We start from the raw sequence: 144,179 nt of genomic DNA, 5'->3' as shown, positions 1-144,179 counted from the left end.
AGGGTTTAGAATTACAATAGGTCAATTAACACCTTTCGAATGTCACTCAATTTTTTGTCGACACATTTAACATGTCGATACATGCGTATTTATCTTAGAACATCATAGCATGTGTGAGAAAATCACAAAACACGACTGAAAATCACCCGATATAACCCATCTAATGTAGCCAAGTGAGTGTAATGGGTAAATCAGCTTGCATCGATCAATAAAATAAACAATAAATAAATAAATTATATAATTAATTTATCAAAGTTTGGCAATCCATCAAATCAAATGCTTTAAAAAGCTTCAACTGCATGTTTTCAAAAAAAAAAAAAAATTAATGAAATATTTCAATATACTTTTTCATCAGTTTAGAATACTAATGAAAATCACTGATTCGTCTTTGAACCAATTACTTAGATTAGAATCTGTTATTAAGAGTGAAATTTTCTATCTATTCATATAATTAGTCCATTGCCAGTAATTCATAAACATACTTATCCACCGTTTTCATATTCCTTTCCACTTAATTATTATTTTTTTCTACACTTTTAAAAGTATGAATGATATCTGACATAGTCGAGTTTTCGATAAAAAAAAAAATTGGAAATTTCTGTACGATTTATCTCACTTGGTACTGCGTCTAGAAGAATGATGGGGGAAAAACAAGAATAACTGTTGGAACTTTTATTTCAACGCAAATACAGTCGTCTTTTATTTCCCCAAAGACATTTCTATGAGAAAGTAAAACATGTCCCATTCCCCAACAAGTATCTAGATTGTAAAGGCCACAATTAATTATATATTCATTTACATTATGAATAATATTTAAGAAAAAATTAATAAACATATTAGCGAAACTTGATTTTTATTACGGGATTTAAAATTACACTGATGATAATCGTAAATACAAAATAACTCAGCGAAGACTATAAATATTCTATAGAGAAATATATTATATGTCTAAAGTACACAACAATGCTGTACCCGATTATCTCAAACAAATATTTCCAAAAACTCGCTGAATTGAATCTACATATAATACAAGAAACACAGAAGACTACTCTATTCCCAAATGTAGAATTGAAACTTTTAAAAAATCTTTTGTACCCACTGCAATTAATTCCTTGAATTCCCTTTCTAAAGACGTAAGAGACACAACCTCTATAGAAAATTTTGTCTTACATGCACAGATAAAAGATTGTTATTATATGAAAAAAGCCACATCAGTACGAAAAAATGTACACATTTTCCCCCTCAAAACATCCTTGCTTTCAGTTTCAGTAATCATTATGCATTATTTAAGGTAATTCCACCCGCCTATGATGTCATAGGTTTTTGCAAAAACTGTTATTAGTTTAAATTCATACCTGATAGAACAATATCTTTTGGACAAATAGTTTTCAATAGGTGTACTGATAAATATTGTTAAATAAAAGAATATAAAAAATGCATAATTTCTTTATTTTATCAATCATTCAATCTTAAAAAAATGTTGACAAGGGCAATAACTCTTTCTCAGGTCTCTTCATTCAGATATTTGCTTTATTGTACTTCTAATGTAAAATAGTTTCCCTTATATTTACAATTCAAAAGTATCTTACAAGTAGGAAGTATTTAGGAACATTCAGCATTACGTTATATCGCGACTACCAATGAGTACCTCTCAGTTGTCTAACTTACTACCGCTCTTTTGCGGGGGAGTCGAGAAAAGTCTAAAACTCTGGGGGCAAATGACATTGTTTACAGTAGTAACAATCGAATGATTCGATCAATTTAATGCCGAAATCACGATGTTTTGCCAGATATCGAATTCCAAACAGTAGATTGTCAAATAAGGAAAGTTTAGAATATTTTATCTGCTTAAAAATTTGACGATTTTCAATGAAAATTTAACGAGAAGAGTCCGCTTAATTAAAAATATCGTTAAAAATGTGACAATTAAGGATTGGCTCCTCTCAAAAATATATTAGGCTGATTCAGCGATTGTTTAGCGAGGTATTCCACCAGGATTTTTTACTTATCTGTCCTTATAAATGCTACAATGATCGATCTTGCATTGCATTACGTTGCCCCCACCCAACAGACGATTCCTACCTCCTTCGCGAAAGAGTTCCGCTAAGTTAAGTAATCGCGATATCAAGTAATGCATTTTAACCAGTTTTTGCATATTTTTCATAATACTGTTTAAAAGAAAAGTGCGATTTTTTTTATTGACATTTTATTTATGTCTCCCATCTTTAAAAATATGGCGACCTAAACATTTTTTGTAATAATTGGAAAATTTAAAGTATATTAAATGAAAACTAGAGGTACTGTGAGCAATGAGCTCACCAAATGATACCCCCCGCCTCCCATATCGTTATAACTGATGACAAAGTCCATGTTTTGCCGTGGCCGGGACACCCAAAATATGTGTTAGATCAAAAAGTAAAATAGGAGGTGCACAATGGCAATATGTAATAAAGATTTTGTGAAATTTTCATTAAATTTCACTCAGTGGTATAAGAGGAGTTGCGGATAAGAGATGGGTACCCCAAAGCGAAACAGACGGACGGACGGACAGACGGATCGGACGGCCGTTCCACGGACGGAAACGTACAAAGACAGACGTACACACGGACGGAATTAATATTTTTATATACCCTCCCGCTTTTCAAGCGGGGGGTATAATAATAAATGTAGTTTTTGTACTTTGAACCATTAGAATTGTGAGGGTGGAATAACCTAATTTCGTCCTTTTCAATGAGAAATACATTTTTGAAACCATGTACATTTTCATTTATAATTATATACTTTGCAAAAAAGTTGAGCAATTTCTCTTAAAGAAATGAATACAATGAAAATATATATATTTTTTTAAATCTCGTGTTTGAGAAATCTGTCCACCGTAACACAAAAATCTCCCCTAAAGTGTATTAGAGTTCTTTCCCTTTTTGAATAAATATACTATATAAATCTTTATATCTTTGCAAATTATTTATGAAATCAAAGGTGGAGTTCCCTAAAAATCTCCCAGACCAGAGGTCAGCCAACAAATTAAGTTATTTTTTCATATTTGAAATAAACAAACATCTAAGTTTCAGTGTGACCAAGGAGAAATCCTCAGTTATTTTTTGTCAGTTTTATTGACGCGATGACCTGGGAATTATCGCACACGAATTGTCATTCTCTGTCCATCCCTTAACCCCGGAACCAAGATCAAAGCAGCATTTGGTATAAATAAATAATCTGCCGCCAAATAAGACATTTATTTGCGGTCCTGGTCTGTTCATCATCATCAAGTTTCACATGTTTCAGTGACCAGTCCCTTTACGAAAATAAGCCAATTTACTATATCATCTCGAGCCCATTTTTAAAGAACTTCCGACTAAGATTTCATTTAGTACTTTCTATTTTACATCAATTTAAAAATGGTTTTAATATTTTTTAAAAGAATTTAGAAAGACATTTTTGCGCTATCAATTTTACATAAAATAAATAATTTTGAAAATTTTTACAATTAACTAAAGTACTAGTTGATATTCGTTATTTAATCGATTACGAGAAATTTATAATCCCTTAAACGCATCTGTTTTTAAAACCGTTCTTCAAATTTTCAACAGGTTTCAAGGTGCACAAAAGCAAAACAATCAATGGGATCACACACGGAGCACCAATTTTTTTATTTTTAAAAGCAAATTCAAGTTTCAACATTGTTTCAAGGTTTTCTTTGTCTGAACACAATACGTATGGTTATTTATTTTAAGCAATCTTAAGTAGATATAACCTTGAAGACTTCGATAAAAAATATTTATCAATTATGGAAATGTACTTATTTTGTATTTCGAAACCGACGAACATGAAGATTCAACATACTCTTGTTTTACATGTATAATATGGAACGTTTCGAATGTTGAACTAGTACATTTTTCGTTTCATTTACAGAGCTGTATCCAGTGTTTTAACTTATTTTATTCTGCTAATTCTTTATCTGTTTTTGTTGCGTGTTCATTGTTGAAAAAATAGAAATCATTTTTCTATAAAAGTCATTTTCTTATATCAAGGGGTTATAATTATGATCAGATTTAAATAGGACTTATTTTTCAACAGTTTGATTTGAAAATCAAACTGGTCGAAATCCGGTAATGCTACGTAATATTGTCTGCTGTTGACAAAATTATTACAATTTAAAATGTCTTACTAATCCAATCGTCTTAGACATTAATATAATACTTCCTTATCACAGGAAGCAATTGAGAGATTAAAAACGAATAATTACAACTTCTATAATCCGATGTAACGTGTTTTTATACTTTTTCCTGCATCAAGTTCGGTTTTCGTGCAAACAAAATAAATGAAATCTGTCAGATTGTAATATTAATTATTAAGCTATTGAAGTTTTTCTTGAATGAGGAGCAAAATATATACCCCCTCAATATTTTTTTAATAGAGAATTTGAATTGATTCATTACCGTTATACACTATTCTTTATTGTTTTTTGATTTTGTTGTTGTTGTTGAAATTTTAACAGTATAGAAATATAGCTTACAAAAGAAACCACTACCTGAAATATTCCTCAGTTTAATTTATCCAGTTAACACTTTGTGTCTTTCAATAATTTGCCTGAAATTTGTCATACTTTCTTTATCTTTCAATTGTATTTTATCGTACATTACAGTACGAGGGGTGTTCAAAAAGTTATCCCCCCCAAAGCAATTTATTATAACTCCGCAATATTAAAATTCAATTTTTTAAAGACAAAATTAAAAAAAATCAAATAATTTCAATGATGGAACTGACCTAATTAAACACAGAGTGGGAGGGGTCAGAAAACAGCTTTTTGCATGTTTTTAAAGTTTTACAAAGGACGTGTAAAGAATCAACGTAATTACAGATTTAGAAAGTAGGCGTGGCTTGAAGAGAAACGAAAATATTCAACACAAAAAGCCATCATCGTTTCTACCTATATAAGTTTCTCGTGGTTCTAATTTATTCTTACTTACCACAAATTAACATTTAGCGACGGAGCTCATATAAAAGTGTGAAATTTGACATTGTGCGTTCTTGGCCGTGTAAGTGGCCCTAAGTCGAGGCAGCTTTTCATTTTTTTTTCTCCCTGGTGAATGGTATTTTCATCATCAAAAGGTAAGTTTATATACAATTTCTATACATAAAAATGATACAAATGATCAAATAATACAAATACTACCGAATTAGAAATTTATATTTAGGTCACAGAATATCTATAATTAGCCATCATAACGGGGACAATCACAGTGACTGTACTGCACATTAAGAAATTACAACTGTTTAGATGTTTTTATTAGCGCGTGTCAAACGCGCAACAGATATGTCAAGTGCCGTCTGGCGATGAAAATAGCTAATATCTTATATGATAGTTATTTTGGGTAAATCATTAATAATCAGACAAAAAATGAGAAAATTTTGATATTTCTCTTAACTGGTTTCCTGTTTGCTTTAGAGCAAAATATTTGTTTTATATTGATTTTACTTAAAAAGGATATTTTTGAAATAAAAAAAAATTGATATGGGCATATCGTTATTTAGTTTCTTTTCTTCACAATGCAAACATATTCAAGTTAAGTGCAAAATCCTTTAGGATTTTTGAAATTATCCTAAATCTTTCAAATGTAAATGTATTTGCCTTGTCCGGATTATTATATATTTTAATATTATGCATTATTACCAGTAAAAATGGTCTTCTCCTTATTTTCTCCAAATCATTAATTTCAGTGGATTACTTTTTAAAAAGCATATGTTAAAACAGTCCCAACGAGGATAAAAATTGCACCTGAATTATGTAAAACTTCAACACAGGCTGACAACCCACTGTCACTTTTTTTGATGGCTTTATGGGCTATCACTCATATGCACATAAAACGACTACGTCACAATGTACTACCTTGGTCTTTTTTTCCTTGTAGACCAGTCGTAGTACAAAAAGAAGACGAACAGCATGCTGCGATCATCTTCGAGTGTAGACGGCTTGTCGATGGAGGATAAGAGCGGAGAGCTGAAGGATCGCCGGAAGTCCTGCCCTTCCGGAACTACTCAGGTCGACAGTACCATCTGCATCAAACGTCAGCCTTATACTCAGGTGGCGTTCGACGAACTTTACTTAAAGGAAGCAAATCCGGATGAACCACCTTTTACTCAGCGTGTAAAAGAAAAAGTTTCATGCACGCCAAAGAAAGTGTTCAAAGTTCTTTCCGGGTTTCTCCCGATCGTCAAAGTTGTTCGTTACTACAATATTAAGGAAAATGCTATCGTTGATATTTTATCCGGAATTACAATTGGAATTTTGCATATTCCACAAGCTTTGGCTTTTGGATTACTCACCTCCGTGAAAGTGGAAAATGGACTTTATACCTCTGTTTGGCCAATTATCCTGTACATTATATTCGGAACATCTCCACACGTTTCCATGGGAACAAGTGCTGTCATTTGTATTGTGACTGCAAGTGTTGTAGACAAACAAGCTGAAGTATTCAAGGATGCCAATGCGGATCTACGATTAAGTTATGTCAACGCATCTTTAAATGCATCACTTCCGGAATGGGAAACCATCCCTGAATTCATGGATTACAAGGAACATGTGGCCATGACCATATCGTTATTCGTCGGAGTAATTCTACTGATCATGGGTTTCTTGCGTCTTGGATTTATCACTGCTTATCTTTCCGAATCGTTCTTTGCCGCATTCACTTCCGGTGCCGCTGTTCACATCGCAACCAGTCAGCTTCCACCACTACTGGGAATTTCCATTCCCAGATATGGTGGCGCGTTTAAGATTGTGAAAACGTACTCTGCTCTTTTTGGGCACATCACGGAAGCCAATGTGGCAGCCATTATCACAACGATCCTCTGTATTGCGTTTATCTTTATAATAAAGGAATGCATAAATGAAAGGTTCAAGGACAAATTGTTTATTCCAATTCCAGTTGAATTGTTGGTGGTTATCATCGCTACCCTTGCTTCCTATCTCGGCAACCTGTCGGAAGAGTTTGATCTCGCAATCGTCGGAGAAATTCCTTCCACTATACCTCCACCCGTTTTACCCGACACAACCGGAGTTCAAGATTACTTTGTCGATTGTTTTGTCATCGCTATTCTCATCTTCGCCAACACCATTGCTATGGCAAAGGTTTGCGCCAAAAAACACAACTATGAAGTGGACGACAGCCAGGAATTGATTGCTTACGGAATGTGCAACTTCGTCAGTGCTTTCCTAAAATGCTTTCCCTCCGCTGTTGCCCCACCAAGGTCTATGGTTGCCTCCAACATGAATGCTAAATCAACAATCAATGGAGCCTTTGCAGCTTTGCTGATGATCCTCGTCATTATGGCAATGAGTGTTTTGTTTGAACCCTTACCCAAGGCTGCCTTAGCCTCCATTATCGTTGCTGCTCTCAAAGGTCTTTTCATCCAAATGGGAGACTGCAGGAAATACTGGAGAATTAACAAAATTGACTTCGTCATTTGGTTCGCAACCATTTTCAGTGTTGTTTTCTTGGACATTGATTACGGTCTTTTCATTGGTGTCGTCGTTTCACTGATCACTGTTGTCTTCCAGACTCAGTTCGCTCGCGGATACAGACTTGGCAGAATCACCAAAGACGGCACCATCGTAGAATATAAGAGATACGCCGATTCTATCGAGGATAACGGAGTCAAGGTGTTCCGTTTCCAAGCCAACCTGTTCTTCGCCAACGCTGAAATTTTCCGTAACACATTGTACAGATGCACCGTCAACCCAAGGAAACTTCTGAAGTTCTTGAAGAAACAAGAGCGCAAGGGAGGTAACAAGGAAAAGAAAGTATCAACCGACCTTACATCAGTTACCATTCCAGGAGAACGTAAAGCTTCTCAAGTCAGTATTAACTCAAATGGCAAGGGCTCAGTAATCAATACATCTTCAACCGCCAACCTCACCAAAAGCGATAACCCCGTATTTTCTATTTCCGACGAAAATCTCTCCCGTACATCCAACTACTCTGGCAACGGAAATTACCAAGGTATGCCAAGACAGATGTCCACCGCTTCCAGCCTCAGTCAACTACCTTACGAAGAAGATCCGGATACTGGAGATGAGCTGGTCACACCCGAGAAAATCAGAATTATGCGCAAAACTCATCACGTCATCATTGACTGCTCCAACATCAATTACTTGGATGCTTCCGGTGCAAATGTACTTGGACATATTTATACAGAATACGATCACGTTAAAATCAAGGTATATTTGGCTGGCTGCTCTGTAGACATGATGAAAACAATGTCCCAAGCTGGAGTATTCGATAAAATCCCGAAGGAAAATCTATTCTTAACGGTGTACGACGCCATCGCTGTTGCTAAGACACAATCTATTCGCCCACTTCCGCCCGTGCTTGAAGAATTCGACGATACGGAAGCAGCCGAAGATTCCTACATTACAAATATTCAGTAAGCAGTTAACAAAGGGTCTTAAAAATCCAATTCAACTCAAAGATGTTGGATTATTCAACGTCTCAAAAGAAATATATGCCGATTTACCCGTCATTCTCTGTGACTTCCTTCCCGTCCGGAAACTACTAAAACAACATCGGCAAGAAGAGGTACCAGTTTATAAACACTGTACACGATCGAGAAAGTCAGGACTCCACAAAGTATTAGCTTTATCTGAAGCTTGTTGTGTTTATGTACTTTAAAATGTTACTTTGTTTCATGTTGTATTTGTACATATCAAATATTTTATGTTTTATATTGAATAAATACTGTAGCTTTTTTATCACGTGAAAGTGCAATACCAAGAAATATGAAATATCGATTCTGCTCTAGTACCTTTATAGATAGATATAGATAGAATTTAAAGGGAATACTCTGTACATACATTAGATTGATATTTTTAACACGATGTGATGCTAAAACTTGTTACTAATTATATGCGGACTAATTTGTAATCAGAGTTATGACTTCATAATTAAGATTTTACTCTATGGGCATGACATGTATGTTTCAAGCTGTTTTGTGTTATTTGATATTTCCGCTGACCAGTCCCCTTTCGAACGAAGGGTATAAATGATAAAATAAATACAAAAATAATGAATTTTACTTGTCTTTATTCTTATTCAGGGGTTTATGTTAATAGTCATGTACATCGATTCAACATTTTGACAATGGAGCAATGAAAGAGAGTATCACGCAAATTACCAAATCATTAATTAAATAATAAATTTTGAAAAGGGTAATTTCATAAGTCTGAAGAATATTTTATGAACCGAACAACCTGGTACGGATTGCTTTAGATATTTTGCCATGTTTTAGAGGACGCCAAAGGTTATTGTTTAACATATTAATGAAATATACGCCTTTACAGAAACGTTTATGTCAAGAATACGCCTATTTAGGCATTTATTTCTGACTCAACTTTTTGCAACCGAATATTAATTGCATTATGTAGTATAAATAATGAAAATCAAAATGTAAATTACATTTTTTTCTCAAAGATGTTAAAGTACTTAGATATATACAACAAAAATATACATGAATGAGGGATGGGGAAACATTTCCGGCTTGTAATTCGACAACTTGAGAGGATGTCTAAAAACGTCTTGACAAACACCTTCTTTTGGCGGATATTGTGACACCTTTTTCTACATACCACACACGGCCTCTACCTTGCTATTTTTTGTTCAACACGGGAAATATCTTTTGAAGTTTTATTCTGTCCCTCATAAGAGTTGAACGAGAAAGGGGAATTTTTCGAGCCTTGTTCCATGATGTAATAACATGGGTCGGTGCTCGGTTGATGATCTCATCCAGTCAAAACTGACACCACAGAGACTAAAACTGTTAAACAAGCACATTAAGTAGTCGAAGGACAGGACGATGTCCCATAAAACGGCGACGATCAACGGTCATCAAATAGGAGCAATTGCATAGCTTTAATATGTATTGGAAATGTTTTTATATAATTTAGAAATTACGAAATAAAATACTTAAAGTACTAGTATGTAAAATCTGCTAAACAGGAAAAGAATTGTTCATCATTTTTTATCAAAGGATTTTGATGCTAAATTTTCTTCAAAGTCAGTCAAAGTCCGGTTGTAAACATCATGTTACCATCATATAGATTGATTCCACTTGCATTACCTCATTAAGTATTATGAGTTGTAAATGCGCAATTTCTTTCAATTTTCCTCTCATAATTATTGTGAAATATTTTTTTCTTGTAAATTTTAACAAATAGCAATTTAAAACTAATTATATATGCCTTTTTCACTTTGACCACAAGAGCATATAACGTGTCCAACCCTTCAAAGTCACCTTTTTCAAGTTCTCCTTCAGTTTTGACAATTAATATGACAATTACACATTTTAAGCTTGTCTGGCATTTTTATTCGTCTGTCTTTAAACATGTCATATGCGCATCTGAGCGCACATTCAATGATATATTGCTAATGGACTTCTCTTGAAGTGTCGCATGCATGTCAGTCTCTTGCTGTTTTAAAATATACTTTTATGACCTAATTACTGAACATTGTCAGACGGAGACTGGACGAAACAATACACCATTTACCTACTGTTGACCTAACTACAATACCCTAAGGTCAAAGGTGAGGCGTGAAAAGGCGAGAGTTTGACAGATGTTCGCGACACTACTTTTCATGTATTCGTTTGATTTTCTTTTAAAGTATATTAATCATTTTAACACTGCTATATTATGTCTTTAATGAGGATTATGAGTAGCTTAAACGGAGTTGCAAAGAAAGCTTTTCTTTGTAAAATTCCATGTAGCTCTTTAGAACGAAATTGTTTGACCTTTATCACAAGTTCATTTTTCATAAATTATTCCGCATTTATATAATATTTATATACATACATGCAATGACACTTTCAAGCACCTTTATTTTTGTTTGAAAATATTTTAAGTTATGAAACGTCATATTTGAAATCCAGCTCTACATTGTGACCTTGAGTGGTTTGCCAATCATCTTGCAATCATGCCAAACAGCCAGGATTTGCATGAATGTAAGAACTCATCTCCATGGGAGTACTTTGTTAAAAAAGATAATTAGAGATAAAATAAATCAATGTTTCATCATGAAATCAATTAAAAGTTAGATTTTCTGTTTGCTTTCCGTCCCTAAGAGAATTTTTCATTCCTTTTTGGACGCAACGAATTCTATGCAAATATAGACCTTTACATGGCACTTGTGACAAAGGGACAATATTAATCATTATGGATCTTTTTTCATGCCAAAAACATACTGCACAACTTGACCTCGCTTTACAAAGTCTCATCCAAAGGACTGGTCTCTACGTTCCTCATCGGGATCCTCACGCACTACGTAAGCAACATCTCCTTTCTCTGCGATTCAAGAGTGGAACGTACCTTGTAACAAAAATTTCTTACTAGCTGCTTTTTTTGAAAATCAAATGATGATACTACTACATATATATTTGCAAAAGAATTCATTGGTTAGACCGTTTTCTTTAAAATCGCGGAGTAGGGAGTTGATCCTAACGTCGTGGGTTTTAATCCTATTTCGGGCTTTAAGACCGGTGCTTTGGATGAGACCCTATAAACAGAGGTCCTGTGTCGCAGCAGGATAGGTATTGACACGAAACAGATCCATTACCAGTCAATATTTTCCGCGGTATGGAGATTAGCGGACAGTAATTGTCTTATTGATTTGGGAAAAAGGTTATCAAATGAAATTCGAGTTTTAAAGTCATGTGGTGTGAGTCTATGAGAATTAAGTGTTCGAAAAGCAATAGGAATTAGTTCTAGCCCGTCTTCCGAAGAAGACACGTCAAAATTTAATATAATATGATTATAATTATATGCTAGATAATTGTTTATCATATATATATATATATATATATATATATATATATATATATATATATATATATATATATATATATATATATATATATATATATATATAGAGGCCGTCGTATATTATAGGGCAAAAGGTTTTTCCAGAGGTTTTTCTACTTAATCCTGAGTGTCGAGTATAGGACCTGATCCAAATTTGCAGCCTTCCAACGACAAGTTAAGTAGCGTCTCGATATGAGCGCACAAATTCTCGTAAGGAACGTAAAAAAAAGACAAATTACAAGATAACAAATAATCTTTTTATCACAAAATTGTTACAAAAAACTACAGACAGTAAAATACTTCTATGATTAATATAAAGTTCATTAACAATTAAACGCATAAGTTTTACACGTTTTCATTATTCCTCGTACAAATTCTATCGGAAGTAGGCCTAACTGTTCTTCAGACAAAGTTTTTGTCAGCAATGCTATATGACCTTTCTACATTGAAAGTAGGTACAATTCCATTAATACGTGTCTTCAATGAAAATCTGCTGACTAAAATACGTTTTGGTCAACTAGAGAAGAAGGAAGCCAATTTTTTCCTTATGGCACTTATGGTAGAAGTAACGGTAAAACACTCTGTGTCCTTCACTTGTTAATTATTGCACACATCAATTTATTCTGAAGAGGTAGTTGTGCAGTATTTGATCACTGTCTGGACTTAGGCAGTTCTTGAATGTGCAGTGTTCCTTTGTGAGTCGTTTTCTGAAAATGTATATCCATAGAGACGCCAAATATAGATATACTCAGTGGAGGATATTTCACTTAGCCTGGGGGTTACGGAAAGGCTTTGCTATGATGAGAAATATAGGCACGACCTTTACCAGTACTTGATTTAATGACGTAAAAGGTGAATAAATTCTGGTAAAATGAGTATTTGCTTTAAATTAAAGTTCCCCATTTCTGAATATTTTTGACAAAACACTATTTAACAATAATTTGTACTTTTTCTTTGTATTTTGGATCTTTTGTATTCTTAATTCTTGGATATGTTTAAACTTGTTGGGAAGGTCCTAAAAATTGGAACGGCACAATTCGCATGTCTCAAAGTCGTGCAATAAAAAAAATTATCAAACATCGGTCGATTCTGTTATATAAGCGCTTTTTTCTAAAAGTATAGTTTTATATTGCGCTTTTTTAAATTCATAGAACGAAAACCTTTTCATGGTCAGATAGAATATTCAAGAATTTGAGGCGTTACCAAGTGGCTTTACTCTTTAATATGATAATCAAACGACATCACTAATTCATTAAAACGAGTGATTCAAGTGTAAAGTCGAGCAATAAAAAAAATTATCAAACATCGGTCGATTCTGTTATATAAGCTCTTTTATTCTAAAAGTGTAGTTTTTATATAGCGTTTTTTAAAATTCATAGAACGAAAACCTTTTCATGGTCATCTATATATTGGAGGTCATACGGTACATATCATTGGTACGGAAACTTCAGACTCTTAGAAACTATATATAACACCTGACAAGTTTTTAGACTTTATTAAGCAAATATGACAATTAATTCATAGCCCTGTATAATTTGTAAATCACGTGAAATTTTCATTTGTCAGTTGAATATGAAAAAAAGTTGCAAACCACATAAATTTCGTCTTAACTATAAAAGGTGTTAAATTGCATAAATCCTTTCCATTTTTAGATTATTATGACATTTTTAGGTTGCAAAACTATTTAAAACCTGCGGATATGAAAGATAAGAAAATATATTTTAGGATACAGAATTATCAGAAAGATTAATTGGCCCAGCTGTAATTCTAATTAGGTCATATATAAAAAGAAGCATTAGATGTATAAAAGTTGGGAGTAGAAAGGAGCAGATAAAACGGATTGACTCGAACAACTTTGGTATCTTTACTCTTCTGATTCTCATAAATGGCAAAAAAATGTTTGTTAAAAATGTTTAAAAAAACAAAACATAGATGCTTTCTTATCATCCGGAGTATAATTTGTGTATTGATTATTCATTTCAAACGTAATCGTTTAACACATTTTCTTGGGCTATTTATAAAAAAAAGAGCCTAAATACATGTATGAATGACTTTAGTTTTTGGTACGTAGTAAAGAAAGACTTTATCTTGTGTAAATTGGATATAAGATGCATAATGCCGTGAAATTATTGTTGGATAATCACCGTGGATTGTGACAGTTCCTTCTGGATACTTTGTTTTTGTCTAATAACATGTGTGTGTATAAAAATAAGATGGAAAAAAATAAGAACTTGGATCAATTTAAGACCTTCGAACTAAAATTAGGAATGGCTTTGTTTTTAAGACATTGTCCTTGATTAATCATAGCACATTTAAAATTTCTTTGAGAACTTTCCATGAAAGTTATTTTGTGTGTGCTTGAAATGACTGGATCTTTAAAAAATATTGGAGTGTTTGCATACATGAATTCAATATTGAAGAAATTAATAAGTCACCAACAAATTGCATACCTTTTAATAATATGCGATTACAAATTTGGAAACTGTAGACAGGAGACATCTTTCCTATCTTGAATGGCGGCACTTGCATGGTTTTGCGACAAATTATTTCTTTGGTACAATGTCTTTTTGTAAAAATATTCCTAAAGGTTATGATATTATTATTTTGTAAGTCAATCAAGGAAACTGAACTAAAAAATAATCTTCCAATCTCCATTAAAATTGTAGAATTGTTGGGACAATGGGCCATAAAAAGTATTTTCAGCAAGAAGTGGCAACTTTAAATCATATTTAAAATGAAATCATCAACGTAACGGGAATTTATGAAATGCAGCATATGTAAAGGAAGGCGTTGTTTGTAAAATGTTAAACATTTTAAGTATCGATTACTACAAGATAAAATGAACCTAGTTTTTAATCCAGATCACGTCAATATAAACTCTAAAATTATTAAATTCAGTGCATACATGTATGTTAGAAAAAAAAATCGTAAAATTGTGGAAAACATTATCATTCATTTCCCAAATCGTCGAAAAACAATGTTCAATTGAAGTAAAGGTATTCATAATTTTACAAAATTAATACAGCCATTATAACACACAAGCACTTTGTGCTAAAATAGAGATGATTTATGACTACCTATAAGAGAAAAAGTTGTGAGAGTACAATACATTTCTTGTAAAAATTAACTTGTCATGTTCTTGACAGATACTTGGTGCCAAAACAGGACTGAAAAATTTAAAATATATTAAATCACACTTACAGTAATTTGCAATGTAAATTTATAATATGACATATGAAAACCACCAAGAGGTTTCTTCGGAGGATTACAAATGTTATGCACTAAAGACGGAAATGTTTGTGTTTAGCCTCTTGCTGTATGACGGGGCCTGTATATTAATTTATCTCTGTTCACTCTTTCCCGTTGGAGGCGATAAAAAGCGTCTTTTTCGACCCTAGAAATCACAAATTTCTCCGCCTGTGTGATTAAAGATGTTCTCATATGCAATTGTTGTCGTTGCTGATGCTTATGATTTATGTCGTGTAATAAATCAAGAAATGGCTATTTACTTCATAGTTCAGTATTTTTGTAAAAATTGGATCGGCTGGCCATGGCCAGTTTCACGATGTATGGTAGACTACACTGTAACTGAGATGCGAAAAAAAAGCTGTTTCTATTGCATTCCTTTTCCAAAAGAGAGAATCGTATTTAAAAAATCGTCTGGAACTCTTGACCTTTTTTAAAGTCGTACGCATGCGTAGTTTGTTTAACCTTTTCTAAAGTTGACATGCGAATGACCTGTCATTATGTTGAATTTCAAAATTTACATTTATGATGAATTTTTGTGGTAATTGTTTTCGAAATAAAATAATAGAAGCATTAAGATTTTCTCGAATGGGTTATTTACGTATGTTTTTTTTTCCGAAAACGTGTAGATTTAAATCTTGAAAACTGTGAATGCATTCTCCCGTTATTTTTACTAATTATACATTGATGTCTTTATTTTACATCATTAATACATGTACAGAATAAAATTTAATCGAATATCTCATAAATATGTAAATCACAAAGAAAAATGCTATGCACTGTTTGTACACTGTGCAGTTAACTTAGCATCTTACACATTTTTTCTTCCAAAGCAATATGCATACATGTAAGCAAACTGATTACAAATTTCTTCAAATTAATTTTTGCATTATTTTCTTAAAAAATTGAAAGCAAATTCAAAATTAGATCCCAGCTCTATACGTTGGCAGAAGTAATCATACTCTAAATTCCGTTCTAGTTCTAATTGTCCATTTCTTAATTCATCAATCAGTCCTGATTGCCGAAATTAACCCTGCGCTTTACTTAAAGAGGTATCACTTGATTCAAGTTTCTACTTGAATGGTCAAGGTAAAAAACAGGAATCTGGGCATATTTTTTCTTCCTTCTCTTCGTCAAATCCGTCGAATACTTCAAATCAGTTACCCTAGAATCAACTTCGTATGAGTAATGATTGGATATACCTGGGTATGTCAAGGTCAAAATGGCCCCTATTCTTGAACAATAAAAAAAACGAAGTCCAGATAAAAAAAATATATTAAGTGTAGAGAATCTGAAGGGAGGTTCCGATATGTTCATTTCTATAGATGTATTTCAGTGTAAATATCTTAACACTCGAACCGATCAAAGAGAAAAGTATTTTGTGTATAAGCAATATTTTTAGCATCATAAGTATTATGGTGCTTAATATGAATTGTTTAACTTCTGGATTTAAGTACAGCTTTACCTTGAAACAAGTTTGCGTCTTAAATGTATCGTTTTTATATGATATAACATTGATTTGCATGTAAGCAAAGTGATTTCATTACATTTTTGCATTATATTCTTAAATTATTCAAAGCAAGTGCAAAGTTCTTCTTGGGACCAGCCCAGCTTTGTTAGCATCAAAAGTGTTCATGTACCCCTTCCGTTTGTCCAGGTGTCTATTGATTAATCAATTTGTCAAATATTATTACATGTACATGTTTACAAAAATTGGTCCATTCCTTAGCTTATATTATGAATATCATTATATGACTTGAATCAAATTTCTACATGAAAGGTCAAGGTAAAAATAGGAATTTGAGAATATTTTTTCTCCATCCTTTTCGTTCAATCTGTCGAATGCTTCAAATCAGGAACTCTAAAATGAAGGTTATTGGTGTAATGATTGCATATATATTTTAAAGTCAAAGTGGATCCTAATCTGTTTCTTTACATTGGGGTTAATATAAATACCAATTTAGAAATTTTTAAAACTATGCTTAAAACAAGTCTGGATAAAAATGAATTATCTGTGGGAAATCTGAAGGACAACTCCAGTAAGTTCATTTTTGTGGGAGGTGTATTTTAGTGCAAATATCTAAACACTCGCACTGAGGAAAGAGAAATGATTTGTCTGTAAAAGCTTTATAATTGTTTGTTATGTTTACTAATTGTAGAGTTGTGTAACTTCTGAATTTATGTTCTGTCTTGCCTCTGAACAAGATGACTCTTTTCCTCTAGCAAATGAAAAAATTAAATACTTTGTATTAAAGTTATTTAAAAACTCTTAGAAAGCCTAATATTACTGGTTCACTGATATAGGTGTATGTACTTGATCTATGACGTGTAAAATGTAGCATTTGTATACCAATCTTAGGTTGTATTTGACAGAACTCTACTTTTCTATTCAAAATCCTGTTATTTGTATTATTGAACCCGTTATTTTTATTTTCATTTAAAGCCGAGATCTTGTAATTTGTATTCCCAATTTCCAAATCTTGTTTTTCATCAAAAATTATTTGTTCTTCATAAACTTGTTCTTTGGAGTTTATTTTGTCACTATACCGAGTTGGTAATTTTCATAAAAAACAACATAATTTGGCATATAAATTACAATATTATTGCATATTAATCACACAATTATCGCACATTAACACAAGATTATCGAATATGAAACTCATTTTTTGCATTAGATATGAATAACAATTTTTTTCGAATATAAATCACAAGATAGTTTAGTACGAATCAATTACTTATTATAAAAAATACATATATTGCTTGCATATTACGTATAAACAACTAGTCTACGAACATAAACAGAAATATTAACGATATGATCATCATTGTTTGTTAAAATTTGTTGAATCAAGCTTAATTAAAGTAGGTACAAGTATATACCTGAACATAATGTCCTAATATACCTTTTGTTTACTTTGACTGAAGTTTTTTTTTTCAAAATAACTTAAATATTAAATGATAGAAACCTTGAAAGTAATCTGCATTCAGTTTCTATCCATTCCTCTCATAAAGAATTTTTTGAAGCTAATTTCCTTTTTACCACCGACATAGGTTATTCCAGGATATATGGTAATTTCCTACCTGCGGTACCAAGATATAGATTTCTTTGATTTAGGAAAAAATAACCTGTGAAAAATATACAGAAACATAATGTGAAGTTGCTGTTAAAAAGATGCCGGAGTTACTTATTCACAGCTCTTTTGTAATATTACCTTTGAAGGACAGGTCTTTCAAAAAAAAAAAAACATTGGAAATTTCATTGGGCAGGAATTGTGCTATGTCATAAGGGTATTTATATATTTATATACCTATGAAGCAGAAATTAGAGATTCCACAGAGTCTGCAACATCTGCTCTATATTTGGAAGTATTATTAACTATTGACAAAAAATCCCAACCATGAACTAAATTTTATTACAAAAGATATTTCCGTCTTCAATTTTCCTCATTTATACAACTAATTTTTAAACCGAAACATGCATATGATAGATAAATTGATGTTACAGGGATTTTACCGACCTGGTTTAAAGTCAGCATTTCTCAATTTTCTATGGTCGATTAACTAACCTAAATAACAAACGTAAGCTATCATTGGATCTTGGCTTATGTTTTCAATACCGAATGTTAGGTTTTTTAATATTAAACATATCGGAATTCTAATATTATTTGTTAATAGCGCATATGTACATAATAACAATTTGATGAAAATTGTATGCATATTTCATTATGATCCAATTGATATATGATAAGAATTAGAAAACAATAATGTATAACAGAATCTATAAAGACATTATTAATCCTCCATCATTTCTCCCCTCTTTTAAAATTAAAGTCCTTTGAAAATGTATTTTTATGCTTATGAAATATGGAGATAACGAACAAAAAAAAACAAGCTCAAAAGCCCATTGATAAAATATAAAATTGGGAGCAAAGCAAACAAAACCTCTAAATAAATCAGAGATGGGGAACATACATCCCTTTCTTGACCAGTCACAACCGTCATATATTCTTTGTCTTGATCGAGCAAAGGAAAACATCAATAGACAGTTCAGTATGTTCAAAATGGCATATCTTGTATGGAAACGTCAGTCAGCAATATGCTTGAAGGTATGTTGTATCGGCTGAAAAGACTATTGCACATGACTGTATAGACTACAGTGACTGAAAAACAGACACTTCTCGCTTTATATCTTTGTTTGATCAACTCGGTTTTTGATTGTTTGCCTCATTCTAGATATTGTTCTGACGAAGAGCATGCTGTTACATAATGAATCAACTTAGAAAAAACAACTTCATTTGCAGGTGATAAGGGTCTATTGTGGCATAAATTAATGAAGTTATCAATAGAAAAGTTAAAGTCTTCCGGTTGTTTTTTTTCTAGTGATATAATTAAATATGAAACAGATATATCATACTCTATGGTGCATATTGAGTTCAAAAATATAAATCAAATTATTGTACATGTAGGAATGAAATCGAAAATTGTGGATTGATAATTAAAAGTGTCATCGATATATATTTACCGGTATGTTGAATTGAAGTTCATGAAAGAGACTTTCTTCTATGTCAAATATTTCAAAGTTATTTTTTATTTTTAATTTAGGAATATTGTTTTAGATTTCTTTATCTTTAACTATTTTTTTTATATTTCTCCTGTCAAAACTATGTAATATACACATAAATACCCATATCTTCCCATGTTCAAGGTCATTTTGGTTCTATGCACTTGTTTCTACTACTATGCGGAATGTTGAAATACAGCTTAATTATATTTGTTGCTGATCAGTTGACTTTCTTTAAGTCTGTGAATGGAGAAGCTTTATTTGTGTAATTACGAGGGCTGTTCAATAAATAATGTCCTGAACTGTATGGCATACAAAACAGATATCATAATATTATGACATTAAACTTGACTTTCAGTCATTATTGAATCTTTACTGAATTTATAACAGTTTATGTGACCACTTTTCATCACATAGTTTCATCGTGAGAAGCTGGGAAACAAGGGCTTTTCGAGACACTGCATTATAAATGAATGGTAAAGAATCAGTAAACTAGAGTGAAAATAAAGGTTACATTAAAGCTGCTGTAAAACTTGTTAAAAATCCCAAAGAAATATTCACTGAAATATGTATCATTTACAGCAACCGATGCCTGTTCTATAGACAAATGAGCAGGTGAATTTCAATGATAAAAAAATTATATAATGGGCATCAAAAATGGGTACCCTCCTTGCCAACAAAAATTATAACAACTAATGTACCGTTTGCCAATTTTCAAAAAAATAATATTTGATTATGTATGATTGACTTCAGGACACATAGCAAATTTGATAGACATCATATCGGGAGTAATAAACACTTTTTTAAAGAAACGTTTGACAGTAAAAAGGCTTGGTACTCAAAGGTCATCCTATATTTTGAAAAATGAGTGAAAACGACAGTGTGTACGAAAGTCTTAACAATTATTTTAAATTATTAGTAATTGTAGTTATCCACGTTTGTTTGATATTCAAACAGATATTGGAACATGGATCTATTGCTAAAAATCATCAAAACAAAATTTACTATAAGATGTACTTGATAAAGACGGCGAAGGTCTGACAAAAGCAAAGAATTGCAAGAGCACAAAGACAGATTTATATGCAATTTTCTTAAATACTACTGGTGTATTGTTGTTCAAATTCGTATTCGGGGAGACAGTTTAATATATGAAGGAGTCTAGAAAGCATTTTTTTTGCAAAAAAATCGAAAGGTTTATTAGAGGAAGGACCTAGAATCAGAAATCCACTACATTAAATTTCTTCATGACAGCGTCCAAACCCACATGCCCTGAAGAGTAAAGGGGTTTTTGGGATAAACAGAAAGTTATTGTTTTTTCACATTAACAATATTTGCCAGATCTTTGACCTTTTGACTTGTTTCTATTTCCAAACTTGAAAAAAACACCTTTCAAAAGGAAAAAAACAAGTCCAGAAAACTATTGGATCTGCCATTTTCCAGTATACTAAGGGTCATACCCAAAAATGAGTTCTAAAAACAATCAGAAATTGGATAAAAAATGTTACGGACATATGTTTGAATTAAAAGAGATTAATAAGTAAAATCATGAAGACTAAATCATTGAAAAGCGTCGTTTGCTTCTTTCTGAGCACTGAGGACATTATTTATTGAACAGCCCTCGTATATGGTTGTTACATCATAAATTAAAGACTGATTTAGAGTCAAGAATCTTATGATCCACTTGAAATGAAATTATGGCTCTTCAACTTTGAACCATTTTAGCTTCACATTCCTGGTATAGTGACCTTTTGTTTACTCGGGTGCAATTATCACGAGTGAAACCATCACTTTTCTCGACAGTGAAAAAGCAATATTCACAGAAATTACATGTAAACAAACTAAATTCAAGACAAACTAACATTTACTAAATGTGAATTGGTTTATTATTATCTTATTTAATTTCCAAACATTTGTTGAAAGAGTTTTTTTAATTTAAGATAAACGTTGAGGTAATATTTGACAAATATGCATGTAATTAATATAGATCTAAATAAATTCAGGCGGAAAAGCAAATTCTTTGAGTGTAATGTGCAAATTACTTTATTTTTTCTCATATTTCATTAGTTTTTTGCATAAAATCACCGAAAATGTCCGCCAAATTCAGTCTAATAAATGCAATAACATTTTCTATTTTTTAACTACCATGTTGTGTAAGAATTAATGTGAAGGTTACCTGAGAGTTATATGGCTAGAAAAGTCGTTTTCTTTCTCAGTAAAATGTCATTATCGTAGATGCTTAGTACATTTTATTGATCACGAATAACAGAAAAAAATATGTTCTTGTAAATATTTCTTTTCTCTTTCAATGTTATTTATAATTTTCGAAACTTTACTTAGAGAGAACGTTTATGAATGAACAAAGTGCCAGTTATGGTAACTTTGTTCTTTTTTTAAGTCCAAAGCCGAAAATGTAGTTCAGTTGGATATCTTTGAACTCGGGTGTATTTGTAAACATTTTTGATCTAATTCATCATGTCGAGTATAACCATAATAAATGCAAACCTTCGCTTCGAATGTCACTTACCTTAAGGATCTTCGGTAGACCGTATTTTATGATCAGGAAGGATAGTATGGTATATATGTATGATTGTTCTACAAAATGAAAAAGCGATCACTGATTGATTAGAAAATGAATCATCAAACAGTAGAAATGTATAAACAAGGTAAAAACATCGACCTGTAGATATCCCAGAAGTAGGATCTGATGCAAGGGGGGAGAGAGCATCCCCTGTTGAACGGGCACACCCACAGTGAGCCTTTTTCCATTTTCATGTTAGAATAGAGATGGGTCTGAGATGATTTCATTCTGTTTGTTATATAACTGCAGCCGTTAGTATATTTCCGATTCCTGAAAATACTTGGGGAATATTATATAGTATTTGTAGTTATTGACACGTACATGTATTCTATGCTGATGTATTTAAAAATATTCAACATTCTGCATAAAGAGGAAAAAAGTGATTCGATCTGCTTCTGAAAAGGTTTTATCAAACTAATTTTCAGTTACACACAAGATTAAATATGATAACATATAAGTTCCTGGTATATGTATTTCATATTTCAGTATAAAGGTCAAGTTCTCGAAAGACATTTGTTGCATTGAAATTTTTAAAAGCACTGAAGGTTGGAGATTCTCTTTTGGTCATATGGTCACCCCATAAGCTTCAATTGTCTGATTCTGTTTATTTTATAAAGATTACTGTCATGAAAGTTATTTCTTTCAAAATTGTTGAATAATAATTAATTTCTAATATGTTTGAGTAAGGTTACACAAAATGGGCTTTTTCAATGTGTTCTGACTTACCTGCATAATACAGGCATAAATTATTTAAGAAGTTTTCAATAAATCAATCAAATAACATTTGATATCCATTTCTTCCTCATAACAAAAGTAGGAGAAGGAGAATCCGTCTGTTTACATACCACCTTGATTATAAGCCATGTTTGGGAAGGAATATATTTTCTTTGGAGAGAAATATATTTTCTTGGTTTTGTAATTTAAGATTTCCTGTCATATTGTTTGACAGTTTACTGATAGACGCCATCATTTGTTTGAAACCATTTTAGACAATTGTGTTAACCATTAGCTGAAACAGAACATGTACACAGAAATTAACATATCTCGCAAATCTTTGTTCACATATTAACTTTTCTTGAATTAGTAATCATGTGGTATGCGAATCCTAAATGATGTTGCACTTCTTTTTTTGCGCCTTTCTTATAATGCAAATAAGATTAAGACTATGTCAGAGATCATATGTTTCATGTTTTGTAGTTTAAACTAATCTTGTAAAACAATTTGCAGGTGAACAGATATTTAATTAATCAAACGCTTACAGAACTTGATTAAAGTTACAAATTTCTTTTATTTAGCCATGAAAATTACACTATAAAAAGGAAGAAATATATGATACTCTTACATATTTTGTATCTTAAAAATTTTGATTTTTTGCCAACATAGAATCAACATGATAAAGGCAGATTTTTAAATTCATATAAAAATCGTCGGTTAACCAAGTGGAGCTACTATGGTTTCAGCATGTGCTCTAGTGTCGCGAAATACCTATGTTGTGTGTTCGAATCCCTCTGCGGGGAGTGGCATGCAAAAAAAAAAAAAATCTAGTGTTTAAAAGCCTTGAGTGCCGAGTTTACCTCTAAGTTTGCAACCCTCCACCAGAATGGTGCTTACTTCTCGATATAAATAAATAAATTCTCGAAAAGAACTTTCAAAAATAAACAAACAAAAACATCTTTCGCGGATTTTATTTCTAAATCTTGCATAGGAAACCCATTGGTTATACTTGTTTAACCAAAGTAGAATACTGAAGTCATAAAAGATTCCTGAAGAAGAAATATCTGTATGTACATGTAGTTTAACTACTATTTAATTTGTTTCATTTCAGTGATTTTGATCAAAACAAAAGGCACAAACAAATAACTGTCAGTTCAACGAACCAACAACAGTTTTGTTTACATATTTTGCCAAAAACCAAGGGCAAGAATTTTTTTCTCAAAAAAGATGTCAAAGATCTATAAATAAACTTGCAAAGGAAACAGTGACAGGAAATTAGCTGCTCGATATACTCCGTGGGAGACCAGTCAGGCCGTGTCAGTTAGAGTAACACCTAATTTATTTATGATGACGTTTATATCACAAGTTCAAAAAGGGACGATAAATTGTTGTCTAAATATATATAACTTTGATAATCACAAAAGAAAAAAATATACTGAATAAATGTATAAGTAAATAGGTTTCATATATATTTTATACAGAACATCGAATTTATTAAGATAGCCTGAACATAATTAGAAATATTTCTCCATTTTAGGATAATGTATTTTCGGATGCATATTAAGTGCAAATTAACTACATACATATATTTTATAATAATACAGAGAGAGGCTGTTCAGTAAATTGAATGAAATATCTCTTAGAGAGTTCTGAAGACGAGCGAAGTATTTTACTTTTGTTATTTCTCTATGGGAAGATTGTAAATTCAGAAAAAATATTAATTGTATACATAGATATTTATGTGAGGAATTTATGCCCAAGATATTTGTTTTAGCTGCTGAAGTTCAAAGAGTTTCTCAGTACCTTATAATTGATTTTAAGAAAGTGTACTCAGAAACAGGTTCTTAGACTTAAACAGAGAATTTGGATGAGAGTATTGGTATCTTGAAAGAATAGCACGTGTAAATTTAAGACGCGCTAAATGATTCGAACTGAAAAATCAAGAAGTTTTGTTATTCAAGCTCATTAAACGATGAATGTCATTTGAGAGAAAAGAGCAAATATCAATTATTAGGGATAGATTCTAGAACGATTGGGGAACCTTGAAAACACACTAAAATACATTACAGTTTCACTAAAACACAATGGCATAGATACAGCTAATACCACTAAACTAAAAGATACCTCAAAACTACCGGTAGCAATTCAAAGTTTTAATATGCTTTCTTTGCAAGAAAGACATCTTGTTTTAATTTTCAATGTAGGCGTATTAAATAACTATAGAAAATTACATTTTATAGAAATGTACTTATTGTACTTTTGTAACTCTCTAACATCAATTTCAGAAGAATGCATGGTTGGGAATAAATGCCAGGTTCAAGTCTCTATTAATGTCAACCTTATAACAGATCGTCGCCGAAAATGAATCATAATTCCTTTTGGTTTACTCTTGTACAAGGATATGCATCATGTATAAAAAGGCAGGTTAAAAAGAAATACTATTGCATGAAATATATGGCGATATCAAACAATATTCAAGATCAAAAGTCCATAAAACAACACAAAGTAGGAACATAGCAAATACGGAACTCCAAACATCAGAGGTGGGATCAGGTGCTATTGAGGAGTGAGCATCCCCTGCCGACCGTTCACACCCGCCGTTTGCTCCTTGTCATGATCGGGGAAAATCCATCGACAATTCAGTGTGTAAATTATGGTCTAACAATTCATCTCTTTCTCTCAAATTTAGATTCATACTGTTGATATAAAGTATAAAAATTATTGTTATAGGTATTATAATAATTAATCAGGCTACCGTTTTCAAAGATATTCCTAAATTCGAGTCTAGCAACAGCCAAAAAAAGTAAATAAAAGAAAGTTACTTAACATATACCAAAAAATAATAAACAGAAGGTTTCCGAAGGCGAAGAGTTACATAGAACGGTCAAGAAGTGAAGGTACTGACTGTTCTGCACCAATTTTCGAGATACCTCAGATTCTATATCAAAAGAAAGAGGGATCTATTAATTTTAAATAAATATGAACGGCAATTGATAATTATTCGTTTAATTTTATGGAACAATGGTTACTTTATTTCCAAGATATAATGAAAAACAAATATTGAACTAAACAAAAATTATGTTTAACCACATACTTGTTATCATAATGAAAAGATCTGTCAAAAATGACTTCTGAGGTACAAATTATAGAATCATCAGAACATGTACATCTACTGACTAAGAACCCCATTCGTTGTACAGGTGTATTAGAAAAATATCTAATTTGGTAGCGTATCATTTTAAATCTTTTTTTTCATTTTTGAAAATAATATAATACGCACAACTGAATATATGAGTTCAAGTTCTAGTATTTTTATATTAAATCAAATTTCAGTAGAATATATTATGCACATGATCCACAGCATTCTCTTCACTTGTCACGTGTGATCTGCATTGAAATATTAAAAACATTAAAAAAAGATGAAGGCAAACGGAATTATTTCCAGAACAATTAGACGTTGTTCAACATGAAGTCACTGAATGACATTTATGTTCAATTTTTTTTTTTTGCAATAAATGTTAATTTTTCTTTCTTTGTTAATTCATTTGATATCTTGAGAATATTTTGGAAATTGTAATTAGCCAGCTTGCATACAGTTAAACGGAATAGACTATCTGATGAGACTTTTTATCATCATGTTTTAATAGATATTAAGTGCAAAACCCTGTATGCATCCCAGCACCCTAATTGATAAAAAAAGAACTGTCACTAATGAGAAAGTAAGATAAATTGTATACATACGTCTGTAACTACCATTTCTGTCTGACTGAAAACATTAGCATTTTTTGAAGATTTGTCAATGTCATTGCCTCCACAGTCATTGACTTATCAAGATTCCCTTGTTGGGACATTTCTGGAGAATTCCGTACCGTTGACAAGATGTCACCTTGGTATAAAATAAAAAAAATGACCCAATTACGTTCTGATCGGAGTGTAACACTGAACTTTGCTCACATGAGGAGCAATGTGCCTCTCTGGAACATACCTATCCTAATGTATTGACATCTAACGTATGTTAAATAGAGGAAATTGGCCATGTGGTACATTAATGTAAACATTCAAACATGAGTTTAAGAAGGATATCATTTCTCAGGAGCATATGTCATGGTAAACTTGGTGTGGTATCGAATGTGCGGAGTACTTTTATTTTTCTTTAATTATTTTATAGGAGTAAACAAGCCAGTACTTTTTAAAACATAATTAATTGTAATATGGCTTCTGTTATACCTTGATTGAGTCAGAGAAGAAGATTTTCAAAGGATTAATGCTTTTTCACTATATAATCAATAGAGCCCAACCTAAGACATGAACCCCTGACCTTGGGGCCATGTAGATACTAATTTTGGAGGAACTACCCTTGCTCATCAAATCTATATATGAAGTTAGCTTGATTAATACCCAGAAGCATAGAAGATGATGTTCAAAGAATTTTTGCATTTTTAATACATTATTGTATAGCCCCAACCTAACAATAGAGCCCCTCCCAGCTAACACAAAAACATTTTTAAAATGTTTTTAAAACATTTTCAAAATGTTGCGAAAACATTTTTAAAAATGTTTTAATCACGTGATTTTGTATGGTTTTTTAAACGTTTTTAAAACATTTTAGTGAAATATTTCAGCAAAATGTTGTCAGAACATTTTCTTAAAATGTTGCAAAAACATTTTCAATAATGTTTTAATCACGTGAATTTGTATGGTTTTTTAAACGTTTTTAAAACATTTTAGTGAAATATTTCAGCAAATTTTTCTGGAACATTTTCTTAAAATGTTACAAAAACATTTTTGAACAATGTTATAATCACGTGATTTTGTATGGTTTTTTAAATGTTTTTAAAACATTTTACAAAATATTTCAACTAATGTTATCATAACATTGTTATAAAATGTAACAAAAACATTTTCAATTTTTTTTTTACATTTAATTTGTTTGGTTTTTAAAACGTTTTCAAAACATTCACGTCGAGGTTACAAAAGTATTTTTACTGAAATTTTACTTTTCTAATTAAATAATGATATATTTATATTTTAAAAGAAATAAACACAAATTATATTTAATTTTTGAACCTTTAATACAAACCCATATTCAATATGTTAATCAATGTTAATCACATTTAAATTCCATTCTCGGTACAAGTTTTAATTTATTTTCTTTCAAGTCACCGGGTTTTTAAAGGGTGAAAACGGCGTCTAATCCATTCACTGAATTTTAAAAGAACAGAATCACAGAAATCCTATGTTCACAGTATAGGTCGAACACAGAGGCGGATCCCCAAGACTTAGTTAGAATCACATACACTGAAAAGGCTGATAAGGAATCTGCCCCTCGGAAAGAATAGCACAACCTGTAAAGATAAGGAAAATTGTGTTTGTATCAGCGTTCTACATCTAATGTATCTTACATGTAAGATAATCAATGAAAATATACAAAAAATATTTTAAATAATTATAACAAATTTAAGTTCTTTCCTCATTTGCATTGAAAAAAGCAGAATAATAGTTACTATGACAATATTATCGAAGAGTAATAGTATTTACGTACACCTTTGCCTTCACCAAAGGCGGGTCTTTTGAATGTTGGAATTTGAAAATACGGATGATGCAATCAACACCATGCTGTAAAGAAATTTCATTTTTAAATCAACATATTCATGATATTGTTTGATGATTTTAAAACATTTCATAAAGACAACGAATACTTGAATCAAGGATATAATTGTGTTGCCTTAAGAATGAAATATTCAAATCAAATACATACGTATGCTACATACATTTGTACAAAGTTATTGATCGTGCACTGGTAGTATAAAAGTCATTTTTAAATGATCTTTTAAAGTCTATGATATAGGAATAATTCTTACCATTCAAAGTTAATAAATCCCGAGGTTATTATTGTGGTTTTATGGTGCAAAGTCTTCTCATTCAAATCGGCACGGAGTAAGCGCGCACATCTTGTTTACCAGAATTCAAAATTTGGCCTAGATAAGCAGCAAACCACTATACTCTGTAACGCGCTGCCCAGCAGGAAAATTGCATAATAGGTTATCATGACACTGAAACTGACCAGTGTGCCAATCCCTATCTAATGCTTCAGAGTAAAATCCTGGGAGTGGATCACAGATTTGATGAAGAACATTTTTTTAAATAAGAGTTTTATCAAATGCTTATGATTTTATACATTTATTTATATTTTAAATTTTGTATTTGCCTATCCTTTCATTTATTGATTTTTTGATTTGTTTTAATTAAAGGACTTTATAAATGTCTGTTTAATCAATAAGCCAAAGCTAGAAATCATTATAAAATACCGGAAAAAATCTTTCAATTAAAAAATTACTATTCCTCATTTCAACACTATTCTTTCTATATATTCTTTTTTTTCTTCATAAACTATAATTTTAGGAAAATCGCAATCATACATTATTTGAACTTTTAAGAACATTTTGAAAATAGCATTAAAAAAATGTTGCAGCGATGAAAAATGAAGTCTTTAAAAAAAGGAAACACATTAAATTGAATGTTCTAAAATTATTCTCACAACATACTCTTAAAGTTAATAGATGAATTCAATTGTGCCGCAATTACATAAATGTTTCAGAAACATTTTGAAAATGTTTCAAAAAATGTTACAAAAACTATAATTAAAATGTTTGAATTGTAGAGAAAATAATTATTTTAGTTAATGTTTTAAATAAACATTTTCACTGCCTAGGCCGAAAAATATCCGGAATTAAATGTTTATAACTAACAGCGATATTAAGAATGTTTTAAAAATATTTTTAAAATGTTCCTTACAATTGTTTCAGAAACGTAAGGGCAATGTTTCCGTTTTACAGAAAAAGAATGTTTCATTTCATGTTTTAAGAACGTTTTTAAAACGTTTTATAAGATCTTTAATATTTTGAAGCTATACATACCCTTAGAATAATTTTAAGAAAAATTTTCCTTAAATGAATTAAGAATGTTTCAAAAACATTAAATTGACAACGTTCCTTCCAAATGTTTCAGAAACGTACTCATGCAATGTTTCAGATTTATGGGAAAGGAATGTTTCATTTCATGTTTTTAGAACGTTTTTAAAACGTTATATAAAAATCTTTGATATTTGAAAGTAAAACATACCTTTTGAAACATTTTTAAAACGTTTCAAAAACATTTTATAAAAATGTTTCAAAAGGATTTAATTATAAGCTTCTTGAAAACATTTTAAAAATGTTTTTAAAATGTTATAAAGAGAAGAGGAAATGTTTTAAAAATGTTTTTAAAATGTTTAGTCTGAAATGTTTCGAAAAAACCTTTTTACAACACCAATAAAATGTTTTGAAAATGTTTTGTGCTACCTGGGAGCTGATCCAAGGGCCATGAAATTCGCTCTATTGGAAGAGACACAATTGCTTCATCATATCTATACATTAAGTTCGTTGTTTTAAAACCCAGAAGCAGTGAAGAAGATTTTCAAAGAATTAATGCACGTTCACTATATAATCTATAAATCCCCGCCGTAGCGTTATAAAACCCTTGACTCTGGGGCCATGAATTTAATAATTTTGGTTGAGGACTCACTGCTAATTACAATCATGCCAACAGTTTAACTGCTTGATGTGCAGGAGAAAGAACAATTTAAAGATTGCATTAATATAAGAGGTTTTTCCCCATCCTTCAGTGCCCGGGGATGGGCCATGAATTTACAGTTTTGTTCCCCTTCACCCACAGATGCAAAATATCAAATTTAGTTGAAATTGGTTCAGTGGATTACGAGAAAATGTTCAAATGTTAGACGACGAAGCGAGCATGAACGACGCACGAAGACGGACGAGAACAGATAGCAATAGGTCATCTGAGTGCCTCAGCTGACTTTAAATGGAATACCCTTCTTCCTTTCTACTTGCAGCTGAAAAAGAAGTGTTATCGGAGAAGGTTTAATGAATTTTCAAATATTGCAAAGTATTTAAGTTCAAAGATATATCTTCATTTATTTCAATTAAATATCCCCTACGATGAAAACAGATTTCTTTTTTAAATATGTGATGAATCACCTTGATTCTTGTTAGTTCAAAGTACAAGATCAAAAGTGATGGAACTTGACCTAATTTAATGAGGGAAGTGTTTTACGGAACTGTAGACACAATCAATTTTGTAAATATTTGAATAGACGAATGAAATATTCAGTTAGGTTGAATCCAAATAAATTTAACCTTTGCAGTTTGCATTTCCGGAATGCTGTTACATGTATGCAACAACAAAAATTTACGTAATGCAGCCTGAATACAGCACAATGTAGTTTTAAAATGCTTAGATGAATGTAAATGTTCATGTTCCTTAACTATCTTAATTAACCATAATTCACTTCATAGAAATGAAAATTGTTACATTCGTTAAGGTTTTAAATAAGGTCCATTTTGCCTAAAATCCTTTCTGCTTTTTACATGTCTTCACAACTAAGGTCACATATTTTAAGCAAGAGGTTAATTAACTATGTGTGAAGGAAGATTAAGAGTAAGAAGAATTTATACCTTCGGCAAAATAACTAAAAAGGGATACAATAAAACACTTTAAGTTGAAGGCGGAAATAAAATTCAGTTTTTCTTTTTATTCATGGAATTGTTGTGGGTTTCATGTTGTTATAAATCCAAGTTTCAGAAACTTATGAAAGTGTCAATCTCGTGCTAAGCAAATATTTGAACATATTGGAGACATTAAATAATAATTTCATACCAAACCTTCCAATTCATATTTCGGTTAATTTACATACTTTAATTGATGTATGAATCTTGGCATATCTCCATATATTGTAATTATACACTGTTAAACATGCCAAATTCCACAGCAATTATATGAAAACTTAAATCAAAGCATACATCTAGTCGCTGCAATTCGTACAAGAAGAAGAGAATCTTAATACAGTACTAGAAAATGGAATATAAATAATGAAAATAAAATGAAGAGTAATTTTAAAAAGAATACCATATCTTTTGTTTGCCAGCAAAACTTTTTAAAATGTTTTTTTAATGTGCAACAAAATGGGTCATAAAAGCATTTTAATTACCTGTATCATTTTATTCTGTACTGTATTATCATATAACACACAAATAAAATGAGACCATTCACAAAATGAACCATGTTTTACAAAGTTATCTACAACTTGTTAGATCCAAATGTTTTCTTGTACCCGGTATTCTACATATCTCACCTTGATAAAACTACCCGGTTCTGTTGAAGGTTTCATTTTCTTTAAAAGATCTACAATTTTTATCAGCTTCTTCTTGATTTTCTTCTTTTTTCATCTTTTTTTTTACAAATCATAGAGGACCCCTTTTATCTTTTCATTATTCAATCTTTGCTCGTAGTTCCTTCTTTATGACCATTTATACGGAATAACAATGCTCATTTTTCACATTGTTAAATGACTACGCATATGTGGAAAAATTCGGTCAGTTTCTTTTCCACATCTGTCAAAATAATATGAAGAACCATACATCTCCAAAAATGCAGGTGGACGAGGAAATATTTGCATGCACATTTATCAGATGTTATTGCATTTTTTGCAAAAGGCCCTCAATTTACTGTCATGCATGCAATGTTTTGATGAATATCTTGTTTTTCATCCATTCCAAAGATATAAATTGCCAAAAATGGACGAAATTTAGAGGCAATTATGTTGATGGTAATAAATACACACATATTTATATATCAGACACTTTCCATTTTAAGATTAGAATAAAAAACCTTGAGTCTTTGCAAACACGTGATTGCCCAGGGCAGTTCCGCTGCTCAATTTGACCTTGTAGAATTATAATTATTAAGTCTGGTTAAACATGTAGTCATGTAGTTAAACACATAAATGTTCTTATTTGAAAGAAAGGAAGGAATGACCTTGCAAAAATACAAACTTGTCAACAACAAATAGTTCGTGGAAGGACAATGCTATACACAGAAAATAATACCAATAAAACGCAGAAAGTCAATTTGGTCATCGTTTTTTTTTCTTACAAACTAACGCAATAAATTTAACATCGATAGTTTTACAGATGATTAGAAGAATCTAATAAATACAGCAAGAGCTACAACAATGTAACAAATATGTACACTCCTTACTACACATTAAAAAATGGCGTCTTTCTTTTCCATAAAGTCTGAAGTTCTGCCGTATGCATTTTTAAAAAATATTGTAAAATGCACAATGCTCATGTTGTGTTAAAGATTATGTTCTTTAGTTTTTTTTACAGACCTAAATAACTAGATAATGATGAGACTGCTTATTGAATGATTAATTCATAACACTAATAATTCTTAAAAGAATTAGAACATACCATAGTATCTTTAAATTGTGCATTTTATCATATAAACATCACGTACTGTGCTCAATAACCTATTGTCAATTCTTCTACGTAACTTTAAGAAGCAGTCTCTATAATTTTAGAATTTTTTCACTGAAATATATAAATGTACGTGTAATACCGGAGTACCTTTATCATTTAACATACATGTAACTTTAACATATTATGAAGGGCAACCATGCTTAAAAGTCAAATACATTGAGAGACACGGGTCTCTTTAAACACAAAGTTGGGTTATGATGCCAGCATAAAGTCCTTTGTCTTTAAATGAAGAACGGAGTAATCCAATGACAATTAAATAGTAAACTTACCTCACAACGAGATTGTTGATACGATTGTAGCAAAACTTCTTTTTCAGTAACCTATATCTACATCTTCAGTGTAAGCTATCTTCAGCTGACTCCCAGTTTTGCTGATTTTAATTTAGAAAATCTGACAGTAATTGGAATAGGAATCGTTCAAGTTTGATTTTGTATTCTACACTTTAAGAAAATACAGTAATTCTTCATTTCCTTGCAGATCCAAAAAGTTGGCCACTTGTTAAAATTGTACATGTAATACAAATGTTGAAAAAAATTCAATTAATTCCAGCTGTGTTGTATTTCATAGATCTTTATAAATTACTTGTACAAACTGGTACAACGTGTTATTATGAAGAAGGAGACAGTTATCTTTTATTTTCATTCTAGAAATAAAGATTTGAAATAAATTCTGTTTTGATAAACCAGAATATGCAATATTCAGTGTAAAATATTCAGTGAAAACGAAGATGTTATTTTCTAATCATTGATTGCAAATCAAACCTCTTTCTTCTTATTGCCTCTCAAAACTTCAAAATATCGTCATCAATAAAATACTGCTTCACCCTTGAAAGTAGCGTTTATTTTATGCTTAACTGCAACAACCATCCCCAAAAATATAAAAATAATAAACAAGCTAAATATTGAATTCAAGCATTGCAAAGAATTTACTCGTATACATGCATTGCTCTCAACACCCCTTGAAATATATTTGTATGTCTATTTGCTCGCACTTGTTTTTTCGCTAAATCCTATTCTACCAAATTGAAGGGCCTTGTCGAAAGATGAGTAAAGCTGAAGTTTCGTTTTGTTTCCAAGAGGAAGAATAAGTCTTTGCACACAAGTAATTGCCTCCGGAAGTTCTGCTGCACGGTTAAACCTGTTGAACTCTACGCCTATTGGAAGTTCCTGAGCTGGTAAATCATCAAGACCCGTAATGAATTGGAACAGATGTGCAGCCTCTTCATCTATAAAATTTAAACATTATTTTCATAACAAAATATGAGACAAGAAACTGCAATGAAATGAATGAATCTATTGGTACAATACAAAATGGTAGAAGAGCAAAAATAGTCCTCTTGAAATTAAGAGGTAGGCTCAGGTGCCATGAAGAAGTAAGCATCCCCTTGCGACCCGTCAGATACAGTTTACTGATACATGTAAACATGTTAAACTGAACAATTTTTTATCAAAAAAACTTTGAATTGTGAATTGAAACTTGTTTTTTAAGAATTGTAAGAATTGAAAGATTGAATTTTAGTGTAATAAACTAAAACAGAAAACAAAAGCAATCACCTTCCAAATCTTTGAGACATCTTAACGTAAACTTCTTTGCGTCTTCTTCTTCCTTGTCTTGTGGCTGTAATCTTTTTACTTCCGGTAATAACTTTTTCTTGATATAGTCAGCTGTTGTTTTATGCTTGCTTCGACACATGTACAAATGTTCGAAGTCCTGCAGATCTTTTGTACGATCAAGAAAATTCAACACATTTAAACCTTTCTTCAGTTGGTCGTACACGTCTCTTCTTTTGTCGAACAGCTCCCATCGAATCAGAGTTTGAACGTACATCATACGCTTGCTTAGCTAAAATGACAATATTTTCTCACAGTTCATTGTTTATTCACATCATTTTTTTCAAATGATCGTAAAATTTTCCTCACATACTTTTAGAAAATAGATTAATTTAAAAAAAAAACCCAAATATGATGGAATATTTACTTGAATATCAATACTTCTTTAGCAATAGTTATTTTCTCGTTAGTTATGTGTTATACTACACTACATATTATAATAATAAAAAAAGAAGTTGACATTAATATTGGTTTTAATGATTTTTACATGAATTTGAAAGCTGTATTTTAGTATGTGTATTGCTCCTGACAGCTACATGCTTATTAATCAGCTTTATAACTGTAATGTCATTTCAGTGGCTTTGCAGCATTATAATATCGTTGTTATTTCCGACCATAACACCATTATTATCCTTTACTGTGATATTTATTTTTAAATTATGTTGTTATTATATTGTTTACATGTATCAAATCACAGTTCTCGGTGTATGTCATTGTTGTGTACATCTAAAATGTATGTTTGTACATTTAAGAATAAAATTTTGTCGTTGTAATACTTGAAATGACATTAAAAAATAAAAATAAAACAGATTCCGAATTCTTTTTTTTAAAAAATTCATTTGTATTTCTTTTAATTGTACACTCAGTTACAAAAAAAACCTTTAAAGGATAATTATAATTTGATGTGGAAGAGAAAAAATACTTACTGTAACCATATCAGTTCGCGCCCAACCGCAGTTTTCCATGAATCGTTCTTCATCTTCGCTAATGACTCTGTCCAGGTCTTCTTGGCTAGTTGCATTACATATCTTAAAAAATGTCATAAATTATTATTAAATCAATAAATCAGTTCCTTTTTAAAATATAACAATGGCAATAAAGTAGTGACTGGTTTGTTACATCGTGAATAGCCAGAATAGCCATATGGAAGACTGATTTTTTTTTTTACTTTAAAATGACTTAAAAAGTATTAACTTATTGCAATGACAAGTTACCTTCTGAAACGGTTCAATGTAAACTTAAGAAAAAAGTTAAATGAATAAAGAAATGCAGAAACTTGGTAATAAAAATAAAGCCCGCCCGCCCGCGCGCGCGCGCGCGCGCGCGCGCGCGCGCGCGCGCGCGCGCGCGCGCGCGCGCGCGCGCGCGCGCGCGCGCGCGCGCGCGCGCGCGCGCGCGCGCGCGCGCGCGCGCGCGCGCGCGCGCGCGCGCGCGCGCGCGCGCGCGGCGCGGCGCGCGGCGGGCGCGCGCGCGCGCGGGCGCGCGCGCGCGGGCGCGCGCGCGCGCGCGCGCGCGCGCGCGCGCGCGCGCGCGCGCGCGCGCGCGCGCGCGTTTCATTAGATTTATTTTAATATGAAATTTCATGACTTATTAAATTGTAAGGATACTAAAGTTATTTTTGGGCTCGCCAAATTTTGTAAAATTTTATTGTCAGTAATATATTGATAATAATACCAAAACTACTATTTAACAAATGTTATAAATACATATAGTTTTTTTTTGTATAAGCAGGGGCCTTCTATACTTTATTATTTGAACTATACGAGGGTTGTCCCATAAAATCGTGGACAAAGCGTTTTTCTCTAAAAGTAATGGGTGCATTAAGCTGAAATTTTCAGTAAATGTTTATTCATCATATTTAAGTGAATCATAATGTTTTTGATAATATATATTCAAAAATAAAGATTTTATTCTGCTTGAATGTGCCCAAGGTAAGGTCCTACGGCGCACGGTAAAAATAGCAAGGTTGTATTAGAGAAGACATAAGTATTAATTCGTAACAAAAGTTTTCAATACATAAGATTAGGATGAAAATTATCCTAATTCCATTCCTTAATCAATTCTGTCGTCTTTTTAAAAATTTTTAGGCATTTTGGTTAATTTTTGGCAGTTTCTGAAATGGGAAAGTAATAAACACAATACACGAAAAATGGCGACTTTTTATGAACCGCACCGGAGAGCAGTTCAGATAGATTAGGATGTTGTAATGACGCCTTAAGAGACTTTAAATGAATACAGAAGAAAGAAAATATGAAAAATATTCAATCTTTAGTATATAAATGAAATGCAAGTTTTCTTAATAAGTCTTCGTGTCTAGTACAAAACATATTGCCATTTGTTATAGCAAAGGACACTGTCACTGTCGACCGTCGATGTGAGATTCTCTTTTAGTTGAATGATGGTGAGAATACTGTCTGTAACTTGCTAATAAATATTCAGAAGATTTTGCCTTTTGGTTTCTTAACTGGTTATAGATACTCACATATGTAAATCAATAAAATTTCTAAATTTAAGTGGGGCTTATCCAAAAGTTTAGCAAAGATGAAACTTGACGCTGTTTTAACTTTGACGTTATCATCCGTGCGCCGTAGGGCGATACAGTACATAACATAAAATATCACAATTTGTTTACCTATGCATATATCTGTTTGAAATTTGCTATGTATATTCATAATTTATCTACTAAAAAGTGGTGAAAATTTCAGAACGCAGTGATGATTATTTTTCAAAGTAGACAACTTGTCCACGATTTTACGGGACAACCCTCGTACATGTGAATTGTACATGTAAATAACATTAGTACCACTCATTCTTTCATGCATTCTTGTTTATATGTAAAAAAAACTTGTGTTATTTGTATTCATATACCCCAGTTGGGGTCTTTGTCTTAAATAAAAACTTGAAACTTGAAAACTTGAAATGAAACATGTAAGTTACCTGGTTAATATAATCAGTCAGGTATGTATTCACTATGTACAAACTACTTAGTTCGTGTTCAAATTCTCTATCCCTCAAATAGCTCACCAAAAACGGAGGAAAATATGGAAAACCCGGACCTTCAGAAATTATCGAAAGAACCGAAATTTTCCCAAATAAATAAAACATGTCTCCATTTAGCGCTTTTCTGTTGTTTACTGGTAAAAGGTAGCTTCCAGGACCCTCAAACATGTCCAATTGGGGAGATTTAAATTCTTCAAGAATTAGAGTGAAAAATTCCCTGTTTGGACCTCCTAAGTTTGTATAGGGTTCTTCGTTGCTTTCTGTATATAACTTGACATCCAGAGGACTTAGTTCGCTCCCTTTGACTTTGAAATGTGAAAATGCACCCTGGAGAAGATGCGACCGATCAACTTTTAGAATAACTCTTTTTCCAATCTGTTTACGAAGCAAATCTTCTAGCACTGTCTGAAAAGTTTGATGTTCAGCCTGTGAAACTGCCAAAAAAGAAAAAACAATATTTTTGATTTGGCTATATTTTCACTGCTTTAATATTTGATTCTAGACTCATATGCTATTTTCATTGTAATGGATGTTATCGTTTCTGTAAACATATACTTGAACAACATCGACGTATAAAAGACAAAATAGCAGGTTTTTTTTTTTGCTTTTCCAATCATCTTATAGTCTATAACTAGACATTCCCAAAGAGGTTTTCTCCATCCCAACGAGTTTTTCCTGTGTGATTTAAAAGGATTAATAATTTTTGTGCATTATTATGTGTAGTTTATATTATAAACATAGATAAAACAACAATACTTAAAACCGGTAAGAACCTTTCCTATCTCACCCCAAATTTTGTAACTTTATCATTTGGTTTAAAAATTCTAAAATTTATAGCATAAAATGTTATTAAATATTTATTAAAAATTGAGTATTCTCTTTGTGGACTGATTCATATTGGAAAACAAATTTGTTCTCTCGTGCAAAGAGAATGTCGGGGCATAGGTTTGAAATAATTAATGGGAGCTACTTACATCTTTATAAACATTTCAGTTTGCCAGTCCACTCTTTTTTCCATAGACGTTTAGAATTTTGGGGGAAAAATACATTATGTTATCCGACTTACAGTCTAAATTTTAGTTATCAATTCCACAGACAAAGATGCCCATAGAAATACAAGAACAGGGAACTAGATACAACATTTCCATATGGTTGCAACGAACACATTAATAATGTAGGGAATCTTTCAAGCCCACATTGTGCTAGTGTGAATGTGATAGGACTTTTTATCAATAATATACCGGTACGTAGTCAGAACATCGATCATACAGATGATCAAATATACATGCTACCTCTTGATTCTATTAGATGAAGCTAAATATAAAAAATCAGTGATCGATACAAAAAAATCTATCAAAAAAAATTGTAATAAAGAGGGTACAAAACATGAACACTAGATATTTGAGACGTAGGATCAGGTGCTTAGGGGGAGAGAGATACCCTATTAACCAGTAACTCTCGCCGTGAGCCCTATATGTATTGATCAAGGATACAATGCCAACTACATTCAAATCTGGTATAATAAACAAAGGGATTACATTTTCATGCAACAATTCAGCTAAATATTACCCAATTATATGTTATATTTGCTAACAAGGTCATTATAACGACAATAGAATTTACGAAATAATGAAACTTAAACGATGGTATTGATATTCATTTAATATCAACGTATGTTTTGCTTTAAATGTTACATCGAATTCAGAACAAGTTCTTCAGCGGCGAATAAGTTGGGGGACATAAAGCACAGGCACTTGTTTTGGGAATAAATTTTAACCTATAGTATAATAATAACACAAGGTATCTAACTCCAAATTACACGGAGTATCCCCCTCCCTTAGAATCGCGTTCATTTACACTTTCAGAGAAAAGGCAGTGGCAAACTGTTTATACGTATGTCATCTTCGATAATTTATCTACACAACCATATATGGCTTGCTTGTCTTTGTTTTCTTTAATCTCCGTAAACAGCGTCAAAACTCTACTCGCCGAGTAGAAAAGTCGAACTAAACCGTATGTGCTAATCTCGGGCACAGAGAAAAATTAAAGAATGTGTGGGTTTAAAAATTCAATTCCAGATTTTAATATTGCATTGAATAAATAAAATTTCATGGTCTCTTATTTTCCATAAAAACACTACGATGTTTTCCCGGTGTAATTTAAGACACAGATTTTTAGCCAATCAAATTCGAGGTCTAATTCTTTGCCCGAGATATATCTATGGTTGAGTTTCACTTTCCACTCGGCGAGTAGAGTTTTGAAGCTGATTACGGAGTTAAAAGAAAACAAAGACAAGGATGTCAGATATGGTTGTGTAGATAAATTATAAAACATAGGTATAAACAGTTAAATTTCAGGACTCTGAAAGTGTAAATGAGCGCAATTAAAGGGGGTACTGGGTGTAATGCTTTTACCTTGTGTTATTATTATACTATGGGTCAAAAATTTATTACAGAAACAAGTGCCTGTGACATAAACTCTACAAGAAGGCTAAATTGGAATATTACTACATATCTGGTAGATAAGGAAAGTTGCCGATGGAAAAGCTGAAGTCATCTCGTTTGACATACGGTTTAGTTGTTAGTGTTCCTTATCGTCTATAGTCAGCTAGGCATCCGAAAATGAAACAGATGTGGCAGACTCGTTGGTGTCTTTTACTTCAAATTCTTGGGATATATCAAGTCGACATATGTACATGTATGAAAAGAACTATTGTTAAGTGATAAAATATTGACGATATAAATTATCTGAATGTCAAATTAAAGGTCATAATGCTTTTCGCCTTTCATGTAAAAGTTTTTGAAGTAATTCTGCTTCGTTGGAATTTATTAACAAGTTACATAACAAAGGAGCACAAAAAGTGCCCATTTAATTCGAACAGTTTGTTACAAAATCCAGTCTATGAAGAATACATAGAGGAAAGATGAATATGGAATTTATTTCATAAGTGGGACAGGATTTTTTTTTAATATATTTTCACGAGTGCCAAGCACTTGTTTTTCGTCATTAACAAAATTAGTCTCTGATTCTACACACAAATTTATATCCTGAAGTTGAGTTGATTGACAACATTTGCGTATTTAGTCTTTAGAGTCAATGAATGTTGTCCATGGGCAAAAAACATGCTTTTCCATTCGCCGCCTGTTTTTAAATTCCTTTGAAGCAGAATATATTATTAAAAATTTTCCAATCGAGATTTAGGGAAAACACTTGCTGTGGCATTCAACATGACATTCAGAATTCGTATTTTAATTTTATGAAGACTTGATATATCCCAGGGAGCTTGAAATAAAGGAAGCCACAGGGTCTGCAACAACTGTTTCTTATATGGATGCTGTGCTGACTATAGGCAATAAGGGCCAACAAACAACTAATCTGAATGAATGATGAGATGAATTTAAGGTTTTTTTTCTTATTCATATCGTAATATCCTGCAATCATCTGTATATGGGTTTACATCCCCAAATATCTTTCACTCAAGAAGATGTTTTGAGTACTAGATATGTATTTGCATATTTCTGGCTACTGATAAATAAGTTGTGTTACAGAGATTTCAAAGTCAGCATTTCATACATTCTATTTTTGATATAATTACCTTATTGGCAAATTCAACCTATGAATTGCAATGTTCTATACCCAGGCTATTGTTATGCCTTTGTTTAATGGGGACCGGTCGACAGGGAATGCTTACTCCCCTTAGGCACATGATCCCATTTCTGGAATTTCCAGGGGTCGGTCCGTGTTTTATGCCCTGTTTACAGATTATCTTGATCGATCACTGATCGTAATCTTCATCATTTTCATTATTACAAGTGATACCCCCTTCTGGATTGGCGGTGGTATCAATTACATCTTTATAGGTGTGTGGAAGTTAACTCACCTGGTGGGACTTCCTGTTTTGATACACTTTGACCTCCTCCCATGTTTTCATCATTTAGATGTAAATTCGGTTCGTTTGTTCTGAAATGCCTAGAAAATGGGCAACCAGTTAAACATAGGAAATGGATGACATTTTGGTCAAAAAAGAAAAGTTGTTTTCAACACAACTCTTACCATTGATGCTTCTGTCAGAACCCCGGTATGTGTATACATGTGTATATAAATCAAATAAATTTTACACTATTCAACAAGGAACAAAAGCAAAGTTTATTGTCATTTTCATTTTTAACTGAAGACTTTTTGTTTGATATTCATAAATACATTGTTGGTCACTGAACGATACCTTATAGAGGAAATATACAGTCGTACCAACCAAACCACCGAAAAGGAGCAATATACATGACATCAAACGAAGATACGTACCAGGTCGTAAACAAAAATGGAGGCAAAGTTAACGTTGTTTAAATCAAACATTGTCACCCATCGCTGTGTTTACGCCAAAGTCTCCAACTCGTAAATTAGCTTTAAGAGAGGTTCTGTGCAAGATAGGAAGTTTAATATATTCTGCGCGGCAACTTGCCAAAACCTGTTAAAACGCGCAATAATATACCCCTAAAAATGATTTTGAGATATTTAAACCATTTTGATATCATGTTCTCGAAAGATATTGGAGTAGTTTCGTGAATAATCAATAAACTTTCTGGATATGTGTTTATCCGTTACTGTTGCTCGGAATTATAGAGCGAGACGTTTTAAAATGGCACAATTTTAAAAAGAGGTAGGTGTGCATACCCGCATTTACTGTATATCCATGATTTTTCTGCTAATCAATAGAACAAGCTAATTCTATTCAAATACTCAATGTTATTCATATTTCCCCCCAAAAGAATAGAACAATGTTTTTTGCATGACTACACCAAATTTTTAAAGGTAAATTGTTTATCGTCGTCTATCTTTATTTTGTACAGATCTGTTTATTACCACCAATGAAAGATAACTAAGAATGAAGTTCCATTATTGAGTATATGGTTGTTTAAAATGTTTTAGCTGAATGAATCGTGCACCGCTTTATTTTCTTACCTCCTCTGAGATTTATAATTCTTATGTCATCATTCAGACGAGACCTAAAATCCTAAGGACCGACTTCATCATTGTGCATATATTTCTTAAAACACTACAGATATTTTGTTGTTATTATGGGAACGAAGTCTTTGGGTATCTTCCTTTGCATCTGAACAAACAATGACAGTTTATCTTGTCGTAACCTAAATTAACAAATAACAGATACCTTTTTCATGTTTTTAAGAGAAAAAAAAACCGTTGACTTACATGGTTTGAGCAAGACAGACTTAGGATCAGATAAAGGATGGGTGGCGAGACCAGTTCCCATTCCCAGCAAACCAGCGAGAAATTTCAGGTGTAACTTTTTCTTCACTATTATTACTTGCTATAGTAATCTCAATATCAAAATATAAATTCTACGCTGAAAATATATTGAAATGAAATGAATTGATATCAATTACAGGCTGCGTTTAAAAGGGTTGCTGATGTTGCCCATATTCCAACATGTGCAAGTAAGTATTCAGCAACATGGATACAAAAATTGCCATTATTACTCAAGATTCTTTTTATTCAACAAACATTAAATTGAAGATCTAGCTTGTGACGTTTTTGTATGGCTAAACTCTAGGTATTCTTTTTCAATGACATTCAATAATTCTTTTAAAAAGTGATCAAATAGAAAACAGTTCTATGCATGCATGTAGATTGATTGTAAGTCAGTTGTAGAATTTTTCACTCATGTAGAGGTGTCACAATATACCGATAAAGGACTTCAAATTTAAACCTTAACTCGGCACTCAGGGCCATTGAGCAGTGAGCGTTCCTTGTCGTTCCAATGCCTACCGTGACAAAGGCCTCATTTTAAGGTCTCAGCCGAAGGATTTGCAATTTTTACTTCAAAGCGCCGAGCGCTTGGCGAAGGAACAGTTGCACCTCTTATTTTGACTTGGTTCAGTCGCGACCGAGATTCGAATATATACACAAGTTGATACAACCATAGAAAAAGGGAATTGAAAGTCTCAAATTCATATCTTCGATAACATTAATTTTATGAATTCTACTTTTCAGATTTTTGGATGTACAAAGAAAAAATCCGACCCATTCTGGAACACATAATAGGCGGAGAACAGATCAGACAATGCTTCAAAGTCCAGAAATCGGACATGTTCACAACGGCAATGTCACACTACAAAGGCAAAGCCAGTGAAATCCGGAGAAAAAGTGCTACCATTCGTCACGAGGTGCTGATGATTGTCTTTGATGATTCCAGGGAATATGACTATGATGGAGGTGGCTTCAGACGAGAGTTTTACTCTACTTTCTTCCTACAAGCCATCAGAGACAGGGGGCTCTTTATTGGTAATTTTCCTCGACTGGTGCCAAATTTTTCACAGGACAGATTAGACGACTTGACTGCGGTTGGTATTGGTATAGTGGAAGCCATTTTGAATTTTGATTGTGGATTTCCGTACTTAAATCCCGGACTGTTTCATTTCATGGTAGAACATGACGATTATGAGCAGTATCTTACCGTGGAAGACATTCCAAATCCAGAAGTGAAATACCTTGTCGATCAAGTACTTATAATATAAAATTATATTTTTTAATTTGGTAAAAAATTACGAAATAGAGCCTATTTTTAATGTAAATGAAACAATGTTCATATACTTGTACATTGGTAAAGGAAAGTATAATCTGCTCAACTTTGTTTTGAACATATTTCATTGACAATACTTGTCAAAGTGATTGGACACAAGTTCCAAAAATTTAGAGTCCTCTCCCATGATTTTACGTATGTATATGTATGTAAGCATATACTGTTATATACTACAGTGATGTATTTTAACTACTAATTAAGATGCGCAGTGTCTATGCAAATTGTTCATATGATTAAATTATTTCCCTGGTTAATAATTTTAAATCTGCCTTGATAGCTCTTAAAGTGCAGCACCGATGACGAGATAAATGACGTCATTCAAAGTGAAGAAGGGAATGTGGTGGGGCACATTGGCTGGCCAGCGGGCAAACACTTCAACGTAAGTTTCACCTCCTTGTAGCAAAACACTATGAGTCGTAACGGCGTGTACTGTTAACATCGTTCACATATTACATTGCAGATGAAAAGCAGAGAACAACTAATCCAAATGCTGATAAAATACAGCATTATTGATGAGAGACGACCAGCAATAGATGCACTGATGAAAGGACTTAATTATTTGAATTTTCTGGACAAAACGAAGGATGTATCTTTGCTAGAGCCCCTTTTTGTTCATTCTGAAGAATACTCTATTAATAAAGAATATCTGAAGAAAATATTGCTTCCTGCTTTGGAGGGCTTAAATGCTGTCAATGATAAGCTACAAAAGGCCAAGGATTATGCAATACGGTCTGTTAATGAGATAAATGGTGAGTCCACACTTCTAATCGTGGTAAAATTATGTCACTGTTCATCTCATTTTCGACTAAATATTGACAAAAACTTTGTATGTCTCTGCACCAAGTATTGTATTCCAAAATGTTGCTTCTGGTCTGACTCAAGACCTCATAGAACATTCAACTGGATTATATTACAACAGAAAAAAAAATCATATCCAACCATTTGGATTTCAATATTGCAAATGACAATGTGCATGATACACCATGAGGGCTAAAGCATACTGTACAACAAATGTGTCAAAAAAGTAAATCACAACAATTTACCGATTACAAAACCATTACTATCCAATGATCTCATTTGTAGATGAAGAAGCAAGGGCACTTTACCATTTTATCACTGGACTAGCCAGTCCATCTGTGAGCCAAGAGCAACTAAATGCTGAATTCATCATGGCCAACCCACAGCAGAAGGAACCAGAAGCCATGACATGTTTTGAGAAATTAATGATTCCTGTTGGCAACAAAGACTATGAGGAATTTAAGAAGTCGTTTCAACATGCCATTAAAACATTTGAATCACTTGATTGAGCAAGTAACTGATGTATTTAAGATGAAAATTGTCCATGCAAGCCGGCTTCCAAAAACTGTAATTTATCATAACTTCTAATAATGAATGCTGCTAGCATTAAAAGCAATCTAAGTTTTCAAAGATTGCTTCAAATGAACATGAAAGTTTATGGTATGTGTAATTCCCTTACAAGGAATGTTATTAACTACATGTATATTTTTTTCTCTCTTCGCCTGACTGATACATGTACATGTAACTGTGCAGTGAAAGACTGTAATATGTAAAATAAATGCATTATTAAAACATCAAACACAAGTTGGCACAAAAAGAATCAGTTAAATGCATTCAGAGTACGGAAATTACATGTATTGTAATACTAAAAGAATTCTGCTAGTAAGAATTGGTAAAAAAAAAAATTAGGGAAATGCAATCCTTTTAAACATTTTACTAGCAATGAAGATTTGTATAAAAATCTGAGAAACATCTTCTTATGCATTATATATAACATTTGTTATTCTAGTTTGAAACAAAATTGTTATTGAATATGAAAATAATATAAAACATTAAAGTTGTTTATATTAAGCTTCATTCTTGAAGAAGAAAATTACGGTACATAACTAAATACAAGGTGCTTTAAAAAATTCCTATGATAAAACAATAATTAATATACATAAAAATTAAAACCCTTTGCTACAACCTCTCTTTTTTTACAACCAAAAATATGTTAATAAATAAGAGAAAATGTCATTCAAACAATATCTTTGAACAAAAATAATTCCTGTACATACAATAAATAATTCTAATACCACAGAGATAAACCGTTACATGTACTATTTTCTTGGTTCTATTCTTATTTTTTTTTCTTGATATTTTATATTTTTTTAATTAATTGTTTCACATTGCTCTTACTAAATTTTTAATTCACATCTCATCCTCCTCATAACCATGTCCGGGATGGGAACTATCTTATAATTATATGATCCTAATCTCTCCTCAAATAAATGATATATAAAACAGAAATTGTAATGTAAAAAAGAGTTATTTCAGATCTATATTGAAAAAAAGAAGCACTTAGCATATTAGGTTGACAAAAATAATAAATAGATAAAGGCACTTGAATCACACTTTCTGTTGAGTTCCAAGTTCAACATCTTCGAGAAATTCATCATCTCCCGCCCTCAGATTGTCTGTTAGTCTGTCTGTGGAGGCAGTTATAGACAGGACGATCCAAGCTAATATCGCCATACAACAACGGGCTGTGTTGATGTCCCTCCAGGTTGATATATCGTCACCAGCTGATGAAAGTGTTTGATTGGTCTGGAAAGAAGGTATGGCCAGAGTAATATTTCAATTGCAATTTAAAACAACAATTATTTTAAAAAGAATAAGGGACTTCCGACAAAACAGCTGGCAAGAAATCTCCAATTTGTCAAAGCTGAGGAAGAAGTTAAATAGGCGTCCATGAACACACTTGTATTTTCTTACATGTTGAGGATAAATTCAAGCTTGTGAAAGTGCAAGATATACATGTCAATCAATTCATAATTTTGAAAATTGTCAAATTAAGGAAGGCTTAAATCAAGCTTTTGTAATATATTGGTCTCAAATGCTCTTTCAACATGAAAGAAGTGGAATTACAAATTTTTTTGGATGAATTTAAACTTCAACACTGTGTCAATGCCCCATTATGAAATTCATAGATACACTGTTTGGGTAGTAAAATTTTGAAAGCAATAATAACTGAGAGTTTATAAAAATGTTTTCCTCACATCAATAAAATACACATTTTTTTAGATAAAATATAAATTAATGACACTATTTCAATTATACTTACATTTGCATCTACCCAGAGCTGAGGGTATTTGTTGTACAGATTCATTTTATCCTCTAGATTAGCCATACACAGACTGAGAATTAAAGCTACAAAGTAGATGATAATAGACACCGTTCCTGTCTGTAATGTGAAAGACTGGAGGACAAATCTACGTGTGGGACGTCCAATATCAAATCTGAAATAGAAAATAATGCTTTAAATCAGTTTTAGTGTTAAAAGTTGTGACTTCTTAAGCAACAGATAGGACATACCATATACTTAAAGCAGAATTTTTAGCGAGGATTTAATTTTGGCATTATTAGCGAGGGTGTTGAGATCGCTAAAAAAGAATATCGGTAAAAATTAATTGCATTTTCTTTGTAATAGCTTCTTTAGAGAGTATTTTAAGATTGTAAAATTACATCTCGATAAAAATAAAACACCAGTTTTTACAGGCAAATCGCTAAATTTTTGTCTCGCTAAAATTTCCACTTATACAGTATCCTTTTTTGGCAAAAAAGTGATGTGGTCAAAAGATTCACATATAAAAAGTGTAAAACAAGTAATAGTTATACGTAAAACAGGTAATAAAAAATAACTTCCATTTGTTTGTGGTTGGATATGAATTGTTTAACTGTGTGCTTTTTATGCCTTCATCAAGGCTCGGGGATAGAAAAAACTCAATTGATAATATTCATTTCCAAAACCATGGGAGAACCTAAATTTATCCATTGAATAAAATGATTTCAACTATGAACTTTTAAAATACTTTGGTTCATCGGTATATAACTTTTATATTATATCTTGCAAATGGATTCTTACCTATCACAGGCTGAAACTGTACACAACACCAGAAGAATATAAAACATGCACTGGACTGGAAGAGCTAAAATTCTATAGTGCTCCAAAAAGTCAATGTATGAGAAATATAGCAATATGTAGGTCATTGTCAGATGCCACATTGAAATGCCTGCAGTCAGTCCATGTAAAAACAAACAGAATGTCACAAAAACTTTGTGTGTTCCAATCGCAAACAGGATGGTGGACTCCACGGGTTGTTCGGCTTCTAGTTCTCGGATAGCTTCCTCTTCTGCCCATTTCTTGGCAAATTTCACTTTGTTCTCTCCTTTAAATCCACCTGTGGGAAAGAACAAGTAATTTTATATAGTTGAACATTTGATGAAAGCAACCAAAGATGTAATTTGGGACTGTGAACCTAATTAATAGACAGCATGAAGGTTAAAAATTACAATGCGATGAAAGTAAGGTTTTTGAGTTTTCTACAGGCATTTAGATTAACAAAATAAGAACAAATTAATAAATATCACTGATTAATAAATCTCTTTTAATCCTTCAAATCTCTTCAAAATTAAATATATTTACACTTTTATAAAAACTTACTATCTGTCTCTATGAAAAGTTTTTCTAGCGGCTGACTCTTTAGAACTGCTGCCTCTGTAGCGAAGGGATGAAGAAGGACCTCATCCTGTTCTTTTTTACTCTTGGGACTCACAACATCTTCGTGTATGGTTTGTAACTCAGCTGTGAGTGTATCTCCCCATTCATCATCCTCTCTCGGTGTGGCGGTGGTAGAGGCTGGCTTCTTCTTCTTTCTAACTTTCTTCTTTGGTGTTCCACTTCCTTTTGTTTCTTTTGATATTAGACTTGCTTTGCTTCCAGTAACATCCTTGGAGAGAGAAAATATACATGCACAAAAATCAAGACATGTAAAATTTAGTTCAATTAATACATGCACAAATAGTTGATATTATATATATACATTTCTTATCAATTGTATTTAATCCCAGGTTTCCCAAATGCCAAAGCACAGACATGCCCTGATTGCCCTCTGAAAATCCAGAATTTTACTACCTTAGAATTTGCTTGGATGACACAGTGCTACCTCATGTTATTATTATGGTCATGACTGTCAGAGCATTATCACACAGAAATAAAATGAATCTTAACACAGAATTAACAGTGATAAGCAAACAAAGAGTAAATGATATGACCGATTAGCTAGGGGTGTCCACACTGTGGTTTGAACCTACAACCCCTCAGATTTAAAACCCAACACTCTACCGACTGAGCTAAAGGGTTAACCCACTAGCTTGTGGTAGTAGGAGTGTGGCCTCACTGTGCTAGTAGGAGTGTGGCCTCACTATTTACAACACAACACCTGGCCACTTTAAACTCTGTTACACTTCCCCTTTTTTTCTTGAGATTTCTTACCCCCTAAGAAATCTCACACACAAGACTCTATAAACACCACTCACCATGTGGGTTTTGTAGTTGGGTGCCAATATGATCGATTAACTAGGGGGTGTCCACACTGTGGCTCAAACCTACAACCCTCAGATTGAAAACCCAACGCTCTACCAACTGAGCTAAAGGGTTTGGGTAGACTTTACTTTACCGGTCCCCAGATTTTAATATATTTTTTCATCGGACTTTGAAATACATTTACGTCACTCAACTGATAAGGGTTAAACTTGCACACTTTTCGACTGATTAAGGTTAGTCTTGCACCCACCTGATAGACTAGGGTTAGTCCTTGCACAAGTATTCGACTGATTAGGGTTAGTCTCCCATCCATCCGAGAGATTAGGGTTAGTCCTTGCACATTATTTGACAGATTAGGATTAGTCTAGCATCTGCCTGGAAGATTTTGTCTACATGTCTTAGTCCTTGCATACCATCCGAGAAATTAGGGTTAGTGACTCGTTCTTTTAGATAAGTTAATAAATCAGTTGTTTCTGTAATTTTTGCAAGATCATAATTCAGCTTTAATCATGTTAATGGCATTTCGTTGGTTTGAGAAAATTACATGGAAGAATGCCAAAAATCAAGAAAAAATTGACAATTAATATATATGCAAATATACTTGATATTGTATATAAACATTTGTCAATTTTTTCCATAAATAAACAATATTTATTAATCTTTTCAGAAAATGAGGTTAAAAACTTTGTTTAAAAACTAAGTTTTAAACAAGTTTTAAGCTAAACTTTTAACAATGCAACCTCCTGTTATTATTATGGACAAAACTGTCAAGCAAATCACACAGAAATAAAATTTTTTTCACAGAATTAACAGTGATCTCAAATATAAATGATATGACCGATTAGTCGCCTTTGGCGACACTACAACCCCTGTTTTAAAATCCAACACTCTAAAGTAAAGTCATTCCAAGGGTTAACACACTAGCTAGTGCTAGTAGGAGCATGGCCTCACTATTTAAAACACAACACCTGGCCACTTTAAACACTGCTACAATAATTTAAATATTGTCTGTCAATGAAATTTGATGAAATAAGTCCTTATCAAAAGGTATCATGCTTTACAAGATAAAACTCCCAGACACATTCACATCCTTCAGTTTCATTTAAATAATGCAATAACAAAATTACCGATTTAAATGCACTTAGGCCTAAAAAATTTTAATGTTTATTTCCTGAAACATGTATGAACACATCCTCTGTAGAATTTTATTTCGTTCAGTTTTCTTTCATGAACTATTAATGTATGCCTACCTCGTCTTTACTTGCTGCACTTCGAGCAGAAGTGGGATCTGCTTCGCTTTCCTCTGTAGTTGCTGGTTTCTTACGTTTCTTTGGTGTTGGTTTATCTGATGTTTCTCCTTCTTTCTTTTTCACCACCTTTTTCTTTGTGGGTGTTTCATCGGATCTCGGGGAGGTTGTGCCATTTGTCTCGGTGCTTGGAACCTTCTTCTTTTTCTTTTTAACAGGTTTCTTCGGTTCTTCTCCATCCTCAAATGAAATTGGTGGAAGTTTTTTGCTTCTTTTCGGTGGATCTGCTCCAGTGTCCGACATTTTTGTTGTCAATGTAAATTTTGTTGTAAGCGGCCTTCAAATTTTTAGCTTACAGCATCACGAAAAAAAAAAAGACGAGAAAAAGGACTGGTGATTTTTTTAGTATGGTAACAAAATTTTTCAAGACAGTTAAAGATTATTTTTAAATTAAGAAAACATTAAGAATACGCCTAAAATTGTGCTTTACATTAAACATCGGGATCGGTGTCTATTCAACGTAACCTCGATCCCGAGGTTTAAAAATGGCGAAAAAGTCTGTCCTTTTCATTTGCCTGGGTATGTCAATACAAAAGCCGTTAGCAGCGTTATTGTGCTTTATTTGATAAGAAAGTCAGTTGGTCCAAATATCAGTTATAGATAAATGATAAGTTTAGACATATTCTTTATGAAATAAAAATGCGTCCATGGATGCAATGATCTGATGATGCACAGAGCACAGGGCCTGGGGGTCTATCAAGAAATAATGATTTACCTTTTAAAAACTTGCACTGTGACCTATGCTATTTTTTTTTGATATGTAAGTGATATGTTCTTAACAAATCAGAGTTATTGTGAAAAGTTCTTTAATAGAAAAGGAAAGATGATCTCAACAAAAAAAAATCATCTTTATTTAAGCCAAGGGTCTCTGATCTGAAATCTACTTTATTTACAACAAAATATTTGGCAGATAAATCTGAAAAATTAAAACTACCTGTACAGTAGATTTGGAATCGGAAACTCTCGGCCAACAAAGATGCTAAAAATAAGTAGGATTCGGAATGCTTTTGTTTCATTAAAATAACTTTAAAATTTGCATTTCATTTACCTGCTGTTAGGCCGCAATAACATACACTGTCACACTACTATATAAAGAGATCATAAATATTTCAAAAATTATGTGCTTAAAGACATGCCAAATTTATGTTTTATTTGATATTGCAGGTAATATTTGTAGATCACCCATTTCAGAGGCATTGTTTGTAGACTTATTAGAAAAGAAAGGAGAAAGGGATTCAGTAAGTGCATTTGTTTAGTTATTATACAGTGATCACTTCTAAATATCAGGATGCATGTCATGGACAGCAGTACTTCTATAAGTAGGCCTATATAAAAACCTTAGTTTAATGTCCCTAGGTTCCTTACATACCTTGTTACACAGCACTTTGTCAAAAGTACATTGTATCACGCATCTTGCATTGAACCTCTAGAATGTTGGATTACAACAGTAGAAGTAATGTACATGTAAAGTGTACAGTTTTATTAAATCGGAAACTTAGTTAATCAATATCTTGAAGTATATAGCATCATAATCTAATTATCAGATAAGATTGATTAAGTTGACAGACATGCAAGAACACTATAAAGAATATGCCATAAAAAAAAAGAAGTATATAAACCGTTAAAGATGTTCATTAAATCTACACTGCTAAGAAAATTATAAATACACAGTACACTATATACTGAAAATATGGTGTTAGACAGGTGAAACAACAAGATCAACGTTGCAATATTTTGAAGGTTTAGATACAGCTCAGAAATTAGAGTGAAGAAAGTAGATCCACGTAAACTTAATGTAATATTTTTTTTCTGTCATTGCTTGTACTATTCTTTCAGTGGAAAGTAGACAGTGCTGCGATTATAGATATGCATGTAGGGAAAAATCCAGACAAAAGAACAACCAGAACACTACAGAAAAACGGCATCACCTCTTACAGCCACAAGTGTAGACAGGTAATTAGTAGGGATGTCAACGAATATTCGAGTACTCGACTATCGTTCGATCATACCGGTACCGACTATCGACTAAAATTTCTTTAGTCGGTTATTCGTTAAAAATGTGTTTCATCAAAGTAATTTTGAATTCAAGGCAATAAACTTATATTTGCCCATTTCATTTATTTACAGATCAATATTTTGATATGTAAAATTAAGGGTATGGTATAACTGCTCAAAGTATGTACATGTACGTCGATGCATGTTCGGCAAACGTCTTCAAAATCTACAGTTTTGGTATAGCTTAAAAAAGGTCACTAAACAGTTTTATCGAGGTTATGTGAATCTGAACTTTTAATCTGCAAAGCAATGTAATGTCAAACATGATTTTTCACATGCCGAATCAGTCAAACATATACACAGTCTTGAAGTGAAATTTTCCTAAAGTAATGTCTCCGCAAAAATGAAAAAAAAAGCAGAGTGGGAAAGAAAAATCACAAACATGATTATTATTGATTGTCTACCTCTTACTGTTTTAAAGGAAGAGGGCAATTGTAAAGTTTTGTAGATTCAAACTAAGATTTGACGTGATACAACTATTCAGAAAGAATTCTAATTAAACAGCAATTACAAAATTATAAATTAATGTCAACTTGGGTCAGTTATGAAAGTAATTAAACCGTGTTTTCTTTTCCTGATATTAATTTCATACAATCATTGATTGTTTGCACAAAAGTTCATTATTAAAATTTATCCCAAGCTCTCGCTCTCTTTGTTTTTATAAGAAACACTTTTTAATTGTTTACCTTTAAAGATCATTGACGGACACGTAGAAATTGGCTTCAATTACCGTAATTAGGGGAGTATAATACGCACTTTTTTCCTAAAATAAATTTCTGTGAGAAAGGGATGCGTATTTTACATCACAATGGGATTTTGACAAGTTTTTCTTTCAGTTGAAAAACGGCCATGGTACGTACATACCGTAGTATTACTTAGAGACACATGCAATTTCTTTTGTTAATTGCCATATTTTAAACTTCGGAAAGTTATTGTTGGAAGGTATGCTTCTTATAAATGTCACTTTCATAATCTTTTTATGCCCAAATAACATGAAAAAGTAAGTAAAAAGTAATTTGAGCTGCATGTTGATTGTCTCCGAGGAGGCCGCCATTACCGATGTTATTTTTAGACGTTCACTCATAGCTATGTCACGTGCTTCCGGAATGAAAGTGCACATGCACCTTATCTGCCAGACAAAGTAATAAATCATTTTTTAATGAAATACAACAAAATAAATATTAATTTTAGGTTTAAAATAACTCAGTGATAATCTACAACAATATTAACACCCCTCAATACGTCCCAATGAAAGGAAGCCAATGTTGTGACACACGTGCGCTGGTCAAATGATAATTACCTATCAACACCCCTCGGGGCAATTAATTGTCTACCGACTCCAAAGCAATGTTTTTACAGTTAGAGCACTGATTATTTACTGCCATGTTAATTGCTGTGATTATTTTCTTTGTTAAAAATTGGGGGTCGGTTTATGACCTTTGGTATGTTTGAGCATGGTGAGCATGTGTTGATTACGGCAGTTAAACAATTAAACACTTGTTAAATGTAATTTTACCTTATCTTATACTTATCGGCCTCTTGTTTAAATAATTGAGAGTTGAGAAATGAAATATAAATTATGCTAAAACTTTTAATAAAAGTGGTATCATTTAGAAAATAAGATATCCGCGAAGATTCAGAAGAGGAAAATCGTAGTCTTGTTAAATAAATAAATACTTTGATGTTTCAATTTCGTTTCCTGTTAAAATAATGTAAGATAATTTTAAGCATGATTATCTAGAACCAAAATTAAATATGACAACTGATAAAACTTTCGACAATATCTCTTGCTTTGTTAAAATAAAATTATTTCATCTAAGAATATGGCGACGCATAATTTCAAAATCACCGTAACTATTCTTTAAAAAAATCTGTTAATACTTTTACGCAACATTATCTTGTGCTTTGTTGAAATAAATGAATAAATAATTTTCTCCAGATTGCCGAGATACGGAATGTCAGGATTAAGAGAAAGTTATAAAGTGTGTATTTTAAAAAAATTGTGTTCAGTAAATTTTTGACACCTAATCCTCGCGCCGATTTTCGTAACAAATTACCGTGATTTTCATAGTTCAGAACATCGCTTGGTAAATTTTTCTGTTGCGTATAATACATCCGAACTGCGTTTTTTTCCCCAGTTTCAGACTCAAAAAGGGGGGTGCGTATTTTACATCAATGCGTATTATACTCGGCCAAATACGGTATGGGGTACATGTACTACCGTTATGTAAAGAAAGGACAAATATGAGCGTTTGATATTCTGCATTTAGACAAAATGTGCAGCTAATATATTAATTCTGAAATTAAATAAACTGGGTACATGTACTTATTGATGTACAGTTTTTATTGTATAACGTACATGTTAACAATTCAGATATTCGTTGTATAATGGTGATAACATAGATTAAATATTGTAAACTAGTCGGTAAAAGACAAACAATGAAAATGATATGAAAAATTATTTTAGAATTAAACGAATAATCGACTATCGTTCGACTAAAGCATCCGACTATTCGACTAAGCTGACCGAGTAAAATTGACATCCCTAGTAATTAGATATTTAGGCCTTAGAAAAAAAACCCATTTACCTGTCAGACCATTTTTTCACTCTATGCTCCAACCCAACATGCCCAAAGATTTTTTACAATGATATTCGGAAAAGAAAAATTATGATTCTCGTAGAATGACTGCCAATGTACGTTTAGTGTTGCACTATTTATTTGAACATAATGCATTAAATATAAACTTTTACTCAATGTGGCAAAGTTTTCTAAATTTAATATATGCCTTTCCCATATATATATTAATAAAGCAAACATAATTTCACATATCTAGGACAATTTGAAATGAAATATGGTAATATAGAGGCAAAAAATCCACAATAAAAATTTGTATGTACATGTAATTGTATTCTAAAAAAACTGATTTGCATTGGTTTTAAAAATTTATTTTTTTGTCTGCTTCACTTGGTTTAAATTCTGTTCATTACGTTTTTCTTGATGTCTTTATACTTATATATGTATATGTATTAAATGGTGTTGGAGATAATCAACCTGGCCTACTAAATGGTTGCGTTTTATTTTTCTCAGATCAGAACTGCAGACTTCTCAGACTTTGATTACATAGTTGGTATGGATGATGATAATATGGGGTAAGTAAAGAAATAGACACATTCAGTAAATGAAACTGTAACCTTGCACTCTACTCTGACCAGAGTTTACCTTTGAACTAAACTACATGTAATAACTTTAAAAGAATTTGTTTATTGTTTAATGGATCAGTAAGAGTGATTGGTTTCCACAAAAGAGAAAAAAAATATTATGATGGGCAAAACATCATGACAATCTGGTAGTGGTAGGTGTTGAGAGAAAGAGCATAGCATTACTATACTATAAAACTATAGCATTTTATCAGAATACATTTTATACATGTACATTTTTTAAAACATTATTTTCAGTGATTTAAATGATTTGAAACCTAAGAACTGTAGAGCTAAGCTGGTTATGTTTGGTGACTATGACACAGATGGCAGTAAGACATATGTAGAGGATCCTTATTATGTAAGTTAAAATCTTAATATTATTTATAATGTAAGTAAGTGAAAGAAGCAAGTCAGAAAATTCCTCCCAGTTCGTTTTGTCCAGAAAAAATTAAAGAAGTGTACATTTATGTTCCTCTATACATAGAAACCTAATACAAATTATCCACCAACTAAGGAATCATATAGCATTGAAATAAAACATGTATTTCCATGTTTATGTTTTTTTTTAAGTTTAAAAATTTTGTACTGAATGAAAAAGGTGAAGATAACAAACAGTGTTTCAATTAAAAAAAAACTACAAACAATTCAATTCTGTGAACTGGGCATAACACAGACCATTGGAAATTCTAGAGGTGGGATTAGGTGCCTAGGAGGAGTATGCATCCCCTGTTAACAGGTGACACCCGCTGTGAACCCTAAATATGTATTGATTTGGTAGATGGAACAAACCATAGTCAAATTATTGCAAGAACAAAGACATAACAATTGGTTTGACAGAAGTTAGCCAAAATACACCAAAGTGGTATGTTTATATTTGCTAAGAAGGTCATTATAATGACTATGAAATTTACATGTAATAAAGTGATATTCTGGTATTTCCTTTCACCTGCTTATGGTGTTTATGTCTCCCAGATTATTCCCTTCACTGCTGAGAAGAATCAGTTTTTAAACCAAGACAGGCTTCTCACACATAAGTTGATGTTACAAGGATTTCATCAATCTCATTTAATCAAGGAAACTTGAGGGATAGAAAAATTGAAGTAATCTTATTTATTTTGGAAACATAATAAATATAAAGCAGATGTGGCTGATTTTGTGGTGTATTTTATTTCAAGTTCATTGGGATATATGAACTGAAATAACTGTTGTTAATTGATAAATCTGAATGTCAAGTTAAAGGCCACTGCAATTTCTCCTCATGTTGAAGGTTTTATACAAATTCTCTTAATAAAAATTTAAAAAGCAGGTTGTCAAAATAATTGAAAAAGATGTAAAGAGCTATCCTTATAAATTCTTTGAGTTCCTAGTAGAAATGTAGCATGTTATTTTGACTTTAACAGAGTGATGATATACAAGCCTTCCAAGATGTGTATGACAAAGTCTACCGATGCTGTCGAGGGTTTTATGATAGTGTAACATCATGAGAATTTTAAGACTACTCAAAGCTTGTTTTAATATTGACAATATTGTCATATGTTGATATTATACAATCATGCCAATCAATTTTTATTACACAAGCAACATAATAAAGTTTTGTATGGAAGATGTGTTTTTCACATAGATCATTATCTCTGTTACCAGTATTTAACACAATTTATGGAGTTGTCAAATTTTGACAAAACTGCCTAGTGTGGAAAAATAAGGGAATTGAAATACAGTCTATTCCATTCCTAAACCTTTTGTGTTTGAAATAGAAGAAAGTAAAGAATTTAAAAATGCTGAGTTCTAAATAATATCTATTAAATCGTATTGCTTATTTTGTAACGGCATGTAGTAACTTTAAACAGGTCGGAGAGAATACTCGAAATCGGGTATTATCCGTGAAATCACGTACAATACCCGATATTAGGGTATCGTTGAATCCGCGAAATCGGGTATAGGAGGTGTAATCACCTAATAAAACTTCAACAATGGGATGGCACATGTTGCCGAGTTAACGTTCATCTAGATACCCATGTTTTCTAAAGGTATCACTAGCCAAGTAAGAATTTGGGCGTCAAGATTAATGCGCTCAGGACAACAAATACCCGTGGAGGTCAGTACATTTCATGATCTGCACACAAAAAGGCGTTCGATTTGCTTTATATTTTTCATAACATTGAAAGTATATGCATCTTCCTCATGTTCATTCCCAGCACAACAGAATGGTAAAGTATCAGAATTCGGGAATTTATAATAATTCCACATCAACACGACAAACATGAACAATTTGTAAATAAATCAAATTATACGGAAACACATTTCACACACAAGATATGATGCCATGTATAAACAAGGAACTGTCTATCGTATCTAATTATGCGTCATTAATTACTTTCACATTCATCTTGTGCATAAAATCAAATTTATTTATGAATGTCTAAATAATGTAATGATAAAAATGTCTAAAATTTCGGCTAAAAAAACTCTTTCTTTTTTTTTTTTTGAAAATCTTTTTTTTAATCATTCATACATATTTGCAGAATATGTCTTCAGCATTTTAGCAGAGACAGTAATAGTTTCAGGAATACAGCTTATGAGAAAACATAACTGTTGATCGTTTAATTTCGCTAAGTCAACAATATTTTACCATTTCTTGGCGACTTCAAGGGGGGGGGGAGGAGGGGGGCTAAAGGCTTCTTGACCACCTCTGACAAAACAACCTCGACTGTGTTCTACATGTGTCCAAGTGACCTCTCTTTAAATGTCACGGTCGGTTAAACTTGGTTATATATTTTTAATTGTAGAGAAGATTTATTCATCAAATAAAAATTATATAGGTAAACAAAAAGCAACCTGTTATTTTCTAACACAATATGAGACTACAAGTAACTAGAATTCATGTTTATTTTTTTAACACATTTTTTCATTATAGATGAGTATAAGGAAAAGTTATTGCCAGGAGTAATAAGTATCACATATAAAATAACTAAAAGAAAACTGTGACATATTGTTTAGAACTAGAAACAATCAGATAGTGCGTTGTATTCGCATATTATAATGAGGTATTAGATAGCGATATAAGAAAAATATAGAAGGTAAAGAGGTAAAATTTACCCTGTCTTTCAAATAGTATAATAAAGAAAGGAAGTGGCTACAATTTTTATGAAATTTTAATGTCCGATGAGGAATTATATTCCCAAAAAGTAAGACAAGAGTTTCCAAGGCATTTGAACACTCCGCTATTTCAGTTTGTTCATTAACATATTCATAAACGTAGAAACTATAAGAAATGTGAAATTTTGACTATGTAATTCATATTTCAGTATGACTGTATCTCGATCTATATTGAGAAATTCAATGTTTTATAAGCTCGTGAAAAGATGTACACATTTGACTTTTATTCCCCCCCCCCCCCAAAAAAAATAAGGAAATCCTGTTCATATGACTTCTCGCTCTCAATTTTCACACAAATGCATAAATTAAAGAAAAAAATAGCATATCTTGTATCGATTAAAATGCAACAAAAAAATTTACGGTGTCTTTGAATAAAAATTTCCATGCTAAATTGACATAAAAAAGATACACCTTCAATTACCTATCTTCAACCTGTTTTCCAGTGGGTATTTATTTAATCTTATTATTTTTTTCTTTATAATAACTTTGGTATTCTATTATGGCAGAGATATACAATTATGACTCGCTTATACTGTACTCTCTAACTGTTAGGAATAATTTATATTTCACGTGAAAGGGACGCCATACATTTTTTCAGTAAAAATACATAACACGGCGTTAGTCGTTTAATTTCTTTAAAGTTTCACATTTTGTGAATAGTGCACAAATTAGAAAATTAAGTATATGGAATACTTTAATGGGAAATAAAGACAAACGAAGTGTAGTTATTTGTCTTTAGAAATTATATTGAAAAATAATAACGCCATTGTGTCCTCTTTGTTACCCCAGCAGTGTTTGTCGTGTGATTTTAAACTTATTTGACAACCGTATGAATTAGGTTTAACAAAAATAAATCCACAAGATACTGATGTACAAGTAACAGTAACTGTCATAATGCGCCGTTCCTTTATTCTTTTGTTTTTAAAGAAAGTTGCACGGAATACCCGATTTCGCGGATTCAACGATACCCTATATCGGGTATTATACGCGATTTCACGGATAATACCCGATTTCTCTCCGACCTGTTAAATACCAGTCATATTGCATGGTAAAGAACTTTCATTCTTTATTTAATGGAAAGTTGGTTATAAATCATTGTTGTGTAATTAGTTGTGCGTAGTGATTTAGTTGTTGTTTTCCCTTTTAAAGCAATGCATACAGTTATTTGACCAGTTCCAAATAAGAAACCGATTCGGCGGTGCTATAAATATAATAGGAATCATTTCAAAATCTAAGTGTTTTGTCAAGGTAGTTCGATGACTTGTGGAATTAAATATTGTTTATAAAAGTTCAGCCTTCCCTCCAAAAAAATTATTTCGCAAGTTACCATAGGTGTCCATTTTACCAGTTACGGATAAGCCGACGGGTTCCGAATAACCTAGAGATTCTTATTCAATTCAACCTTAAATTAAAAAATATACGTCCCAGACGTTATCCATTGGCATGCATAAGAAAAGTTAAATTAATTGCTTACCAATAAATTATTTGTATTTCCAGAGGTTGAAGAGAAACTAGAGTTACTGTGGGCACTGAGCTCATTTTAATGATACCCCACACCTTCTTTATGATTAATTATGACAAAGTCCATGTTTTGCTCTGGGAGACCCGAAATAAGTCAGATCAAAAAGTAAAATAAAAAGTCACAATGTCACAATATAATAAAGAATCTGTGAAAGTATCATTGAGTCTTATTCAGTGGTATAGGAGGAATTGTGGATAAGAGATGGATATACCTTTCAATATTACAAAGAATGGCAGTATCTATGTTTTTCTCAGGGAGCCCGAATTATGTGCCTGATCCAAAAATAAAATAGATGCACTTTGGTACTGTTAAACAAAGATTCTGTGAAAGACTCATTAAATTCTGTAAAGCCTCATTAAACTTCTTTCAGTGGTAGAAGAGGGGTTGCGGATAAGAAATAGATACCCCAGAGCATATCAGACGGACGGACGTACAGACGGATGGATGGACAAACATCCCATTACTATATACCCCTTCCTGTTTTTCAAGCAGGGGTATACTAAGTCACGTTTACAATGAAGAAAACAACGAAGAGTGAATTTATGATAGTGTTTAAAATGGGTATTCGGAACTGGTAAAATAAGAACACGTAAATATTTCGATATCTTCCAGTGCTCTAAATATTTATTTTTGACAAGTTTTTAGTATATGTTAGAGTACATATCAAACTTACTTTTGATACCTGGAACGTGGTTTTATGTGAAAAATTAATGTATCTACAGAGGTTTTTCTGCAGACTTGCGCGTCGCGGTGATTCAGATTTGTTGCGTTGTAAAAGTATGTCGACTGTTTCATGTACGATAACGAAACCAAACCGAGGGCAAAAAATCAAAACTTCACATAATTCAAACACTGATAAATAAGCCTTCTTACCATAGAAATCAATTTATTTTTACACCATTCAATTTATTAATTATCAGTCCTTAAATTAATAATTATTCGGAACTGGCCAAAATCCGGAACTGACCAAACGACTGTACATAAAAATGTATTGTGTATTTACACATACAAGATCTAATAAAAATATACTGAAAACTAGAATTTGTTATCATCAGTGTTTAATATTGAAATCTGTAATCACCTTTTGCATAATACAGAATGGAAGGAAAACAAACATGAACCTGCGCAAACTACAGAAGTGGGTTCAGGTACCATTTAGAAGTAAGCTTCCCCTGTCAATCGCTCAATTCCATCGTGTGCTCCTAAGTGCCAGACAAATGGAAAAATACACAAGTTGTTCAGTCTACATATGATCATTTGCCCTAAAAATTTGTGTGAAGACCATTATTAACCACTTAAAGGTTGTATTTGCTAATAAGGCCATCGACCATGTTGCCTTCAAAAGTAAATGTTCATATCCTTGTATCAATCAATTTATTTCTCAATGGCTTGCTTTGATTATGAAATTTTTCATACGGAAAGCATGCTGTTGTATATCAAATCAACTCCATATGCAGTTTAAAATGGTATATTGTTACACATAGAAGTAAGGGAATTTGACGATAGAAAAGTTGAAGTCATCCTGTTTATCATAAAGTTTTGTTATTAAATATAACCATATATGTATTTTCCAGGAAAATATCTAAATATTAAACAAATGCGTCAGAATGTGTTGCCTTTTTGAGTTGAAAGGAATATATATTGAATCCATGTTGTAACTGAAATGAATATTGTGAATTCAATTCGTCTTAGCTATACTAGTATCTAAATGCTTTTTTTTTTTTTTACTAGTTTGATAATTCAAGAGAAGTTCTCTTTTGTACAGCTGTTTTTGGACGTGTTTAAGCTGTCTGTCTTTAAAATCATATGACATAAAATCAAAGTGCTAGTACTTAAACCCATGTCTTGCTAAAATAATTGGAACCGCATGTTTTAATCTGATATTACCATGCAGCTGACGTTATTTGGACGATTCCTTTTTTCATCCTATTCTGTTTAAGAGTTTATGTCTCTTAGTTGATTCGATACGAAGGAACATTCTCTATGTATGAACAATTTCTTATCAAAGACAAGCTAGTGACGAACAATTTCATGGAAGAAGGAAATGAACTGTCTTATTTGAAGTCTTATGGGCGATACAATGGCCTTTTCAGCAAAATGTGTACAACCTGTCATTAAGCTAAAAGCTGACTGACGTTCTTCATACTAAATGTTAGACCATTATTTACCCACTGTATTTTCTACGGATTTTTCGTTTTCCCGATAATGACAAGGAGCAACCGGCGGATGTGACTGATCGGCAAGGGAGGCTGACTTCTCTATTATACCTGATCCCACCCCTGATTAGCTCTACTGGTCAGAGACCAAAAGAGCTTATGCGATAGTAATGTGTCCGTCGTCCGTCCGTCTGTCTAGCTGTCCGTCTCTCTGTCTGTAAACAATTTTTCAAAATGCTACTTCTCTTAAGTTTTGATCTGATCTCAATTTAACTTGGCACACAAGTAGACTATACTAAGATAAATAATTCTGTGCATCGGTTTTTGATTTCGATGAACGGTATTGCCAGGATTACTAAAAATAGAAATTTCTGTGAAATGCTTTCAAAATGCTACTCCTCCTACACCTTTGGCCTGATTTCAATATAATTTGGCACACAAGTAGACTATACTAAAATACATAGTTCTGTGCATCGGTTTTTGATTTCGATGAATGGTGTTGCCTTGGTAACTAAAAATAGAAATTTATGTTAAATGCTTTCAAAATGCTACTCCTCCTCTAGTTTTGGTCTGATTTCAATATACAGTCAAACTTTGTTATCTCGAACCTGATGGGACTGAGTAAAACTTCGATATATCTGAGGATTTGAGATATCGAAGGTTAATTACTTAAAGGATATGTGGCAATGGGAATTCGAAATCACTTCGACATATCCATGGCATTCGAGATATCGGAGTTCGACAGACTTAATCAAGGATCATATCTCTGTTTATTGCAATTTTAAAGTTTCAAGTCCCAACTGCCTTTTTTCTCTTCCTTTGTTATAAGTGTAAACCAGTAGAGCTACAGTCTCAACAGAGACTTCTGGTTTTTTAGGTCCATGTTTGCTCTGCTCCTGATTTGCATTGTTTAATTGGACTTTTCCCTATCTCCATAATGCATTTTAGAGAATTCTCGACCTTATATGTGAATACCACGTTTAAAAGAGGTACTTTTATCCATAAAAGGTCATACACAGCCGGGGCTATATATCTCGGTGCACCAAATCAAAAAACTTTTACAGTGATCCAGCATTTTCTCCATTCCATAATGAATTCAACAATGCAGTATACAAAACCTCAAAGTCTTAATTTATTGTTAACGAGCTTTACATATAATATTCTAATTAATCACAATACAAATGGCTGGCACAAACATTAAAATCACTCTCGTGAATATACATACTCTGATGCTCATATGTTCAGAATAGCAAAGCAATTGAAATAATGTTTTCCATATACATGTACTTGTGTATTTGAAATTTGTTCCCAAATTCTTATATTAAGTTTTTAAAATAGTGAACACATGTATAATCAATGATAATTTAGTTATTTTTTCTTGACACGAATTAAATACATTTTATATGACGTTTTCTCGGTAGATCAAAGTAAAAGGTGTGGCAGGTACATTTAGTTTTACTAGCTGTTCTTTTCATAAAGGCTTCAAAGCAAGATAATATTTCATAAGTCAAAGCGTTTCTAAAACGCAAATTTTTAAGCAATAGAGCATGGACTAAAGTAATGAAAGAAAACAATAACTATTCAAAATAATATAATCATAAGAAAACATCATGTTCATCGTCTATCCTAAGGGAACATGAAAACAATTGTAGAAAAAAAATCTATCAAAGAATACTTAGAGTACAAAATAAATATTAATTTGGCATGTAATGAGCATTTACAATGTGCATAAACAAATAAACAACGCCTGCAATTGCAAGATCCTCCGATTTCAATGCAATTGCATTACTTGAATAAGTCTAAGTTACAAAGATCCATATACAAAAGTCATTCCAGTCTTTCTCTGATATGTGTTCTGAATCAGAACTAAATCAAAAAGCTTAAGACAGCAGTATAATGGATTAAAAAGCAATAACTGTCAAATCTTCAGTATGGATTTGTTTGGTCAAATCAAGCTTACATTGTCTGAGTAGCCCCAAGGCCAGAACAGATTGTTTATTCCTCACGTGGAAAAGAATCGCTGGACTTTCTCTGTAAGCAACTGGATAAAGGAAGTCGGCATCATAGTGTGAGACGCGTTGGCGTATTTGAAATAGTTATATGGTTGCGAAATGACCTCCATCAACACGCTTAGCAGCTTCCTGTCCTGTAAAGTAATTGCAATATTTACATGAATAATCGTCTTTCATCGTATGAAATGACCAGTAAATATAATCTGAAGAAATCTAATATGTCAGAAAAAACACAATTATAATGTTACGTCATAAGAGAACAGAAAGATCAGTATTCATTCTGACTTTGGGGGAGAGGTTCTTTGCAGTCTTTGGAATATTCACACTTACCGGTACAATTTAAAAGAAATCCTTATTTATATTATAGAAAGAAAGAAAACTCTCTTTTTGCATCATTATTATTATATCTTTTGAAAAAGAAGTTCTACATGCAAGAAACAATGTTTGACAAGCTTTGAATTAATGTTAGGGGTTTTACTAAATTTTCTTTACCAACAAATGTACATACCTTGAAACGCCTTAATATAAACAATATTTGATACATTCCTTGCTAAAACATGCACATTAAATACAACCGGGCTTTCGAGGATTAATTGCCTGTAGTTGCTTACCACATATTCCTGTTTAAAGAGCAATAAGTTCAAACCTTTACCCTTTTGCAGCGTGAAAGAACTTAACGAACCTTCAGAATTGATTGATGCTGGTAAGAACTATACAATCTTCCGTCTCTCACAATATCTTCAATTAGAGGCTGATAATCCTCTGAAATAATCAAGCATGAAATAATTATCAGCATAGAAAACAACATTTTTGTACATAAAGTAAACACAAAAACAACTTTAATGTTGATTGTACACTTACCGTTATAGGTTACGAATGGAATGGAGAATCCGCCAGCAGTATTTTTAGAGTCAGATTTAAATTGGACCCATAATCTTCTACTCCGAGAGGTAAAGGCTCTAGGTTTCTCTGTAGTTTCACAAACTTCATAAGTTGTAAGAGATGATGGTTTACCTGCTCATGAGATTTAATGAAAGATCAAAGACATTTCAAGAAAAAATTACAATATGAGATGTTACTCATCAAATTTTTTATTTCTTACAACTTCCATAAGAGGGTAGCTAATTTTTTAACTGTCATTTCATTTCTTTTACAACAAAGAGTAAATCTTTCTTTGAATTTTCTTTCCTGATCATGAAATTTCTTCATAATACATATAAATTCTCACTTGATTTACGCATGACCAGTTTATCTCCACACTGGTCTTCTTTTGGCAGGAATATTTCCGGAATGATCACAAGAATTCGTCGTTTCTTCCCCGGCTTGATTTTCCAGGTACACTGGATACTGTTTGGATAGTCGCCTGGGAAATTTGGACTCTCAATGTACCCCTGTAACTTCCCTATCTGTCCACCACATTTTTGATCTTGAGAAAGGTAAGAATAAGGTTATTAATGGTATTATATCCATTTTTGACGTAAATTCTTGTTCAGGATTTGAAAGTACCCTATGAGAAATTATGCATCTTACTTTTGCAATCAGACTGGTTTGTGGATCCAACAAAGTCTGTAGAGGTACTGACTGGGCATGCGTGACAGAAGTTAAGTCCAGCAGTCGGCTGATAGGTCCCTACTGGACAAGGCAGACACTGGTGCCTGCGGACATCAAAGAAATTCCCAGCAGCGCATGTAACTGAAACAAATATATGCAAGTAAGCTCATATTAAAAGCGTTCAATATATCTATGAGGAAATGTTTACATCAAACTTTTAAAGTAAGATTATGTCTTTCATGATGATTACCTTTTGTACTGCAGTCTAGAAAAGACGAACCACCCTCAAATAATGTTGTTAAACCTATACCACATTGAACACAACTGCTTCTTCCATACCCTGTCTGGTATTTTCCACGAGGACATTTAATGCAGGGTTTTCTGCCATTTGATGAAAATGTACCCGGGCCACAAAGAACTATCATAAAGATCCAATAAGGTTTGAGTTAAATAGAAAACATAATTTGTTGGTGTATATGAAAAATATTCTTTTCATAATAATATTAAATTTATGTTAATTTTGAAAATATTTTCGAAAAATGCTTCATTATTTGGATTTTGTTAAGTGTTTGCTATAAAAAAAAAATAAACATAAATGAATTGAAAAAATTACTTCTTTAAAAAGGGGAAGTATATTTAACTACCTGAACAATCAGCTGTACTCTTCGCCCCAGGTATACCTCCCCCTGTCTGACTGAGAGGACATGACTTGCAGGCTGTCTTGCCCTCAGAGTCCTGGTAGGTGCCTGGTGGACATAACTCGCATAACCTGCTAGTTTTATTGTAAAAAGATCCTGTGCTGCAATCCACTGCAAGAATTCATCATTGATTATGTTACTACACTTTTAATATCTTCATTTTTCATCCATAAGAAAATCTCAAAAGATATTGCATCATCATGTTCTATCACTATTTTTAGGTCACCTGAGTAAACTCAGGTGACCTATTGCTATCCGTTTTCGTCTGAAGTATTGTGTTCGTAAACTTTTGAACATTTTCAGCTTCTTCTCTGGAACCACTGAACCAATTTCAACCAAATTTGGCACAAAGCATCTATGGGTGAAGGGGAACAAAAATTGTGAATTTCACACCCTGCCACACAGGGGCCTGAGGGGTGGGGCCAAACACACAGGGACATCAAGCAGTCAAACTGTTTGCATGACACACATTGGTCCTCTACCAAAATTGTGAAATTCATGGCCCTGGGGTCAGGGGTTCTAGTGCTAGGGCAGGGCTAAATAAGTATATAGTGAAAATGCATTATTTCTTTGAAAATCTTCTTCTCTGCTCCTGGGTATTAAATAAACCAACTAAGTAGATAGTTATGATGAGCATGAGTGCCTCTATCAAAATTATGAATTTTATGACCCAGGGTCAGGGGTTCTGGTGTTAGGGCGGGGCTCTTTTGATTATATACAGTGAAAATACATGATTTCTTTGAAAGTCTTCTTCTCTGCCCCTGGGTATTAAATAAACTAACTAAGTGCATAGTTATGATGAGCAAGAGTGCCTCTATCAAAATTATGAGTTTTATGAGAGGGTTCTGGTGTTGGGGAGGGGGGGCTCTATAGATTATATAGTAAAAATACATGAATTCTTTGAAAATCTTCTTCTCTGCTCCTAGATATTAAATAAACTAACTAAGTGCATAGTTATGATGAGCATGAGTGCCTCTACCAAAATTGTGAATTTTATGACCCAAGGATCAAAAGTTCTGGTGTGGGGGGGGGGGGGGGGAGGGGCTCTATTATATAGTGTGAATACACAAATTCTTTGAAAATCTTCTTCTATGCTCCTAGGTATTAAATAAACTAACTAAGTGCATAGTTATGATGAGCAAGAGTGCTTTTACCAAAATTATGAATTTTATGGTTCCAGGGTCAGGGGTTCTGGTGTTGGGGGGGGGGGGAGGAGGGTGCTCTATTGATTATATAGTGCAAATACATTAAATCTTTGAAAATTTTCTTCTCTGTCTCTGGGTATGAAGCAGATGAACTACCTATATAGTTATGATGACACTGGGGCCCTAATCTTGCAGAATTGTGAATTTCAAGGCCCCAGGGTCAGGGGTGGGGGTGGGGCTCTACTTATATACTGAAAATGAATTAATTGTTTGAAATCTGCTCCTTTGTATTTATAAATCATTTATTTATTTTTTGATGGGCAATTTTAAGGGTGCCTTTTTAAAATTTGTGCAATGTGTGGACCTAGTGTCAGGGGTTTATTTCACAGTGTTAGGGGCACTACTGATTATTGCTGAATATTACTGATTTGTTGGAATGCATTTTTGTTCCCCTACCTTGCGTATGGGTATTCAGTACCCCTGCAAGGTGATCATGAATAATTCATGAATTTCCTTGAGTTTTTCATGAATTTTATTCATGAAACGTTCATGAAGATCCTATGAACTTCTTATTGGACATTTTCAAATCAATAAACCAAGCTAAGCAACTGCTAAGTGTATTGTTATGATGATCAATGGTGCCTCTTTCAAAATTGTGAATGCCATATAGCATCTGGCTTAAAACGTGAATCAAATTCAATAATTGGAAAGTTGTTGCAGAATGCTCAGGTGACCTATAAGGCCCGTGGGCCTCTTGTTTAAAAATACTTTTGCCTCAATAATTTAACTTAATTTAGGATAAAACAAGTTATCTAGGTTCTTAGTCAGGATGAAATAAATTTAGTTGCAGTTGTAAAAAACTCACCAATTGTCAAAATAAATTAATATCTAGTAATTTTACTCTAGAATAAAAATCAGTACTTACCACATGCCTGTTCTCCCATTACACTGCCAGTGGGACATTTATAACCATAGACCTTTTTCGTTTTTAGTGATCTTTTAGCAAAAGACACATCTTGCTTATCATATCTGAAATAAAATCGTTTGATCAGATGAAAAATTAAATAATAGTTCACTTTTATAAGCATGTTTTAGGTCACCTGAGTAACTCAGGTGACATATTGCTATCCGTTTTCGTCCGTCGTCCGTCGTGCGTCGTGTTTTAACATTTGAACATTTTCAGCTTCTTCTCTGAAACCACTGTACCAATTTCAACCAAATTTGGTATACAGCATCTATGGATGAAGGGGAATAAATTTGTGAATTTTATGGTCCCCCCCCCCCTGGGGCCTGAGTGGTGGGGCCAAAATCACCAAAATTATTGCAATCTTTAAAAATCTTCTTCTTTACTCCTGGATAAGCAGAAACTGTTTGCATGAATGTAATGCTAATGAGTTTAAAAAAGGAATTCATGGCCCCAATTTGTTAGTGTATATAGGTGAAAATGCATTTCTTTGAAAATCTTCTTCTCTGCTTCTAATATTAAATTTGTGTTAATTTTGAAAAATGCCACTTCCAAAATTGTGAATTATTTGGGGTTCTGATGTTAAATGTTTGTTATAAAAAATGCAATAATTCTTAAAATCTTCTTCTCTGCTACTAAAAAATAAACTAATTAATACTTAGTTATGATGAGCAAGAGTGCAACTAAAATTGTGAATTTATGGCCCTAGGGTCCTGGTGTTACAATCAGATCATATAGTGAAAATGCATTAATTCTTTGAAAATCCTCTTCTCTGCTCCTGGGTATTAAATAAAGTAAGTACATAGTTATGAGAGGAGTGACTTTCAAATTGTGTTTTATGCCCTAGGGTCAGGGGTTCTGGTGTTAGGGCGGGGCTCCATATGGTGAAAATGCATTTACTTAAAATCTTCTTCTCTGTTCTGGGTATTAAATAAACTAACTAAGCACATAGTGATGCAATCCACTTCAAATTATGAATTCATGGCCATTTATGTAACAGGGCTCATATCACCAAAATGCATTTATTCTTTGAAATTTCATTTCTGCATAAAAAACTAAATTATGATGAGCAAGAGTGCCTCTTCCAAAATTATGAATTTTATGGCCCCAGGGTCAGGGGTTCTGGTGTTAGGGCGGGGCTCTATTGATCATATAGTGAAAATGCATTATTCTTTGAAAATTTTTGCTGCTTGATAATATAACTTAATTTAAAATAAAGCAAATGATTCCAAAATTGTGAATTTGATGGCCCCAGGGTCAGAAAATAAAGCTTGCAGTTTTATATAAAAAAACCTTTTCTTTTGCTATTTGCCAAAGTTATATATATATTTATGATGAGGAGTAACTGTATTTTTTATGCTCTGGGTCCGGGGGGGGGGGGGTTTAATAAAAAAAATTAATGCTTTGAAAATGCACTTACCACATGCCTGTTCTCCCATTACACTGCCAGTGGGACATTTATAACCATAGACCTTTTTCGTTTTTAGTGATCTTTTAGCAAAAGACACGTCTTGTTTATCATATCTGAAATGATATCGATTAATCAGATAAAAAATTAAAATATTATATTCTTTAAAAGAAATAAAAAGCTTTTTCTATATCTTTTAGCAATTAAATACATGTGTTTCTATATCGTTATATAAAAACAACAATTGAAATTGATTAATTCGTAAAATGTAAACAGCGTTTAATTTTCAATAAGAAACTTTCAAATAAGTATAAAATCGTTTTATGTCAGTAATTTTATATTGCATGCATATACCTAAAGAAAAGCTGTGCTTTGTTTGTCATTTTTCTAAGTGTTTTATAAGCTTTCTTCAGGCGTCTTTCTGTCCTTTTAGTTGTACAGGGAATGTCACATTTTTCTGTTGAGTTGAAATCATTATTTTATTGTCATATTTCCAAGTATTCCAATATTTACACAATAAATAGCTGTTTTTCATATCTATTATTAAATAATTTTCTTATAAACAAGCTTTCCCTATAAAATAACATACACATGTACAGCTATTTGAATATGTAATAGCTCTTTTTAATTGTTTAGTGTATCTTTAAGGATTTGATGAGATAACCATTGTAAAACTACACATCGTATCATCTTGTTATTAAAATACATGTATGTTTTCCAGAAACTGCCCTTTAACCATTAAAACAGCTCCTACTAGTTATTGCAAAAGGTTCCACTTCTAATTCCATTTTGCCAGCTATAACTGTTTTCGAAACATCTCTTGCAAGTCTTCGGAATTTCTTTGGAATGTGCTTGCAGTCTATTTGAACGTAGTTTATTTTGCACGAATTTCTGCATTTGAATTTCTTTAATGCTGCAAGAAAAATAGAAAGTATTAAAATGCTTTCTCACTCTTATTCAACATTGCAAATATCAAGATTAAAATAACGAAGTACGTACTGTTAAGTTGAGTTGTAATGTTTTGTTTTACTTCTTGTCGAAGGCGTTTCTTAACCCGACATCTAGCGGCCACAAATACAAATCTTATTGTTTTGGTTACAGCTGGAGCATGCGTATTTGCTGTTGAAAAAAATTTAAAAACGTAAAATTTTCCTTATATTTGTACATATATCATATTTAAAATTTGATTTGTTTTAATGCTAGGTTCTAATAATAACAGAAAGCAGAGGTTGAGAAAAAAACATTTGTCTTAAACCTCAGCATAATCGTTCTATTTTTCATCGCTTAATGAACTCCTTAATTTATTTGAAATCTTCGATATAAATTTAATTGCACTTTAAAACTTGCTTTTACCAGAGCAAAATGGCAGGTCTATATTTTTAATACGATGAGACCATCTGAATTGTGTGCTAGCACCACACGTGTAGTATGTACTACTTTTCAGAACACCGGACGGATGAGTGTTGGCTTGGCATTGAAGAGAACAATACTGATCGGCTCCCGACTGCCTGCAAGTGGCCACTGTCTTTGCAGGGGTTTCAAAGGGCAAACATTTGTTCCACTCTGTAAGTAACAAAAATAAGTACATTTTGAAATATATGTAGATTTCTTATTCGCATGTGCTGAGGTAAGAAATAGGGATTTTTCATGGTCTGATTGCAAGATTGTGTTTTCATTAATGTCTACATCGACGACAAGTGGATACTTTTTAAAAAGGAAAATAACACCTAAAATGAGTCCTTACGATGCTTTTCTCTTTAAATCTTAGAAATGTACAAAGTTAATAACTTCATCCCATTTCCAGAATGGTTCTCCTTGATATCATATTCTTTATTGATTTATCAGATTTAAATATTTAAGTCATATTTACGCCAATTTTATAACTTTGAAAACATTGAATTTGGAAGGCACAATTGAAGCCAAACAGAAAAATCTTCTTTAAAAATATATAAAAGATAATGAAAAGGCGATTATAATTGCAATATTGAAACATTGAATGATAAGAATCACACAGTCTTGAAAGCGAATATCTGTCTCCATATTATCACATGTATGCCAGAAAAATAAATACACTGTATGTGTTGGTATATTTTTAAGAATTTGAAAATTTTTAAAAGCAGTTTTCCAAGTCCAGACAAACATCTCCTTGGCTGATTAGAACGCTTACCTACGCAATCTTTTCCATTAGAATGTATTTTATAACCAGTTCCACAGAAACACCGGTAGCTTCCTTCTGTATTCAGACAAGAGTGCTCACAGCCGCCATTTTCATCCAGGCATTCATTCTTATCTAGCAAACGATGTCAATTTTTTAGGCAAATGTTGTACTTATGCAATAATTATCTTACTGTTTGATTTTAAACATTAAAAAGGTCTCACGAGGAATGAATTGTATAATATATATAAACACATGAATGATACCTGCACAGTGTGTAAAGCCGTATATTTGATATCCTTCTTTGCAGGTACAGTAAAAGCTTCCAGGTGTATTCACACAGTTATGGTCACATGTTGTATTGAGTTCACATTCATTGATGTCTGTTAAAGGTAAACAGATTAACATAAGTCAATATTATCACTGTAAAAATTTAAGGTAAAAATACTTTTGTCCAATATTTCTATTGAAAAAGTATAAATGCTGTATTATTACGACAAAAATTATTTTATGTTTTGCACATTTCTTTGCTTTTGCATGCAAATATCATTAGCCCAAATAATAAGGGCACATGCATTTGCTAGGAAAAAAAGACCATATCTTTATCGAAATATAAAACTTGAAAAAAATATTGCTTGTTACATACACTGCATTGGTAGTCCTTACTTACCGATGCAAACCCGTTGATTATACTGGACTTTAAAACCTTTTGGACAAACACACTCAAAGCTTCCCTCTGTATTCAAACACTTATGACTACAACCCCCGTTATTGATGGCACATTCATCTTCATCTAAAATAATAACCACAAATGCTCTATGTTAGGTCAAAAAGAAGATATCACAGGACGAAACTCTGCCATTTATTTTACTGAAAGGAAACTGAAAGTTTACTGAAGTGTGACTCAATGACAGAGCCTTCAGTCACCGTTTATATAATACCAGAGTTTCATCCTGTGCTTGCTATATCATTTCTGAAAGCGAGATTTCAGAAATGTATATAATGACAAACCTAGACATGTTTTTCCGTCTTGGTGCAGATGGAAGCCCGTTGGACACTGACATTTTGGTCCCTCCCTAGTGTCTATACACTCCCTATCGCACCCGCCGTTGTTTACATCACAGGATGCTGAAACAAAATGGTATCAAATTATTAGTTTCGAGATAGATTTATGTGAGTCAATAGTGAAAACTGAGAGTTTAAAGTAAAATTTAATACATCAATACATCAACAGTCACGTTTGACATCGTTTCGCAAGTTTTATATGGTCGATACAGTGACCTCGCTAGAAAATACAGCCTATCGTGAAGTCAAATGCTGAATGATGTCCAACAAACTTATTGTTTGACAATTATTTACAAAATGAATTGTCTATAGTGTTATATCTTTCCCCCCTCGATCATGACAAGGAACATACAATGGATGTGACCGGTCGGCTAGGGATGCTTGCTCTTCTGTTGTACCTGATTCCACCTCTGTTTTGGAGTTATGCCTTGCTCCTGATTTTTTCGTAAACTGACTTTGAGCTTAAATACTGTGCGTTATTTCCATAAATCATTCCTCCGATTTTAAATTTGAAGTTTTTTTTCAGAGGCAAGTATGTGCTGGAACATAGGCTTATCCATGGTCGGCAATTTTTATATGACGGTATATTGTAATGATTTGTAGATAATTCGCACGCAGTTCTGACCATTCCTATTGTAATAGACAGTAAAGTTGACAACACATATAGCTCAACCCACTTTTTAAACTCACATGGTTTTTCGCACAAATTAAAGTCACATTGTTATAATGCAAAATTGTGCAATGTGACATCAAAATACCGGTGTATTTCAAAAATGATTTATAACTTAATTCTGATCATATTTCATAACTTTAAACATGATTCACACATAATAATTGGTAGGATTGTTATATGCTCTTCGATGATATATTATGAGAGTTTCCAGATGGTTTTTTCATGGTTTCTCGTCAAATGCAACTGTCTTAATTTGTATCCGGTCATTTTAAAGCATACTTTTGCCTTGCGTAAATACAGGAACAGTGCAGCTCATGTAACTTCTGTATTTTTTGTACATTAATATGACACTAAGGCGCAAGATGATAGAAGTATTTCTCATCTGTTCGACTGCGATTTGTGAAAAAGGTGGCATTTTTTCAGGGTAAATTCCTGAAATCTAGCATCATGAAAGATACCTTCCAACGCAAAATTTCAAAGTTTCAGACCATAAATGTAAAAGAATTTTCTTTTTAATATTTACAATTTACTGTGGTGCAAGATAAACAATACTTTATTATCCCATCTTACACATGATTTCTTTATGCAGTTTTGTCATTTTTCGGCGCTGCATTTAGACAAAACCAAGACAAGTATGGAAAATGTGCAAAGTACCTAGAAAAAATACTCATCTGTAGGAAGTCAATTTGAACATTTCAACCAAATAGTATCATAGAAAGTTCGATTAATTAATTGTTAAACACTTATGATAGAATCATACACATTTTACATCATACATTTTATAAACAAATTTCCTTTCGGGACATTGACTTTCAAAACTTAAGATAATGATTTTAGAGAAAATGCACCTTTGATTTGAAATATTTGATAATATAATAGTTATGTCTCACACTGAATCTCGATAATTTTAAGTTTTATTGCAAGAAAAATGTGACTTTAATTTGTGCGAAAAACCACGTGAGTTTAAAAAGTGCGTTGAGCTGTGTACGTATATTACATGTATTATTTGTTTGTTTGTTAAGCATCTCTTAACAGAATTTTTCAATCATATTGAGAAACCAACACATGCCGGCGGAGGGCTGCAAATTGAGATTTAAAGTAGTGTTAACATTGTGGACGAATTAAATAAATTTGCACCATGGTTCCAATTTACTAGCACTTTTGAAATGAAAGAAATATCAAAACTCATAGTACCTTTTCGTCCTCGAGCAATTTGGGGTACCATAAATTTTACATGTGAGAAGAAAAATGACCTCGCTCAGCCAGGAACACCTATATAATATACTTTTTGACGACTGAAACTGTCGAATAAAAGGGACACTCTGTACATGTGGATTTATATGTTTGTTTCATGACATAATAAAATATTTCTCTTTTGAACTTGGTGCACTTTGATATGTAATGAAATGGTCCAAGATCCGCAGACATATCAATTACTAAAGTTGGACTGCCAGTAAACATGACATTTGGCACTAGACCCCTTGGTTCCGTAAAGATATCAGTTATAACCTTTTAATTGGAAATCCTATTAAAATGTCATTAAGACAAGACTTTTATGATTTTTAAATGACTGCTCGTATTATCTAACTTGTTAGAACATTGCAATAAACTGTCATGGTATTTCGACGAGGAAAACTATTCTTATTCCATTGTTCAATGCAAGATAAAAAGAATGTTGGATATCGAGCAATTTTAGCTTTTTGAAGGTTTACTGATTATTTCCACATAAAGGGTATAACAATAATGATCAAACAGACGAAATGTAATGTGCCAACTGAAAATGAGTGCAATAATTATTACAAAAATGATTACATCAAGTTGTTCGGACATTTATTACGGTCTTATACGACATCTTGAATTTTTTTTCGGTTTGATTATGCTTATTGCTGTTTATGTCACATTGCTATGCTGTGATATAGATATCTGTTCATCGAAAGACTATTTTTAACCAGATAATTATTTTCTTTATGCAATACTTTTTTTACGTTTATCAATTCATATTCAAATAAGAATTAAGAAAGAAATAAGAACAAAATTAATCTGAAACATATTGATTTCCAAATAATTGCCATATTTATTTTTCAATGCATTTGTTTTAAAAGGAATATTAAGTATGAATTTACGATATATATTCAAAATGATATAATCCACCTATGTCTCATTTTTAAAACGTGCTTTACACTACTGGTATACTAGGGGGTATCAAAAAGTTCGTGGACTAGCGCCATAAAATTGAAACCGCTTTAGGCACATCAATGAATTTTAAAATATCTAGTGATAATCATATTTTCTATCTATAGAATAAACCACAAATCAAAAATTTTATTTTGTAATAAATTAATAATGTTTTTGTAAGCAATTGTATGTCGAGGCGGCACAACTTCGAACACGTTTTTTCCACTTTAGTATAGCTGAGAAAAACTCTTTTGATAAGAACAATTGATATTCAAAAATCCCGTTAATTCAGGTGTCGGGACACTATTGTTCCATAAAACAAGGAATTTTTACCTCATTCTAGAAGTTCTATGAAAATTTATCGTAAATTTTGCATGGAGTGTCCAAACAAAATAATAAGGCCTTGAAAATGACGTCAAAAAAGGGGAGGGGTTTCCTTTTCCAACATTCTACAAAATTTGCCCCTGAAAAAAAAACTGGTTTAGACCTAGAAAATGTTTTAACTGGCTACAGAGAAATAAAATGCACACAGAGTACTTGTTTTTAATTCCAAAAGAGAGTCAGAGAGAAAAAGGATGCTCAAGAAATGTCGATTTGTAGTCAAGATGTGAAAAATCAATCACGTTAAAAAATGACGTCGTTCATGTGTTGTAGAAATTAAACTCCAAAAAGCAAAATATGTTGGCACAATCAAACGATGATCTCTCCTAATGTATAAATCCATTTACAATATTACATGCATTGAAAGCCGCTGTTCATGACATTGTAAAATCATATAAATAATAGCTCCTGGGAATCTCATGAAAATAAGTGTATGTTGTAGAAGAAGCAGACATTGATAAACAATGACGTTGTCGGAGCTCACGAAACTAACAGCGACTGCGCCAGATGATCATATAAAATCGTATTAATTTTATGATAATTTGGCACCTAAGGAACGTATCAAGCTAAAAAACATTTCTTCAATTTTTGTTGTTTTATGTTCCTTATAAATTTTGAAAGCACAGACTACATAGTATTTATTTTATAGCCTCAGTCCACGAACTTTTTGATAACCCCTCTTACCTATACATGTCTTATTATTTTCCATCAGTAGGTATTTTGGAGCACAGCTGCAGACTGGTCCAGATGGAGAATTTGTGCAGTTGTGCTGACAACCTCCATTTCCAACAGCACACGTTTCTGTTGCAAAAATAGAATCAAAGAAATGTTGTTCATAATTGCCGATTCTAATCAATTTTTAAGGTAAGTCATTTAGTCATAAGATACACAAAAAAGTTTGTAGTCCCCCGAAAACAGGTTTTGATGTAAAAAAGTGGGTTTATAGAGTTCATATACTCTATAAATTCAACAGCTTCAAAGTGTTTTTCGTAAATATTACAAATATTACACCAAGGCGTTTCCAGAACAATTATTATAACGATGTTAAAAAATAACAATTTAAAGAGCATTTTCTGAGATAACTTTGACTGAAGCATTTCGGTATTTCTATGTCAAAAAAGATTTGTTAAGAGAGGAATACCAGAACGCATGCGTACTAACGTTGACACTGTTTTCCGTCACTCATCAGGGTATACCCTGTTCTACAAGCGCATTGAAGACTAGATCCAGAGCTACAGTGATGGTCACAACCCAAGTTCTCTACGCACCACGTTCCAACTGAAAGAAAAGTAATAAGGTCCCTTGAATGTTTGACATTAACATGCATTCTCTGTAAGCACCAAAAAATCTTGGAAACGACATATCTCCGATTTTGATGAAATTTGCACCACAGGTGCACCTTGGTACAAAACCAGCAAATATGGTGTTAGAAGTTTCCCACGTGCACCCGGTTGCCATGGAGACGGATCCATTGAATTTGGCCATTTTCGGCCATTTTTGACCAAACAAAAACATGAAAATTGAGGAAATATGAATGCATTTTTATCTTTATGTAGTGAACTCAAATATAAATCTTTGTATCATAAGAAAACATCAACTGTTAAAGAATACAGGGCATATAACCAGTTATTCCAGAATTGACCCCACTCTTAGAAAACGGTTCTGCAAAATAGCATAGTTTCTCAAAATGTGAGAAATGGAAAATTTGGCATTTTTTGAGAAATTTAAGGTTAAATAAAAAAAATTGTCTACGGAAATTTTTCAAATCATATGCGTGTCGTCAAACGTCAGTATTAGTAGTGTTCCCTCATGAAAAAATTGGAGTGGGATCTCAATGCTATCTTTAGTAACATGTATCTAAAAATAGACATATTTCAGAAAAATCCAAAAAATGAAATTTGGGCAGAGTTTAAGATGCCATTGCTAGGTAATTATGAAATATACTGTAAACCTCAATATGCTAATGTCAGAGACTGGACACCAATAACTACCATGCATATTATTTTCAGGGATTTCCGTTTTCTATTTATAGCTTCAAATGCCTAAATATAGACATGTCTCATAAAATGATGAAAAATGTCAATTTTCCATCATTTTGAAGCTCCACTGAATCATAAATAATAAAAATATGGATCTCTCCAATATTTCATCAATAAGAACAAGGAATAGTATAATATCTCACAAATTATTGAGGACAGGCTCTCATCTCTATAAATAGTACAAATATCTAAAAATAGACACATGTGAAATTAACTGTTTAATGTTGATTTTCTACCAATTCTCAAATTAGAGATGGGAAATTTACCGACTTTCTGTCATTAAATGTAACTGATATTATGTGACTGACAAGAACAAAAGAACATTCAATGGAATGCAGCATGATAAGCAGAGGTTTCCATTTCTATTTATAGTAACACATGTTTGAAAATAGACGTAATGCGAAATATCGGGAAAATGTCGTTTTTTGTACTTTTTTCTAAAATTTTGGATGAATAATTGCTGACTATCTGTTTTTAACTGCTATTGGCATATGGTGACCAACAAGTAAAACAAAGCCTTATATCAAATACAAAATGAGAAGCAGTGGTTTCCATTTCTATTTATAGTAACACATGTTTAAAAATAGACGAACTGCAAAATATCGGAAAAATGTCGTTTTTTGTACTTTTTTCTCACATTTTGGATGAACAATTGCAGACTATATGTTTTTAACTGCTATTGGAATATGGTGACCAACAAGTAAAAGAAAGTATATACGAAATACAGAATGAGAAGCAGAGGTTCCCATTTCTATTTATAGTAACACATGTTTGAAAATAGACGTGTTGCAAAATATCGGGAAAATGTCATTTTTTTTGTACTTTTTTCTAAAATTTTGGATGAATAATTGCTGACTATCTGTTTTTAACTGCTATTGGCACATGGTGACCAACAAGTAAAAGAAAGCATTATATCAAAAACAGAATGAGAAGCAGAGGTTTCCATTTCTATTTATAGTAACATGTGTTTTAAAAAAGACATACTGTAAACTATCGCAAAAATGTCATTTTTGTACTTTTTTCTAAAATTTTGGATGCATAATTGCTGACTATCTGTTTTTAACTGCTATTGGCATATGGTGACCAACAAGTAAAAGAAAGCCTTATATCAAATATAGAATGAGAATCAGAGATTTCCATTTCTATTTATAGTAACATGAGTTTTAAAATATACTTACTGTAAATTATCGGGAAAATGTAGTTTTTTTCTACTTTTTTTCTCACATTTTGGATGAGCAATTGCAGACAATATGTTTTTTACTGCTTTTGGCATTCAGTGACCAACAAGTAAAAGAAAGAATATATGAAATACAGAATGAGAAGCAGAGGTTTCCGTTTCTATTAATAGTAACACATGTTTGAAAATAGACATGCTGCAAATTCTCGAGAAAATGTAGACTTTCGCACTTTTTTCCTAACATCAGGGATGGTCAAAGTGCAGACAAACGGCTTTTATTTGTTATTGACAAAATATGACTAACGAGTATGAAAGAAGCTTTAGCTAAAGTGTAGAAGAATAATGTTTAGGGGTATTTTTACATTTCTGCCTATAATAACACATTTATAAATAATCAGGAATATAAAGAATCGTTCGTTTTTCTCAAATTAGGGATATGAAATTTGCGGTCAAACTTTCATTAGCTGTAACTGACATGGCTAATTGTATTCGGCGCTCCAACACGTCCACCTCATTCCAGTACATGTATCACAAAAATATATTCTCCCTGCATTAAAACACTCAAATGACAGCGATTTTCTTAATGAATTAAGCATTATCGTTTATATTCAGGTCGACAGCCCGAGCCCGATTGAATTTTTTTTGTTAGGTGCATCCAGAAAATTTCACTAGGAGGCGGTGAATCAAATCACTATGTCAGTTTAAACTAGAACTGTCAAACGGGACTAAATACCCCCGCTGGGTTTTTCCAGAGGGGTTAAATCATGAATATTTAATGGATCTTAGAGAAAAGTGAAATGCTAAAACATTTTAATGCAAATGTAATTTCTCATAATATTTTCATAAATGAAACGAAGGCTCATCCTTATAAAAAAAAAACCAGACTAAATATACGGACCAGACATGAATTATGAACTTTTTCTGTCAGTGACCTTGGATTAATGACCTTGGATCAAAGTCATGACAGAAAATCAGATAATAAGCAAGGTTTGTGTGAAGTAGTAGATTGAGGTTTAGCCATAAAAAAGATATGGACCAGACACATATAATAAAATTTTTTGTGGCTTTGAACTTCCCATAATGATTTTGCGTCAAGGTCATGACACACTCTTAGGTCATGAGCAATCTTTGTGTGAAATAAGAACCTACCAAGTTCATCCGTAAGAAAGATATGGAGTGGACACGAATTATGAAATTTTTCTTCAATGACCTTGAATTTCCCAAAATGACCTTGGTTCAAGGTCATGACACCCTTAAGTCATGGACAGTCTTTGTGTGAAATGAGAACCTACCAAGTTTATCCATAAGAAAGATATGGACTGGACACGAATTATGAAACTTTTTCAGTGACCTTGAACTTCCATAAAAGACCTTGGGTCAAGGTTATGACACAATCTTAGGTCATGAGGAATCTTTGTGTGAAATAAGAACATGCCAAGTTTATCCGTAAGAAAGATGTGGACAGGACACGATTCAAATTTTTTTTTCAGTGATCTTGAACTTCCCAAAATGACCTTGGGTCAAGGTCATGACACACCCTAAGGTCATGGGGAAATTTTGTGTGGGGTAGTAGATTCTAATGTTCCTCATTAAGGAAGATATGGACCGGACACTTTTGCACAGACAGATGAACTGATGGACAGACGGACAAGCTGATTCCTATATACCCCCAAACTTCGTTGGGGGGTTAATAAAGTTGAATATTCCAGGGATTCAGATCACCTTTGATCCATGCATGCTTTACCAGAATTTGTTCAAAAGAAATCCGAAATTTGCCCAAATGTTTTGAGTTGGCTTACTTTCGATTTCTCTCTCTCTCTATACATGCATATTTCTCTAGAATTTAACTAAAGCATTTAAAAATATTTGTTGTTTTGGTTTTATAAATTTATTTTACGTATAAACATACATGTAGTTGCTGAAACCGGGGGGGGGGGGGGTTTCAAAGATAGACATCATATAGGTAATAAACATTTGGGAGTAGATTTAGCCCCCCCCCCCCCTTTAAGCAGGCATGTTGCAGTGTAGTCGAATTAGGGTAAGTGGTAGTGTTTGAAAGAAAAAAAATGGTACTGAAAGAAGTTCGATCCCCCTCCTATGAAATAGGATTTCATGTTTGGACCCCCTCTTCACTTTTAATTTGCTTCCGACACGAATTTTGTTATGACCCTAGAGTTTTATCTCCTTTTTTAAGACTTTATTTTCATGTGATTGTCATGGCAATAAGCTGTCATACATTGGTATCAGTGTTTGAAAAAGATTCCTTGTTACGTTTTAAAATACTACTACTACTACTAAAAATTAACTTGTCTTTATGAGAGGATGGGGAGTAACTTTAGTTACAGAAATGGCTTTGATATTAATAAGTGTTTAAACAAACTAATATTGATCAGAAATATAAATTATTAGCTTAGTGAAAAATCGAACAGAGAAAAGGTATTATTCCTTCATTCAAGGATACTTTGTGGCAAGTTAAATTGAAATTGACCCAGTGGTTCTTGATAAGAAAATGAAAATATAAAAAGTTTACAATGAGAACGACAACGACTGACAAGGCACAAATGATCATAAAAGCTCACTTGAGCCTTTATTTTAAAACATATTACTATAAATAGAAATGGAAACCCAGCTTATTATGCATTTCGGTTACTGCTCTTTTGTACGTGTCGGTTACATTATGTCAGTTACAGCTAATGAAAGTTTGACTGCAATTTCCTATCCCTAATTTGAGAAAATAGAATGATTCTATATTTTCTTGATTAATTGCTGGATGTCTATTTATAACTATACGTAAGTATAGGTGGAAATGGAAAAATACCTTTACACATTATTCTTATACATTTTTGCTAAAGCTTTTTCATGCTCGTTAGTCACCTTCTGTCAATAACAAATATCAGCAGTTTGTCTGCACATTATCCATTCCTGATGTTACGAAAAATGCAAAAGTCTATATTTTCTCAAGAATTTGCAATATGTCTATTTTCAAACATGTGTTACTATAAATAGAAATGGAAACTTATGCTTCTTATTCTGTATTTCATATATGCTTTCTTTTACTTGTTGGTCATTGAATGCCAATAGCAGTAAAAAAAACCTATTGTCTGCAATTGCTCATCCAAAATGTGAAAAAAAAAGTAAAAAAAAACTACATTTTCCCGATAATTTACAGTATGTCTATTTTTAAACTCATGTTACTATAAATAGAAATGGAAATCTCTGCTTCTCATTCTGTATTTGATATAAGGCTTTCTTTTACTTGTTGGTCACCATATGCCAATAGCAGTTAAAAACAGATAGTCAGCAATTATGCATCCAAAATTTTAGAAAAAAAGTACAAAAAATGACATTTTTCCGATAGTTTACAGTATGTCTTTTTTAAAACACATGTTACTATAAATAGAATGGAAACCTCTGCTTCTCATTCTGTTTTTGATATAATGCTTTCTTTTACTTGTTGGTCACCATATGCCAATAGCAGTTAAAACAGATAGTCAGCAAGTATTCATCCAAAATGTAAGAAAAGAGTACCAAAAAAATGACATTTTTCCGATATTTTGCATCACGTCTATTTTCAAACATGTGTTACTATAAATAGAAATGGAAACCTCTGCTTCTCATTCTGTATTTCGTATATACTTTCTTTTACTTGTTGGTCACCATATTCCAATAGCAGTTAAAAACATATGGTCTGCAATTGTTCATCCAAAATGTGAGAAAAAAGTACAAAAAACGACATTTTTCCGATATTTTGCAGTTCGTCTATTTTTAAACATGTGTTACTATAAATAGAAATGGAAACCACTGCTTCTCATTTTGTATTTAATATAAGACTTTCTTTTACTTGTTGGTCACCATATTCCAATAGCAGTTAAAAACAGATAGTCAGCAATTATTCATCCAAAATTTTAGAAAAAAGTACAAAAAACGACATTTTCCCGATATACCGCATTACGTCTATTTTCAAACATGTGTTACTATAAATAGAAATGGAAACCTCTGCTTATCATGCTGCATTCCATTGAATGTTCTTTTGTTCTTGTCAGTCACATAATATCAGTTACATTTAATGACAGAAAGTCGGTAAATTTCCCATCTCTATTTTGAGAATTGGTGGAAAATCAACATTAAACAGTTAATTTCATATGTGTCTATTTTTAGACATTTGTACTATTTATAGAGATGAGAGCCTGTCCTAAATAATTTGTGAGATATTATACTATTCCATGTTCTTATTGATGAAATATTGGAGAGATCCATATTTTTATTATTTATGATTCAGTGGAGCTTCAAAATGATAGAAAATTGACATTTTTCATCATTTTATGAGACATGTCTATATTTAGGCATTTGAAGCTATAAATAGAAAACGGAAATCCCTGAAAATAATATGCATGGTAGTTATTGGTGTCCAGTCTCTGACATTAGCATATTGACTTTTACAGTATATTTCATAATTACCTAGCAATGGCATCTTAAACTCTGCCCAAATTTCATTTTTTGGATTTTTCTGAAATATGTCTATTTTTAGATATATGTTACTAAAGATAGCATTGAGATCCCTCTCCAATTTTTTCATGAGGGAGCACTACTAATACTGACGTTTGACGACACGCATATGATTTGAAAAATTTCCGTAGACATTTTTTTTTATTTAACCTTAAATTTCTCAAAAAATGCCAAATTTTCCATTTCTCACATTTTGAGAAACTATGCTATTTTGCAGAACCGTTTTCTAAGAGTGGGGTCAATTCTGGAATAACTGGTTATATGCCCTGTATTCTTTAACAGTTGATGTTTTCTTATGATACAAAGATTTATATTTGAGTTCACTACATAAAGATAAAAATGCATTCATATTTCCTCAATTTTCATGTTTTTGTTTGGTCAAAAATGGCCGAAAATGGCCAAATTCAATGGATCCGTCTCCATGGCAACCGGGTGCACGTGGGAAACTTCTAACACCATATTTGCTGGTTTTGTACCAAGGTGCACCTGTGGTGCAAATTTCATCAAAATCGGAGATATGTCGTTTCCAAGCCCTATAGTAAATTTTTTGGTGCTTACAGAGAATGCATGTTAATATCTAATAATTAACTGTAGTAATAAGTGCATTGAAGTTCTAGTAATATACGTCGATTTATCTTATTTGATCCTCGGACATTAATAACATTGTTAACAATTAAACAAAAACTTAAAGCGATGAAAGTGAGGATTCTTCCCCAATTAGCAGCGCAATATATTTGCAAAACAAACGCCTTATCAACAAATTTAAAGAGGGATTTTAGTGAAGTTTGTTAAACACAATCTCAAATTCACTGAAAAAGAGCTGGGCAAATCATCAGGTTTGCTTTCAGAATAATACATGTCACTTATCCACTTGGATTAACATTAACAGCTAATCACCCTTAACATGTACTGAAGAATAACGCTGATATAAATTCTAATGAGCACGCTGCAATGTTAAACTAGAGGGGTCTTGTGATAAGAAGAAATTTAACCTGACAAAACATTTAACAGGCACTTTGTTTATGACGTAAATTGCAGGCAATCGACATGGAGAGTTACATTGTTAAGATTTTGAAAAGGAAACTTACATTGGCATGATTTCCCGTCCTTGGACAGAGAGTATCCTGCATTGCACTTGCACTCATATCCTCCCAAAGTGTTGAGGCATTGGTGTTGGCACCCGCCTTTGTTTTGTAAACATTCGTTCTTATCTAATGAAAGAATGTCGTAACATAAGTAAAAAATAAAAAAAGTGTACTTTAGTGATGTTAATGAGGCTGTGATCTCATTCAGAATAATGTTACAGAGAATGCTATTATGATACCACGAACTTTTTAAAATGTATATGTGTATGGATTTTTATAAACCTATAAATTGTTCGATGCATTTTTATTAAAATTGATTATTTTTTTTACTTCCACAATGCTAAGTAAATTAATCTATGTAGATTACCCTATTGAAAAAGTACTTCGACACTGAAGAAAATAAAACAATGAAGATGGTAACAATTTCACCCTCTCTCTCTCTCTCTTACTATTTTTAAGGCCTAACTACATGTAAGTTAAGTTTTTTTTAACTTAAAACTTTTATCGTGTAAGTAAATTAAGACAAAAAAAAATAAAGAAAAAAAAGAGAAATGCCTTTGGTCGTATTATTGCTTGTTATGTTCTGTATATAAATTTGTACTGTTCGTAGTTTTTGGATCTCGATTACTCGATATTTTACAACTCTTTTCTTCTAGTAACACATATATGATAAAATTTTCCCAATGTTTTCCTTTCCCGATAGAATGCATCTAGTAGATCAGTTTAACATTTACAATGTATTTTTTTTTAATTTAATCTTGGAGCGAGTATGCCACATCTGTTTCATATTTGGATGTTAAACTGGCTGTAGACGACAACGACCAACTAACAACTACTGTGAAAACATCAATTTTCGTTGGGGACTAATGCTCGATGGTTTCGCTAGTCACTCTTAACCACGAATTTACATCTCCCGACGAAAGTTTATTTTGTAAGCATATTGATTCACGGAATTACATCCCCATGAAGAAGTAAAATGTTGCTAGCCCACGAACATTGACCTCCTTTCCTCATTATATGTAGTTTTGCTATGATATCACCTGCATATAATTTTTACGTCTCCAATCATATTCGATACCCAAGAATATTATCTAAGTATGATCATTTTTTAAACCATGATGAGCTAATGAGAAATAAGTGGATGTTATAGGAATTGCAACAACTTTGTTTAAAGTCAGCATTTCTTAAATTTTTTGGTTGTTGATATAAACGTATAAACAAGTATTAACTATTATTTGGCAGTATATTGACTGACTCACATAAACAGTCTATTTTTATTATCAGTTTGAGGAAATAAGCATTTTTATAACCGATTGTGTGTTTTTTAATTATACACAATACTCAAAAAAGAGAAATGTTTCAATTATCTTTTTAGAGTTTCTTATGAATTAACTCGCATATAAAAGTAGCGGATACTAAGGATCATTCCACTAACAAAGTTTTGTAGAAATGACTGTCAAATTTTTGTGAAATTCTGAACGTATTCTAGATTTTCAGCTCATAAAAATACTTGAAATACCAGTATATACTTTTAGTAAATATAGAAAAAACGTACATTCGTTCATAACTTATAATTTTTGCATTGAATTTATTATTCGTTATCTTTTTTTCTTTTATTGTTTCCGTATAAAACGTGCAAGTAAGAATAAGCCAAAATTGTAATAAGTGCTAAGGTCTAGATTTTGCATTGTGTTGATGACGTTAGGTTGTTTTTGATGTTTAATTGACCACCCCTATAGATGACGTAATTATTTTAAATGAACAAATATGAATCTTGAAAAAAGAGCATGAAAGATTGTTGAAAGAAATCTGACTAATGTACTGGTGCGATGACAAATAACCTTTAATCAACAATTTAGTGAATTTAGTTTAGTTTTGAAAGTTATATACTGAAAGCATACAGTCACGTAGTTTTAATCAAAATGTCTCAAACATTTTGTTTTGATTTACTGCATACTATCATATACAGTAAATCAAATGCATTAAAAAAAATAAACTTCTTTTGAGTATTACCGATACAGTTGTGTCCATCAGTGTCCAGATCAAATCCATTTTTGCAGGTACAGGTATAATTGCCTGGGGTGTTTTGACAGAAATGTACACAGCCTCCGTTGTCATAGTTACATTCGTCAATTTCTAGATAAACATATAACGATTTAATCTTGATGATTCATCGCAAAACTTAAATATAACTTAAACAATCATTTAAAAGTTAGTTGATATCCCTAACAAAATTTTACCATAATTTACTAGAGTTTGCTATATTCATCGGTTGTAAATACATCGATTGTCAATAATACTTCACTCATTTACTCTTTTTGGTGTTTCTGAGCCTTAAATTTTCCTTGAATACATAATAGTGATGAATGTTTTAAAAATAGTATGTAAAAACAAATGTCAAGGTATGTAGTATAACTTTCATCTACTATAGTAAAATTTATATTAAAGGATAACTTATTTTACTGTAATATTTCTTTGTAAGGGATGATATTGTAAAACACATTCAGTACTATAAAAATAGTCTCAATAAGCAGAACTAGATTACATTAATTTTCGTTTAAAAAGAATTTAACTTTCTTCTTGAATGAATTACCGTAACATAATTTTCCATTTCCATAGTAACCGGGTTTACAACGACATCGATAACGCCGCCTTGTGTTTATACATATGGCATCCCTATGACAATTGTGGGTACCTTTTTCACATGCATTACCTGAAACATAAGAATAGAAAAGGTAATTAAGAGATATTCAGTCACATCTGCTAAAATAGATATATAAAAAGATCTCAGTAGAGTGTAGTTAATCATTGATTGCATTTGAAAAGAAGGTTTGATTTGCGGAAAATATGTAGCCGTAAGGAAAACATCTTCCTTTAGTACAGAACCACTTCTTGTGGTCACTGGCGTGGTAACCAAGTCAATTGACGTCCCGTCTACTTGTGACAGTCATCGATTTATCCTCAATTGACCCCTGTTACCTATCAGGTCAATCTAGGGTCAATTTCCTGGAGCCAGATGCATTTTGTTTTGGTCAAATTTCTCATAAAGATTTCCAGACCCAATGGTCATTGCATACTGTGTGGTCTGATCAAACGTAACGAGGAATTACGAATTCTGTGCATTATCTATAATATCTCTGAGCATTTGCATTCATTAATAAAGAGTATTGTAAGACAATGGTACTTTTAGACCCCGTGATGTTTTGTTCAATTTGTTATTGCTGTTAAATGCAAATAAAAGCAAAGATATTGTCTTGCTGTTTTCTTTAATGTTGTCGCACGCTGAACAACGTATTTGCTTCAAGGTTATGGCCTCTCAAACTTTACAACCGGAAAAAGGCATTATTAATAGAAAAGACTGTTGACAGGCACAGAGCGAAGGGGACTATTAAGTTTACATATCAATCATATTTTGGAACGATCCTCTTCACTGATAAAAACACATTTTATTATGTAAAATTAATTTATTGTTCAGGTAAGGTGCGGTCTCAAACGACCACCTTGTAGCAGACCCTAAAACCTCCTATAAATATTTTCATGCATTTTGCTTTTCTCTTTGAATTTAAAATTATGTGGTTGTGGTGTATTTTAACAGTACCGATTAAACCATGTAAATGCTACTGTTATGTTGACTATTAAGAAAATATCATTTCATTTTTCTTTTCTTTTTTAATTTTAACTCTCTGAAAAGAAAATATTTTAATTATCTAAGACACAGTTGCAATTTCAATTTTCATCATGAACAATTTAATTGAATGACGTTGTATTCAAGAAAGCTACCAAACATAGCAGGATGTTTATACAGCAGTAGCTCATCTTTTATCTGCCAGTCAGATAAATGTAAAGGTAGTTAATAATGGAAGACTTTCTGGTTCATTGATACAAATTCAGATGTTTTTTGACAAATACATAACGTTATGTAATTTTAATTTTGTAAGAAAGCTTTGATAAATACCAACATTAGATGTAAATCAAGTATCTAGTAAATAGCATAAATGATTTTTTTCTAGTTCTTCATACACATTCTAATAACCAAAATATAAATTAATCTTCGAAATACCCACTGATAGACTGCAAAAATTGATTTGATTAATTGGGAAATTGCCAGCTGTAATAATATATTTACATTAAATTGATACCTGTGCTGCATGAGCCAGTCTGTTGGAATTGTTCAAATTAATTTTTTGTATTCGTCATTGGGATAGGGATGGGGGCACTCTGACCACAAGAAAACTCTTCAAAGAAACGAAGTTTACGTAATATGAAAATTGAAGATTTTTTTATCCTAGTTTTCCTTTTTGAATCTTTATAGACACTGTGACACTATTTTAATATGAGGGATTCATAAAACGTAATTGGATACTTGATCTAAAGGTCTAAAATGATGTTTCAAGTTTGCTATTTATCGTAACAAAATTTCTTTTTAAATCTTGTGTCAAAATGAAAGATTGGAATTTACAATTACGACGCATCTTTATTGAAAATCGGTCTCATAATTTGACAGAGAAATTTGACACTTTTTACAAATACAGAGACGATATGATCTCATCCGATTGATATCAGAATTTCAGAAATGTGTGGATATAATAGATTTCAACCAAAGTGATATCAGTTTATATTCAGCAAAAGGTAATTACATCTATATATCAAATGAAAAGACAAGTTTATTCAAAATGACAGCATTGATCTTCAATTTAACATTGATGTAGAAATGAAGCAAAATATGCTGAAATTCCAAAGATCCGTTTAGTTCAATCGTCGTGCTGTAATAACTTTACCATCACTATTTAAAAAAATCAGGCCAAATAAGACCAGTTTAAAAAAATTTTTGAAAGTATTTTCCCTGATTTTAATCAACATCTATGATGTTTGCAATGTTAACTCTGGACGCAAATACAGTATAGCGTTAAGATCAAAACATAGGAAGCAGCATGTATTGCACTTTCGCTTCTGTAAAGATTCTTAACTGCTCGAGGTCATACGCATTCAAACTAAATCAGAAGCTAATTGTCATGTTATCAGCAGGAAATAATCTATATTGGTTTATCTAATCAAATGTGCATGGAAAACAAAAGAAAACAAATGGATGCTTAATGAAATTTTGTGAATAACACATGCATTGATATGACCACGTGGTTTTGCTTGAAATCTCCCTCTCCCTTTTCACTCTCAACACATTCACTGACTCACTCTCTCTCCGTGACCCCCCTCTCTCTCCTGTCTTTCTGACATCTCTCCCCTCTCTCTTTTATTCTCTCTCTCTCTCTCTCTGACTCTCTATCCTCTCTTACATACCTTTACGCCGTCGTTTGGTGCTATTCTTTTTACATTCCATAATGTCCATTAACATAATCAAGAGCAGACACAAACAGATGACGCTAACTTTTGCCGTCATTGCCTTTTCACGTAACCCTGTGGTTGGCACTTTCAATTTCTATCAATATTTTTCCAATCCCTTATAGGCAAATATTATCCAAAAATCAATATTTTTGGTAAAAAGATACGAATAACAAACTGATGAAATTTCAATGATGGTGGCATTTCGGATCAAATTTTAAAACTTTCGTCAAAAAGATGCTTTTGAATAAAAGATCATAAATGTCCACAAAACTATATCAGCGACATAGTTCAACGTGATTGGTTACTTGACGAGTTTGCCGTAACAATGGAACACATCATTGTTAAAAAGCCACAAAACACACAACTTTACAAAAGAGTCTGATACGAGAAAAGTGTCCATTTGCAAAGTTCTTATTTTTCATCCAAAATAAGTGAAAAAATGCATATGTTAAATTCTTCAACATTAATATGATCCATTATTGTTTCATTTTGAATTCACGAAACAACAATGCAGGAGACGAATTTTAGGTCCTCTTTTTATTGCCGCATCCCAAACTGCACATGGTAAAAAGAAAGAATGTTTATAAGTGTGAAACACGTCTTTACTGCAAAGTGCACTTCCTCGAGTAAACTATATCGTCATTTTAAATGCCAATTTCATTATCATTACGGTAAGCTAGATTCATTTTTCTGTGTGTTGTCGGGTTTAATCAGATATCAGCCGATGATGTATGACATTTAACAAAACAATACAACTCTCGTTCCCTTGTCCATGTCTCTTCTAAAAGAGTTCTAAAACCATGATAGAAGTCAGAGACATCTTGGTAACACTAGAGCAATTCGTTTTCCTTAAACGATTCCTGTGCAGGTCGGAGACAAAATAAAGTTGTGGCCCAATGTAGACATAAAATAGAGTGAAGTATTCTTACACGTTTCAGTATATAAAAAATAAAATATTCACAGATGGTCGCTTTTGTGACAGAGGAATCATGAATGTCTGTGGACCTTCAATCGTGTTTGTTTTATTGCGTCTGAGGTCGATCCTAATTGAATGAAGAATTTGGTCATAAAATACGTGCGGTATCATAATAATCTAAAGGTCACAAAATGCTTCAAGAATCAAGATTTACTTTTTTAATCACTGTATTGTCATATCAGAATGTCCTTGCTTTTCAGTTTCGAAAAAGAAATCAATCAGTCTTTCAATGTCATTAAAACAAAACATTTGTGACTTCTGGCAAAAAATGATGGTATTCCTTTCAATAGTAAAACATTTTCGAAAAATATATTTCATCAAATCATTTAGCCTTTTTAGTACATTTGTGATTTCTTGCTTTGCAAAAAAAACTGACGAATCTCTTTCAATAGTATTATATTTTCATTTTATGAGAAAAACACTATCGTGCTAATTACAAGGGCAGTTTAATTCAATATATAAAGGCCTGAAAGATCATAAAAATAATTGTTGTTATTTCTAACATTAAATGCAAAAAATACCTCGTCAACACCATATTAGTTGCAATTTCTGTGTTATTTAAAGCTGAACTGTTATTAAAAATCACTTATAATCGTATTCTCCCTCCTACGATTATAAAAACGAACAGTTTTAACCCAATGTGATCTGTATCAAAGCGCCAATTATCTGCTGATGAAACAGGCAAGAAACCTTTAAAACGAAAATACTGTTGTTTTCAAGTAATGTTCATCCATCTATCTTTATCAGATGATTCACTCTATGCGTCGATTGCATCAAGTTCTCCAGCCGATTCTTAAAAAGGCCAGAAGGTCCAACAACAGTGACATTTTATCTTTAATACCAATAAAGGTAGTTAAATATTTAAGCATCTTCTTGTTAACATGATTGAAACAGAAAAGAAAAGGAAATATTGTGTACATCATACATGTGTTTCTCTGCTAGGCTTTTAAATCAATTTGAAATGTTTAGTGATATGTGCTAATTTTCCTTTTTTAACATTTATATTATTTCAAATGAAAAAAAATATAGCCATGAGAAGAAGAATAAGTTTTGCCACATTCATTGTCTAGACAAACTAAATATGAACTTATTTGACCCTTTCTAACCGTGTAGATGTTCACATATAATGGTATACAAAATATCACCTGTACATGTAATGATGGATCATATACTTTTCTTTCATTATGGTATTAAAGACGGCAACACTGAAAAGAATTTCTGTGTATACATTACGACAGTAGAGTTTATCTTCCATTCACTTGGCGGGAATTACGGTAATAAAATAATAATTACATCGTCGGTCGTCTGCGATCGCACATAAAACTTCTGCCTTCGTGTAAACTGCGAGAGAAATTTCTTATATTCCTAGATGAGATACACGAGTGATGAAGTTTGGGCTGTTTCTTGATTGATTATTGCTCAATAAGCCAATTCGTAGGATGAAGCTGGGCCAGTTTTAGATCATATGATTAACCAGTGTCTTTTTAAATTGTGCATTTACGATCTGGAATATCGTTTGATTTGCAATATTGCGAAATATAGTAATAATTATTTTTTGATTATTTAAAGTTATTACTGAAGCCAAATTAGAGAGCAATATCGCCAATAAACTGTCGATGTCTGGTGATATATAAATTATTTTATTCATCACTAAGACCACATCAGTAATTGGTAAAATACATTTTTAAATAAGTAACTAACTGATGTTTTCACTTTGAAGAAATTCATAAAAGATAATATCACCTGCTTGAGCGATTTACTTAAACCCTTTGCATTCAACATTGGAAGATGATTGGTCAATATATCACTAAATGATTCCCCCGCATCCCATATAAATATAACGGCAGTGTCCATGTTTTGCTATGGGAAACCCAAAATATGTGTCGGATGAAAGAGTAAAATAGGAGGTTCACAATGGCAATTTGTAAAAAATATTCTGTGAAAGTTTCATCAAATTTCATTCAGTGGTATGAGAAGAGTTGCGGATAAGAGATGGTACCCCAAAGCGGAACAGACGGACTGACGTACAGACAGGCGTACAGAAGGACGGACTGACATAGCATTTACTATATACCCTCCCGCTTTTCAAGCGGGGGGGGGGGGGGTATAACGATGTCCATTAACGTGCAATAATCAATTGCAATATGCTTGAAGGATAACAATTCGTAATATTTCGTACATTTCGGTCAACTTGCTTGATACATCTAAAAACTAGAGGAATTGTGAGCAATGAGCTCACTAAAGGATACCCCTCGCCTCCTATATGTATAAAGTAGTTGGTGGGGGAAAAGTTTTTTTATCAGTGCTGTTGACTTGGGTTTTGCGTGACGTTGATCGGTTGTTGTGTACAAAGTGTTGCCTAAATTTGAAGACCTCAAGTAACAGTTTTTACTCCCGTTAAACAGAAGGATATAGAGATAACGAACAGTATTCAATCTCAAAGTCCATAAAACAATACAAAATAAGAGCAGAGCAAACACAGACCTCCGAAACATCAGAGGTGGGTTCAAGTGCCATGGAGGAGTGAGCATCCCCTGCTGACCGGTCACACCCGCCGTGTGCTGCTTGTCATGATCAGGAAATAATGGAAAAATCCGTCGTCAATTCAGTGTATAAATAATGGAATAACAATTGGTATGAAAAACGTCAGTCAGCATTTGACTCAATGATAAATTGTATTTGCTGACAAGGTCCTTGTATCGACCACAGAATTACGAAATGATGACTTTAAACGAGACTGTTGATATTTTTGTTTAATCAACATGCTAGTCAATAATTTACCTCGTTTTAGAAATTGTTCATACGTAGAGCATGCTCTTGCGTATCGAATAAACTGAGATATATACACTCCGTAAGGGAAGTTGACGGTAGAAAAGTTAAAGTCGTCACGTTTATCATATAGCTTGGTTGTTAGGTTACCATTAACGTCTTTTTCAAGTAAAATATCCAAGTATGAAACAGATGAGTACTATGTCAGACTCTGTTGTGTCTTAAAGCTTAAGTTCTCCTGGATATATCGTATCGATTGGAATGGAAACTATCATTGTTAATTGACAATACGTCATCGATATATCTGAAAGTCGAGTTGAAGGCCACAGCAAGTATTGGTTAGCAGATCAGCTGATATCCGAGACTCCTGTCTATTATTGTATTGTAATACCAACTTAATAACAACTATATTTTAGTATTGTGTACAAACAAATCAGGATTTTTTGAAAATTCATGCCAACAATTTGTGCTATAAGAAAAGTCGTTTGTGGTCTTAAATATAAAATATGTCAACATCATGTGGTTTTCTAAATAATAACTATCGTATAGATATAGTAGATTGATACAAAAATACTTATATGAGAGGTGTTAAGAATATTCGTTCCATAATGAAATATATCTTTTTAAAATAAGACAAAATACAACGGTTGTGCCTTCAAGTTATAGCAATTAATTTCTAGCACGAAGGTATGAGAATTTTTTCATTTGGAAATATATTTAAACATCATTGAACACCCACATGACAGAATTTTTGTTTGATAATATATAGGATTATTTACTATTGCTTCTTCACAGTACATCTTGTATCATTAAACAAAATCGTTGAGCATAGGAAAAAAAAAAGTTTAGTCAATGGTTTGTCATTAGAATTCTATATATTGACTTGATAATCTTAACATTGGTATTGTCATAAGATATGAAAAAATTTGCTGCATTCTTGGTTTTTCTACACAGACTTCATCTTTTTCAATACCACCTTTCCCCTTTTCGTGTCAACAAAACACAGTTAAAACTTTACCAGTAGTAATTAAAGATGATGAAAGAGTGACTTAGTGAACTTGAAATATCACAAATCTTTAATATCTTCTCATTGCTTTGCTTCTCGAAAGAAAAATGTGGCATGAACTTTCTAAGCATCCTTTAGATATCAAATATTTGTTTTCAAAAATAACTTTTTCTTCCATGCTGCAGATCAAAGTATTGTATAAATTTAATATTTTTCGCAGGAAAAACTTTGGTAAACTACAGGTTAATAAATAATATACAATGTGTAAAAAGTGGTTCTCCACATTTTTTGATAAGGAGGGAAATGCAAAAACTATTGTGATGTGACAGCAGTGGTATATGAAAATCAAAGTACTGAAAGTACTGATGGGAGTTGATTATTAAATGAATTCGATTTATGATTGATTGATTTATATTGTTTAACGTCCCTCTCGAGAATTTTTGACTCATACGGATATGCCACCACTTGCCGGTGGAGAGCTGCAAATTTTTTTAACTTATACTCGGCACCCATTGAGCAGAGAGGTCTTTTTCGAGCCAGCACCTACTGCGACCAGGGACCTTCGTTTATACGGTCTCATCCGAAGGACCAGTCTCCAAGTCTTTCGACGGGATTCGAACGTGAATCCTTGCCAACTTTCCAAATTATACTTATATTAATGCTTCTTGATTGAGGTATGTTAGAAGCAAATGCATAAGTGGATTTCGTGATCCTACAGAGTCAAAGCGGTATGGTTTGTTCTACTGTAAATCACTTTTGATTAGAAATTACATGTATTTACTAAGCGAGACAGTGTGATCGCAAAAATTTCTCTCTCGCACATATATAAGTACTCTTTACAGTAAAAACAATAACCACAATTCGTAAAAAAAAAAATGGTCATGCTATTAAAAAGTTACACGTTATGACTATCTCGCGAAAATAAGATGTCTCGAAAATTAAGTGATCTACAGTAATTTGAAAATAACTTGAATGATATGCGAAATCTTGTTAGATTTATCGTTTTCCTCACAGATTCGTCCTTATCTTAGATGAAGGTACAGTGTATGGAACTTGTACTTTCAGTATCTAAGATAATAAGATGGTTTTAGGATGAAAACGACACTCAATACAAATTTGAGAGAAAATGAATAACGCATAAATCAAGCCCATATCAACAATTTATCATCAATAGTATAACGTCTAAGTGTAGGGTTAATCTATCAGATTCAGAAATTACATTTACTACAGCAAAATTAGTAACAGATTTATACACACCGGGTATTGAGTTTAAAAAAGAATCAGTTGACTTTTTTTCACAGATTGAGCAGGAGTAAATTCTGAAAAAAAGTTTAATAGCTAGGTTGCTTTTTAATATTTTTTATTATATATACGAGTATATATTTTTTGTGAATGGTTAAAACCCCAAAATTTCATGTACATACATTAAAATAAGTTCAATGATGTTCAAAAAATGTGAATATAAGTATAGTTCATGTAGTATGTAATGTAACAGATTTGTGTATTTCATACTTAATAGAACTCGTTCGATTATGGCATATTAATTATGCCTTATTGCCTGGTATGATTCATTTTTCAATTTAACATTATATATTTTTGAGACCGATTTCCGTGAAATCTAATTAAAATTGCAGCGAGATATTTGTTAAACCACAAAGCATAATTTACGTGTGTATTTGCCCCCCCCCCCCAAAAAAAAAATGTGTATGCAATAGTATTACACAGATCTGTGTTAGAGGGAAATTGGATACCCCAACATCCATCCACGTCCTTAAAATACTCAAATGTGCCAACAATTTGCAATAATCTATTTCCACTCTTTATCTTGCTTAGTCAAACAGTCATCACGCAAATTGACTTTCACTATACTGTATAACTGTACAACTTTCCACAAACAAAAGAAATTAGCAAGCTTCATATATAACGCATTTAAAAATCACCCTTTTTATACCTTCATTTACTATAAAGTAAAAGGCGAGAAGTAATATTAATCCATGCAGTATAGGTCACTTCTGCAGCAGTGGGGAGATCTTATCTTAATCAAGCTTTACACATATTAGAGACTTGCAAGCACACAATGCCCGCTGAGTTATCAATCAGCCTGAGTCAGGTGTATTGTAAACAAAACAGCTAGCCTAGACATGAAGTTTTGTTCTCTGTATTCCAATTTGACTTTAAATTTTATAGTACATCTGATTATTAGGCCCATTGTTTTATTGTCTAAATATACTGTATCAAATTTTTTTTCTGTTTTTAACCACAAGAATACCATCATGTTTTCTCATCATATTGCAGACGCTTTGTTAATAGGGAATTTCCTGTCTTGAAATTAGAATACATGCACAATGTATGAATACATATCGGAACCGGTATGATTATTTAGGTGACAGATGCTCAAGAGGAAATTAAAATGACAGACTAAAGTTGAATACAGAGTGATTGTGGACTATATTGTCAAGAATTATAATTTCTTTATAGTAAGTTTAATGAGGAACTATTTTCTTATTCGCAATGCTCATTTTCCTTGGCGGCTGTTTGTCAGTTGCACTTCCTGTCTTGGCCCACTGACATAGACTCGTTGATATAATCAACTCCCAAAAATTATATCCCATCAGTGATACCTAAGGGACAAAAAGGAAACCCATCTTATTAGGTCTTTGAATAAGTGGTTTCCTGTAAAACATTGGTTTAGACTAAACAGTAGAAATAAAACATTTTGGAGTTCCTCCAAATCATTCCGGTGCCCTTCTTTTCCCGTGTATTTTTGCTTTTCATCTCAACACATTGAGCTCACCAATTAATGAAAATCACATAAATCTAAGTCTCAGAAGACATTTTATTTACAGTGGCTTAATGAATGTTTATTTTACTTTTGTCCAAAGATAATAAATCAAATATTGTGCATACGCTTTTCTTCGCTAAAAAAATCCAGTAAGAACTTTAAATATACGGAGGTATTAAAAAATAAGAATCATTGTAGGATTTTATATCTTCTTTTTTATCTTTTGACAAAGATTTAAATGAATTTAAAAGGCTAGTAAATTGTGTCGTATCTTTTCAAGATACAGAATTAATCATCTTTGTCAGAGATTCGTATATCATGGTGATCATATCATGATCGTTCATATTAATGACGCATAACTTAATAATCATCATTACTTGATTTAAATCAAAGTGCTAAAATTGAAAACAAAACAAGTTAAGCAAAATTGCAAAGAAAATATTTTTAAACATAAAATTTTGGTCATAGAACTCAACAATCCCATTCTCTTCCAAACAGGAAGATATAATCATAATGAACCAAATAACAAAAGAAGCGAAAACTTAGTATCAATGTTTGGTATCACACTGTGAAAATCAAGCAATAATCGTGCAGTATATCAATTAGGATAATTTTAATTTCTTCTCAACAAATATCTTATATAGGTGTATGTATCTTGGTTTCAATAATAGCTTTAAATTCAATATATCTTTGTATACAAGCTCTGATAACTTAATATCTGCATTAAATATTTGGCTAATAATGTGCTTTATTATTAATATGAGGTTCAAATAATAAAATAGGAGGCTTTTTGCTAGCTAGATATGCCACAACACAATGCCACTGAAGCGTGAAAAGAGATAATGTCTGTGCCGCCTACCTTGTGAGGGACGTCTAGTTCTCCCTGCATAATAGACGAAGCTTTTCTGTAAAACGTGTCATTAACAATAAAATTGCCATTTGAAGTTTTTTTTTTCTTTCGTTTTTTGATCTTCCTTAGACAAACTTAACTTTTTACAGGAAAGATTCAAATTTCTAAGTTGAAACCTATTCTTGCACATCCAAAATTTTTTCACCGTGATATTTTTGTCGTTTCTCAATCAGATAATTCAACTTCACATGAAAGTTAACATTTTTTTTATCAAGAGGAGTGATTATATGAGTTGTTGATTTTTAAGATAAAAAACACATCACCATATTTCCCAAGCATTCGACAACAAAGCTTGTTACAGATGAGCATGTTAGTAAATACTTAACATTAGACATTGGATCCATTTTGTTAACTTATATATGACCTACCTGGGAAGGAGTAAAGGGAAATTGTGACATCACATAATCCACTTCCATTTCTGTAATTTCCCGCCACAACTCGATTTAATCCAACATATAGAAAGTTATCCTTAATTCCATATAAAGGATCTTGTCCATTAAGTGTAAACAGAAACTTAGATTCCAAAAAATCTTTAATTTTCCCAGACTTCCATTGTATTCTCTCATCACTAATATCCAACTTTACACGAGATCCTCTTTTAACAAAATTATCTGTTGTATGAATTAACAATCCTCCATTTGATGAAGCATCCATATGACCTGGAAGATCATTCCCATAAATCCTGAATTGCTTGTTGTGAATTTGAGTTTCTGCCATGTTACTTGTAGTGCCATGGTCGCCACCATAACCATCTCCCGTTGGGGAATCCGAAATATCCAAAGTCCAGAATCGAGGTGGTTCCAGATAATCTAAGTAAAGCTTTGCTCCATGGTATTTTCCCGAGAAGTCAATTTTTAGTACGACTTGTTTGTCACACCGAGATCCGGGATAAGTCACAGGGGAAGTAAGGAAGGAAATAAAGGGACTGTATCCTTTAACTACTCCAGACTTTAAGTTTATATGGACATAATTGTCATCTAGAGAATCAACCATTTGAAGAAATATCACTAAAAGTAAAAATAAAATTGTAAACATTATGCTATTTTATCGAGAATATTTCATCAATGTGAGCAGTGACTCTCAAAGCTGTTATTTTGAGGGTTTGTCTAGAACAAAAACCAAACATATCATAAGTTTTTCCCTGTTTGAATTTTTTTCGTCTGTTTTCAGTATTATATTTTTATCAGACTGTCATAAATATATGTGCTTTTGTCATGCCAACACATTGGCAGACATGTTTTGTAGAGCAATAGCCCATGCAATAGTGATAAATAATCACCGTTACAAGATAATTGATAGTTGAACAAAACCGTAAGTAGAAAATTAAGAATTTTACAAGAAAAAATGGGAGGTTTGTTATTTGTAAAATTTGTTCTGTTTTTCATGCTAATCAATTATTTTCTTAATTTATGAAATGTTTTAAGTATAACAGGTAAATTACTTATTTTTGTATAAATCTACTTTACTTCATTAAGCAAAGACTAAAAAGTAGTTTTTATTTAAAGATTTTTCATTTGAATTTCTTTTACATTCAAAATTTGGTTCTTTACATTATTACGACGAATAAACCTGATTTAATCGTAAGCACAGTTCACTCATCCACAAGATAACATAACGCCGATTGGTTTAGAACACGCGAAAATAACACTACTCAGAAATGTATTCATAGAGTATTGCGGAGGTAAATCTGTATTTGTACATACATGTAACAAACAAAACGATGTACCAAAGAAGATGATTTAAGTTCACAACTAAGCATAAAATACTTTACTAGATAAATAGCTCTTTTCCGTCCGATTCTTCGGTATATTTTCCTGTGTTTCTTAATATGGAAGAAGTGCATTTTCTTGCATTTTATGAAGATTCCGGAACTACTTAGTGTAGATATCTTCATGGAAAATAAAGGTGAAGTGCGATTCATATTTCATTTAACACTCTTTGGAATTTAGATTTGTTGGCGTTTTTAAACCATATCGAAAATCATTTGCTGAAAGCTTTAATCATATTGACAAGCGAACGATTTCAAATTTCTGTCAAGGGATTCTGCAAGTTTACAAAATAATAAGTTTAATGTGTATGCTCTCAAGGCCCTCATTAGTTTCATTAAAATATATTTCATATAACAAATTAGGCAGAAAATTTGTAATGCTTCTTTAATCGAACACTTTTAGTTATCTTTACTTTTTCTTTATATTAGATTTGGATTTTGGTCTACTTTCTATACTGTACATGGATATATCAATTCAAAAGCTCCATGCTATCTCTAATTTAAAGCATCATTATTTTGTTATGCTATCCACATTATGTTACAAAAAATATCTCTGTGTTTATCTATTTATAAAAAAATTAGCTCAAATATCAGCCCCCACTGAAAGATGACTTTAAATAAAATCCTTGTCAAGTCATTACAGAAAGATATAATGTTCCAGTACCGTTGTTTCTTTCAGTTGGAAAGAAATCAATCATCGAAAAATTGGAAAGGCTTTTATTTACCCGTTTCCATGGGAAGTTAAAATATTTCAATACAGTTCCTCTTTTCTAAATATCCGTCTAATACATATATGTTCTTTTGATCTATTTCTTTGATCTGACATAGTGATTACTTTATCAGAGCAAAAGGATAACCATTTCAAAATGCGTCTTGCATACCATGAATAAAAATAAATCATTTGTTTACGATTAAGTCATTAATCAAATGAATATTGCAACTGAGAAATTACACAAATATATAACAACATTGTTTTAAGAATTGACGTTTCATTTTTCTTTAGATTTTCGATTTTTGAATTTGCAATCCAGTATACGTAATTGATGAAATTTGGTGGGACATTTACTGATAAATTTGAAGTGAAAATCTTTGTATTTTTGAGAGAGAAAGATATAAAAATTTTTAAATGCGATTTCTTTTATCAATCTCAAATATGTCAAAAGAAAATATCATTTGTATGGGATAACTGTATTGAAATAAACTTTTTCCCATGCCATAAATCATATTTCCAATAAAAGTCATTTTCTTATCAAAAAAATGTCACCAAAGCAATCCAGCATTATTTTATCTTTTGAATGTCTAACTAAATAGCATAGGTGTGTTGATTATTTCAATATGGTTAATTTTAGCAAATGTAACAGAAAAATCTAGCACCTTAGAAAAATTTTGCTCCGCCATTTTACTTTGAAAATTTTTTACAGATTTCTTTTGCGTCAAGTTAGCAATTTATTACGTAATATACTGATATCAACACAATAACTGGTTAGTAAACTCATTAATTTTAAGACATGTTAAAAATATTTAATTGCTATCAAAATATTCCATTCTTCGTCGTTTTTAAAATTTACATTTCCTAGCAAAAATTTCAATGAATATTAAAGTGTTATCACACTTTAAAATTGTTTTGTGTTGTTTTAGGCGTTTATAAATATGCTTAGCAGAGAAAAAAATAAAACAGGAAAACATAAAACTCATCAAAATGCCTTTGAACCTTTATCACTATACCAGTTTTCACATGTACATCAAAGTACAACGCTCTATGAATGTACTTATTGTGAATATTCTGCATTAAATGAACAATCTGAAGATATCTAGCAGAGGTTAAACTGATAAATTCCTTAAACATAAGTGAAAAGCGCACAAACACGTACCCCCACTTGAACTTACAACACTGGACGCAGATCCACAGAAAATAAAGCTATAAGTATGTCTATTTTCCTGTTTCTTTTTGTTTAAACATCTTTTCTAAATGTATAGTTTGAATCAGAAGTTTTCTTAACCAAAAAAAGCATTTTTACTAATTTAAATTCTAATAATGATATCTAGTGTGGAGAGGGTTCTTCTCAAAATCGAAATTACTAGAAAATTACCTGAGAATCCTTTCATATTACTTTTAAACTTTCTTAACTTTTTTTATCCAACGCGAAAGACTAAGTCCGTTTTGGATTAGCTGGATGTCCTGGAACTTTGTTAAAGTTTTATTTCATTACCTCAAATACCCGAAACTGACAGTAAAATATAATATATATCTTCTATAATTTTACTTTCAATGATGTACAGTGTCTCAGTAAGCTCTCTATAAGAAAAGTATTGAAGTTGGACATAAACTCTTCGTGACGTTATCGAAAATACTCAGCATAATTTTCGACATGAACAGTCATTCAAAAATGCTTAAAATGTTGCGCATTTCTTTCTTAAAGAAAAAATATACATGCATATATAGAAAGTTAGATTCTCAAATACATGACGTAGTTACACAAATGAAAATGAAAAAAAGAAAGTTTTTTTTTTTATTTTTAGAAAACTATATAGCGTAAAGGAAAGTACTGTATTTTGAAATTAACTAATTCATTTATGATATCGAGATGGAGTATTCTTTATCTAAAAATATGTTCAAAGACAATGAAGTAATGACTCCAATTTATATTTTTTTCAGCTAGCCTTGCCTGGTCAAATATAATGTACTCAAAACTTCATCTTAAATTATTTCATGCATGCAGTTACAATTTATTCTATTTTATATCTAGTGATAAGCATAACGACACCAACGTACCAAGAAATTAGGGTAAGGTGCATAGAGGGTCCTTGAATTCAATAGTGAAGACAAAAACCTCTGATCACTCTCATATCCAGTTAAGAATATGAAACGAAAACAAGGCAATGGCAAAGGTGGTAGGATCATGTGCCTAGGAGGAGTAAGCATCCTCTACCGACACCTGCCCCTTGCTGTATTGATCATAGATGAGTCCGTACTTTTTGGTATAAAAAGAATGGCCCAACAATATAGGATATATTTTAGTCAAAATAAAACCTACTGTAATTGTTTAACTTGTATTCTAAGGGTTACATTAAACATTGTTTAAGGATAATTTAAATTTTGCTCGAAAACGACGAACAACGAGACATAACTTTTCAATCATTTCAGACGGTAATGTTTACCATACGAAGAAAAGAAAATTTGGAGTTCTACTAAATGTAAGAAACTGAATGTGCAGAAAATATCTGCAACAAAATATCTTGAGTATTGTGTTTTCTAGTCTTCAACACGCTATTTGTAACATGGTTTTTCATAATAATTGAACAAAGCATTTTGATCACAATATTGAAAAGACGATATTTCGTCTTAGCTGTATGAAATATGTACATCATGTAATAATAATAAAAAATGCTTAAGCAGGGGGAAAATGAAACAGGAAAACAGGATTTACAAATGTGTATGATAATATCAATTTTGGTTGTTTTTAATATTTATTAATTATATTACCTTAACAAGGTTAAAAAACCTAATATTTATTCATTTTCTTTGCAGGTAAACAACAAATATGCATAAACAAGAGGTCGATGTTCTATTTTAAGCACACCTTGAATTCAGAGGGATGTTGCAGATACACTTAAACAATGATTTTCAATAAAATACATATACCAAGAAAAGGAAACTCATTCTCAAGTTTTAGCACCATGAATTACGATTCGTATTTATATGTTTCTGTGTACAGGATGGCAATTTACTACGACATGAATGCCCGACATAATCAAGCTACAGAATGGATCTGACACTTTAGGAGAAATATATGTGTTAAATGTATCTCTTAATTGTTGCTAATTACTGATATGGCACTACGATAATTAAGTAACAATGATGAATATATGAATAAATGGTAGCTGATTTTAGAATTTGTTAATTTTCGTTTTCCATTATTTATGATTTTCCTACTAATTGATGGACAAAATCAACAATGATAACTTGATAACTTTTTTGAAAAGTAAAAGTGTCTTGTTTTTGACAAATGCATTAGTATCAGAATAAATAGTTGTTTAGGTTATATTTAATATTGTTTATGCATCACTATTAGGGTGTTAAACAAAGATGCATAATTTCGAAACTGCGTAATTTGATTTAAAAACAAATATATAATGATCTTTTTTTTTTCAAATTTAGTAATTTATATCAAATCAGGAATTGCTTATTGATTTTTTAAAAAACATTTTTCAGGGAAAAACATAATGAAAAAGTTAGATTTGATATAGCGAAGTTTTAAAAAATTACATTAAGAGGAAAGAAGTGGTTAGTATAAAAATTGTTAATGAATTTATTTTAATGAAATTAGGTAAAACGTATCATACAATTATTCTAAGCACATTGTTTTGGAAACTTGTACAAAATTTTTCATATAAAAGGATAAATGTTAGCAATTTTTCTTCACTTACCTTTCACAAATAGTGATACCCATGATATATAAATCTCCATTGTGGTCCTTCAACATTGGGTATATCGATGATAATTAAATAAATAAATGTAATTGATGAAAACTAAACATAGGTCCAGACATCATTTGCTATGCCACGGGTAAGATGTTTCGTGTTCCTTGATAGGGTGACAAGGAACTCCATGATCTTTTAAAGAATTTGATTGGTTGCCTCTCTCTTTGTAACCTCTTCTTCTTTCATAATACCTATCTTATATATACCTTTGTCTTTTGATATCTGAAATAAAACAGGAATTTTGATATAAACAGTGGAGATCTTGTAAAAACTATAACTGTCAGACCAGAAATCATAAACGGGCTAAACATGTTCCATAGAAAAAACAATCCACTGTTACTCTCAAATATACTGACTTTGTACCTTTGGCTTAATGTGGCTTTGTATTTCTTAGAGTCGACATAGCAAATGCAGTAAGTTTAAGTATTTTAAATAGCTTACAAAATATTTCAAATACCTTTCATCAGATGAGTTGTCAAGATAATTAAAAGTGTATCAGACAATTGACAGAATGTCATTAAAATTGGTGCTTTTCCTTTCTTCTTTACTCCATTTTTTAATAATGTGTACTTGACAAAATGCCACCATTTCATTCAATTTAAACTATGTGGAATGACATCGAACTCCTTATCAATTTTTTCTTCAATGGGCAGAAAAAATAAACATAAGATTGCCAGACTATAAGCTTTACACAATGGACTTGCAGAAGATTTCCTCTTGTTCACCACTTCAGAGGTTTTACACTGCATTAGACATTTCCCTTTCGGCTTTACCACTGTAGATATTTATCTGACAAAATTAAGTTCAAAATTCTTTTGTCACCTTCGAATAGAATTCAGCATCTAATGCTGTAAATTGAACGCTTTCGACGTCTTAAAAACATAATCTGCTTGTTAAGACAGTCAATCATTTTAGATGATTATAGACGGGTAACTTTGTGGGCTCATTACTGAATGCAACGACAGTCAAAGATTGTTTAACTTTTTAAAGAAAAAATAAATGAAGTGCCATGTTAGTGCTTTTCACATGCCCAGACTGATAAGTGCTTGGGTTTGTAATACAATATAACTTCATAACTGAAAAATCTTAAGTTTTGGGATAGTTGTTTAAAAGAATAAACATAAATGACATGTTCATTTCTACTTGTACCAATCCTTAAGGAAAAGTAAATATTTTAGAATTATTAAATTTCAGGTGTACTTAATGAAAGGAATGGTATCTTAACACATTTAAAGATATGTCAAATTTAATTTTATAATCTTCTTTTGCCTTTCAGATTTTATTGTCTTGTAATTACTTTGCATGTGATCTTTATTTTATAAATGAATCTATTTGTATTCTTAGTTTTAATTTATTTAAATAATGCAACATTTTGTTAATTAAGATAGATAATTAAGATAGTTAGCAGTCAAAATTTTAACTACTATTGACCTCCAAAATAAAACAATTTTGAAGGTGCCTCATGTTTGCCTTCTATGTGCTATATTGTTTTACTTTTCAAATGGGTTCGAACTTAAGTATTGAAATGTAATTTTCAATAATTATTGTAACAGCCTGGAACACGTGTCCATACAATGGAAAATGAATCCCCATTAGTATACTTTATAGTTCGTACTAGGGGGTGATGTCGCCTTGACCGTGACAACACCTCATTGTTGTGATGTTAATTTGACCAAGCAAAGTTTAAGGGTCACTCGAACATCCATGTGTGTGTTTAAAATACATGCAAGTGCAGATAGTCTCCAATAATAAACAAAACAGCATATAATTCACGGGAGAATTGAACATCTGTTTAAACATTTCCACAATCTAAAAATAGATCTATTAACTGAAATTTACTTCAAATAAGTTCCGTGTTGAATGCAATTGTCTGATTAAAAGATAACATTCCTTTCAAATGGATTTTTGTAATTGGCGCACTCATCAAGTTTATTTTCAAGGCTCTGTAATTTTTTTTATTGGAAATAAAGGGTGAAAAAATTATTAATGTCTATATAATATTTTATTTAGAATCTTAGTCCACAAATTATTTAAAAAAAATATTAACATTTTATAAATAGAATTATTAATATCCAAATGCACGAAATTAAAAAAAATATTACAAATTCTTTCAAAATATCTAGAATGTGCTATTAATAAATGATTTTACAATTGCTTTTTAAAGTTTTAAAGGATCACTTTCAGAACATTATTTTACATGCTTCAAAACTGCATACCTTGATTGAGTTTTTCCCGATCGGATTCTTTTCCATGCTCTGCAATATATTATTTATTGCTTATAAAATCCACCAGTGTATTATGATGCCAAAAACATTCCATTCTTCGTTCCAAATTTCTTCAACGTTAACCGGAAATCTGTATGCTAAATCTAGTTCCTTTCTCTCAAAAAAATTATCTTAAAGATATAGCCATCGTATGCCATGTGTATCTAGAATTATCAAGGATTAACATTGAAGAATATAGGTTTACGTAGAGGTGGAGTAAATTTGACCTTTAAGAAACCTTATAGCCTCTAATTAGGAGAGCAAGTTTCAGTCATATCGGAGGTTCGTTATTGCCTTCGGGAACTCTGTTTTATGGTTTTGCTATCAAATATATCACATGGGTATAGCATTAGGAACAAATTTGACAATTACAAGCCTTAATGAGCAGTCTTTCAACAGCTCGCTTAAATCGAACCGAGGGCTACTGAACATCAAGACGTACCTATTAAGTTTCCAATATCAACAAAAGCCTCGCCACATTTTGTATAGGATGGCCACATTTTGTACTAAACTCTCCTGAACATACAAGCTTTCTATTAACATAAAGAGAAGGTGATATATCATTTATTTCTATCATCCCCTTGTTTAATCGAAGTTTTAAAGAAACCCGAGACGAAAATTAGTCTATCTCCTTAAGACCTTCTTTCTGGAATTAAAGGAGATATCTTTGGTCTTTTAAAGAATATTATATTGAACTGGTATTTGAATATTTAAAGATGTAATTAAGGCACAGTTTTTAAAGAAATTTATTATTTAAGGGCCGATAAGTTTGATCTGATAAAATATAATCTGTCTTTGATATCGAATCAAACAAATAATAATCTGTGTAATTTTTTTTCTGTGAAGTATTCGGAGCAGATTTTAAAGTCGATGTATTAGACATCATCTTACCTTATTTAAATGAACAACAGGGTCTTTGTTTAAAAGTCCTCAACTGTTGTTTTATAGTATAATTTTAATTCTATAGCCCTTAGAAATTTACAGCTTAAAAGCCAGTAGTCAGCGTTACGTACATTAGTATATTATGTGAATTAAAATAACTTCTTTGGCAAATATAGTTATCATTTGAATCTTTCACCAGACATATTTCACACCTATTGTGAAATCTATAATCAGTTTTGTACTAAATTTGACTGAGTTTACCTGATCAATAAAAGGAGCTCTCGACGGATATGATCGGTAGAATAGAGATGTTTACCCCTCCTCAGCACCTAATCCAATCTCTTGATGTTTCAGTATCTGTCCATTTTATGCCCAGGTGTGTATTGTTTGAATTTCGATCAATGTTTGTTATCTTCATCTTTTTATTTTATTCACTATTACAAATACACCTGACTTTTTACTTACTGTTTACTTTTTTTAAAAACCAAAATGGCGAAATTTACAGTTGAGCATAGGCAGTTTTGTTGCGTAAGGAGAATCGGAATTTATCCTTAATCTTGTATTCATTTATTTTGTTAAATTTGAAAAAAAATCTTTACCTGAAATTTTTTAAAAGATTTTAAAATATATTGTTTTAAAATGCTACTAACTTTGAAAAAAAAAACAGCTAAAATTAAATGAATGAATCACACCCGAAAATGAAAGATATATCATATTAAGTAGATCCGATTTGACCTCTCATCCAATATTATCAATTGTCCACTTTTTAAAATCAAATTTGCCGTAGCCATTTATTGGTGTCATTTCGCCAAATACTCATTTCAACATATTATTTCTGTCCTTGCCATGTCATTCTAGAAGCAGCTTCATGTATGTAATTTTCGTCTTTCAAAGCATTTTTGAGGCTATTGGTTACTTTTATTGCATGAATTTAGATGATTTTGTATAAGAGACATAAAAAATGTTTACCTTTTTCTGTACATGCGTATTAGTATTAACGACAATTCTATCTATTCTATCATCGAAGACTAGTGCTAGAAGCTTTACAAGAAATATGATAACGAACAGTAATCCAGTTCAAATATTATTAAAATAATATACAAATGTGGAGCAGAGAGGACACGGTTCTTATAATACATCGGAGGTGGAATGCAGTTGAAAGGAAATATTTTGCTCTCTTTTGCTTTTATACATCCTACAGGAACTTAATTTAGGATTAGAAATATTACAGACTGTAAAACAGGCACTTTCTAATGAAATTTCGAGTATTTATGTTTACCTGCTCGTCCATATGTTTATTATCTTCTTCCTCGAACTTAAGAACATTACTGGCGATATCCTGAAGTTATACAATAATATGTTTATTATTTTCATTTTCTTTCTGTGGTTGATTGGTTTTGAAAAGTGATGGTTTTCTATAATTACCTGGTTCTCAGAACTCCTATGTTACACTTGGAGTAATATGTTTGACAATATGGTTTTTCAAAAATTCGTTTATGTACCTAGTTGTCCAATTGGAGTGAAAAAACTTTGTTTTTCTAGTTTATTGTATAATCGATTCATCTTTTGAATATAAGCAAATTTTGTTGCAAAGTTGCAAATCTTCTAGAAGGTAAGTATCTAACTAGATCCTATCATAAGGTATTAATACGTCAATGTACGTGTATACTCGGACGTAAATATTGCTCTAACTTTTCTCCCTGGCATACCTGAGTTGCTAGCAAATACTTCATGATAGTTTATCTATAATTTTCATGAAAAGATACTTGTAAAAATGCCCAAGTTACATATGGCCAATGGGTTTCTGATGAAAGTACATATATTATTATAATAAATTCATTTAAAAATTTATCAAAGTCTGCCTTAAGAACAGATGATACAAAAAATGGATTTATCAAAAATCCTAAGTTGTTTTTATAAGTTCATTGAAAAAGTTCAGCCGAAAAAGATTTTAATATTTCTTTCAAAGTCTCAACAACGTTATAAAAAGAATGAAAGTGACAAAAAGTTGAGGATGCAGAAAAGTTGAATTTTGAACATCACAGAAAGTTCACAATTTCTCAACATTTTTAAAATTTATTATTTGCATCATTTATAACCCAAATATGTCCAACTTATATACAAATCCTGACATCAATTTTGTTGTGTCATCTGCCCTTAAAATAGTTTTGAGGAGGTTTTTTTTATAAAGTTGGAAAAAATGTATACAAAACTTTGTTTCAATTGGCCTCTTTTATTCATAAAAATTGAAAGCCTAATGTAGCAACAAGACGAAAGCAAAGCAAATGCAATACAAACATTGATTAAGTAAATGCACAAAATGAAAATTAAGGCAGTTTTGAGAAAAAGTTATAAAAGAAAATGTAGCACCCCTACCAAATCACACACACGCACCTTTGCAAATCTATAGGACACCAATCAATCATAATCCAATTAAAGATTATACATGTATACAATGCAAGAGAATTCCTGAGAAGTATTAGAAATTCGTCATTTTTCAACCCCCTAATGGCGTCAAGAATGAAGTTGAAATCTTCAAAATCTTATTTCACATACACAACACCAGCACTCATATTTTATCGTTTCAAATATAATGTATGTGTGCTACCTGTTTTGCACTTTTTTTCATTTTCAGAACAAAGAGAATCATGTTTTAAGTAGGAGAAAGGCTTCAAACTGTCAATTCTGTGAGAGAAAGAACTGATAAATTGTAGCCCTCGATAATTTTCTCTACAGAATAAAAATATACTTTCTCCTTTACATAAATTCATTGTTTACAGAATGGACAGTTACAGGTAAGCTTGGGGTGCACAGCAATTTGTTAAATAGCCATTGTGTTTCCAGATGCAAATAACAATAGGTCTTTGTCTAAAGAATGGACAGTTACAGGTGGATTTCGGGGGATGCTAGTTTTTATATAAGAATGCAAATTCTCAAAATCAGTTTATATTTTGCGTTGTAAAAGCAAACATGTTTCCCACCGATTGAGAGAATATATGACAGAATCGAAATTGAATTGAAACAAAAAGATGCACACAATTAACCAGTGATACTTTGACCTGGAAACAGAGAATAGTAAGCGTTAAAGAAAATATTATTCAAAATTTGATCCCCTCAAAACTTCGACGACAAATACAGATATTTCGAATTCAAACCGGAATTTATTTTTTAATTTGAATTCAGTTTTTGAGGATATGTTAATTGTAGCAGAGTAATGGTGAAATGCAAATTATGTTCCGAGTGTTGGATTGCCATGAGCCAAACTTCGATCTGAAAATGTATATCAAATGAAATCTGGAAATGTTTCAATTTGATTAATTATTTTCTACCGAAATATTCACTGCGGCAGAGTAGTTTTCAGGGTGCAAACTGTTTTCTGGGTGATGGATTTAATATAAGCCTACTTCAAGCTTAAAATGGATTCTTCTCGAGGGAATGATGCTTCCAAAATCTTAATCAAATGTGAAATCGTGTCATTTAAATTCAAGTTTTGTGAATTGAAATAATGTGCATTATTCATTGATTTAAATGTGTAAAATCGAACAGATCCGATGCAGACACTGTGTTCTTGATTAACTTAAATTCCAAGTTCTTTTTGTAATTCACGTGTACATTAAATCGTATTTTATGTATCAGTTTGTTTTTGTTTCCCTCTTGTGCACATGCCAAGGTTAAACAAACGGAATGGAGAGTTACAGGTAAATAACTCTCCATTCCTTTTATTTTAACTGTCCATTCTTTTTGAAAAAAAAACTGTCCATTCTTAAAAAGAATGGACAGTTTTACTAAAAGAATGGACACTAACAGGTGACTTAATGGATTGTTAAGGGATTTAGCTCAACACTAAGCTAGAGAATGGACAATACAAACAAAAGGGTTACGTCACAATCATGTTTTAAGAGAAGTTCAAGGAAGAAGACAACATAAAAGACGGACCGAGACCATCTTTTTGTAATTCACGTGTACATTAAATCGTATTTTATGTATCAGTTTGTTTTTGTTTCCCTCTTGTGCACATGCCAAGGTTAAACAAACGGAATGGAGAGTTACAGGTAAGTAACTCTCCATTCCTTTTATTTTAACTGTCCATTCTTTTTGGAAAAAAACTGTCCATTCTTAAAAAGAATGGACAGTTTTACTAAAAGAATGGACACTAACAGGTGACTTAATGGATTGTTAAGGGAGTTAGCTCAACGCTAAGCTAGAGAATGGACAATACAAACAAAAGGGTTACGTCACAATCATATTTTAAGAGAAGTTCAAGGAAGAAGACAACATAAAAGACGGACCGAGACCATCTTTGCTAGCCAGGGGTTTCTGATACGCTACTCTCCTCATGTTTATGAGGAGAGTAGCTTATCATGCAAAACCCCTTCCAGGTTAGCGAAGATGTACCGAAACAAGAATAATATTCTTAAGAATCTAAAAGTGCTGGTGCATTGATTCGATACGCAAGAGCATACTGTACGTAATATGAACAATTTCTAAAACAAGGTAAATTATTGACAACAAGTTGATGAAAGAAGAATATCAGCAGTCTCGTTTAAAGTCATAATTTCGTAAGTTCTTTGGTCGATACAATGACTTTGTCAGGAAATGCAATTTATCATTGAGTCAAATGCTGACTGACATTTTTCATGCTAATTGTTAGTCCATTATTTATACACTGCTCCTATTTTGTATTGTTTTATGAACTTTGATATTGAATACTGTTCGTTTTCTCCATATCCTTCATTGAGTTAGAATCAGAGAACAATTCTTTAATTCACTCACTAAATGTTAAGGTTGGGAGGTAGACATGTGTTTTTGCAGTTGTTGTATTTTATTTATTTGCATTAATGCATTGATATTTAAAATGAATTTGAAATTGGTTACCATGGTTTTTGGTACTTTTCTTCTTATTCAATAGTCTGTAATGAGATCACCGTAAATATTATCCATTGTTACAGTTGTTATTTAAGGTAATTAAAATTGAATATATCATTTGAAGCAAACTCTTTTGTTGAATAGAATCCACTAGAATCATGATAAGGTCTCTGTGTTATTCTCTTATTCATCTGCTTCACAATTATTAAGAAAAATTTAGAAATCAATAAATACATGTAATTGAAATATACCCCCGCTAATGAATATTCTATTTTTGCAGTCTATAAATCAAGTTCGCATTCACGCCATTCAGTGTGCTGAAAAAAAATGTTCTATGCAAATGGCTTTATCGCTTCTCTTAAAAATCTATAAATAGTAATTCCAAAGTTACTAAGTTTTAGCATTAAATTTATCTACGTATTATCAAGAATACGTGTATTATTCTTTTTAAAAATCTATAGTATGCATGAAAATCGCCATAATTGGACTTGTTTGATACAAGTTATTTTTAATTACATGATTGATAAAACTAATGCGGAAGAAATTTATGGCATTTTATTGCATCATAAGATAACATATCATGTCAATGATGATAATCTTCTACCCTTCCATGTCTGAATAAACAGAAAATTATGCGAGACTGAACAATACACACCAAGGCTTTGATGATACCTAGTAATCGTATGAGAAACAAGTAAGGGAGCTAAGTCACAATTGTTTTATTTTATAAAATAAATCAATAACATTTTAGATCACCTTACAAACAGATGATATAAACAAATAAGGATGCCTGGATAAGTATTTTTGGATTACTTTGGTTGTAGATGTAAACGATGCATAGTAACAATAAAATTCTTTTAAGAAATATCTTCAACTTTCTAGGATGTTTAAAATTCTACCTTTCTGCAACCATCTTTATTAATCTTTACAGTATTGGGTCAATTCAAATCCGATTATTGTAAAACTTTGAATGAATACTAGTAACTAAAACACATGCGGATAATCTTATTTATTTTACTTATAAAAACATAAGACTTAAGTTTTAATTTTCAAGATTTTCGAATTCGAAAAAAAAAATTGTTTGTGTCATCTATCTATGGCACGCCAAATCCACAAAAATGAGCAAAACATAGTTTCACAGTCGATAAAAAATCCCGCAAATTCTTTACGAAAATTTAGTTAACAACGTTAATCTATATTTTACATCTGTAAACCATAGTTAACAAGAAAATCTATATTTCACAACCGTAAACTATACTTAACATCGAAAACAATCATTTGCGATTGCAAAAGATAGATTATCTGATAAATACAGTTTCACGAAATAACTATATATTTTAAATATAGTTTCACATTTGTGAAACTTTTTATGATATGTGAATTGTTTATCAACAAAATCTATTGTTAACGCTTTATTCAGACAGATAAACTTAGATTAGCACAAACTATAGTTAACGACTGTTAAATATAGTTTTATTTCTACAGTTTACGGTTTGTAAACTATAGTTTACAGTCGATCAATTGTGAAACTAGGTTTATCTCTTTTTTGTGAATTTGGCGTAAAAAAATCCTGCAAAATCATTTTTTTCAAGACACATGACTTTCATGTTTTCATGTTTCGTATTATATATTTTAACCTCCATTACTCTTTATAATGAAATCGATTCTATAGCTGAGCACCCTTTTTTGTTTCATTTTCCAAAGGTCACGTATTCGTATTGTAAACAAAAAAAAAAATAATTCATTTGGTGAGGGTATGCTCAGCTTACACTTGAAGGTGCTTTTGTTTTGGTGCTCTTGTTTCTTCACTGTAATATACAATGCGTTTTCCTCAATTTCTAGATGCAATAAGAGAGGACAACATTACAAAACACAAAAGAAAAAAGAACATTGTCAGTGTATGAATACATCTCTCTCTCTCTCTCTCTCGTTTTCTCTTAAAAAATCTAACAAGAATGTAATCGTTCTGACATGAAAAACAGTGAAAGATAAATTAAATTTCCGTTTCAGTCACCGTATGTTGTTGCAAGCCACGTTAATATATTCAATTGATAAGACGGGGTAGAGAAAATTGAATACAAACTGAAAATCTTTACCTGGAGGGCATATCTGTCTATGGTGTTGAGTTTTATTGAAAAACGCCTCCAAATTTAAATTTTCATGAGGCTACAGCGCAATCTTAGGACCGCAACGACATTATATGTCATAAATCCACCGGCTTAACGCATGAATAAAGTTTTGACAAATACGTGTTAATTTGACTAATTGTGAAAAACATATTAAATAACAGCCGCGGCCACCCATAAAATGTTCTCGTTTTAATGGATTTTTTTGATCATGAGAATAAAATTGTATGATTAATAATGGACAACGCACCCAGTATTAAATTGGAGAAGATAAGCGATGTGTGACAGATTCTGTGGGCTTTGAGGTTACATTGGTGTTTCGTATATCGAATTAATTTCAAAAAGAGAAAGCAAACCTTGAATCATAAAATAGCATGCTTTCCTCTTTATAAATATTTTTCGGTATGTTCATACATGACGCTTGGATGGAATTTGATTAAATTTACTCCATTGCATAATTGGAAACTACATGTACGTATCTCAATACTCATTGAGAAGTTGAAGGGGAGGGGGTTCGACACTCACATATATTCATAACCTACAAACCGTACATGTATAGATTTTAATGAAATAATACAAGTGTATCTAATAGGTAAGGGGTATATTTTTTTATTAAAAGGAAAATAAGTGACGCCAGGTCTAGATTTACATTCGTCAGCAAGGAGTGATCTAACTCCGAAACTCGCGATATTCATCATTTTTCTTCTTTTCATATGATCTTTGTAATAGATTGTAATCTTTCAAATCGAAATGGTAGACATAAGTTTTAAATATTTGTTTCTAATTATAATGAAAAATAATCAGTTTAACTTCAAATAAGTGTCCTCAATACATTATGGTTCATCTTGTCTTATTTCATTAGTCGAGACTGAAGAATACTAGTCTGTATATAAGACCATATATATGTTGACTACCAGGATATTAATTATAAGATATCCCTTCCACGCTGACCTGCTCAGCAGATGATCAAAATCATATTAATTTATCCCTCACTGTGACCTACTCATGATCATAATATCAAAATCATATAAACCTTATAAAATACTTTTATTGAAAGATATGGAGATCTAACAAACTGTATTCAAACTCAAAAGTCAATGAAACAATACAAATCAGGAGCAGAGCAAACAAGGACCTCTAAACCATCAAAGGTGGGATCAGATGCCATAAAGGAGTGAGCATGCCTTGTCGACCAGTTACACCCTCTTGTGCTCCTTGTCATGATCGGAAAATAACGGGGAAAAATTTAGTGTTTAAATAATGACCTAACACATAGATGTAGTATGAAGAACGTCAGACAGCATTTGACTTAATGATAGATTGTATTTACTGTCAGAGTCATTGTATCGATCATAGAACTTACGAAATAATGACTTCAAACAAGACTGTTGTCAGATACAATGTATTCTTGTTTCATCAACTTGTTTGTCACATGGCAATATGTGATAAAGATTCTGTGAAAGTTTCATCAAATTTCATTCAGTGGTATGAGAGGAGTTAGAAATTGTTCTCCCACTTTTCAAGCGGGGGGTATAATAATTTACCTCGATTTAGAAATTGTTCTTAGTAACATAGCATGCTGTTGCGTATTGAATCAACCGAGAGCTATAAATCCCGTATGAAGGTGATAAGACTATATTGCTGCATAAGTAACTAATATAAGGTAATAAATTAACGATTGAACAATTCAAGTCATCACGTTTATCATAAAGCTTTGTTGTTGCATTACATGTACCATTGACGTCTTTTTCCATTAAAATATCCAAATATGAAACAGATGTGTCAGACTGCATACTTTGTGGTATCTTTTATTTAAAGCTCATCGGGATATATCGTGTTGACATGTGTATAAATGGATGGAAATAACATTAGCCATAAGTGATTGTTAATTGACAATACGTCTCCGATATGTCTAAATGTCTATTTGAAAGCAACAGCAAGTGTTTTAAATTCTTCTTTTCGCGAATAAAATTTTGAACAAATACTGCTTCATATTCTCCTTCATATGAATTTAATACAAAATAGGTCAGCTAAACGGGCGCAATATTGGTACCATTCCAATTATAGATTGTTGGAAGACCTCAGTCTCCAAAAATCACATGCATATTGTCAATCAGAAACTCAAGCATATTTTATACAGACATCGCACCGGGGGTGAGAGGGGAGGGGGGGGGGGCTAAGCCACCGCTTTTTTTGCAAAGATGTAATATAATATCTACAGGCAGACATTAATTTTGGCTTAGCCCCCCCCTTTTTAATATCCTAACGACGCCTATATGTATAGGAAAGATAAAGAGTGGGACTGAGAGACATTCTATTCGTTTTCTCCTCGTTCTCGATGATGAGGGTAGGGTAAATCAATTCAAAAGTTTTTCGAAAGACAAATTAACGCAAGCTTCTATTACTAAATCTAAGTCAAGAATATTTATTTTATGCATATTTTTCCAAAGTGCGTTTTAAAAGTGTCTCCATTGTAAAATATTTTGATGTACACTGTTAACGCACTTTGATTTCTTTTCTCTAAGTGCGTTGATTTTGTCCAAATTTTAACGCACTTAATTTGATTTTTTTTTCAAAGTGCGTAGTTTGTTGCCACAGGGGTATTTATAGAAATTATGCATGTATATACAATATACATGTATATGCAAAGAGTCCTTGAAAAAATTCCACAATCATGGCCCACGTGCATTTGTGAAAATCGGGATTGTGTATGGGGGGGGGGTCCTTTGTTTACGGCTTTCCGGTTTAATATTTGTTTCCGGTTTCGGTTTTATTGTAAACTTTGCAAAGGACAAAATGGCGAGCGATGGCGTGGATATTGATTTGTACGACAATTTGGAAGAAGGATTTGATCAGGTAAACATCATATTGATCGAATATATGTCTACAGACAATGTTTAATGAAAATGCAAAAGTTTAACTATCGGTAATGAGGTAATATGCACGCATAATGTAGATTTCTGAACTTCCTGCATAAGCGACCAAGCGTGTCTTCCATGATTAGGCGGAAAGTCCATGCATGATTTCCAATGTTGTATTTTAAGTAAATAATTGAGAAAAAAAATGCAAACTTATTTTCTCAAAAGTATTTATAGGGACATTCTTAATATTTGTATCTATATGTCCAAATTAAAACCATGCCAGAGTTCTTGAAATCTTTTTCCACTCTCAGTCATTTGGACTGACTGCCACAGGTCCAGTACAATCAGTACATTTAGCTACGTAGGTAGAATTACCTACGTAGCTTTATTTACCTAATAGCTTTTTAGCTATTTCAATGTAACTTTTCTTTTTATGGAAAATAGGCAAAAAATCGCAGTTAAATGACTATTGATATTTATACTAGGTTGTCTTTAAAAAACAATCCAAAGCAGAGATAGTTTAAACATTGCTGTGTTTGGTCAATTTAGAGCAAAACATGTAATTCCATTGTTTGGTTATCTGTCCAAAAAATAAAAATTATCATGTTAACCAAATTTCATTCAAGAAACTGTCATACATAGCCCCAAAACTTTCAGAACTTTGATTGCAATTGCGCAGAAAAAGACATTTCTTCAAGAGGGAATTTTTCATGAATTGTTTTCACACGAGTTCAAAGTTGAAAATGATCAATGCATCAACATGATAGTTTTTGCACATCCTGAGAAAAATGCTTTTTTATAGAAATAAATTCATTTGGTAGCTAAATCAAGCTACCTAAGGTAGGTAAATAAAGCTACGTAGGTAATTCTACCTACGTAGCTAAATGTACTGATTGTACTGGACCTGTGCCATGTGAAGTTTGTGTCAGTCTAGACAGATTTCTATCAGCCCCAAAAAAAAATTAAATAAAAGATGAAAACTTTGTTTTTTATCAATACATTGTACATCATGTTTCAATAAACACTGCACACTTCATGCTGATTTGTTAGTCAATTTTCTTTTAATTATCTCGGGGGTCGGTTTTCTTCATAGGTTTTTAATCTAGTTTGATTTTCTCACTTGGCTTACCGTAGCACCATCAACAAACCTGCTTTATCAGTTTACTATTCATAGTTTGACACTTGCGTTCATTGAAGAAGCCATTACAAGATTGCAGAAAAGATTTTGAAAGATGACGATCAGACGTTATATGGAATTGGTACGAAATTTTGTCAGATTTTCGCAAGTTCCTCTGTCAACATTTACCGGTCATTTGGACTGACACAGAAGGCATTTGTAATTTAAAGTAATTGGTCCTTGGTTGTTTTTAGCAGTCTTGCCGACAGGACCGAAAGATTTCAAGAACTCTGCATGCAAATTATCTTTGGGCACATAGCAATTGCCTAACTCATTAACTGGTCATTAATATAATTAGGGCTTGAAACTAATTCTTTATGTTATCAGTCAAGCCAGGTATCACTTTAATTAGATAGGAGTATGGACTAATTTGATAAAATTTTGTCCACAAGGATAATTAGGATATTTTAATTTTTTTCATGTTCTGTACATTTGTTAATATTTGCTGATTGACTTAATCATGTTAATGGAAGATCACAGAGTTTTAAAGTTTTTTTTTTTTGGTGGTTAATTTGCAGAACAATTGTGTATTAATAATGATTTGAGGAGCTCTAAGTTAAACACGCGGCTATAAGTCATTGAACTTGAAGGTTAATTTGCTAAATGACAACATTTTCATATATCAACAATCAATATCTGTTGCATAAAGATAATTTCTAGAAATCAAAATGACTGTGTTTTCCTTTTATGTGCTAGACATCATTTTCCATCAAAATGGTAGTATGATTTTATCTTGCGATTGGTATAGAAAATGTTTTCCTGCTTATCAAAAGCTTAATCTGCTCTGACAATCACAGCCAGTTTATACACAATTCGAGATGTCATTTGTGATGTAGCCATTGCTGCAACGTGTGCATTGGCCGGAGATTGACCCTCTGGTTAATACTGTGAATACAGAGTATCATCATGTGTATAAACTATATGCATTTGTATAGATTATATTTTTAAAAAAAATGAAGCAAATGTGGCTTCAATTACTTTGAAATAAGAGTTAAAGAATATGGTTTCAGAAGCATGTTCCATTTGAGGGTGACCTAAGCACACACTTCTATTATTTTAAAAAATTTCTTAGTTGAACATTTTTAACTTAGGTTTTAATTTTCCCAGAGTTCTTCTGAATCTTGACTTGGTTTAAAAATGTAGAAAACAAATAATGAACAAAGTTTCTTTCAATTTATATTGTGTTTTTTATGTATTTCAGGAGAATGAATTTAATGCAGAGGATGATCTTTATAATGATGTCATAACAGCTCCCTCTAGTGGTGAAAACACAGAAACTGTGGTAAGATAACTAAAACTATTGGTCATTCACCGTCACTCTTCTTCATATGGGAAATAATGCTCAATATAAGTTTAGGTCCTAATTTTTTACTGATTATAGATTCTTTAGTGAATTTTGTAATTATGCCCCCCTTCGAAGAAGGGAGGGCATATTGCTTTGCTGCTGTCTGTCGGTCGGTCTGTCGGTCCATTAAGTTTCTGTTCATTTTCTTCGCAACCGTTGCACATACTGAAATGAAATTTGGTATACAGATATATCACATGAATATCTAGGTCAAGTTCTGTTTCGGGTATGATCGCACCATTTTTGACAGAGTTATGCCCTTTGGACTTAGAAAAATTCCAATTATTTGCAGTTTCCGTTCATTTTCTTCACATCCGTTGCTCATACTGAGATGAAATTTAGTATACAGATATATCACATGAATATCTAGGTCAAATTCTGGTTTGGGTACGTTCGTGCCATTTTTGACAGAGTTATGCCCCTTGGACTTAGACAAATTTCAATTATTTGTAGTTTCCGTTCATTTTCTTCAAAACTGTTGCACATACTGAGATGGAATTTAGTATACAGATATATCACATGAATATCTAGGACAAGTTTTGGTTTGGGTACTTATTTTTAAATTATGCCCCTTGGACTTAGAAAAATTCCAATTATTTGCAGTTTCCGTTCATTTTCTTCACATCCGTTGCACATGCTGAGATGAAATTTAGTATACGGATTTATCAGATGAATATCTAGGACAAATTCTGTTTTGGGTACAATCGTGCCATTTTTGACAGAGTTTTGCCCCTTGGACTTGGAAAAATTCCAATTTGGGGGGAGGGGGGCATAAGTGTTTTACAAACATCTCTTGTTTTTTCTAGCAACAGTCAGAACCAGTAACACCCACAAAGACCACACCGTCAGTGACTGTACCCTCTGGTTACACAGGAAGAAGGATCAGTCTCTATGTTGGAAACCTCACATGGGTAAGTTGTTGAAAATAATTATGCCCCCCTTCGAAGAAGGGAGGGCATATTGCTTTGCTGCTGTCTGTCGGTCGGTCTGTCGGTCCGTCGGTCTGTCGGTCCACTTAGTTTCCGTTCATTTTCTTCACAACCATTGCACATACTGAAATGAAATTTGGTATACAGATATATCACATGAATATCTAGGCCAAGTTCTGTTTTGGGTACGACCGCACCATTTTTCACAGAGTTATGCCCCTTGGACTTAGAAAAATTTCAATTATTTGCAGTTTCCATTCATTTTCTTCAAAACCATTGCACTTACTGAGATGAAATTTAGAATACAGATATATCACATGAATATCTGGGTCAAGTTCTGTTTTGGGTATGATCGCACCACTTTTCACAGAGTTATGCCCCTTGGACTTAGAAAAATTTCAATTATTTGCAGTTTCTGTTCATTTTCTTCACAACCGTTGCACATACTGAGATGAAATTAAGTATACAGATTAATCAGATGAATTTTTAGGCCAAGTTCTGTTTTGAGTACGATCGCATCATTTTTCACAGAGTTATGCCCCTTGGACTTAGAAAAATTTCAATTCTTTGCAGTTTCCGTTCATTTTCTTCAAAACCATTGCACATACTGAGATGAAATTTAGTATACAGATTAATCAGATGAATATCTAAATCAAGTTCTGTTTTGGGTATGATCGCACCACTTTTTACAGAGTTATGTCCCTTGGACTTAGAAAAATTTCAATTATTTGCAGTTTCCGTTCATTTTCTTCACAACTGTTGCACATACTGATATAAAATTTAGTATACAGATTTATCAGATGAATATCAAGTTCTGTTCTATGTACTATCATGCCATTTTTGACAGAGTTTTGCCACTTGGGCTTGGAAAAATTCCAATTTGGGGGGAGGGGGGGGCATAAGTGTTTTACAAACATCTCTTGTTTACTGTTTTAAATTTTCTCTAGACTATATTGAAGTTTTTTAGAAAATGACTAAAAGTCCATGTAAAATTGCAAGCACAAATTATTTTGTGTGCTTTTCAAAAACCTTTCATAATAAGGAATATAATTTTATTACTAAAAGTCAATTAAGAACCAATATTCAAGTGTATTCTGAATATTTTCTTCAAATATAACATGTATACAGTTTGTATCATTTCAGTGGACAACTGATCAAGATCTTATTGATGGACTGGCAGCTATTGGGGTCACAGACTTGGTTGAGATAAAGTTTTATGAAAACAGAGCAAATGGCCAGTCCAAAGGGTAGGTTGTTTTCTTAAATAACTGCATTTAGATTAAGTTACCTGTAATGTTAAATAATGATTAAGTTTCCAGAAAAAAAGGGATGATTATCACTTGATTTAAATTCTGCTCCAAACTTTATCTATACCCTCCCCAGATAGTTACACATATTTGATAGATATTAAATGAGTTGTGCATAAAGACATATTTTGTACATATGAAGTAAGTTGAGTAAACATTTGTTTAAGGCTGAGCATAATTTAATCTTTCAGATTTGCAGTGGTGGTAGTTGGTTCAGACAACTCATCTCGTTTGATATTTGAGAAGTTACCAAAGAAAGAGATCCATGGGCAGGTGCCTCAGATCTCCAACTGTAATAGGCAGGCCTTGAGTCAGTTTGAGGCCCAGGCTCGGAAGGGAGAGCCTCCAGCACAAAATGGTAGGGGACTGTTACAGTCTATTATTAGGTCACCTGAGTAAACTCAGGTGACCTATTGCCATCTGTTTTTGTCCGTCGTCGTCCGTCGTGCGACGTGCGTCGTGCGTTAACATTTAAACATTTTCAGCTTCTTCTCTGAAACCACTGAACCAATTTCAACCAATTTTGGCATATAGCATCTATGGGTGAAGTGGAACAAAAATTGTGAATTTCGTGGTCCCAGCCCCCTGGGGCCTGGGGGGTGGGGCAAAACCCACTCAAATTAGTGCAATCTTTAAAAATTTTCTTCTTTACTCCCAGACATCAAGCAGTCAAATTGTTGGTATGATTGTAATCAGCATTGAGTCCTCTACCAAAATTGTGAAATTCATGGCCCCAGGGTCAGGGGTTCTGGTGTTAGGGCGGGGCTCTATTGATTATATACTGAAAATGCATTAATTCTTTGAAAATCTTCTTCTCTGCTACTGGGAATTAAATAAACAAATTAAGTTCATAGTTATGATGAGCAGGAGTGGCTCTACCAAAATTGTGAATTTTATGGCCCCAGGGTCAGGGGTTCTGGTGTTAGGGTGGGGCTCTATTGATTATATAGTGAAAATGCATTAAATCTTTGAAAATCTTCTTCTCTGCTCCTATGTATTTAATAACATAACTAAGTGCATAGTTATGATGAGCAAGAGTGCCTCTACCAAAATTGTGAATTTCATGGCCCCAGGGTCTGGGGTTCTGGTGTTAGGGTGGGGCTCTATTGATTATATAGTGAATATGCATTAAACCTTTGAAAATCTTCTTCTCTGCTCCTAGGTATTAAATAAACTAATTAAGTAAATAGTTATGATGAGCAAGAGTGCCTCTACCAAAATTGTGAATTTCGTGGCCCCAGGGTCAGGGGTTCTGGTGTTAGGGTGGGGCTCTATTGATTATATAATGAATATGCATTAAATCTTTGAAAATCTTCTTCTCTGCTCCTAGGTATTAAATAAACTAAATAAGTAAATAGTTATGATGAGCAAGAGTGCCTCTACCAAAATTGTGAAATTCATGGCCCCAGGGTCAGGGGTTCTGGTGTTAGGGTGGGGCTCTATTGATTATATAGTGAAAGTGCATTAAATCTTTGAAAATCTTCTCTGCTCCTATGTATTAAATAACATAACTAAGTGCATAGTTATGATGAGCAAGAGTGCCTCTACCAAAATTGTGAATTTCGTGGCCCCAGGGTCAGGGGTTCTGGTGTTAGGGTGGGGCTCTATAATGATTATATGGTGAAAATACATTACATCTATGAAAATCTTTTTCTCTATGAACTATTTTCATAGTTATGATGGGCTCTTCTTTCCAGAATTGTGAATTTCAAGACCCCTGGGTCAGGGATACCAAAATGGGGAGGGGGGCTCTACTTATACTAAAAATGAATTGATTGAAATCTGCTCCTTGGTATCAAACATTTTTGATAAGCAAGTGTGCCTTTTCAAAAATTGTGCAATGTGTAGACCTAGGGTCAGAGGTTCATGTATGGTAGGAGCACTCCTGATTATTGCAGAATATTACTGATTAGTTGACATACTTTTTTTGTTCCCCTACCCTGCTTATCGGTATTAAGTAAACAAACTAAAAAATTGCTAAGTGTATAGTTATGATTAGCAGTGGTGCGTCTGTCAAAATTGTGAATGCCATAGCATCTAGCTTAAAACATGAACCAAATTCAATCATTTGAAAGTTGTTGCATGATGCTCAGGTGACCTATAAGGCCCATGGGCCTCTTGTGTAATTTAGAATATATTTCTATAATCAAAGATCTAAAATACCATTTGATTGAAAATAATGTTGATAAAGATTATTTGTTGGCTTTAAAAAAAAGTTTAATTGTTGGGGGGGGGGGGGGGGGGTAAAAAGTTAAATGAATGATGCTGAACTTTAAGAATAGGCCATCCTTAAAAAAATGTTTGTTTGGAATTGTCGCCTGAAGGGTTTCAGAAACAGGAGGGAGGGAAATTATTATTTTTTTTTTAATTGAAGATAAATTTAAATTTTTGATAAAAATCTCAGTAAACAGTAAATACATTTTCTGACTTAAAAAAAAAAGTACCTACCATCAACAAAACATCCCTTATTTCACATAGATCTGACACTATATTTCAGTGTTTTGTATGGTGCGTGTGATATATGTAATGGGCAAAAAAATTGATTGAATAAAAAAAATCTTCCTACTTTTGGTCAATAATATATTTTCAGGAGGGGGCATTTCAATGAGGCGGGAGGCAATTCCAAACAAACTGTAATTTTATTTTGGCCATATGAATTTATTGTTTGGAGGAAAAAAAGGAAACATTGATTGTGCTGAACTTTGTCAAGATTTATTATGTAATAATGTTGATTTTCAGGAAACACAAATAAAGGAAGTCATCAGCGAAGTCACAGTCCCTCAAGACAGACACCTAAACAGGGATACGTGAATCGTCAACAGAGGCCTACTGGTCCCCAGGTATCTGGTCCCCCGCCAACCGGCCCTCCTCCTACTGGGGCCCCCATGATGCCAGGTTAGAGAGTTTACTCCATTTGTCAATAAAACTTGTTATTCCAATCCATAGAATAGTTATCATGGATTATCAGTTAAATGTTTTAATGATTGAGTCAACTCTTTTAAAATTGCGTGTTTCTTTGCCAATTCAATAATTGGCATATTTCTTCAGAAATAAATGCATTTCGTATAAAAGAAAAAGGGTTGAATTCCAAGGATTATAATTGTCTTTGTGATTAGGTATGCCTCCAGTGTCTGGCCCCCCTCCCCAGGTGCAGTTTCCTCCAGGTTTTCCTCCCAGAACTCTTGGTCCTCCCCCTCCTGTTGTAAGTACTATAAAAAAAATTCTTGGATTCCTTCAAGTCTGCACTTAAAAATTTACAAAAAATGCATGTTTTATTTGTCTGATGGTAACTATATTTTCAAGTGTATTTTTATTATGCAACTTGAACCTTAAATGTTATAATGATTTATGCATGTATTATTCATTAAAGATGATGAGAGGTCCACCACCACCCATTAGGGGGCCACCACCAACAGATCCCAGGGGACCACCACCTCGTTCAGAGTGGGACAGACCCCCAGGTCCAGGTATGTCAAATATTGACGTAGTTCCATCTCTCTTTTGGCAGGATTTGATTTCTATGTTAGGTACTTTTAGTGGAACATTGATTAAAAGCAATGAAAAAGGTAAGCCTTTAGGTTATAATAGACACAAAAAGAAATTTAGAAGAAAACATAAAATTGTGTTATGAGGGTCTTATTTGATTGATTTAATTTTTTAAACTGGAAAGCTAAGTTTTAATTTCTTTTGTAGTTGCCTATGTATTGTAATTCATTAATTTCTGTCTTCTTTCACTGAATCTTCATATCACATAATTGAGCTTTTACTAACAAACCTTGTCGTATTAATCAAGCAAAGATTGATTTTGGCATGCCTATTGCACACAATTATGTAAATCAGAGTGAACAATAACTGCAGGCTGACTATCAAATCTCATTTACCTGGATTTTAACTATGCCATGCTGTCAGAATACTGATTCAATAGTGTACATGTATAACTATTATAATATATATGCATTTTCATGGTTAAAGGAAGATAGGGATATTTTTAATTTTTGTCAAAAATTTCCAAGAAATTTTTTTTTTATAAAAGTTGTTCTCAAAAATAATTTTGAACTTGAAAATCTAGACACGATTTGATCGAAAGTGGTGGTGATGACTTCTATATTTGTTTTTGGAGAGTAGTTGGGGAGTTTTCTTTAATGTTGTGTTACTATTTATAGATCTCTTAACTCAGCCTCCACCTCCAGGCAGTAAGTTAATGCCCTCTTCAGCAAAATCTTATAATTTCTGTATACAGCTTCATGAAAATGGAAAAATAAATGATGTAGGAGTCATAATAACTTTCTTAATGTATTGAAATGAATTAAGAAGCTGTATTAAGAAATTATAGCAAGTCATGTCCCTTTCCCAACATCTTTGTTAAAGACATAGATGTATAATGATAAAAGTAATGGTGTTGGAACTGGCTTAAAGGGAAAGCATGTGCTAAGATTTGCATGAACCGAAGTGTATGTTGCCTGTGTATAGGTTAAGACTTATGGAGAAGGGTGATGAAGTTTTTTTTTTTAAAAAAATTAAAAATCTCCTGCCCAGTACTTAGATGGCATTTCTAAAAATTTTTCTTTTTATTTTTTTTTTTTTGTTTTACTTTTTTTTGAAAATCTTTGAAATGAATATTAAAATGCTGAAACTGGATATATCAGTCACAATCTTGGATTTGTTTCCTCAAATTCAAAGAATTGTCAACTTCAGAGTATTCTGATGAGAGTAAAAAAATTTGCCAGGATTTTTTTCTCTCTGATGTTTGTTCCGATATATAAATATATGTATCAAAATGAAATATTTCAAGGGCTTACTGGGGTTGTTGCTTCTGGTGACAAAAGATATTTTAATGAGAACTAAGTATAGACATTGATTAATGCAATATTGCATCACTTGTTATGTTATACTGTTATACTCAACTGTTGTTTGGTTGCTGCATTATCTTATTCATTCCATTCCATGTAATGGACACAGAATTTTAGATATCAGAATAATATTTTTTTTTCATTGCATGCCTGAAATTTATTATGTACATGTATGATTAAGGGTGTATATATGATAACTGTCATAGTAACATCTATGAAAACACTAAAACTTGCACCTCTTTACATGCCAACTTAACCATGTAGTTCTGTATAATGATTTTGTTCCTTTCAGCACCCTACCCTCCACTTGGCCCCCCACCAGGACCCCAGCCGGTCCCTCCCCCAGGAGCCCGACCGCCAGGACCTGGTAGGGCATTTCTTGTCAATTTCTCACTAATTTTAGAAAAAAAGTCTGTTGTAAATGACTAAAACACTCACTTTCTAAGTGTATAAGTGAATACAAGTGTATGATTTTATTTTTATGTTAAGTTTTTAAAGTAATTTTTATGTTTGTTTACAGGGATGCCACATCAGCAACCGCCAATGTCAATCCCCCCACCGGGTCACCCTCCAGCCCCAGCCCCACATGTCAACCCAGCGTTTTTCCCTCCCCAACATGGTGGACCACCCCCAACTATTGTAAGATCCATGATTTTAAAACTGTTTTGTTAAATAGTTGAATGAAATTCTTTAAAAAAATGAATATGGTGCTTACAAAGAAAAAAATCAATTATTTTATAAAGGAACAATTTCCATGTTCATTTGTAAAATTGTTATTGCAACTACTCCTTAAAAACAAATACTGAATGTTCAGAGGATCATAATGCAACCTTTGTTTTTAGCCCCACCCTACACCTGGACATCATGACCCTTACAGAGCCCCACCCCCTGTCTCGTATCCAAGTGACCATTACTCTAGGCCCCCAACAGAAAGGTTTGTTTTGTACTTGGAGGACTAGTGGTCCATGATAACATAATATAACCTCTTCTTATCCGTTTTTCCAAATTGTTTAAAAATTTAATATCTTATGTGACACAGCATTGGAAAAATGTTCTGAATACTTAATTTAGCTGTTTGATATTTTTCAGAGCTGAGCCACAGTCTCCAGCCCTCAGTGAACAAGAGTTTGAGGAGATATTTCAAAGAAATAAGACGGTGTCCAGCAGTGCCATTTCAAGAGCTGTTCAAGATGCTAGTGCAGGTACCCCAGAATGTATTTCTAACAGTCATAACAATATAAATCATAGACATGCCTTATTTCAATAGCTACTCCTTTGATTTTCAGTTGTTTGAAAATGTTCATATTCATAACACTTCTTTAACTGCTTGATTGATACTTGATTATTCTTAGTAATAGTAATTTGTACCAGTGCAGTTGAAGTTTAATAAGATCCAACTAATGTTCATTAAATCAGAATTATTTCTCTACGAATGTTTTTACAAGTAATTTGTTTTTTCTCATTGGTTTGAAAATCACCTAGTGTTTATGTGTTTTGCTTTGCAGGTGAATTTGCGAGTGCAATTGAGACTCTGGTGACAGCCATATCTCTGATAAAACAGTCAAAGATTGCCAGTGACGATCGCTGTAAAATCCTCATCAGTTCACTTCAGGATACTCTTCATGGAATCGAGGAAAAATCTTACGGATCAAAGTAAGGATGCATATTTGAAATATATTTAAACTAGATATGTGTATCGATAGATTTCGGGTAAATTAGTATATTTTATTTAACAAGACAGTGTTCTTTAGGATTTTCTAAAGCTAGTTACTAATTTAAAGAAGAAAACATATATCCGTGTGTGTTTTAAAACTGAAAAGGCACAAGTTTTCATCACAGATATTTTTTTTAACTAGAGATGTACTTTCAATATGTAAAGAAGTTTCAAAGACACACTATAACATATACCTGTAATACAATAAGAAAAAGTTTCAGCTGCATAATGAATTCTTGATGTACTTTGCTTAAAGGAGCAGCAGTAGAAGATCCCGATCAAGAGAGAGAGACAGAGAGCGAAAAGAAAGAAGTCGCAGCCACAGGTCAAGAAGCCGAGACAGAGAGAGGGAGTATCGCGAGAGGAGCCGAGAAAGAGATCGCCATTATGAGGCTGAGTCCAGTTCTTCATCCTCTCGATCTCACCGGGACCGAGATCGCGACCGAGACAGGGACAGGGAGAGAGAGTACAGTAGCAGACGTCACTAGATTGACTTTTACTTGGTAAGGATTTACAGAAAGTTTCCATAGTTTCAACTAATGCCTTTCGTTTTCAGGTTTTCTAACCAGCAGGTACTGCAAAGGTGATGAAAATTATGAGGCTGAATTGCTAAGAATATTTCTACCCATGAAATGTTGCATGCTTTTGTTCATTAATCATTTTCTGTGTAATATTACTGTCATTCTGTCAGTACAATTTCCACTTAGTGTCCTTTGAAGTAATGGTAAAGAAGGTAGGTGCTAGGGTGTTGAAGATATTGTTAAATAGAAATTTATTTCTTTAGTTTTAAATCATTACCTTTCTTTTTGCAGATGTAGAAATAGAGGCTACTCTTTTCCTCACCGATGGTGCTTTTTGTCCCATAATTCAGGAATATCCCATTAAAAGTGATTGAAAAAAATAGGTTTATCTGCCCATAGAATAAGATGTAAACCATACAATCAATGTTAGAGATATTCTACTGTCCATCTAAAAATATATGCAATCTGCATAATGACATAAAAACTTGTGAAAAGGTGGAATGGCTTTAAGTCTTTTACAATAAAACATGCTTATGTTGAAGTGCCAGGGACGAGCTATTTTGAAAAATCTCCTTTTTATAAGGGTCAATTCATTGAAAGCATGTTTTACTGTTTTATTATTAAAAAGAATAATAATACTTGTGCTTTCAAAGAAGTAAACAGCCTATTTCAACAAAGCAAAGATAGAAAATGTATTCTGCAAGTAGACATTCCAAATGAAAACCATTCCACTTTTGTTGATCTTCATATTAAAGCCATTCCATCTCAAATGCAGTCAGTTTTTGGAGAAATTAATGTCAGACTTATTCACTTTGATTTATGGATATACTTGCCCTAAGTCAAAACTTTGACTGAGTGTTGTTTTTAAATTTACCAAAAAAATTTCCAAGCAATATATATTACAAATTTTATATGGCATTATCATCCAAAGGATGTCAATTTCACCATAAGATATGCTGAGTCTTTCATCAGTATGTATTTTACATAGAGAAATATTCTGGACTCTTTACATCCAGAATTTTTAACTTTTTTTTCTTTGCCCAAAATGTTTTTATATTTATTTTTTATTTGTCATTTATTTATTATTTAAGGTGTATTCTTTATCCTCTTGCATTTTATATGCTCATTCTTTCACATGTGCCAAAGCAGAGTAACAAAACATTTTATCCTTGCATATTGCATATCAATGTTTAAACGTAAGATATAAGATTCCCATGTGCAAATCTTTCAAAGCACCCAGAACATGTTCGAATTGAATATAAATACATATTGAGGGATAATTTCAATAGTGAATGTGTTTGTACATGTACAGTATAAGTAATATTTATGAGTTTCTTTTAAATCTCCCTGGCTTTGGAAATCAAAATTCAAGATTATATTTTAAATTTGAAATGACTTTAATATGCCAGATTTCTGTTGTTCCTTGTAATTCTTGATGTATTCAAAAATCTGCTCTCAAAATATTTAATGGGTCACCAATTTAAAAATAATGATAAGTGAATTAACAACTATTGCATTCTTTAATCCATGTATACAGCTGAAAAAAAATAACTTGTGAAATTAGATTATGGAGGTATCCATTGCAAAGTTTCTGTATTACTGAATACTGGTAGATATATAAAAACTTTAAGTGACACATATAGCACTAGTTTAAAATCTGATGGATATAGTCATGTTGTAAAGTTTTGATGACACTTGTGAAAAGAGGGGTTGTACCCAATACTGGAATTGGTTGCTATTTGTAGTATTTCCTTTTGTAAACTGTTTAATTGTAAGCAAGAATTTAAATGTGTAATGTGTCTGTAAAAGACATGCATATCATATGGGGGTGGGGCAGATCTTCCAAAGGTAAGTGAAATGGTAAGTACTTAAAATAATTGTTTAAATAAAATATATTAGAATGAAATTTTAAAAAATTATACAAGAATATTTTAATATGCCAAAACTTTCTTTTCAGGGAAATTAAAATGTATTCATTGTTCAATATGTTATTTTGAATATGATTTGATGTGCTGTAAGAGATTTATGTATGAATAGCATATTGAGTATTATGAAAAGCATGTTATGTTGTCATAGTTTTGTTCATGATCAAAATTGACATTGAAGATTAATACCAATTAACACATAACCATCTTACTTGTGCACCATGTTGAATTAAGTTCATAGCACCAATAGAAATTGCATTATAGATTTCACAAGACATCTAAAAAAAGACAAAATTTGTAAGATTTTTATTGGTGCAACATTGCATTGATTCATTGTGCAGAAAATATCATATTCAAGGTGTTCATTAAATCAATGTTTGTTTGCCCTCTCTCTCCAAACTCAGGCTTGGTAGATGATAATTTTTTTTTTTTTTCAAATATTTCATCAATCTTGAATTTTGTCCAACAAATATATACAAAAAAGAAAGGTATGAACAAATTTGAAATATTGTTAAAATAAAATGAATGAGAAAATTTGGAATGAATTGAAAAAAGGGTATTGTTGCCAGAAAACATGAAAAAAAAAAAAATTCCGGAGTCTAGGTGTTTTAACCAATTGGTTGGGAGAGAGTAAATTTTTTAAGGAAGAGCTAATAATCTTTTTTTTTTTTCAGCAAAATACCTTCGTACAGTATACATTTGTATTATATGCACTGCAATTTTTCATTAGAATGTACATTGTCCCAGATAATGTCAAGCGTGAACAGGTATTAATGTTTACAGTTAATGTAAGTTGTTAACAATTTTCTTTGATTTATATGTACTGTGATATGTCTTGATTGGAATTCATCATCTTCAGGCTTTTTTTGTAGAAAATTCTTAGCCCTGAAAAATTGCAGTGGGTTGCATTTATAATTTGTAGTTAACTGTGAATTACTATATTTGAACTTTTCTTGCAGGTAATTCTTAGTTTGGAAGACCATTTTGTATTATTTAAACAAAATGTCGCTCTACAGGTTTAATATACGCAAACCTTGACTATAAATGAATACATACATTTACCATGTTTCTTAGTAAACACCAATTTATTATCGAATTTAATGAATTTTTATTTAATTTTTTGCAAGTTGCATTTTTGTTGCACTGTGTTGCAACATCATTTGTTTCAGTAAAAACTGAAATGGTTGCTGTCATTTGATTCCTGTTTCAAATAACAAGTCCTAAAATTCGTAATAGAAAGTCCTAAGATATTTTTTGATTTAATTTTTGCAAGTTGCATTCTGTTGCACTGTGTTGCAACATTTATTTCCGTAAAAATTGAAATGGTTATTTTTTTAGATTCGTATTTATATAGTAAGTCTCAAGAGCGAATATGTTATCAAGTTTAAAATGAAGTGGCAGGTGAGAAAGGATATACATTAGTTTCAGTTTTATAAATTCAATTGCATGGTTGGCAAATTTTTTTCAATGTTTTTTTTTTGTCCACTAAAGATGTAGAAAAGAGAGTCTAAATGATGTGAAAAAAGTTTTATGCAAATTGTAAAGATAAAGTAAGATTTAATAGATCCCTAAAATGCGGAGAATACTGTTCAATATTGAAAATTTGAAATCGGGATTTAATTCTAGGAAATGAGACAGATTTAGTTTGCAATGCTTGATTTAAAAGGATAAAGGGGGTTGTGAAAGTGTTTTGAATAATTTTACAAGAATTCTAGGAAATGTTATAAGTTTTTCAAATTATTTAGAAAATTGCGTGCTTCTTTGTTATGTGTTTGCTCGTGTTCTGGTCTCTTGTAAATTCAAAGTAGTCAACTTCATAAAAGTATTGCTTTGACTGTAGTAAGTTTTGGACTTTAAAGTTCTGTTTGACAATTTCTTTAAAAAAATCTTTTATGGTATTTGAATGGAGTGAAAAGTTTGTGTTTTTGATTTAGACATATAGAATATGAGATGAGAAAGTGAGAAACTTGTTTGAAACTTGCTTATATGCTATTTCATTTGCTTTAAAGTTTTGTGATGAACAAGAATTAAGGTTAATATATTTAACAAGATAATAAATCCGGTATTAAAACTACGAGTGTGTTATGATGGGAGAAGGATGCAGTATGAATGTCAGTAAATTTAGTTTTGTACCATGTTAGATTGCAAGATGGGGTATTTTATGTCCACCTGCTTAAATGATAGTAGATAATTGCTTTAATTTTATTTATATATTAGATACTTCTTATGGTCATTGATAAGCTTGGTGTTTGATTAATTTTGTAAGGTGTTTTGATGTATGTTTCAGTTTTATGTTGATCAAATTTCTCAAAAACTTTCTAAAATCTTGAAACTGAAGCATAGAATGAAACATATCGATATGTTTTGTACTTTCTTTATCCTTGAATACTGTATTTGATATAATAATGTTTGTAAAAGTAGATATGCACTTTCGTTGGTATATTTTTGAAGACATTCTTTACTGATAAAAAAAGGAGAAACATTCATTCTTTATTGAAAAAAGGAAAGTCAAAGTGTCATTTATTATTTGTTAATTATAAATATTTATATATTGAAAAATAAAAAAAAAGTGCTTTGGTGCATATCTACTGAAAAACTATGAACTAAGATCAATGGTTACCTTTCTTTTCGTCTTCTCTTTGTAGGTTTATGTCTGGATGTGTCAAGCCAATCCTTTTAATGTAAATTCTACTAGTAGCCACGCCTTCATTGTTTTTGCGTCAATATGTATCATGTATATTTTAATTTGTTCACTTGGATATCACATGGAGATTTTAATCATTGAAACTTCATCTTCATCGTTGTGAAATCATCATTGCGCCGATGGAAAAGTGATTAGAAGATGGATTTACAGAATAGAAGAGGATTCATTTTTCCAGGGATCTACTTTTGGAATGAAGTGCATCTGGATATTGCCACGTGTTATAAAATAGCATTTAAATAAATATGTTGTAAATAATCTTTTTTCCCTTTCTTTTATTTGTGTTCATGATGCAGTAACACATTTAAAGTACATTTGTGAGAGACAGACACTCTACATGGAAAAAGTCCTATGATCGTTTCCTATCAATTTAGTCTATTTATTTTGTATTGAAATGACAACCACGTGTCAATTATAGAAGAAGGAACAATACTTTTTCTGAGCCGTGAACAGTTCCTTAAACATTAAAAATTTAGATTTTTCATAGTCCAAAACATAGGATTGAAATTCTTAAAATGAACAAATCCATTTATATAAAGTTGACTTGACACTGGTATATCCAAATTGAGCTTGAAATAAAAGATATATGGTCTAACACATTTATATTGAGATATTGCAATAAAAGACATGGTATTAGACCAAAAAAAAAAAACGGAAATTTTTCTATCTTGAACTTTCCTTTCCTTATAACCTGCATATGGGTATACATACATGAATGTCTCCCACATTGATTGGAAAGATGAGACCATGACCTACGTTTGAACAACCACTCGAAAACCATTGTCAACCTCGACTGCGCCTCGGTTTATATTGGTTTGTGGTGAAAATTTTCAGTGTTACACTCATCTACATGCAATGTTTAAATAACATCACCCGTGTCCTCATGGTGCAGGGTATATAATTTTTTTTGTTCTTTGTTCGTTATTTTAAATTATAATTGAGAGCGCGGGAACATTTTATCTCCATATTATTTTAATTTCTTTGTAAACGATCCGAAAGATAAAAACTAAATTTTGCTTAAATCTTTGAACAGTCAAAGAAGAAAAAGAAACTTTTGAGAAGTTGTACGGTTAATGTTTTATGTTTCCAAATACTAACTTGGCTTGTTTGACTAGCACCTTGGTGTTCTCTTTAGATTTATACATGTCATTCTTCTCAACTTTTTGGGAGAGAACTTTTAAATATAGAAAATGTTTGATGTCCAGTCAAATTAATTAAAATGTTTGAAGTACCAGGTATAATACCATTGATTAAATTAAATGTACCGACAATATGAATTATAAATATCAATATCTGATCTTTTTTGTTAAACAATATAACATGCCCTAGCCTATTCTTGTACTTAAGTAAACCAGGAAGAAGCAAATGAATGCAATGCTTCCAAATATTTGTAAATTAAACCATAGGTACTCTTGAAATATTATTGAATAGTGTCAGATAACCCACCGTTATTATCTCTCATTTAGGTTGCAAATTAAGTATTTCAAGGTTGAAATGTTTTGTGAAATAAGAGAAAAAGAAATTTAATATTACGTGTACTTATTTTTGGTTTATGAAGGAATATTAAGGTTCATTATGTGTGTCGTTGGGCGACACTACTAAGAACGAACAAGATCCTCCAGGAACTTATTCTTCTTATTCTCAATAATAAACGCCCTAACAACAAGAAATAAACGCCCTAACAACGATAAAAAAATAATGAGAACAAAGCAATATGGTGTCTAATTTGAGAATTTTTTTTTTTTTTTTTTTTTTTTTTTTTTTTGAAAAACTTTTATTTGATAACTAATTTTCAGACCCTGTGCCAATAGTTTCGAACATATCAGCAGCCCAAAATTATCCTAGACCAAAAGTTAAAGGTTTTGTTAAGGACAGATGATACAAACAATTTTTTTCTTTGAAAAAGATGTATTATCATGTCACAAGTTTAGAAAAGTGGATGATTCTTAGAATTTTTTCTCCTAAGAACTAGAATATGAAAAAGACTTGGAAAATATTAGTAATATTTCATTAAAAAACAAATATAGACAAATCACATTCAGTAAAGGTTTACAGGTGAAAATAAATTTCAGAATATGTTACCATGGTGCTAAAAGTGTAATATAAACTTAAGAAAAATATACCAAGCCAGGTGAATTTTATTAGGAAAAGCTAAATGGTAAAAATCAGCCTATGTGATATTGCTAATTTTTTGTCATTTTGATCTTCATCTTAAAATTCACCTGGCTTGGTATTTTTTTCTTCAGTTAATATTACACTTTTAGCATCATTTTTTTTATTGAAATATTACAAATATTTTCCAAGCCTATTTCATTTTCTGGTTCTTCGGAGAAAAAAATTTTCAGAACCATCCACTTTTCTAAATTTGTGACATGATATTCAATCTTTTTCAAAGAAAAAATTTGTTTGTATCATCTGTCCTTAAGAACTTGGACAAGATTTGAAGTTAATATTTTCTCTATAATATATCGACTTACATATTTTAATAGGATTTCACACAAAAATTTATCAAAAATCTTATCTCATTTAAAAGTTATTACAATTTTAATTTTTTTGGCGGGTTGATTGACACATTCTTGCACTTTCAGAAATCTTAACTTTACACTTAATCCTTTGGAAAAGTGACAATCTTGTTTTGTATGAATGAAAAATATTAATACTATAATGCAGAAAATTCCGAGTAGACATGCTCGAAAGCAAAACAAACACACAATATATTGTCAGTCCGTGCAGTTGTGGTGAGCAGACTTTGGCTATGAAACGCACCCGGTGAATCGAAAACATCAAACAATAACAGAGCTCTAGCCCTGTTTACAAAAACTGTGTACATAACACAAGTGTGCTCGATTTGCTAAACCCTGTACACAACGGAATGACAATCTTTGTGAAGGAGTTTTGCTTTCTAACATTTCTACTCTAAATAAAATTATTTTTCTGGATGAATTGAGTTTAAATATTTCTCATTAATACATAACAAGATTGTCACTTTCCCTAAGGATAATGAATAAAGTTAAAAGTTGTGAAAATGCAAGGATGTGTCAATCAAACCCGCCAAAACATTAAAAGTTTTAATAACTTTTAAATGAAATAAGATTTTTAATTAATTTTTGTGTTACATGCTATTAAAATATATAATTCGTGTTATTATACAGAAAATATTAATTCAAATCTGTGTCCAAGTACCTTTAATTTACGGTCGAGAAAGAGTTAAGAAGAGTTGTAAAGCTATGTAATTCCATTTTTTAAAATGAACTAAGGCCTAAAGGGCCATATGGTTTTCTAGAAGGTAAACTTTTAAAATTTCTTTCTTGTACAATTTTATGCATTTAATTATTAATTTTGATACATAAGCCTTTACATTAAAATTTTTATTGGACAATATTTCATCTCTATCTCTCATTTAGGTTGCAAATTATATAAGTTTTTCAAGGTTGAAATGTTTTGTGAAATAAGTGAAAAAGAAAGGATTAATACTACGTGTACTTATTTTTGGTTTATGAAGGAATATTAAGGTTCATTATGTGTGTCGTTGGGCGACACTACTAAGAACGAACAAGATCCTCCAGGAACTTATTCTTATTCTCAAGAATAAACGCCCTATTAACAAGAAATAAACGCCCTAACAACGAGAAAAAATAATGAAAACAAAGCAATACGGTGTCTTATTTGAGAAAATGTATTTTTTTGGAAAAAGTTTTATTTGATAACCAATTTCAGACCCTGTGCGAATATTTTCGAACATATCAGCAGCCCAAAATTATCCTAGACCTAAAGTTAAAGGTTTTGTTAAGAATGTTATTAATTTACGGTCGGGAAAGAGTTAAGAAGACACTTTATTAGAGTTGTAAAGCTATGTAATTCCATATTTAAAATGAACTAAGGGGCCAATATAATTTTCTTAAGGTAAACTTTTTAAATTTCTTTCTTGTACAATTTTATGCATTTAATTATTAATTTTGATACAAAAGTCATTACATTTAAATTTTTATTGGACAATATTTCATCTCTTCAAATAATTCATTGTCATAAACCCTCAAAAACCGATTTACCAATTTTATTCTGTTAATTCTTGATCCCATGAATTTTACTTTTGATTTAATTACCCGCTACTTTTAATCTCACATCAGCTGAATTTTCAAGTAAGCTTTTTTTTATCACTCCTTGTCCATCGTCCGTCCGTCTAACTGTCCGTCCGTTTGTAAATTTTTCACATTTTCAGATTCTTTTCAAAATCCACCGAGGCAAATTTAAACAAATATAAACGTCCTTAAGTTAACGGGAGTTAAAGTTGTTAAAAGGAAGGGACAAACTCTCTTTCAAGGGGTGATAATCAAGAAAAGACAAATGTAGAGTTGGGTCATTAAAAATCTTCTCAAGAACCACTGGGACAGAACAGCTGAAACTTGTGTAGATGCATCCTGGATTAAATTTATTATTAATTGTTCAAATATTGACCTCCGGGGAAGGTTGGGCCACAATAGTTACTTCAAGGGGACAATGTTGTAAAAAAAAAACAGCAGGGCCAAAATAGCCCATGTGAGCGCTGTAGCCCCTAGGCATCTTGTTTAAATTTAATACAAAACAGGCGATGATTTATTTATTTCTGGTTTGTTAAACAGGTCGAGGAAACTACCTTATATGGATATTGTTGCGATTGCGCATAGAGTTTCTCACGGCAAACAATGGTCCAATCTAGTGAATGAGCCGAAAAGCATGATGGTCTACTACATATTTATTTTTACTACAAACACGTGGGTCAGGGAATTTTAGGACGCGATTTCAAACGACTGCAGGAAAGTCAGCTAACAATGTTTTCGAAAATTGTCATGAAAGATACGAAGATTGGGTACTAATTAAGATTCCCCATGCTCACATTAACAAACAAAGTAAGTTTTCCTTGGTAAATAGTACTTTGAAATACCGCTCACAAAGTCTTCACTAGTAAATAACTCAAGTTTTTTAACTCGATATTCGTTAATTTGCCATGTTACTGCCCAGCAGGCACACAACGTTGTTTAAACGTTGAATATTAGTTGAAGTTAGGTTTAGACGTTGATAAATCTAGATACAACATTGATTCAACGTTGACTTTTCAATGTTGATAATTTAATGTTGAATCAACATTGAATTTAAATTGAGTTGAATTGCCAACATTGATTCAACGTCGGATCTTCGCTGAGCGGGCCAATCCTATTTTTCGCTAATAGATAATTTGGACTATGATAGTGTCGGACTATAACACTGTCGGATCATAACGAGGTCGGATTTGACAAAGTCGCACTACCGTATATCATTACTAACAATTATAACTAACCAACAAGGTAAATATAGAAATTTTACACATTCAATAATAAATATAAATTCAGTACAAATTTGCCAAAGTACGAATTAAGAGCATACGCAGTAGGACATCCGGAAAATATTCAAAAAGACAGCATAACAACCCACTCAACACCAAGATTTGATAAAAAAAAAAAACTAAAGAAAACATTTCGGCATGTCAGAGTACTAGTATAATTGAAGAGAAATAATTTGTCGAAATGCATATCTGGTGCATTAAAAGTTGTACCGTATAAGATTTGCATCTTTCCTTAGAATGGTTTCACGTTCTGGACTAATTCGTGACCACATGTGAAAACATGATTCATTTATGAAATGTATTTTGGTGAAAATTATTGTAACACAATTCACTATTGATAGGAAATTAAACACTTACTGTTTACAATTTATTTATTTTTTCATATAGTGATATACTTTATGTTTACGTTTAAAGGGGTTCCGACCCTCTGCTATAAATTTCACCTTAGAAAGTTTTAAATTTGTAATATTGATTTTCATAAACAACAATAACATTTGAAGTATATGGAAAATAGTTTGAAGTATAAAGCACTGCTTATTTTTTCAGAAATGATTTTTATGTGTAGATCATGAAATGAAGAAATTGATCACAGAGAATAGAAAGAGAAACGATTTATTACCACAACATTAAATATATTATATGGGGTGCATATGAAAATAATACTTACTATTATACCTATTTAAATCATGTTAGAAAACATCATGGAGCGATGTTTCCTAAGTCAGAAAATCACAATGTTGTATGTGGTTGTAAGAAAAAAAAATATATCTGTGATGAGGAGTTATCTTTCTTTTAAATATTTCTTCATGTGAAAAAAGTCATTCTAATTAAAATACTGTTATTAAGTACTTGAAATATTAAACCACTTTTAAAATGGTACTTAAAAAGATACAACTTATTCAGTTTATACCGCATTTGATGTTGGATTTAAATGTTTTATTGTTAAATGTAATAAAACAATTACAAAGAAATTTGCAAAAGAAATAGAAAGTAATGTTTCCATCACATGTTTGATCTCATCAAATGGTCTCAGGAAACTGATTAAGAAAACTATGAGTAGTATTACTATTTTGTACTCTGAAAGTTATCTGTCTTATCAGAGGGTCGCTATCCCTTCAACAATGTTATTAAGGCATATTAGCAACCGTGCAATAAAACGGTTGAAATTTTAATTAAGTATATAATTACTATATGACACCCCCCTTTCCAAAATAAATAATTGAATAAATGTTGAATTAACTGTTTTTCAACATATAATCAACGTTGATTATCAATGTTGATTCAATGTTAAGACTTCAACGTTGATACAAATTTTCAAAATCTAACATAAAATCAATGTTGAATCAACATAGAAAAACAACGTTGATTCAAAGTTTATTCAATGTTGTGTGCCTGCTGGGTGGTTAAATTTAAGTAGTCGTTGCTCAGTTATTTGTTACCAGAAATTAAAAGTTTCATTTTATAAACCAACAAAAAAAAAGGATTCTTAAGTTGCATTTTTTTTAATTATTTATATAAACCCTCATGCCCATTGATCATAGAACATGAGTAGCATATATCTCGAAGCTGTGTACGTAGTAAACGTTGACAATACGTGAGCACACTTCAGAGCTGATTGTTTTTGGACCAAGGAATAGTCACGTGAAATTGACTTTTCACTGACAGTACAGCTATACAGCACGGGGAATTAAAGCTGTCAACAAACGGACTTGTGCAATGGAGTGGAGAAAACCCTAATTTCTATCATTGTAAATCATTTGTATATAAATGTGAGCATGAAATTAGTAGATAATGATGTTCATATTGTATTAAGTGTGTAAAATGCTTGGAAAAATGCATCACGTTTTTCCGAGAGCGATTTAAAAAATTAGCCTTTTAGAAAAACACGTGTAGTATTTTTGTAGTAGACCATAATGCAACTTATTGAGCTGATTGGTCGATTTGTCAGTCACGCTGGTTCCTCACTTAAAGCTGACATGAATTCTTAAAAACGCAACTTTTTCATCTATGTACGACTTGTTTCATACCAACTATAGCCGTATTCCGCCATATTTCTTTCAGATACCTTGTCTTATTGTAACGATATATACCTCAATACCCTCGTTACACTTGAATGGTTTTTTGGCTTGGCTATCGACTTGTGCACATCTCCGATGGTAAAACATTTGAAAACATATGGGTTGATCAAGACATTTCAAACCACACAACATAATAATCATATTTCTGAATAATTAAAGATTTGAATCAAATGTTATAAAAAAGAAAGAAAATGCAAGTTTGAAAGAAAGATTTAGTTGCACGAGTACGCATTTTTACACTGCGCCAATTTATGCAGAATAAACATGAAATAAAAAGCAGTAAAATCCGTAAAAACACTTTGAAATTATGATCATTTGAATGGAACAAAACAACTAGCGTCTCTGATTGTTGATTTGCAGGTCCTATGCAGTTGATACATATCGAGAAAACGCGTCGAACGCTGTAACGTACCCATACCTGGTTATAAGATCACTGCATCGGTTCGAAGATGTGCACAAGTCAAGTGATATACACCTTGAATTCCATTTATTGAAATATGCATCACAAAAAAGAAATAAACTCCATAAAAACTCAATAAACACACTGTATCTACTCCGTACAGTCTAGCGCGTCGATACACTTAGTCCGTGCTGATCAGATTTTGGTCAGGGAAAATATCACAAGTGGAAAAGAGTGGTATTTGCGCGGCTGAAATGGGGGGGGGGGTCTAAAGTATAATTATAACGGCTTTATAAGGTATAACTGAAAATTGTCTATCTAGTTCTAATAAGCATTCTTTATATAGTCTGCAGTTGTTTTGCATCGCAAAATTCATTTGTCAATTACAACTGATTATTTTAGTACTAATCTCAAATCTAAACCAAATAATTTGATATACGGTAAATATTTAGTTCAAGACTTAAAAACATTTCACCAGAATACAAAAGT

At 32.1% G+C, this 144,179-nt stretch overlaps 7 protein-coding genes across 9 annotated transcripts; 4 read left to right on the top strand and 3 right to left on the bottom strand.

Annotated features, from left to right (window-relative positions):
* Positions 1-5,006: 5,006 nt before the first annotated feature.
* Positions 5,007-9,070, top strand: LOC134237350 (sulfate transporter-like). The gene is made up of 2 exons (XM_062719454.1): positions 5,007-5,112; positions 5,913-9,070. The coding sequence occupies exon 2, from the start codon at positions 5,945-5,947 to the stop codon at positions 8,429-8,431; it is 2,487 nt and encodes an 828-aa protein (XP_062575438.1). The 5' UTR covers positions 5,007-5,112; positions 5,913-5,944; the 3' UTR covers positions 8,432-9,070.
* A 25,188-nt stretch (positions 9,071-34,258) lies between these two features.
* LOC134237362 (uncharacterized) lies at positions 34,259-42,567 on the bottom strand. 2 transcript variants are annotated; one of them, XM_062719472.1, is made up of 6 exons: positions 42,242-42,567; positions 41,820-41,908; positions 37,877-38,373; positions 35,866-35,967; positions 34,883-35,171; positions 34,259-34,554 (listed from the first exon to the last, which is right to left on the bottom strand). In XM_062719472.1, exons 2-6 carry the CDS (start codon positions 41,860-41,862, stop codon positions 34,307-34,309), a joined length of 1,179 nt encoding a protein of 392 aa, XP_062575456.1. In that variant the 5' UTR covers positions 41,863-41,908; positions 42,242-42,567; the 3' UTR covers positions 34,259-34,306. The 2 variants fall into 2 exon arrangements, with proteins under 2 accessions (XP_062575456.1, XP_062575457.1); XM_062719473.1 differs by having other exon boundaries at positions 41,820-41,899.
* A 560-nt stretch (positions 42,568-43,127) lies between these two features.
* On the top strand, positions 43,128-46,150 carry LOC134237349 (uncharacterized). The gene is made up of 6 exons (XM_062719453.1): positions 43,128-43,235; positions 43,344-43,392; positions 43,949-44,457; positions 44,815-44,916; positions 44,998-45,286; positions 45,621-46,150. The coding sequence occupies exons 1-6, from the start codon at positions 43,185-43,187 to the stop codon at positions 45,842-45,844; spliced, it is 1,224 nt and encodes a 407-aa protein (XP_062575437.1). The 5' UTR covers positions 43,128-43,184; the 3' UTR covers positions 45,845-46,150.
* A 283-nt stretch (positions 46,151-46,433) lies between these two features.
* On the bottom strand, positions 46,434-51,513 carry LOC134237348 (transmembrane protein 237-like). Its single transcript, XM_062719452.1, has 5 exons — positions 51,171-51,513; positions 49,039-49,324; positions 48,460-48,775; positions 47,659-47,833; positions 46,434-47,141 (listed from the first exon to the last, which is right to left on the bottom strand). The coding sequence occupies exons 1-5, from the start codon at positions 51,468-51,470 to the stop codon at positions 46,944-46,946; spliced, it is 1,275 nt and encodes a 424-aa protein (XP_062575436.1). The 5' UTR covers positions 51,471-51,513; the 3' UTR covers positions 46,434-46,943.
* Positions 51,514-51,681: 168 nt separating this feature from the next.
* On the top strand, positions 51,682-57,988 carry LOC134237345 (low molecular weight phosphotyrosine protein phosphatase-like). The gene is made up of 6 exons (XM_062719450.1): positions 51,682-51,746; positions 52,392-52,465; positions 53,064-53,180; positions 56,372-56,433; positions 56,740-56,842; positions 57,885-57,988. Exons 1-6 carry the CDS (start codon positions 51,713-51,715, stop codon positions 57,966-57,968), a joined length of 474 nt encoding a protein of 157 aa, XP_062575434.1. The 5' UTR covers positions 51,682-51,712; the 3' UTR covers positions 57,969-57,988.
* Positions 57,989-64,428: 6,440 nt separating this feature from the next.
* LOC134237346 (signal peptide, CUB and EGF-like domain-containing protein 1) lies at positions 64,429-108,721 on the bottom strand. The gene is made up of 24 exons (XM_062719451.1): positions 108,602-108,721; positions 106,332-106,607; positions 100,504-101,142; positions 88,946-89,065; positions 88,366-88,488; positions 86,356-86,478; positions 78,707-78,823; positions 78,230-78,346; positions 74,263-74,379; positions 73,922-74,044; positions 73,518-73,634; positions 73,264-73,386; positions 72,450-72,659; positions 72,096-72,215; positions 71,851-72,009; positions 71,451-71,553; positions 71,109-71,212; positions 67,526-67,690; positions 67,132-67,299; positions 66,861-67,022; positions 66,559-66,756; positions 66,192-66,344; positions 66,013-66,092; positions 64,429-65,464 (listed from the first exon to the last, which is right to left on the bottom strand). Exons 2-24 carry the CDS (start codon positions 106,369-106,371, stop codon positions 65,321-65,323), a joined length of 3,525 nt encoding a protein of 1,174 aa, XP_062575435.1. The 5' UTR covers positions 106,372-106,607; positions 108,602-108,721; the 3' UTR covers positions 64,429-65,320.
* A 10,549-nt stretch (positions 108,722-119,270) lies between these two features.
* LOC134237344 (cleavage and polyadenylation specificity factor subunit 6-like) lies at positions 119,271-136,111 on the top strand. 2 transcript variants are annotated; one of them, XM_062719448.1, is made up of 15 exons: positions 119,271-119,379; positions 121,763-121,843; positions 122,713-122,817; positions 123,979-124,082; positions 124,334-124,500; positions 126,882-127,037; positions 127,259-127,344; positions 127,513-127,609; positions 129,285-129,359; positions 129,513-129,631; positions 129,835-129,926; positions 130,082-130,194; positions 130,498-130,645; positions 130,963-131,209; positions 135,798-136,111. In XM_062719448.1, the coding sequence occupies exons 1-14, from the start codon at positions 119,320-119,322 to the stop codon at positions 131,192-131,194; spliced, it is 1,635 nt and encodes a 544-aa protein (XP_062575432.1). In that variant the 5' UTR covers positions 119,271-119,319; the 3' UTR covers positions 131,195-131,209; positions 135,798-136,111. The 2 variants fall into 2 exon arrangements, with proteins under 2 accessions (XP_062575432.1, XP_062575433.1); XM_062719449.1 differs by lacking the exon at positions 135,798-136,111 and adding an exon at positions 131,519-132,023.
* The last annotated feature ends 8,068 nt before the right edge of the window (positions 136,112-144,179 follow it).

Source organism: Saccostrea cucullata, unplaced genomic scaffold (genome assembly GCF_032062105.1).
Source record: "Saccostrea cucullata isolate Sc308-1 unplaced genomic scaffold, CSIRO_AGI_Scuc_v1 ctg235, whole genome shotgun sequence".
In the NCBI taxonomy this organism is placed as follows: domain Eukaryota; kingdom Metazoa; phylum Mollusca; class Bivalvia; order Ostreida; family Ostreidae; genus Saccostrea; species Saccostrea cuccullata.
This window is presented reverse-complemented; position numbering and strand designations above follow the sequence as displayed.

What these genes read in the sequence shown, in the direction of transcription:
- LOC134237350 (XM_062719454.1), top strand. Translation starts at nt 5,945, where the DNA reads ATGCTGCGATCATCTTCGAGTGTAGACGGCTTGTCGATGGAGGATAAG.
- LOC134237362 (XM_062719472.1), bottom strand. Translation starts at nt 41,862, where the DNA reads ATGGGAGGAGGTCAAAGTGTATCAAAACAGGAAGTCCCACCAG. An exon ending in TGACTGATTATATTAACCAG is followed by an intron (nt 35,968 to 37,876) that starts GTAACTTACATG and finishes ACATTTTTTAAG; the next exon opens with ATATGTAATGCAACTAGCCA. An exon ending in CGCGAACTGATATGGTTACA is followed by an intron (nt 35,172 to 35,865) that starts GTAAGTATTTTT and finishes TTGTCATTTTAG; the next exon opens with CTAAGCAAGCGTATGATGTA.
- LOC134237349 (XM_062719453.1), top strand. Translation starts at nt 43,185, where the DNA reads ATGGGTGGCGAGACCAGTTCCCATTCCCAGCAAACCAGCGAGAAATTT. An exon ending in TGAAATACCTTGTCGATCAA is followed by an intron (nt 44,458 to 44,814) that starts GTACTTATAATA and finishes CTGCCTTGATAG; the next exon opens with CTCTTAAAGTGCAGCACCGA. An exon ending in CAGCGGGCAAACACTTCAAC is followed by an intron (nt 44,917 to 44,997) that starts GTAAGTTTCACC and finishes ATTACATTGCAG; the next exon opens with ATGAAAAGCAGAGAACAACT.
- LOC134237348 (XM_062719452.1), bottom strand. Translation starts at nt 51,470, where the DNA reads ATGTCGGACACTGGAGCAGATCCACCGAAAAGAAGCAAAAAACTTCCA. An exon ending in ACTTTTCATAGAGACAGATA is followed by an intron (nt 48,776 to 49,038) that starts GTAAGTTTTTAT and finishes TCTTTCCCACAG; the next exon opens with GTGGATTTAAAGGAGAGAAC. An exon ending in ACAGTTTCAGCCTGTGATAG is followed by an intron (nt 47,834 to 48,459) that starts GTAAGAATCCAT and finishes TTTCTATTTCAG; the next exon opens with ATTTGATATTGGACGTCCCA.
- LOC134237345 (XM_062719450.1), top strand. Translation starts at nt 51,713, where the DNA reads ATGGCGAAAAAGTCTGTCCTTTTCATTTGCCTGG. An exon ending in TGTCCTTTTCATTTGCCTGG is followed by an intron (nt 51,747 to 52,391) that starts GTATGTCAATAC and finishes TTGATATTGCAG; the next exon opens with GTAATATTTGTAGATCACCC. An exon ending in ATGGATGATGATAATATGGG is followed by an intron (nt 56,434 to 56,739) that starts GTAAGTAAAGAA and finishes CATTATTTTCAG; the next exon opens with TGATTTAAATGATTTGAAAC.
- LOC134237346 (XM_062719451.1), bottom strand. Translation starts at nt 106,371, where the DNA reads ATGGAGATTTATATATCATGGGTATCACTATTTGTGAAAG. An exon ending in AAATGGAAAATTATGTTACG is followed by an intron (nt 88,489 to 88,945) that starts GTAATTCATTCA and finishes ATGTTTATCTAG; the next exon opens with AAATTGACGAATGTAACTAT. An exon ending in GGAACCTTTTGCAATAACTA is followed by an intron (nt 71,554 to 71,850) that starts GTAGGAGCTGTT and finishes TCAACTCAACAG; the next exon opens with AAAAATGTGACATTCCCTGT.
- LOC134237344 (XM_062719448.1), top strand. Translation starts at nt 119,320, where the DNA reads ATGGCGAGCGATGGCGTGGATATTGATTTGTACGACAATTTGGAAGAA. An exon ending in GCAAATGGCCAGTCCAAAGG is followed by an intron (nt 124,083 to 124,333) that starts GTAGGTTGTTTT and finishes TTAATCTTTCAG; the next exon opens with ATTTGCAGTGGTGGTAGTTG. An exon ending in AGAGCCTCCAGCACAAAATG is followed by an intron (nt 124,501 to 126,881) that starts GTAGGGGACTGT and finishes GTTGATTTTCAG; the next exon opens with GAAACACAAATAAAGGAAGT.